We start from the raw sequence: 144,179 nt of genomic DNA on the forward strand, positions 1-144,179 counted from the left end.
TGATTCTTGCTCACGCTGACTTCTTTCCTTATGTGCCTAAGTCTAAATATACATGTGCTGGTAATAGTATCAGAAAACTTATTCTTAGGAATAATTTCAAATCTAATGGAAATCTACCTTCTTATAGAGAGATCTATGTTTCTGCTAGGCATCTAGGGACACTATTAGTCTGAGATCATCTTAATATAAGTTCAAAGTTTGAAATTCCCTGGACCACTGAGATGATGGAAACAACCACAAGAGGACTTGTTTACTTCAGGTACATTCTTACCCTCAGGATATAGCCCTTTTGTGTCCCACCTTAGTGTCATAAGTACATCCTGTTCAACTTTCCACTTTGTGCAATCCCTGGGCTATTGCTGTACCCTTCATGTAGTGAGGATATCAAAATGAAAGTTCCAGTTCTCAGGATTGGCCAGTGCTCACAGAGCAAAAACACCTTCTAATCTCATTTACCTTTCTGGGTTCTTCTTTGTTCTTAATTTTGGTCTCATAGTTTCTTACTCTCTTTTTAGTATTTGCTTTTAATAAAGATTTCTAGATTTTTCTCCCAGAATTTTTAGTAGTTTTCAGCAAGAGAATGGGTCAACTTCCAGAATCCAGAGGTCCATTCCTTTCTTTCTGAGTCATTTTTGCTAAGTTATTTTTTTTTTAGGAAGTTGTGCATCTCTTCAAATTGTTCAAACTTACTGGCATAAAGTTGTTCATAGTGTTCTCTTTTTATCTTTTTAGTTTTTGCCATATCTGAAATTGACTTTCTTTTTCATTCCCAATTGTTTTTATTTGGGCTTTATCTCTTGTTTTTCTTGGTCAGACTCATGCAAGTGTTGCCTATTTTATTACTCTTTCAAAAAAAATCAATAGAGGTGACGTCAGCATCATGGCGAATTAGCTTCCCACATTGAACTCTCCCCCTCTAAGACACGACAAAAAGGACATTCATATTCCAACAGAAGCTATTCACACAACACAGGGGACATCTGAGGCACCCAGGCAGCCGTACACCCGAGGACTGAGGTGCTGGAATCCCCAGAGGAAGTGGAAGGTGGTAAGAGGAGCTCCTTTTCTTCCCCAAGGACTGTGACCCAGAGACTGAAACCATGCGGCTCTCAGAGGAGGAGGAGGGGTGGCTCGCTGCATGAAAACCGGTGCTCTCCAAGACCCCTCACAGCCCGAGGACATTCCCCTACAGAGGGAGCGGAACTGTTGTGAGGGTAGTTTCAACAAGCTAGCCCCTCAGGAGAGCAGAGAGCTACAGCGAGGCGAGAAACCTCTGAGATCAGGGAGGCGAAAGTAAGCACCCCTCCCCCACCCGGCCCACCTGACTGGCGCTTTGGCTCAGCCCCGTCCCCAGAGGCAGCAGCCCCAGGTGCTCTGGCCCCACCAGCAGGGACAGCGTGACCACCCCACCCCCATAGGCAATGGCCCCCAGATGCCCAGGCCTGAAAAGCACTAAGGTGAGCCTGTGCCCCTGCACCAGAGGCAGCGGCAGCTCAGGCCCCACCGCACCACAGCCCCAGCTGTGCTGGCTGGACCAAGCCACGGCCCCAGCTTCCCTGGCTTCCCTGTACCCCGCCCACAGCCCCATCGGCTTGACCGCCCCCCCACCCCTGGCTCCAGTGGCTTCAGCTTGGCCTGTGCTCAGGCTCCAGCTGACTTGGTGCCAGCAACTTCGGCCCACCACACTCCAGTTCCAGCTTCTTTGGCCCAGTGCACTCCAGTTCCAGCTTCTTCTGCCCATTGGAGCTCCAGCTCCTGCTTCTTTGGCCCAGTGGTATCTCAGCTGCCACTGCTGCAACCCGCCCGCACCCAAGCCCCAGCTGCTTCGGCCTAGCTGTGCTCCAGTCTCAGCTGTTCCTATGCTCCAGCTCCAGCTGTTCCCATGCTTCCCCCCCAGCAGCCTCCACTCAACCACGCCTCAGATCAGCCAGGGGCTGACGAGAGTGCCCGTGGATTGAGCCGGGCCAGAATACACAGCCCTTGACCCCCACACCACGGCAGCAAAAGGAAACTGTGACCATATATTTTAACCATGAGGAAAAGTAAGCCAACACTGACAGGCACCATGCAAAAATATATTAAATCTCCAGACCAAAAGGAAAATGACAAGCACCCAGAAGTCAACCCGGAAAGCACAGTGATGTATAACCTTAATGACAGAGAATTCAAAATAGCCATCATAAAAAAGCTTAATGAAATACAAGAAAACACAGATAGACAATTCAATGAAATCAGGAGTTTCTTCACAAAAGAGATTGAAACAGTAAAAAAATCAATCAGACATCTTAGAGATGAAAAACACAATAGAGGAGATAAAGACAAATCTGGAAGCCTTAAGTATCAGAGCTGACAATATGGAGGAAAGAATTAGCAATATTGAGGACAGCAATGCAGAAATGATCTAGATGGAGGAGGAAAGAGAACTAAGACTAAAAAGAAATGAAGAAACTCCGAGAAATATCTGACTCAATTAGGAAATCCAACATAAGGATTATAGGTATTCCAGAGGGAGAAGAGAGGGAAAAAGGAGCAGAGAACTTGTTCAAAGAAATAATATCTGAGAACTTCCCAAGCCTGCGGAAGGAGCTGGAAATACCAGTGAATGAAATCAATAGATCTCCTAAATATATCAACACAAAAAGACCCTCTCCAAGGCATATAGTAGTAAAGCTGGCAAAAGTCAATGACAAAGAAAAGATATTAAGGGCAGCTAGACAAAAAAAAAAAAAATCATAACATACAAAGGATTTCCTATCAGGACCTCAGCCGATTTCTCAACAGAAACTTTACAGGCTAGGAGAGAGTGGAACGATATAATCAAAATTCTGAAGGACAAAAACTTTCAGCCAAGAATACTCTATCCAGCAAAAATATCCTTCAGATATGATGGAGAAATAATAACTATCCCAGATAACCAAAAGCTAAGGGAGTTCATTGCCACAAGACCCCCACTACAAGAAGTGCTCAAGAAGGTCCTCATCCCTGAGGAAAAATAGACAGAGGGGATTCAAAGTTTTAAACAAGGAGGAAAATATGTCGACAAAACCAGAAAAATTGCAGTCCTCTACCAAAATAGATTAGCAAACAAATATAAAACCAAAGATCAAGGGAAGGTAAGCACCAAGCATAAATATAACCTCATGTTAAACACGAACTCACAATACAAGAAGGAATAAGATGTGACAATAATAACATAGAAGGGGAAGAGGAAAGGGATCGAGTCAACTTAGTCTAAGGGAATAAGAGGCCATCAAAAAATGGACTATCATATCCACGAGATTTTTTATACAAACCTCATGGTAACCACTAACCAAATAATCAGAACAGAATCACACATGATAAAGAAAGAGAAAACTAAGAGAACCCCCATACAGAACTACCAAACTAAATTGGTAGTCTGAAACACACGGGACAAGAAACAAAAGAAATGCAAAAGAACCGGAAAAAGAGCAATAAAATAACAACAACAAACCCCCATATATCAATAATTACACTAAATGTAAATGGACTGAACTCTCCAATCAAAAGACACAGAGTGGTGGGGTGGATTAAAAAACAAGACCCAACAATACGCTGCCTCCGGGAAACACATCTCAGCTCTAAAGACAAACACAGGCTCAGAGTGAAAGGATGGAAGACAATACTCCAAGCTAATGGCAAACAAAAGAAAGCAGGTGTTGCCATACTTATATCAGACAAAGTTGACTTCAAGATGAAACAGGTAATGAGAGACAAAGAGGGGCAATATATAATGATAAAAGGGACACTCCACCAAGAAGACATATCACTTTTAAATATATCTGCACCCAATACAGGAGCACCAAGGTACATAAAGCAACTATTAACAAACCTAAAAGGAGATATTAACGACAACACAATAGTAGTAGGGCATCTCAACACCCCACTCTCATCAATGGACAGATCATCCAGACAGAAAATAAATAAGGAAATAATGGACCTAAACAAAAAACTAGATGAAATGGACTTAATAGACATATACAGAGCACTCCATCCAAACACAGCAGATTACACATTCTTCTCAAGCGCGCATGGAACATTCTCAAGAATAGACCATATGTTGGGAAACAAGGCATACTTATATAAATTTAAGAAGATTGAAATCATAACAAGCATCTTTTCAGACCATAATGCCATGAAATTAGAAGTCAACTACAAGGAAAAAACCAGGAAAGTGACAAAGCTGTGGAGACTCAACAACATGCTAGTAAACAACCAATAGATCATTGATGAGATTAAAGGAGAAATCAAAGCATATTGGAAGACAAATGAAAATGAAAATACACCGTACCAACTCATATGGGATGCAGCAAAGGTGGTCCTGAGAGGGAAACTCATAGCAATACTGGCCCACTTTAACAAACAAGAAAAAGCCCAAATAAGCAACCTCAAACTACACCTAACAGAATTAGGAAAAGAAGAACAAACAAAGCCTAATGTCAGCAGAAGGAGAGAAATAATAAAAATCTGAGCAGAAATAAATGAAATTGAAATTAAAAAAACAGTAGAAAGGATCAATGAAACAAAGAGCTGTTTCTTTGAGAAGATAAACACAATTGACAAACCCTTAGCCAGACTCACCAAGAAAAAAAGAGAGAAGGCTCAAATCAATAAAATTAGAAATGAAAAAGGAGAAATTACAACAGATACCACAGAAATACAAAAGATTATAAGAGAATACTGTGAAAAACTATATGCTAACAAATTGGACAATCTAGAAGAAATGGATAAATTCCTAGACTCATACAACCTCCCAAAACCAAATCAAGAAGAAATACAGAAGCTGAATAGACCAATCACAAGTAAAGAGATTGAAACAGTAATCAAAAACCTCCCAAAAAATAAAAGTCCAGGACCAGATGGCTTCTCTGGAGAATTTTACCAAACATTCAAAGAAGACTTAATACCTATCCTTCTCAAACTATTCCAAAAAATAGAGGAATATGGAACACTTCCCAACACATTCTACGAGGCCAACATCACCCTGATACCAAAGCCAGGCAAAGACAACACTAAGAAGGAAAACTACAGACCAATATCCCTGATGAATATAGATGCAAAAATCCTCAACAAAATATTGGCAAACCGAATACAGCAATACATTAAAAGATCATATACCATGATCAAGTGGGATTTATACCAGGGACACAGGGGGATGGTTCAACATCCGCAAATCAATGTGATACACCACATTAACAAAACGAGGAATAAAAACAATGTGATTATCTCAATAGATGCAGAGAAGGCTTTTGACAAGATCTCACATCCATTTATGATAAAAACTCTCAACAAAATGGGTATAGAAGGAAAGTACCTTAACATAATAAAGGCCATATATGGCAAACCCACAGCCGGCATCATACTCAATGGGGAAAAACTGAAAGCCATCCCTCTGAAAACAGGGACAAGACAAGGGTGCCCACTCTCGCCACTCTTATTCAACACAGTACTGGAGGTTCTGGTCAGAGCAATTAGACAAGAAAAAGGAATAAAAGGGATCCAAATAGGCAACGAAGAAGTGAAACTCTCGCTGTTTGCAGATGACATGATCTTATACATAGAAAACCCTATAGAAATAATTGGAAAACTATTAGAAATAATCAACAACTACAGCCAAGTGGCAGGGTACAAAATCAACTTACAGCAATCAGTTGCATTTCTATACACCAACAACGAACTAACAGAAAGAGAACTCAAGAAGACAATCCCATTTACAATTGCAACAAAAAGAATAAAATATCTAGGAGTAAATTTAACCAAGGAACTGAAAGACCTATACAATGAAAACTATAAGACACTACTGAGTGAAATCAATGATGACATAAAGAAATGGAAAAAGATTCCATGCACTTGGATTGGAAGAATAAACATTGTTAAAATGTCCATACTACCTAAAGCAATCTACAGATTCAATGCAATCCCAGTCAGAATCCCAAGGACATTCTTCACAGAAATAGAACAAAGAATACTAGCATTCATACGGGGCACCAAAGACCCTGTATAGCTAAAGCAATCCTGAAAAAGAAGAACAAGGCTGGAGGAATCACAATTCCTGACTTCAAAACATACTACAAAGCAATAGTAATTAAAACAGCATGGTACTGGTACAAAAACAGACACACAGATCAATGGAACAGAATTGAAAGTCCAGAAATAAAACCACACATCTATGGACAGCTAATCTTTGACAAAGGAGCTAAGAACATACAATGGAGAAAAGAAAGTCTCTTCAATAAATGGTGTTGGGAAAACTGGACAACCACATGCAAAAGAATGAAAGTAGCCCATTATCTTTTGCCACACACAAAAATTAACTCAAAATGGATCAAAGATTTGAAAGTAAGACTGAACCCATAAAACTCCTGGAAGAAAATATAGGCAGTACACTCTTTGACATCAGTCTTAGAAGGATCTTTTTGAATTCCCTGTCTACTCAGACAAGGGAAACAAAAGAAAAAATAAACAAGTGGGACTTCATCAGATTAAAGAGCTTCTACAAGGCAAATGAAACCAGGATCAAAATGAATAGGGAACCCACCAGCTGGGAAAAAATATTTGCAAACCATATATTTGACAAGGGATTAATCTCCATAATATATAAAGAACTCACACAACTGAATAACAAACAACCCAATCAAAAAATGGGCCGAGGAAATGAACAGACACTTCTCCAAAGAAGATATACAGATGGCCAATAGGCACATGAAAAGATGCTCAACATCACTAATCATCAGGGAAATGCAAATCAAAACCACACTACGATATCATCTTACACCCGTTAGAATGGCTATAATCACCAAGACAAAAAGCAACAAATGCTGGAGAGGCTGTGGAGAAAGGGGAACCCTAATCCACTGCTACTGGGAATGCAAACTGGTGCAGCCTCTGTGGAAAACAGTAGGGAGATTCCTCAAAAAATTAAAAATAGAAATACCTTATGATCCAGCTATCCCACTACTGGGTATCTATCCAACAAACCTGAAATCAACAATCCAAAGAGGCTTATGCACCCCTATGTTCATTGCAGCATTATTCACTATAGCCAAGACATGGAAGCAACCCAAGTGTCCCTCGACTGAAGAATGGATAAAGAAGATGTGGTATATATATATATATATATATATATATATATATATATATATATATATACCATGGAATACTACTCAGCCATAAAAAAGACAAAATCGTCCCATTTGCAACAACATGGATGGACCTGGAGAGTATTATGTTTAGTGAAATAAGCCAGACAGAGAAAGACAACCAGTGCATGATTTCACTCATGTGTGGAAGATAAACCAACAAACGGACAGATCGAACTGTTTGGTGGTTACCAGGGGCCAGGGTGGTGGGGGGTGGGCGCAAGGGGTGGAGGGATGCACTTCTATGGTGACTGATAAACAATAATGTACAACAAAAATTTCACAATAAAAAAAATATATATATATAAAAATAAGCTGACCCATAAACTTCCATTTGGTGTGAATATGTTTGCTTAGAAGGACTCTCCTTTCAAATAATTATAATAAAGTTATTTTTTAAATGGAAAAAAAATCAATAGAATCCTCTCTATTTTCCCTATATTTTCTATTTCATTAATTTTCTCTTTATGTTCATCATGTATTTTTTCTACTTTCTTGGAGTTACTTCTGCTTTTCTCTCTCTAACTTCTTAAGTTGGACCCTTAGCTCATGAATTTCAGGATGTTTTCTTTAAAACAAAAGAAAGCTTCTTGTGTTAGTTAAATCTTCTATATCTCTATTATTTTTTATCTGCCTTATCTATCAGTAATTCAGAGATTGGCAATCTACGCTGATATAAATTTCTCAGTTTCTCAATATGTATCAATTAATTTTTACTTTTGTTGATATTAGTATGGCTGCCAGTTTTCATGGTTAGTATTTTTCTGGAATCTTTTTCTTCATTTATCTTTCATACCTTCTGTTTTTTAAATATACAGAATCTTTTGGAGACAATATATTTTCTTTTTGTTTGTTTATTTTTTAAATCCAGCAGAACAATCTCTGTTTTTTTTTATTATTATTTTTTGAGAGGAAGATCAGGCCTGAGCTAACATCCATGCTAATCCTCCTCTCATTTTGCTGAGGAAGACCAGCTCTGAGCTAACATCTATTGCCAATCCTCCTCCTTTTTTTCCCCCAAAGCCCCAGTAGATACTTGTATGTCATAGTTGCACATCCTTCTAGTTGCTGTATGTGGGACGCAGCCTCAGCATGGCTAGAGAAGCGGTGCGTCGGTGCGCGCCCGGGATCTGAACCTGGGTCGCCAATGGCGGAGTATGCGCACTTAACTGCTAAGCCATGGGGCCAGCCCCAAACAATCTCTATTTTTTTTTTTATTGTGAGGAGGATCAGCCCTGAGCTAACATCCAATGCCAATCCTCCTCTTTTTGCTGAGGAAGACGGGCCCTGGGCTAACATCCATGCCCATCTTCCTCTACTTTATATGGGACGCCGCCACAGCATGGCTTAACAAGTGGTGCGTCGGTGCGCACCCGGGGTCCGAACCGGCGAACCCCGGGCCGCCGCAGCGGAACGTGCGCACTTAACCGCTTGCGCCACCGGGCTGGCCCCTCCAACAATCTCTATTTTTAAACTGGTAAAGTCAATATATTTATACACAGAATATAGTGGAGTGATTTTTAATCCATTAGTATATTTTCTATTTTTTTTGCATGTGAGTTTAATCCATTTACATGTATTATGTTTGCTGGAAATTTAGAACTTGTTTCCACTGTCTTGCTTTATGCTTTATTTTTATGTTTCTTTTTTCGTCTCTTGACTTTTTTATATATAATTATTTATTTGTTTTATTACTTAATTTTTGCCTTCTACTACATAGAAATTTATACACTGTATTTTTTTCTCTTTATAATAGTAGTAGTCTTTTAGTAATTTTAACAACTCAGCAAGATCTAAAATTAATCATACCTTAACTCCTCTTTCAAACAATATAAGTCTAAGGACACTCCTCTTGCATCAACCACCCCACTTCCCAACTTAATGGTGTTGCTAAGTATGCGTGATGAATTTCCAGGGTGAAAATAAAGTAGTAGATAACTTTCCCACCATTAGAGGGCGAGATGCATTTTTTAAAAATAATTTTTGATTTTCTATACTTCAAAATAATGTTATTATTTATCTTAGTAGTAAATTGAATTACTTATCAAATGACCAACTGAACTTCTGTTTCGAGAAGTTGCCCTAAAAGCGCATATTTACCTCCTTAGCCATTCAAAATTCAATTAAATTAACAGAAGAAATATAAACATAAAAATAATTCATGGCAGCACTAAAAACAGGTCTGGGGTGCCACCAGAATACCAGAAGAGTGAAGAATTTCTAAGTCACATGAAGTAGATGTCACACTCTAGTGTTAATTCTGAGGAGGGGGGTGGAATATGGCAAGAGCAGGGACATTAAAGGAGACTTCATTTGGTGTGTGTACGTTTGTGTTGTCTGAATTTCTACAAAGAAAATGTATTCGTGTATTCTTTGTGTAGAAAAAAAGGTTACATAGTCATTTATAAATAAACTATATGGATAGAGATTTGATGATAAAATCTAACAGGGCTGAGGATTTTTGAAACCTATACATTTGACAAATGTGATAAGAACTCCTCCAAAAGGGAGCTGAAATCAGAGACAGTGGAAATCTTCAATTCATGTGGAATTTATGTTTGTTAGGAAATAGAGATCTGACTATAAATATTTTTTTCAAATGAATATCCAGCTGTCTCAATATCCTTTATTGACTGTTTACCCTTTTACAGAGTTGAAATGCTACCTTTATCATTTACTAGATTCCTTTAAATACATGCGTCTATATTTTCTATTTTTTCCCACTCATATTTTTGTCCATCCCTGCCCCAGTTCTATACTACATTAATTATTATTGGTTTTTAATGTGTTTTTATATCTGGCAGTTTAATAGTCTTCTTTTTCAAGATTGTCTGTGTTCTGCTCTTGCATTTTCCTTTCTGGATGAAATTTAGAATCTGATTAATTTCATTAAAATTATCATCAGCTATTGATGGGGATAACGTTAGATTTACGGACACATTTGAGGAGAATGGGCTTCTTTATACCGTCAGCCTTTCCATCCAAGCAGTTGTACGTGCGCATCTCTCTTCTCTCCATCTTCTGTCTCTGCTTCTCTCCCCCCGTTAGCTTTGTTATCTCTAGTGAGTATCATCCTCTTCCTTGCAGAAGAGGATATGCCAGCTTGTTGCCCTCAATCCAAACCTTCCCAGTTTCACCACCAGAAAAGGAAGTTGCTCTTTTTCCCGGCTGCTCCTCGATAAATCCTGGGATGTGACACTCTGACCTGGCGTGGTCAGACACCCTCTTCCCAACCAATAACAGAAGCCAGGAAGGGGGGAGTGAAGAAGTCAATCAGGAGAGATAAACCACACAGTAATCTGAGCAGAGACAGTACAATGTAAAGAATTTTTAACTAGAACAGGGGATTGGAGTATTGAGGGATTGGCTAGTAAGCAACAAAGAAAACTCGAAAGAACATAGGACTAGCACACATAAGGAGCAGGCACTGCCCCCAGGGCTGAGATGGAGCCCCCGAGGAACAGCCCGCCCCCCAACATGGCTGAGCTCCAGACCCTCTTGGAGAGGGCATGGCCATGGCTTCTTGAATGACTTAGAATTTGCGAAGATGCTTCACAGACAGAATTCACTGGAAACCCGCCCTCTAGCTGCTGGGGAGAGCTGTTCACAGGGAGGTGTCTCACTGGAGGTGCTCTCCTGCAAAACCGCGTGATGGGGAGGAGGGTTTGGGGGTGCGCTGTGGGAGTCGGGCGCTAATGAAGCCGCTCACTGTGTGGGAGCCACATGCACTACAGGAACCTGCCTGACCACTCAGATTCCGTAGGCACCTTTCTACAACAGAACAACGCTGCATTTCTGTGCCATAAGATACCGCTACCCTTCTTACAAGTGAAGTTCTCACCTTTTCCTCTACCCATTCTGCATTTCCCCTGCCCACAGCCGGAACCTCAGCTGGTTGGGATTCTTTGTTTGGTAGAGTGACCCAAACCTTCTTTCCAAAGGGCCTGAGTCCTCAAGCACCCTACCTCTTATTTTTGGTTGCCATAATTTTTCATTAGTCTTAATATTAGACACGGAAGTTCTAAGAGGATCCCCGGAGAACCTCCTGGGTTCCAGAGTGTCCTCCTTGCCACCACTGTGTACAAGCAAGCCAATTTCCCTACAGGGTCACCATCTGAATGTATCAGTTCACTCAAAGTTTACAGCTCTGGTGGGGGTTTTATTTGTTGTTGCTAATTTAGGAAGTATGAGAGGGTTCAAAATTGCTATAATTTGCTTGAGTGTGACTTTTCCATGTACTTTGTTCAATTATATTAATAAACGTCTTAATGGTTTTTTATACATTTGTATGAGTTATTTATGCAGTAAATACTTGTAGAAGTAAAAAAAATCACTCCAGCCAGTAGATTACCCCCTATTTTTGCTTTTTGTTTCAGGGGCATAAGGATCCCAAAATGGCCAAGTGGTAGTCTCATCTTCCAGGTTAGTGGAACTGTTGTTGCATCTCCCCCAAAGAAGCATTCTCCCCTTGGAGACTATGGTCTCCACACCAGCAACAAAGTTTCTAGGTAAGGGAGGAAAAATTCTGAGTGGATTATCAGGTGAAATTGCGAAAAGAGCTGCTCCCACTGACATACTTTAATTCCAATGTATTCTGGCAATGGAAGAGAGAGTACCATATAATGGTCTCTGATTCAAAATATATCCTGGAAGACAGAATTCCATTTTTCCAGGGTGTTGCCTCCCAACTGGGTCATAACTGAGTCTTCAGTAAGTCATTTCACTGTTTAGTTAAGCCAGCTGCTTCCAAGTGATGGTGTATGTGGTAAGATCAGGTAATTCCACATACATGGACCCATTGCTGCACTTCCTTTGCTGTGAATTGAGTTCCTTGCTTGGATGCAGTGTTGCATGGAATGCACTGATGGTGGATAAACCATTTTGTGCGTTCACAGATAGTGGTTCTGGCAGAAACATTATGAGCAGTAAAGGCCAATCCATTTCCAGAATATGTGATTATTCCAGTGGGCATGAATCTTCGCTCCCTTAATGATGGAAGAGGTCCAGTGTAATCAACCTGCCACCAGATGGCTGGTTCATCGCCTGGGGAACAGGGTCATATCAGGACTCGGTGTTGTCCTCTGCTCTTGACAAATTGGGTACTTGGCATAGTGTCAGCAAGATGAGCCTCAGTAGAGAGAGATACAGGTTGTCGAGTGTAGGCACAGCCTGCGTTCCTACCACCATGGCCACTTGGTTCATGGGCCCACTGAGCAAGCACTGGGGTGGCTGGGCAAGGAGGCCGGCTGACAGCCATAGAGTGTGCCATTCTGTCCACCTGATTACTAACAGTCTCCGCTGCAGTGGACACCTTTAGTGTGCATTCAAATAGAACACAAATATCTTCACAGTTTGGCCCATTCAAAGAAATGCATCCATATACCTCTTCCCCACACTTCCTTGTCACCCATCTTCCAATCCCATTCCCTCCAAGTCCCTGTCTAGGATTCTAGAGAAGCCTTCCATGCTTCAGGAGCCTGTCAGGGGAGCACACTGGAACCAGGAAGCAAAACCCTTTTCTACTTCAGTGTCTCTCCAGCACTTTCTACTGACAAAGCTTAACCCTGTGACAGCTAGCAAAAGAAGAATATTTAAGGGGTCGAGATCCGTCTTCACACAGCAAGCATCAAGAGTGAATTTGAAACAGGACAGGTCCTATGTAGTTGCCCAGCTTAGCTTAGAAACCTACCTCTCTATCCATCGCTGTGGCTATGGCACCTCCCATTTGGACCCACATTAAATTGGAGGTGTGCAAAGAGTAGAAGTAGTTCCCCCAAATAAGAGGGAAGAGTACTCTTCCCAAAAGAAGAGAGGAGTTCTGGGCTGACAAAACAATGAATCTTCCTTCCACATCACCCTCTGGCTGCTCAGTGCATGCACACACACACACAAACACACACACACACTGTTTTCTCCATATCTACATTTCTCTTAACAGAAAGCAACTATCCCACATGCAATTGAAAATGTACTCAACCCCTACCCAGTTGGAGGAGAAAACTCAAAGTCACCTCCAGCCCAAATTCAGCATCTTTGAGTGTAGTCAGTCTTGATCAGGTCCAGATGTAGCTAAATGATGAATAATGAATTTTTCCCAAATGCACAAATATACAACGGGGGGCAGGGCATAACGGGATAACAAAAAGCGATGAGAAAGGGCAAAAAGGAGAAGCAATATGCAATGGTTGTGAGCCTGTACCAGATCCTGTTGGACAAGGGTAATGAGGGTAAGAAGGACTTCTCTTCTTCAGCAGAGAATTGAGATCTTTGGTCAGCCAACCACAGTGCCAAGATGTCTTGTGTTTATTATCCTCCAAGACCCGGCCTTAGAGGAGTGTGAGAAGGAATCTCCTGGGACTGCCCTGAACCGAATTCATCTTTCTACAGATACCGAGACTGGGACATTGTCTTTGAGACTGTACAACGGGTAGATGCCTTTTGCCAGGCTGAGGACTTTCTGGCAATATCTCAAAACTTACTTGGCTGCCTGTCAATGTCATTTGGGGGAAATCCATTAGCTTGTCATCAGAAATCTCACCGAGTATGGACTCTGCCCCTGCTGTTTCCATCTCTTGGAAGCTGGCCTGACTACTCTGTCAACCTCCCTAGATCTTAGTTCACTGTCTTTGCCACAGACTCTATCTGAGAGCAGGGGCGGGGCCAAGGGAGGGGACAAGCTGGGGTCATAAAGCCAGGTTACAGCATCAGAGACTCTATCCCCTAAATCGTACACCACTCAACCGGCATAATGGAAGGAATTACCTTTTTCAGTTGGTAAGGAGGCACAGAAGGAGATATTTGAGAAGAATCCTGAGGAAGGAGGCATCCCTGACTCCACTGCTCTGCTGGGTCTCCACATTCCTAGCTAGTTTATTAACTTTATGTGGGGCAAAAAATTTAGTTGTTTCCAGTGGCAGAGTAGATATTATCTGATCCCTGTCAGTATAGGAAAACTAAACCACTGGCAGAAAAGATTCCTCTTAACAATGCTGTGTAAGTATCACTCCACTATTCCCTGTCTCCTCCAGAAAGGCCATGCTAAACCACCGTTTGTCTCTCTCATTGCACTATGCAGGGCAAGCAGGAGCAACATATTCCAACAGCCTGATTTTTTAAAACCAGTTCATAAAGCTAAAGCCTTAGTGGACATAATTATCTGTGCTGAAGGATGAGTATTTTGTTTGTTTATTTTTAGTTACCAACCCAACACAGATAAATGCTTTCATAAAAACAAAACTGCATGCTTCAATGTCACAGTAATGTCAATTATTAAATGTTTCAAAATGCTCCTCTCGATTTCCATGCCTATTTCATTGCTGATCAGCACAGTTTGCAGACTGGCTGTGGTCTCTACACCACATTTTAAGAAGCACTGATCTAACTGATAAAGCCCACTATTTTCCTAGCCTAGGTGTCAATTTCTTTATTAATCAAGAATCTTGGTTCAGAACATATACTGTATATTCTAACCTTACCCAGAATCTGAGTAATGAATATTATAACCTTACCTGGCACCTCAATAGTGGAGCACATTATAAGACCAAGGAAGCCAGTGGGCTTTATGGCATTGTCCTACTTCTTTCATGGTGAAGTGAACTCCTTGGTCGGAGGAATGGTGTTTGGGCTAATGAGATAGTGTATAAGAATTCAGTAAGTCCACGAAGAATGGTGCTTGAGGAAAAAACCAAATCCAATTCCAGAACGAGGAACCATTGTAGTGAGACAGATTGTTGACCATCTATGACAAAAACGAGTCCAAAGTAATTGACATATCTTGCTGGTCCCCTGGAAGGAGGGTGCCTCATCAAGACCTTAGAATTGGTCTCTGTTACTGTAAAATTGACTTTTCAGCAGTGGTAGTGATCACTGGAATAGAGCCTTTCCCCTGCCATTTCCTTGGAAAATCAGACTGTGTTACTCTACAGCTTAAAACCCCTCACTTCCCCTAGCACATGGAAAAATCCAAACTCCCTTCCATAGTCTACAAGGCACTGCAGGTTCTCCTCACTTCCCCTAGCACATGGAAAAATCCAAACTCCCTTCAATAGTCTACAAGGCACCGCCAGGTTCAAGGCCCTAGTGTCTCTCCAACTTCATCTTGTTGCTCTTCTGCTTGCTCTGATCACCTTGCCCCTTCCAAGCTAATACTCAGCACAGCAAACTTTTAGCATAGCCTGTTCCCTCTGCCTGGAACACTCTGCACATTCCCTCCACTCCCATCCCTTGTAGGTAACAGCTGAAATGTTACCTCCTAAAAGTCGTCTCCCCACTACCACACACAGTTCTTTCTAACCCAGTCTCTCGTTCATTTTCTTCGTTACATCTAACAAGAGCTATAATTATTTAATACTATTTGAAAAACAAGTTAGTACAGAAATGGAAACAAAACAGATATTCCATGGTTCTACAGAGCTTTTAAATGCTCGGATATTTTTCTGAACACTCAGAGTGGGAAGCAAAAGATCAAGAGACATCCTTGGAGACCCCGCTAATAATGAAATACCCAAATACCTGCATGCTTCCAAATCCCCCACAAGTCAGCCCCTGTCTTCTCTTTCAAAAGGACAGTGGCATTATCATTTTTCATCCATGATTCACACCAATCAGAGGCCAGGTACCCATGAGCCCGCCTCGTCGTGGCCTTTGATTAAACCAGAGCCGCCCGTCGGCCTCACCCAGGGCCAGAGGCTTCCGACTGCAGCCGAGCTCGGGGGCAGAGGCCCCGCCGGCCTGGGAGCGGGGCCCGGGGCGCCGGGGGTTGCGCGCTGCGGGCGCCCCGGGGCCGTTACTCAGGTCTCGCCCCGCCGGCAGCGCCCCCGGGCCCAGCGCGGCCGTTCAAACTGGCGAGCGTGCGCCCCTCGGGGCCCCGGGCCGTTCCAGGGCTGCCCGGGCGCAGAGCCGCGGAGGACCCCGTCTCCGGCGCCCCTGCGAGCGCCCCCTCCGCCGTCGCCCAGCCGCCCTCGGCTCTCCGCCCGCGCCCGGCCCCGCCTGCGGCCGCCGCCCTCCCGCCCCCGGCCGCGCGGTAACCGCCCCCGAGCGCCCCGGGCCCCGGCGGGGCCTGACCCAGACCCCGGTTGAGTAGGGACTGGAGGGGCAGGCGACAGAGCGACCCAGGCTCCCTGCGTTGTCCATCTATCTCTATCTAGCTAATCGATGTAGCCATCATCTATCTCTATCTATCCATCATCTATCATCTATTTATCTGTGTCAACCTACGCATCATCTACCTACCTATCCATTATCTGCCTATCATCTATATCTATCTGTATCCATCATCTGCCTATCCATCCTTCTATCATCCATCTATCCATCATCTATCTATATCTAGCTGTCATCTATCATCTATTTATCTATATCTACCCATCTACCCAACATCTATCTATCCATTATCTACCTACCTACCTATCCATCATCTATATCTATCCATCATCTATATGTCATCTGTTTATATCTACCCATCATCTATCTATCCATTATGTATCTACCAATCATCTATCTGTATCTATCATCTATCCATCCTTCTATCATCTATCTATCCATCATCTATCATCTATTTATCTATATCTATCCATCTACCCGTCATCTATCAACCTATCTATCCATTATCTACCTATGTATCATCTATCTCTAACTATCTATCTACTGTCTGTCTATCCACCCACCCATGCATCCGTCCGTCCGTCCATCCTCCATCCTCTCCTATCTATTTCAGGACTAGGATTAGAATTCCTTAGTGAGAGCTTTACCGCGGCGAAGTCAATTAACGCGTTTATTTCAACTGAAAAGGCGAAGCAGGACTTTTTCAGACAGAAAATGTCTAAGTTAGACTTAGAGAATAAACTTAGTTGTTAAGGACCAGCTTTGCTAATAATTTTCAGCGGTGGACCTCTTCTAGGAGTTGAATGAACTAACGAGAAAGTAATAAGGTTTCGACAAAAAAAAAAAGTGAAGTATATTATACTGAACGCCAGAAGTTACGTACTCCTGTTTAGGTATCAGCTAAAAATGTACAAGGGATACACGGTTTTTTGCACACCTTTTTAAGCAGTTCTCAAGCGAAATAGCCTGCTCCCAGAGCACCCCCTCCCCGCCCACCCAGCCGAGCTCGCGGGCGGCAGGGCCCGGACCGGGGACCCGGAAGGAGGCCGGGAGAGCGGGGAAGGGGCGGGGAAAGGGAGCAGCGAGAGCCGGAAGTGGCGGCTAGCGCGGAGCCGGGGCGGCCGGCCTGGCGGCGCTCTAGCCCGCGCGCCGTCTCTATGCCCCGCCGCGTCTCGTCTATTTATTGTCGCGGGGACGCGGCGCCCGCCCCGGACCCGGAACAACAAAGCGCGGAGCCCGGAGGCCGAGCCGCGGGGGCTCCTAGCAACGGGCCGGGCGGGAGTTCCATGGAGACGGGGGAGCGCGCCCGCCTCATCATCATCCTCGTCCTCCAGCTGATCCTCCGCGTCCGCCGCCACCGGCAGCAGCGCTGCCGCCGCGTCCTCTGCCGCCGCCCCCTCTTCCCACGGTAACCCGCGGCCCCGGCGGGGGCGGGCGGAGGACGGCGGCGGGGGGCTCGCCAGGGATCACGGGGTGGGGCGGGGCGCCCCGCGGGAGCGGGCCGGGCGCGGGTGGGAGCAGGGAGGGGGCGAAAGGCCGGGGGACGGAGCGCCCCGGAGGAGGGGCGCAGGGGTGCCGGGGGTCCGCGCTCCCCAGAACTTCCCGCGGCCCCTGCTGCGGCGAGGGCCCCCGAACAGCGCCTCGCCCCTTCCCGGTCCTGGCAAGCCAGCAGCCCCGCTTTATTTGATCATCATCATCACCACCCGGAATTAGGCTTGAGGAGGAAGGATCTGGAACCGGGGAGGATGGAATGAACTGTGTGTGGGGAGGGCTGAGCCAGGATAAGGGTCGGGCGGGATAAGCGCTTCATAATAGCCAGCCAGAGCCCTAAAAGTGCAGTTAATGGGGAACGGCGGTGTCTGAAGCTCTGCCCTTCCGCCCAGATGTGCATCTGCGGGCGCTGCCAGCGTGCTCGCTGCACCAGGCGCGGACTGCAGCCAGTCCACAGCTGTGCGCCCTCTGACTGCATCTGTCACCTGCAGCTCCCCAGGCACACGGGCAGTTAACCAGCCTGGGCTGTGTGTTTACGGTTAAGAACGGTGCCTTAACACTGGCTCGAGAAGAGAAAAGGAAACAAGCCTGGTGTGATTTTTTTTTTTTTTTTTTTTTTTTTTGGTGAAGAAACAATGACAGATTCCCTGGGGAAACTGAAAAAGAGAACTAAAAGGAGAGGGTTCAGCTCTCCTAGCCTAATTTGCAGTCTCTTTGAAAGTTTGAGAAAATGGCAGTTCATTCGAATCAGGAAGGGGCTTTTTTCTCTATCTGGGTTAAAGAATTATTCACAGTTTGATGTGTTCAGTTAAATGCTCTTCAGTTTAAGCAGTCTCTTTAAGCCTTACATCACTAACTGCTTAATGGTTTTATACTTGCCAAACCATTGTAGGTCAGCAAATGAGGTTTTCCTCATTTGAGAATGAGGCATCCTGGAAAGGCCACATATACATACTACAGTAATACCATTTTTGTGTTCAGTGGGAACAAGGCTCTTTATAATAAAGTTGAAGATGAAAGATGAAAATAAAACTGACAAATCACAGAAGCAATTATGTCAACCACAGCTTCTGTTTGTCCCCCACCTTTTTAGATAAGCCTGGTTTGTGTTCAACAAAAACGTGTCATCCTTATTTCCAGCCCCCTCTTCTCTATTCTCTGCCCTCAAAATCAGTCTCAGAAACTAATGATCTGCTACTGTGTGCTCTTGATTGATGTGACAATACAATTTTTTTTTTCTTTTGTGAGGAAGATCAGCACTGAGCTAACATCCATGCCAATCCTCCTCTTTTTTGCTGAGGAAGACTGGCCCTGGGCTAATATCTGTGCCCATCTTCCTCCAGTTTATATGGGACGTGGCCACCACATGGCCTGACAAGCAGTGCATCGGTGCGCACCCGGGATCTGAACCCCGGGCCGCCAGCAGCGGAGTGCGTGCACTTAACCGCTACGGGGCCAGCCCCCAAAACAGAGTTTTTAACTCAGGCATTTTCATGGAATTGAGGTTCAGTGTTTCTTGTTAAAGGAATTTCTTGTATGAGGTCGGCAGATTCCTTTAACAAAGATGGGAAGTATAATCATTGGGATACTTAAAGTTGCATTTTAAGTCTGAGAAGGAAAACCCAGTATTGTCATCTTTAGGTTAATGAATCAAGGACTGTGGCTTAATCTTTTCATATAGCTGTTCTGTGAAGGGTACACTGAGGGATGACCACACTTGAGGCTGCTGGATGTTGAGTGCCAGGATTTTCCTAGTGCCTCTGAGACTCAGTGAATTCCCTCTTTCTCAGGGCTGCCAACACACTCACTTCACCTCGACCTTATTTGATGTTGCCTCTGCCCCTTCCGTGTCTGAGTGGGGTCAGGACCTAGCTTCCACCTTTATTAACAATCCAATTTCTGCTTTCCCTGCGCTCTGCTCCAACCCTGGCAGCGTTTGGTGTTGTCTTAGTTCCTCTCCTTGCTTAATTATGTCCCAAAAATGATTTTATATGCTCTTTGTATTATTTCTGTTTCTTACCGAGTTTTCAACACTTGTCTGGGCCTGTGTATTCTTTTGATTAGTGTTACATTGGAGGGATGGTGTTAACAGTATTATTTGAGGATTGGAGTAGTCATGTCAGATGTTCTGTATTCCTTCTGAACGACTCTTGATTGTGCAGTATGATAGGTAGGAGCCTTCTGCTGAGAATCAAAAGACTGTATTGAAATAAGGCATGTAAAAATATTTGGAGTTTTCAGAAGAAAAGGTGTTTTAGAAGTCCCAAGTGGTAGTAATGTAATTGTAGACAGTCACTTTTTTAAAGATGAGTATTGTAGAGCCTGCTGTTTGTTTTTAATTGAACCTCAGATTTTCATAATTCTTATTCCAAAAAAACTTTTCTTAACATCAGTCTTTTCTGATCATTTTGCATCTGAATATTTGACTGAAATTACTTTTTGCCCAATTTGAGGGAACAATTTAAGTGATTCCCACAAATTTTTCTTCATGTGGAAAATTGTCATATCAAAATTTTTGTGAATGTGTATATATATATAGAATGTGCAGAATTTGCTATAAAATAGAACGAATACATATGAAATATACGACTGAATATTTTTGGAGAGTATTATTTCTTATCATGAATGTGGCACATTATTTAAAAATCAGCAGATATTGTATAATCTAGTTGAGCGGGTCTCGGTGCTGTTTTTAGGTGAAGGAGCCCCGTAATAACCTGATGATGGATTTCCTTCTGTTGCATCATAGACCATGTGATGAAATTATTATTGCTATGAAACATAAAGTTTAAATTGATTTCAGAAGAATTTATAGTAGACTGTTTCCATAATGTCTCTGAGTCAAAACCTGTAGTGCTTTGAACCTTTGCCTATATTGTGGCTTTTGAACTAATAAAGATTTCCTGAAGTTTACACCCGTATTTGTTGTACCTTTTGTATGCCTGATGCCACATCAGGTATGCAAACCTGGATGACAAGTGTGTCTCTTCAAGTGCTTTCTGTGCACTTGTAGATAGCGGAGACGTGACACGCGTGGATACCAAAACAGGACAGACACATTTGAATTTTAAATCCTTTATCACATACTGCCGGGTGCTCTTGCTGAATTAGGAGTTTCTTGAGGATCAGGACTGTGAGTCGCCATCATATTATATGTCCGTGTTGTGCGCGTGTGTGTGTGTGTATTTTGAAGATTAATGTGTTAATAGGAGGATGTATATTTTTATTTCTTTCACTTCAGGGATTTATCTAGTGGATGAAGGGAACCTTTAGGCATCTGATCTAATGAGGAATCCAATTCTTTATGCCTGGCTGCAAGTTGTAAACAGCAAAGATTTCTCAAAGATGATGAGGGCTTTTTTTTTTAACCAATTCAAACAATAAAAATAATGGTGTGCTGCCTTGAGTAGATATAATATGTGCTCTTGTCACACGACTACCACTTTAGGAAATTTCAAAAAGGGTGAAGAGTATATACATATCTGAGGTCTTCCACGCCGTGTAGACTAATTTGATTTTTGTATTGTGACACAGTCAACCTTTCATTTATAAGAGAGATGTAGTGTGTGTGTTTGTATAGTTGTGAAAAAGCGGGATTCCAGGTGTGTGTCATTAGTGGAAAGGAGTCAGGTCGTATCAGAAATTGTACTCATCTAGTCTTGCCTTGTGACTAAAGAGGGATAAAATTCAGAATTTGGTTTAAATGGCTGGTTTTATGTTGGGAGGCCTGCTGCTGGGGATCCTAGTAAATGTTAACAACACACTCAGGTGAATTCTGGGACAGTGCAAATCTACCTTCACATGGGAGTCAATAATGCAACTGTTTAAAATTTCACGAAGAAATGCAGGACAAAAGTTTGGCTGTGATTTTGACCATGCAGTATTCATCCATTCAGAAAGAATACTGGAAATCAGATTGTGTATTAAGCAAGAGTTTTCTCGTGACGTGTGTGAATGACTTTAGTGCTTTTTTGCACCATGGACATCTGTCTGTAGACATTGGTCCGTGGTATGTTTTTGATTTTTAACTCGCTAGGTGAGAGCTTACAACATCTTAAAGGAAGCAAAAATTTGTTTTCATTAATTACATGGTTCCAAAGAATCAGGTGTTAACCTTCCTCCTCCTGATAAATTGCAAGTATTTCATTGTGAGACACAAGGGTTTTGATCAAAATCAGTTGCACTTTCTGGGAATTAGGGTTAGTGTAGTGCTTACGGGGATGGACCCTGGCTATGGGCGGCCTCTGTTCGGCATGGTGGCTCTGGTGCTTGTTAGCAGTGTGGCCTTCAACGGGGGATTTCATTGCCCTGAGCCCAGTTTCCTCATCTGCAAGATGGGGTTAATATTAGTACTATCTTGTGGAGTTGCTGTGAGAATTAAGTGTACAGCACGTAGAACAATGCTCAGCATAGTTAAGAGCTAAAAAAGTATTGCTGGTGCTGGTAACAGTGGTACTAGGTAGTATATTAAAGGTGAACCGTTAACCCACTTGAATACTTTGTTTCTTGTGCTTGGAGGCTTCTCTTAAAGCTTTGATATTCTTTGTGATCACTGAAGATCGGACTCACGTCTTCCGTTAGGTTTTGGGAGGGGAAGCACTTTTGTTTTAATTTTGAATTGTCACACAGGCATGTGGTTATCACTTATGGTGATAACCAACATCTCTGATTCTTGGAAAAGAAGGCTGACAAAGCCTTGCCTAGCACCGTGTGGCCGCTGTTGAAAGGCGGGTTCCCTGCGGACCTGACTGCTCGTGTAGCTGTGTGGGGCTTCTGAGCAAAAGGAGGAGACCCCAGTGGTTTCAGTTAGCAGAATTGTCTTTCTTTAGAAGACACTATTTTTTGCTTGCAAGACCTTAAAGATGGTAAACTTGAAACTTGTTGGTGTCATTGTCAAGCCATTTAACTTGAGTTTTCTGTGTCACTATAAATGTTCTACATAGTAGCTTTCTTGTAATTTTAGAAGTAGCTGAAACTGCTGCTCTGCTCCAGTAATTCAGGCGGCTCAAGAATGAGCGCAGGAGATTGCAGCGTTATTTATCGATGGTGAGGCCAGCCCCAAATCCTGGGGTCCCTCATCAGGAGATCCTGTGGTGATTACAGCTTCGCAGAGGCTGCTGGGGAAATGGCTCGCTTTTTAAGGTTAGGTCCAAACAGTTTCAGTTTAGTTGTGTGGACATTTGAAACTGCTGACTAGAAAATAAATATTTCTGCTTAAACACAATGAATTGCAAACTGTTCTTTCATGTTTTGGCTAATATCCATATCCAGGTCATGGTTTTTAGTTGAAATATATTTTTATAAAATATATCTTTTAGAAGTTTCTATAAAACATATTATTAAAAGTATATTTTGCTTTAAATGTGCAGGGGTAGAGTTTAATTCCGTCTTCCATATTGTGCTGGTTTTGTTTGTTTTAGTGTGTTTTTATATAACTCCCCTCCCACACACGCACACTAAAGAGATTGGCAAATATGCTTGTATTTAGAGGTGTGGCTTTTGTTTTCCTGTTTAAAGAGAGTGAAGTCTAGTTGATACTATTGATTTAGTTGAGTAATAGCTATGTTGCCCAGAATAGATTTAGTATTGGTATAATATTGTTAACATTATTTTCATAGCCATCATGGGTCCTGGATCTAAAAAATATTGAGATAAGTGAGGAAATGATCGTGGCTATATATATATATATATATAATCTCCTTTAGTTTGAGATAATCTGAGGACTATACTGGTAGACTTTTAGGAAAACGTGTCTCCAAGGTGTCAATACTGTTGTCCGGAATAAACCTGCCTGTTTTGAGAGGAAATTCTGCCTAACACGTTAATGTTTCCCTGGTGTTCTTTCCACCACACTTTTCAGGGCCGGATGCTGCTGTGCTTCAGATAGGAAGATAATAAAGCCAGTGTGTAACCAAAAGTACAAATATGAAGAAGGATATTTGGTTTATGACTGTGGTCAGTGTTTATAGAACCTGTCGTTGTTTGAACCTCAGCTGAGATTCGTGGTTCACCTAGCTTTTGTGGAACAGGAACCACTCTGTGCTTTTTAATTTGCCAGATACTTCTGTTGAGCCACAAAGCCTTTTTCCTCTCACCTGCGTATGGCTACGTGAGCTCCGGTTACTTGTACGTGTGTGCACCCTAGTGGACATGCATCCCGTAAATGCTCGTGGGTTGACCACATCCCGAGATCTCTGCTCGTGGCTGCTTAGGGTGGTTGCAGGAGGCACAACCACGTTCAAGACACAGTCACCAATTGATTAGACCTCCCTCAGCACAGATTTGGTATGCCAATCTCAGAAGACGCTAGATTTCTTAGCTCAGTTCTCTACTTCCTTTTGGTGGCGGGGGACCTGAGGTGGGGACGTGACGTGGCTCCACGGCTCACAGCTGATGCAGAGCTGGAGGAGCAGTGCTTCGGGCGTCTTCACAGCGGCTTATTGCTGAGGCGCATCTTCAGGTTAGTGTCGCAGAGGAAGTCTTTGGCCAGTAATCTTGAAGATTCTGCTTCTAAGCATAGTGCAAAACTGCCTGGATAATTGTTTTATTTGTGTGTACATTAAGAATGTGTGCCTTTTGGGGCCGGCCCGGTGGCGTCACGGTTAAGTGCGCGCAAGCCGCTGCGGCAGCCCGGGGTTCGCAGGTTCAGATCCTGGGTGCGCACCGACGAACCGCTTGTCAGGCCATGCTGTGGCGGCGTCCCATATAAAGTGGAGGAAGATGGGCACAGATGTTAGCCCAGGGCCAGTCTTCCTCAGCAAAAAGAGGAGGATTGGCATCGGATGTTAGCTCAGGGCTGATCTTCCTCACACACAAAAAAATAAAATCAAAAAGAATGTGTGCCTTTTAATTTACTCTTTCTAGGATGTTTGTTTTGGGCCTGTTAAACTGGAAAAGTTACAAATGTCTGAAACTATGTTCTTAGTTTATCTTATGTTGTGTCCTCACTCTCACTTTGTAAAGAGAGAAACGATGGCTTTCTCCTCAAACCCTGTGTAATTGGGGGTTGATATGCTGAAAGTAACTGACAGAGTAGCCAGTCTATATACCAACTCTCGTGGAATGAATTTAAGGTGCAGATGAGTTAGGACCCTTGGGGGTGAAATGAAGAGCACAACTCTTATTGGGGGTGGGGGGCTCAGTGCTGAGGGTCCGTAGTATGTTTTAATTAAAATAATTCTTTCCTTATATCAGAAATGATGATATTTCTGTATTTGTAAGAGTTCCCGGAACACAGTTGCCCTTCAGGATTGGAGGGTCTGCGCTAGAACCAGTGAGGACCTGTCAGGTGTGGGAGCACTGAGCTGGACGTACCAGAGTGTGAAGCAAGGAATTAACGGGACGTGTCGGAGAACTTGAGTGGTTGGGGCTACTCAGATCCCTGTTATTATAGTGCAAAACGTCTGCTCTTCCCCTTGGTTCCCCAGTTTCACAGTTCTTCCTTTCAGTTGTTCTTCAAGTATTCATTTAATTCAGCGACTATTTGTTGAGTAGACGACCAAGTGCCAGCTACTAAGCCCCATTCTGAAGACACGCTTTTAGGTTAAACAGCTTTCTTCAAGGAGCTTGGTGCCTGCAGTCTAGTAGACGATTGTGATGCAGACGATGCCTTTGCGTTTGCTGTGCCCTCTGCTTGGGGTCTCTTCTCTCGGTGTTTCATATTACTGGCTCCTTCTTACCCTTCGAGATCTCATTTTGAGAATAGTTTCTCATCTCTGAGGAAGTTAAGAGGCCTTCCTGGATCATTCCTCCTAAAGTTTGTGTTGTGTCATCTTATTTCCTTTGTAGCATAGATCACATTCTCTAATTATTTTAATTGCTTGTCTCTCTGTTGTCTGTTTCTTCCACTGGAATACAGCTGCCGTGAGGGGTCCTTACCCGCCCCTCGTGTTCTGAGCTGCATCCCCAGCGTCTAGCCGGTGCTTGGCTCACATCAGCTGGGTACTGAATGAGTGCAGTTATGAGTGGGAGTGTTAGCTGAAGGGGGCGGAGAGGGCATCCTACGCAGATATAAAATCAGGACAGGGTCTGCTCTTGCAAGAGGAATGGTAAAAAGTTGAGACTGTTAACGGTGTGTTAGAAGTGGAAGGTTAGGTTACAGAAGGTAAATTGGAGACAGGAAGCTTGCTGCATTCCAAGCCAAGCAAATCAGGTTCGCTTTTGTCTGTGTAAGAGAGCCAAGAGATGATTCTTTAAGCAGGGGTGTGGCACAATTAGGGAGATAATTCTGGAAGCTTCTTTGGTTGATGGACTAGATTGTGGAGACTGTAAGCAGAGTTCCATTAGAAGGCTGTAGCCATGATGACAAGTGAAAGCATAAAAGAAACACGGATGCTTTGGATGCAGAAAAGAAGCTAGATGAGAAGCTAACTGGGTACAGAAGAAAAAGAAGAGACGAGGGATGGTTCTGAAATTTCTCGTTCAGGTGTGAGTGTTGGATGGTGGCTCCGTTATCTGAAATTAAGAATCAAGAGACAGCAAGTGTTTCCGAGGCGATTCGTGAATTTTGTATGTGTTGGTTTAATGTAATGAATATGCCTAACACACAGTTAGGAATGTGGATTCAGATCTCTGATAGGTCAGGATTGATGTGGGAGCCATAAGCCTGGGAAGCTTCGAGAAGAAAAGGGTTTAAGGCAGTGGTCTGTGACCTTCAGGGGTCTTAAACTCATTTGAGACTAGGAGGAAAGCAGTGATTCCTTCAGGTGCACATCCAGGGTTGTGTGTGTGGTTTCAGCGGCTCCTCGCCTCTGGAGCCTCTTGTTGAGCTTTGCAGGGACTGTCATGGACTTCAGTTAAGAACTTTTGATTTAAGGAGCAGAGAAGCATTGAGAAGGGAGGAGAACCTCCGAGAGGTGCCTCCGAAGCCAAGGATGGGGTGGTGAGGGAGAGGTTCAAGAATCAGGGGCTCCCAGTGCGTTATGCTCTGGAGAGGTCCAGTAGGAGGGAGTTTCCACTGGGACATTGGATTCAGCAATGAGCCATTCATTTCCTACGGTGCAGAGGCAAAAGGCAGGCTGTGAGGGTTTTGAGCATGAATCCAAGTTAGGGAAACAATGCCTGGTAAACAGGGTGCAGAAATCGTGATGTTCTCTGTGATAAACAGTCCTGATAGGAGAATATAGCCCATTTTAAGGACCTACTGGAAGGGAAATTCCATTATTTTGATAACCTGTTGTGGTGTTGCAGCCCAGTGGTTCTTAACTGGCTGTTCATTAGCAGCAGCTTGGAAATGTTTTAAAAATTAGGGCCCCACGAAGGTTAGTTAATCAATATCTCTGGCAGTTGATCGTCTTCATAGTTTTTATTTTGTTGTCTCTTTTTCTTAATAGTTAAGAACCAGTGTTCTGATCAGAAAACTTCCTTATCACGCTTGTTGTGTGTTTTACGTAAGAACCCTTTCTTTTACTTGTATGTTATCATCTAATTACAGTTGATATTGTATCAACTAATAATAACTAACGATCAGTTGACTATTGTGCTAGTTTTCAATCAGTGTCCTTTAGTCTTTCTCACAGACCTTAATTTCCAATTTAAAGTTTTATGGCTTTCTTCTGACCTTTAGACAAGTTCTCCATAATTATCATTTTTGAGTGACTCAGCCCTGATCAATTAAAGATCTGATTAATTGAGTAAAACAAGAACTTCTTAATGGTACTTTCATGTGGAAAAGTATTCGTTCTGTAATCCTGTTTGCTTTTATTTAAATATGTTACATTTTTTACTTAATAGTAAGCTATTTTTTAACTAGAAAAGTTTGAACTCTATGCACTATTTTCCAAGTAGCTAATTTCATAATCTTACCTTCTTTTCTTAAATGGCAGTCATGCATGACATAGACCTTAAACAGGTTGTCTGCACTGGAGAAGACATTGTTTATGAAGCGTAAACCTATAAGGACAGTAGAAAGGAAGCTGTCAGAATAGGAACTCTCACCTGTTGTGTTTTCACCTTGCAGTGCGTTCTCTTGACTGCATTCTCAGTGAGCCGTCGGTGGTTCTGGTTTGAACCTTGCGTTCACACCCTTGAAATAAAAACCAGAATACAGGGAAGTTTGAACTTTACGCATGCCAACCCTGACACAAGCCAGAAGCTGAAAGAGGGTTTATTTGGTTTGTTAACTGCTTAGTGAATTAACATTTACACTTGCAAGGAAACTAATTATCTTTTAAAAATTATGCTGTTTTATTAGCATCAGCTTAATGGCTAAATTAGTCTCACAAATTGTAGTTACTTATTATGGGTAACTTAGAACAAATATCATGATTCTCTATAAAGAGATAAACTTCCTAGTTTTTTAAATGATAGCCCCTAATATGGGAAAATAGAGAGACACGGAAGACTTGCTGGAGAAACTGATGCCTTACACTTGAAATGAACATGATAAATTTACACTTGAGATGAACATGATGAATAGTTTTGTTGCAGTTTAATATGGAAACCTGTTGTACTTCTAATTTTCCTGTTGTTGCAGGTACCCAGCTAAGTAAAAGTTAGCAAAATATCTATTTAGTAATATGTGGTAGACTTGCTCCGACTCTTGCTTGTTCCCTGTCTCTTCCTATTCCCCTTCTCCTCCCAACCCCACCCCCTCAAAAACACCCACACAATCAGCAGCTACTATGTTGTGGTTTGAAATGGTTTTATTATTGGGGATTTTTTTCTAATTCACTGTTAAATTTAGTTATTTTTTTAAATACTAATTTCATTTGCCAGATACATCAAAATTGTATTCTTTGTTTTTATCCCTTGCTTTTCGACTTGAAGGAACAGGATCTGTTTTTGTGTTCCAAAGTTGAGGACCACAACGAACAGCTGGAAATCCTTTCCAGTTTTGAACATTTCTGTCTCCATGGAAGATGAAGAAAGATGATAATAATAACAGTGCGAGTCGCTCAGTTTGGATGCTGACCGCGTGAAGTGCTGTGCCAAGTGCTGGCATGGAGTTTCAGTGTTCACAGCACTCGGAGAGAGACTGTACCTGCCTCATCCACAGATGAGGACAGTGAGGCACAGAGGCGTTCAACAGCTCACCCCAGGCCACACAGCAGATGAGTGCTGGAGTCTGGATTAGCCCAAGTCATCCGCTCCAGAATCTGAGCTTTTAAACTTGAGAGTGTGTGTGTAGATACTGCTTTTTAATAATCTCAAGCTAACAGCTGAGCTCTTGCAGACCTTCTATTGAATGTTTAGTGCCTGGGGAACTGTGCCTAGGCTTGGGTACAAAAATAAGGAAGACTCGATCGTGCATCTGAGGGGCTTGTTGTCCACCAAGGAGATGGGTGTAAGTGGGAAATTTCACTGTGGTGTGGTGTGCATAGCAACGTGGCAGCGGGGCTCAGAGGAGGGACTCTGGCTCAGTCTGGGGGATCAGCTGTCTTAGTGCCTTTGATTTCTTATTTTACCGTCATGGTTTTAATTACCTTCTGTACTAAGGTTTCCAAATTTTCACCTCCAGTCTAGACCAGGACCTGTCCTGAGCAGGGCCTCTTACCTCATTGTCTGCTCGGTGTCTCCTCTCGGATGTATCACAAGTTCCTTCAGTTCAGCGTGTCCAAAACAGAATCCTTACCTTCCTCCTTTTCCCGTCTCCCCTGCAGACCTGCTCTCCTTCCAGTGTTCCTGTGTCAGTAAATCGTATCTTAGGCCACACACCTTCAGTCTTCCTCCATCTCCCTTTTCCTCTTCCCCATATCTATCAAGCTCTGTTCACTCCATCTCCTGAAAATGTCTCTCTTCTTTCCATCCTCATCCACCCCGGCCCCCACTGCCGTCACCTCTCACCAGGACTGCTGCACGAGCCTCTGACAGAGTGTCCTGCCCATTCTTATCTTCCAGTCCATTCTCCTGCTACAGAAGCGGCAGTGATAGTTTTTAAAAGCAAATGCGTCATGTCATTTCTTGCTTCTCTTTTAGCTCACCATTGCTCTTGGAATAAATATGAAAATCCTTAACGTGGCCTGCGACACACAATTCGACCCCTCCCTGCATCTCCAGCCTCGTCTTCTGTCCCTTTCCCATTCACTCTTCCCCCTCTCGCCATGCTGGCCCTTATTCAGATCTGAACAATTCATACTCTTCACTCACCTCAGAGCTGAGAACACCTGCTGTTCCCGCTACCAGGTCTTGTTCACTGCTGGATCCCCATCCCCTAAGACAGGGCCCTAACACTTAGATTTCTAGTTCGTGGTTATAGAATTGATTGAATGAAGGTGATGCTGAGCTGTAGAACAGGTATGAGTGAGCCAGGTGTAGCAGTGGGATAGATCATTTTTAGCAGAAGGAATAGCATAAGCAGGCAAAAGGTTAATATTATATATATAAGAGCTTTTATAAATCAGTAAGCTATCTCAGAAGGAAAATGAACAAAGAATATGAGACAGTTAACATAGAATAAATACAAGTAGTCGTAGTTGAAAAGTTCATTCTCATTAATATTCAAGGAAAATCAATTAATTCAATATTGCTCTTTCTTGTATCCCAGGTTGTCAAAGATTTTTAACAAAATCCTTTGTTGAGTAGGTACAACAGCATATGCATATGTTGCCAATCTTGTTTAATATGCACAGATACATATGTGGATTTAGCAGCCTCAAAACATGTGCCTGTCCAAGCATAGAAAAAACTTAACAGTAATTATCACTGCAGTAGGGTTATGCGTGAATTTTTTTAGTAATTCTTATGTAATCAGAAAATGATGTGCTATCTTCTTTAAAAATCATACATTAAGACCTTTTATTTGAAATACTGAGAAATCTATCTAAAATAAATATTGCTTTTGCATAATAAGGAATCGATACGACAAATTTCTCAACTTTGAATCCCCAAATTTCAAGTTGTAATCAATAAAATACACTTTTTTCTCTTGTTATCTGTGATAGTACATTGGTTCAGATTAATAGTAATGTTGGCAAAGACTAATATGACATTACTTAATAGAGCATGTTGTAATTTGTGAGGTGCTCATTAATGTCTCCAAATAATCGTGTGGTGAGTAAATGGTGTTGTTTGCATTTCATAAGTAAGGGGAAAAACGGTTCAGAGCCAGCCTACTGTCACACAGCTTCCATTAGGATCCAGGTCTGAACATCCAAGTTCTCTTACTTTATAGGTACATTTTAGTACATGTTGAAATAGTGAAATTCTTAAGTAGGCTACTGTTTAAAAAACATTATTAATATGGGATAGGTATTAGATTATGTAATCTTAAATTGCAAAATACTTCATTTTTTCAACTGGAGCTTTTTCATGAGCATGTAAACCATTGGCTTATCTTTCCTTAAGCACTCATTCAGAAAGTCAGCATCATTTAAATCTTCATCTACCTTTTAGGCACCATTACAAGTATTTTTATTGACTAAAACATAAAATATACTCCTCCTTACTATTTTTTTTAATAGATAGTTGCCGGCAACCCTCAGAGTTGTTGTTAATTAATTTCTGTTAAAAAAAACAATATCTTTGTCATTCTTTTAATATAGATTTTTAAATTCATTTTGATGAAAGTTATTCACATGAACGCCCTTCTTTCCAGTCTTCAGAACTGGTGTTTGACTGAGTCCGAGAGAAAAGGTGGAGACGTATGTAATGAAGGTGGTTCAACTTTCTGTCTGACTTAGTGTAATGATGGTTTTGTACAGCAATACCTCTGCTTTTACTTAAGCATGTGTTAAATATTTTATGTAATATGGGTGGTATAATATCTAAAGCTTTTCTTTGGAAAAGACAGAGGCTTTGGTGGCCAGGCATACTGTTAATAACATTGTCTTCATGTGGCTAGAATGCACAAGTGCCAGCACAGGGACTGGCTGCTCAAGGGTGCGCCCTCAGGCTGCGGCGTCGGCCGGCCACCACCTGTGCTGTTGTCCTTGAGCGCGTCCAGCTCCCTCTCTGCCCCCTCGACCTTGACCGCAGGTGCACGTTGAAGGGCAAGTGGGTGGCTCAGAATTAGGATGTTAATTTAACTAAACAACATAATAGTTCTAGAATTAAAATAGAAAGTTAGTGTATAATTTCCTACATTTTTCTATCGTCTGTCTTCATCCAGGAGGTCGAGTCCTGGGATTTGAGAGTTAGATGCGGTCTCAGAAACCATCTGGTCTCATCTCCCCCGAATAGATGACTCCTTCTGTAGGGGACCTAACTGTTGTTAGTTGTCCAGCCCTGCCTCCCCTGTTTTGACACTTATCTTCTGCGGAGCCCACCACTTTGCAGGTATTGGGGTTTTGGTGTGATTTCATGAGATGCACTTTGTGTGATTTGAACTGGATCTTTCAGTTTCCTTTTTGTTTAGATATTTGAGAACAACCATCTTTCCTTTCTTGTGGTAAATGTCCTGAGACTCTCCTCACACAACTCTTTTTATATACCATCCTCCTTTCCTCTGGAGAGCTGGACGTCAGTGCCCTCTTTAAATGGTAAGGTCAGGACATTCTAGATGTTGCAGTCGCAAAGAGGCTGTTACTACTTCCTTTGCTCTGGACACTCCTATCTAACCTACGGTGTTTTGGGTTTTTTTTTTTTTAAGTAATATAATTAAAACCTCATGTTGTCTTAGTGTGACCTATTGTGAAGAAAAGTCTTTTTCTTAACAGCTTTTAAAAATTATTACGGAAATTTTCAGACAGAAATGTAGGGAGAGTAGTGTAATGAACACCCATATATCTATCACCTAGATTTAACAATTAAGAGATGAAGCAATAATATGGCACTTTTTTTGTTAAAATAGTTATTCCTACTATCCAGATCTGTTCTGTACCTCAGAATAGATTGTCCAAATTTGTTTGGTTCCTGTGGCAAGATTCCAGATATTGAGAGAGTCATCTGAAACTTTATCCAAATCTGTTTGTTACTGAGTTCAGATCGTGAAAGATACTTGTATTTTAAAGTAAATTACAGGCCAGCCCCGGTGGCCTAGTGGTTAAGTTTGGAGCACTCCACTTCTGCGGCCCAGGTTCAATTCCCAGGCAGTGACCTACACCACTTGTCTGTCAGTGGCCATGCTGTGGCGGCAGCTCACATAGAAAATGAGGAAGATTGGGAGTGGATGTTAGTTCAGGGTGAATCTTCCTCAGCAAAAAATAAATAAAGTAAATTACAGACATGACATTTCCCCCTGAATATTTCAGTATACATCTCCAAAAAGCGTATTTGTCTACATAACCACTCTCTTCTTTCAGCTGACAAAAATAACAGTAATTCCCTGTCTCATCTGTCACTCAGATCCACACTCACTCACGTTTCCCGGAAATATCTCTAGCAGCTGTTTTTTTAAACCAGGATCTAATCAGGGACCATGACACACAGGTGTGTTGTTCGTTTTAGTAAAAACATGAGCTTCACATTTATCAGCATTAAATTTTGCTTTATTGGTGTTGCCTCATTGGGCTCGCCCAGGAATCAGCAGACTTTCTCTCAGAGGACCAGATAGTGACGATTTGAGGCTTGCGGGTCATTTGGTCTTTGTCACAACTGCTCAGGTGTGCCACTTCAGTAGATACATGAGCATGGCTATGTTCCAGTAAAGGTTTTTTTTATGAAACAGGCACTGGCCCATTGGTGTAGTCTGCTGACCCCTGCCTAGCCTATTATGATCTCAATTTTTTCCAGCTGTTAATGTGACTGTTCTCAAGTTTTGCGTCAATTCATTAAATAATAGTATTTGGTTATGATATTGAACTGCCTGTGACTCCATCAGACAGTACTAGCTGCCGTTTAATGGACACATGCTATGTGCTGTGTACTTGACATAATCCTGTTTGGTCCCTAGAAGCGCCCTGGGAGATGTGGTGATATTACCACCAGTTTCCAGAAGAGGAAATGAAGACTTAACCTACCCAGTGTCACAGGCCTGAATGTAAGCGCTGGGTCGGCACTCCCTTCTGTAAGGCTTGTGCTGTGCTGTGGAATGGATGGGGAAGGTCCCCCTCGTTCTAAAAGGCCCATGTTGAGAGACTGTCAAGTAATGTGTTGGAATCAGCAGCACAAAGTGTCTGTTTCCTAACCTGCTGTTTTGGGAGCTTTATAAAGAATACGAGATTAGTTCAGGGGCTGGCCCTGTGGCGTAGCGGTTAAGTGCGTGCGCTGCACTCCTGGAGGCCCGGGTTCGGATCCCGGGCGCGCATCGTTGGGCAATGCTGACACGGCATCCCACGTACAGCAACTAGCAGGATGTGCAACTATAACGTACAACTATCTGCTGAGGCTTTGGGGACAAAAGGGGGGAAAAAAGGAGAAGGATTGGCAATAGATGTTAGCTCAGGGCCAGTCTTCCTCAGCAAAAAGAGGAGGACTGGCATGGATGTTAGCTCAGGGCTGATCTTCCTCAAAGGAAAAAAAAATAAAGAATACGAGTTTAGTTCAGATGGCAGGTCTTACTTGTAGAGACGAACGCTCTCTAGGAGAGCACATGGGCTCATGCTGTTAGAGATGGTTCTGTGTCCAGTCTCCCCTTCTTCTGCCCTTTCTCAAAGCTTGGACGATAATTTTGTGGTTAAACCTTTGAGGACCCTCCCTCAGCATCCACAGATGCAACCTGAGTACACTTAGAGTAGTTAGAATCTGCTTCTCTGTGTTCTCAGGTTTATTTAGTTTTATTATTTTGGCTTTTAGTTAGATTATAGAGTTATTTTTGCTTTGTTTTTATGACGGTGTTTATCGTGCCCATCAGTTTCAGTGTCCTGCCTGGTGTGGAAGATGTGCAGTGTAGTGGTCTCAGGTGCGGGTTGTCTGAGAGGCCAGGAGGTGGCAGTGTTTCCCAGGTGATGCATTCAGGTTGCAGTTTTTCACCACCAGAAAGAGGACCCAAAATACAGTGTGTTCTTGTCCATAGACATCCTTGAGCCAGGAAGAAGCTACTCCAGCTTCTATGATGCTGTTTAACAGACAGCTAAAATATGATATTTCCTGAATTTAGGACAGGTGCAGTTTTCAACTTTGCTTTTTATTGGAAGGAACTATTTGACAAACTAATGCTAGGCATTTACTTGAGAAACAGGACAAAAAACCTGATTAAACCAAGTCTTAATATTAGGCCTTGGGCAGTGGGAACATTACTGATAATTATATTTAAACCAGAATGGAATTACTTTATTTTTATTATAGTAAATGTAATAGATATCTTTCATTTAAAAAAATCTAGACTCTACAAAACAGTAGAAGAAAAAATTTTTTAAAAGTCACTCTGGGGGCCGGCCCCGTGGTGTAGCAGGTAAGTGCTGGCGCTCCACCGCTGGCAGCCCGCATTCGGATCCCGGGCGTGTTCCCATGCGCTGCTCGTCAAGCCATGCTATGGTGGTGTCCCATATAAAGTGGAGGAAGATCGGCACGGATGTTAGCTCAGGCCAGTCTTCCTCAGCAAAAAGAGGAGAATTGGCATGGATGTTAGCTCGGGGCTGATCTTCCTCACACAAAAAAAAAAAGTCACTCTGATGGCAACTCTCTGAATAGAAGAATTGTTAACATTTTGGCAGGTATAAGTATATAAGTACATACATAGATATATAAGCCAAATGAACTCTTATCAAAGGTATAATTTTTTCACATTATGGATTTTTTGTCTACATGTAATTTTATAATTTATAAAGTCTGTTTAGTAATCTGTTATATAAGACTGTGCTGTACTTTATTTAACCAGTCCCTTCTGGATGGACGTGTAGGTTTCCGTTATTAACAGAGTTGCAATATTTAATCTCATTTATACTTTACTCGGTTGAATTATTTCTCAAGATGCATTTTTAACGGTTGCCTGCAGTTTGACATATATGCATATTTTTAGTTATTTGAATGCATGCTGCCAGATTATCTCCTGTAAGAAGTTTCTGTACCAAATTTAAGAGAATGCTGGGTTACTCACACCTTCCCAGCACTGTTTGATACTTGCCAGTACAAGTAGTGGTAGCTCACTTTTTAAGTTAGCATTTCCTCATTACTAGTGAACCTAAAAACTATATATTTTCAGAGGCAAAAAGAACTTCTAAATAAATAATTATTCCAAGAAAAATAGTAGTGGAAATATAAATATTGTTAGAATCAAGGGATAATAAAACATTATCTATCCAACTTAGACATACCTAAAACGCTGGATTATAATTGCCTTAAATGTTCATACAAGAAAAGCGAAAAACTTCACAACTGAAGTATTAAGCATCCAGCTTACTTTCCAATATAAGACATTAGAAAAAGAATAGATCCAGAAGTCGACCCCAGTGGCATAGTGGTTAAAGTTAGTGCGCTCCGCTTCGCAGCCCAGGTTCAAAACCCCGGACACGGACCTACACCACTCATTGGCCTTGCTGTAGTGGCATCCCACGTACAAAATAGAGGAAGATTGGCATAGATGTTAGCTCAGGGCTAATCTTCCTCAAGCAAAAAAAGAGGAAGGTTGTCAATAGATATTAGCTCAGGGCTAATCTTCCTCAGGAAAAGAAAAAAGAATAGATCTGTAGAAGGAAGGAGATGATGAGCATAAGGCAAAAATTTAATAAAGTGGATCAGCTAACTGCTGATAGTTTGTTCTTTGAAGAAACATAATGAAATAGACAAACCTTTCAGCAAGGTGGACGAAGGAAAAAAAAAGCAGAGATAAGTACTATAATGAAAAGGAGATAAGTATACCACAGCAGGGATTTTAAAAAATTGTAAGAAAACCATGGAAAATTGTATACCAGTAAATTTTAAAATTTAGAAGAAATGGAAAATTTCCGAGGAAAATTTGATTTAGGAAAACTGAAATAGAAGATACCAATTATCTTAAAACTCTTAAATTGAATTAGTCTTTTAAAATCCAAGCAAACAAACAAGAAACAGGTCCAGACAATTTTCAGATAAGATCTTCTAAACTGTCTTCCAGAGAATCAAAAAAAGAAAGAAAGAAAGAAACTGACCTAACTTATCTTATAAGTCTGGTATATAACCTTGATACTCAGCCAGATAAGGACACTCCAAGAAAGGAATATTGTAGGCTACTACTACTTAGGAATATAGGTAATTGTGAATGAAGTATTACCAAACCCAGTCCGTCAGTGTATTTTTTAAAAATCATGACTTATTTGGGTTCAGGGATATAATACATATGTAATAAGTTTAAGAGAATGATAAAACACCAATTCAGAGGAGAGGTTTCCTCCAGAGGGAAGGGATGAGGATATGGGTTGGGAGGCGTGCATAAGGAGGCATCAACTGTATTGTAATTTTTATTTTTTAAGCTGGGTGGTGGGTACATAAATGTCCATTGTATTATTCTTTTTGCCCTTTTATGTATCTTAAATATTTCATACCATAGTGTTAGCAGGCTTAACAGCTTTGTGAGTTTAAATGTCACTTGAAATACTGTTCTTTTTTGTGGAGTTACTTAAATGCATTCCCCTTAGAACCGTACAAACCAGTTAAAACAATTTACGTATACACCAACATAAAGTATAATGAAGCATACTGCACATGCATTTTCATGGATGTGTGTTAAGGAGCTTGTAGGGGAGAAAAGGACTCTTAGCTCTTTTGCATATGTATGAAAGTAGGCGGCTTTGGAAATACAGTTTCCGGCTTGCCAACTTAAGTTTTCTGCATGCCTAGTATTAAAATAAATAGTTTGGAATTCTGGATAGATGGGCAATTTAGTATAGACTGGAGATTGATTGTCTAGCATTCATTCACCAAACACTTACTGAACATTGAGTATGTGCCAGATAAGGTGCTGGGCCGCCGGATGCACAGGCGTTTAAGATGTGGTCTTTGACCTCGGGAAGCTCGGGATGGGAGGAGGTGGAACAGACCGTCTGGATGTTTAACTGTGTGGGCACATGATAGTCACAATTTGGGATATTTCTTCCCTAGTGGGAGTTAGTTTCCACCAGCTTTCCTACAGCAGTTTGTTTGTTTGTTTGTTTGTTTTCTTAATTTAATTTAAACGAAGTTATGTGTGTGTATTTTCAGGAATAACCTAAGCCTTTTGAACTACTCTCAGGGGTAATCAATTCCTCTTTAATGCTGAGAAGAAAGTTTACTCAGGTAGACCCTTTTTACCCACTGATAAATTTTTTAGCTACGCTTAAAATTAGAAAGGATATGATAGGCTGTCAGACGCTCTAGAAATTAAGATGGTCACTTCCGCTGCAAATGGGTCTTTTCTTTTTTAACACTGCTTCATAAACATGGAGTCTTTCATGTCAGATGCCGCTCTTTTTTTTTTTTTTCAAGTACTGACTTCATATTATATCTTTGATTTAAAACTTAACTAAAGCAATGTTTTCTGAGACTGCTTGCCAGGTTACTCATCTAAAATATGAACACTTCCTAACTTATGATGAACTGTGCCCATGACCTCTTTTTAAGAATTTAAGTTGCTGTTGTATAGAAACAGTCATCAATTTTGAATTAATTACAAGACTTCTTTGCATTCACAAAGATTTGCTTTACTCTTTCTTTCTTGACTTTCTCATACCTTATACATTGTCCTGTATTCTCCCTCAGACAGTTCCGTGGTTTAGTACTCAGAGTAGGAGATCTGAGTCCATTTGTTTCAGCCTGTTTGATGTAAAAATCTGTGTGAAAGTAAATTTGACATGATTTCTTCATACGTAGTTTCTCCTTAAATAGTGCGTTTTTGTAGCCTCTTCTCGTGGGATGTGTATTAGTTAGGATTGGGTTTTTCTCATATTACAAAATTTCCCACGTATGAGGGACTTAGGATAGAAATTGATTTTTCTCTCATATTCCTAAAGTCTGGAGTTGGGAAGTGCAGGGGTAGTAAGGAGTTTCACAGTATCAGGGACTCAGGCTTCTTGTGTGTTACTGTTCTACTGACCTTGTCTCATAGTCTCATGATCCCATATGGCTGCTTGATCAGCTCTCAACGTCCAAACTCCAGGCAGCAAGAGTGAAGAAGGGCAGAAAGGCAAAAGCAGTCTTTGCTGGCTTAGTTCCCCTAAGCAGACTTCCCAAAAGACCCAAACCCATTTCCTTTTACATTTCATTGACCGGCACAGAGTCGCGTGGCCTCTCGGCTGTACCTCTTGCCAGGGAGTCTTAAAAGTGTATATTTTATTTCTGCCACAGTGTCCCCACCTGGACGTCTGGGTTCTCTTCGTTGTGAAGGAAGGGTGGAACGGATGCTGGGGTGAGCAGCTCAGAGCCTCCACCTCAGAGTTATTTCACAACTTATAGGAACATGGGAAACCTGGTGGTGTCCAGATGGCTCCATCTCTGGGTGGGGTATAGTCATGGGAGGTGAGCTAAGAAATGGCTGCTCTGCCTGTTGACTTGGACTGACTTTATTCATAATCACTGTCCTTTCTGTGTGGTTAGTTCCCAGATAGCTGTGCTGATATTTTCATGCGCTTGTGTAATCCCCACAATACTTATGTGGTAGGCACTGTCTATTCCCTGTCACAGGGAAACCGAGGCACAGGTGGGTCACGTAACACACTGAGCCTGCTGCTTGAGACCAGTATTGATGACTGCTTCTGTCCACCTCTGTGTCTGTCCATCAGGCCCCACGGCCACCCCGTCCCACCCCTTGTACCCAGACGTCATTGGAGGTTACACAGACAGACACAGAGAACAGAAAAGGTTGAAGGGACTGTGAGTGAGAGACGAGAATGCAGGTGAGGTCACGCGGACACAGAGGTGAGTGGTCTGGTCCTGGAGAGGCACTGGGCGTCTGGGCTGACGTGTCGCCGTGTGCTGTCAGATGCTGGACGGCAGAAGCACAGGATCGCGTGTTCTCTCTTTAGACTCTTGGCGTTGTCGTCGTTTGTCCCATTATCATTTGAGTCTTTATAAAGAATACTAGTTCTTCATATTGTGGCTGTAAGGAATCTTAAAGATAATTAGAATGTAGTATTACGATTTTCTGATTTTCTCTTTGTGAGTTAGGTAAGCCGAATTACCATTACTTATTTTTTAAGATGTGGAAGCCCAGTCAAAGAGAGAATTTTTCACCTGGACATGGGTCATGTGTTTAGTAAAAACTGGGGCTCGTTTTCATTTGTTGGCTGGTTTATAGAAATGCCCCTATCATAGTTTTGAAAAAATACGTATTTTGGAAGAGTGTGATCTTCATAAAAATGATATTGTCTCTTGTTCCAGCTCCTACCTACACACACAGGCTTGTGGGCTCCTTGAGGACAGGAGACTTTGCCTTGTTCATTTTTCTCTCCAGTGTCCTCAGTGTGTAGGTGTTCAGTGAATGCATAGTGAATGAATGACTAGTAAATGAGAAACGTCTATTAGTAAACGTTATAATTAATATTTCTGCTTCTCTACACTTAACTCAGTTACTGTCCCTGAAATAGAGGAGAAGTGGGTCATCCTTTGTGTAGCCCTGGCGAGTTGTATGGGGTGGGTTAGAGTACCCTTAATGGTTGGGCTTCAGGACCGCGGAGTCCAGCCCTGGCGCCCGGCGTGCATGTGGATTCGCCGTGGCTGTGATGCACCCGGGGCAGGGCGGTCATCAAGGGCAGTAGCGGGAGATAAGTCTGCTAAGCTCCTGGCGTGGAAAAGTTACTGATTAATTTTAAGGAATGAAAGTTAGGTCCAGATTTTGAAGGATTTTATATGACATGTTACCTTTTAAAAAATGACATTTTTAGTGGGGAAAAGAAGGGACATGATTTGAGTAACTTTTGAAAAATCAGTAATGTAGATTCATTTCTTGCATTTTAGTTTTCAAGATTATTCGTGAAAAATAAATTAAGGAAACATTTAAGTTTAACTCCTTCATTGTGTTTTCTTTCTCAGGATGTGATCCTCGTGGTGGACGCTGAGTCTAAACCACCCCAATGGACGCAGACAGCGATGTTGCATTGGACATTCTAATTACAAATGTCGTCTGTGTCTTCAGAACAAGATGCCACTTAAACTTGAGAAAGATTGCTTTGGAGGGAGCAAATGTAATTTATAAGCGTGATGTTGGAGTAAGTATCTGAATTTCGGTACGTATGCTACAGAGCTAACTTTATATAGTGCTCTGATTGGTGGAGGAAAATGTATTCATCCTCCAGATGGCCTGTGAGCACCTGACCGTGCGCTAGGTGTCTTGGAGACAGTGCGCTAGGTGCCCTGCAGAAGGCCCCTCTCCTCCTGGAGTGGCCACTCTGGAGATGCCCGTCTCCACATCCCACCGCGGAACTCACTGGCCACGGACAGTTCATTGTTCTCGCGGGTTCTTTTAACGAAGGAGGGGACAGTGAGACTTTCGTATATACTCATTCAAATATAATTATATTAGAATGATGCCACAACACACACACACACACACACACACACACACACACACCCCACACACAGTAATTTTTGTACTGTGTTGTCATACCCCTCTTTAATTAGCCAAGGTAGTTGGTATTCTTTAGTAACAAATTGCTGAAAGTATTATGGTTCATATCCTAACTGGGACATTTTAAATTTTAGTTTTTGTTAAACCTGTAATATTTAAAATAAAAACTGATAACTTGCTTTTAACCTTAGTCTTTTGAGATTAACATTGTAAATGACAATGGATGTTCATTTGGCTTTTATAAACCAGAGAATAGTAAGACATATATCTTACTATACATTTATTATGAAAATTAATAATGTATATAAAGGCTCTATTTAAGCTCTAAAAATTAGATGCCAGTATACCTTGGTAAATTATCATTAGTCCTTAGTACTAGAAAAAACTAAGTAAAGATGAATTAAATTCAATTAAAAATTTCAGTGACTCAGTTAAAGATTTTCAGGTTCATCAATAATGCCATCTTTACTCTAAAAAAAGGAATAAATATGTCTAAAAAGAAGGGAAAATGCCTAATGCTGTTTTGGAACTTTAGCATGCTGTATGGCAGAGAAGTTGTTTTTCTTAGAAAGGTTAACTGAAAAATCTGAGTTGATGGACAAGCTAATGGTGAGACAGTTAAATGTAGAATAAACTCAGTCCAGTGTTTCTCAGCCACTTGTGCATGAACTTTTATAATGTATTTTAGCTCAGATTTCATTTCGGATCTTTGGTAAATTTTGTCTTCCCAGATTTAATAGCTTTCTAGTTTGATAATATGGCATATGACAGAGAAAGGGAGGAACTCAAAATGTGACAAGAGTTTTAAGGAGCAGTGCCTGATTCATTTGTTATATTATTCAGTAAAACATTTCATATTTCCATAAAAGAAAAGTTGCAATGGAAATTTAAATTCACATGTTATCTTGGACCTTAGTCCTTGACCTATTTATACTCTATGTAGGTAATTGCATTCAAACCCATAGTTTTAAATGCCTTTCATATCTAAGAAATCTAAAATTACATCTCCAGCTCCAACATTTCTCCTTCATTCAAGATTTGCACATGGAACTTGAATATGGAATAGGCATCTCAACTGTAAGACACAATATAAGGTAGGGGTGGGTACCATGATGCAGAATAAAGCAGGGTTAGAAGTTAGAGAGCCAGGAAGGGGGTCTTTTGGTGGAATGGCTAGGGAAGGCCTGGTGACATGTGGTGAGAGACCTGAATGAAGTGAGGCTATTGAAGGAAGAATATTTCAGATGAAAGTAGCAGCTACTGCGAAGTTCCTGAGGCATTGAACGAGGTTGGCATGTTTGAGGATCCACACAAATTGCAAATCCCAGTTATGTGAGCCAAGTGGAATGGAATTTGAAGTGTTTACATACTTATGATACCTGGCTTTCAAGTATATAGTGCGAGATTTATACAGACCTTGTATTTTTAGTAAATTAAATGTCCTTTTGGATTAATATGTTGTTTGTGTTCCGTATGGTACTTGATTTCAGAACGGGTGATGTGGAGAACAGTTATTTCAGTCTTGGGTAAGCTTGGAGTAGAATTTAAACATTAAAATGGCCACAGAGAGCAGAACGGTGTGTGAAAATTAACACTTACTATGTAATGAGGTTGGTTTTGTTTTGCTTTTTTTGCAGAAGGTATTAATGAAGCTTAGAAAACCTAGAATTACAGCTACAATTTGGTCCTCAGGAAAAATTATTTGCACTGGAGCAACAAGGTAAATGTTACTTGGGTTTTTAATTTTTATTTTTTAATTTTCCCCTCGTGAACAGGACATTTCCCTAGACTTAAAAACAAAATCATATGTACAATTTGTCATGTTCCTCATTATAAAATTTATATCCTGTATAACCAATAATCTTTTTCTTTCCTTAAAACCGTAGTGAAGAAGAAGCTAAATTTGGTGCCAGGCGTTTAGCCCGCAGTCTGCAGAAACTAGGTTTTCAGGTAACGTTTTCAAATAATATCCAATTTGCAAATAGTCGAGGATTTATTTTTGTACAGTTAAAACTTGTAATTTAATTGATTAAAGAAATCCCTACAGAAACTCCTTTAATGACTGACCTTTTTTAGGTTTTTTTAATACTGTCTTTCAGTACAAAAATTTAATAGTAAAACTTGTCCATGTGGTATTTGTAACGGATCTGGGCTTTTTCCCAGATCCCTTTCCCATAGAGAGAAGACTTATTTCCTCACAAGTTAACTGTCTATTCAACTCTAAGTTTTTCACTGTTCACAAAAATAATCATATTTTTGATCCTCTGGAGAGTGGTCTGTCAGGAGCACGGGAGCATGGTAGAGAGCTGCGGGGGCCCTGGTGACCTGCACACACTGTTGGCAGGCTCTCACACTTGCAGAACAGTGACCATCGCTGGCAGGTTGGCCTTATCAGTATAATTTTGTAGAGGCATAAGTTTGAATAAAATTAATACATGTGAGGGGCCGGCCTGGTGGCACAAGCGGTTGGGTGCACGCGCTCTGCTGAGGCGGCCCAGGGTTCGCTGGTTTGGATCCCAGGCACGCACTGACGCACTGCTTGGCAAGCCATGCTGTGGCGGTGTCCCATATAAAGTGGAGGAAGATGGGCACAGATGTTAGCCCAGGGCCAGTCTTCCTCCACAAAAAGAGGAGGATTGGCAGATGTTAGCACAGGGCTGATCTTCCTCACAAAAAAAAATATAATAATACATGTGATGGACTTGCTAGGTCACCTTCGAATGATGAGTAAATGAGAGAAAGGTGAGCTGTGGTCTCTGAAGGGTGGGCACAGCAGTGGCAGTCGGCACTAGAGGAGAGCAGTGGTGCAGAGCCATGCTTGACCGTGGGCCGCTCTGCACAGCTTCATGCCTTTCTACACCTGCCCTGTGCAGGTCCTGAGTTCATCCGGAATTGTGGTTTTATTGGGAACATTTGAAAAGATAGTGGGATAAAACCAATCAAGATGTTGGTGGGAGTGGCTGAAGTTACTAATACTGAGAGGCCGTTATTTTCAGCCTCAGAGCCTCTTTTCTTAGCATAACATTAGAAACGTTGAGAGAAATCCCAGTTAGTTATAAACACAGTTTTATCACTCTGTCCCCCAAGAGAAAACAAACATTTAACTGAACTCACCAAAGTGTCCTTTCTCCTGACTGCATGTCAGAGAGTCTGACCTTCGGAGCTCAGGGGACATTCACTCCTTAGTGAGTTTTAAGTGACAGCTTTTCCATTTTGATTCTTGAAGGAGGACTCGGCTTTAATTTTTTTCCTCACTATTCTCTCTCTTATCCTGGTAGAGTTAATATTCCATTTAAAGTATTAAAAAATTAAACCAAATCTAAGATTCAAAAGACCCCAGATGTACTGTTTTAATCATGCAATTATCTCAGGCTTTATTTTTTTAATGAAGTTTTTGAGTTTTTTTTTCCCCTTTAATTATAGCATTAAGGAGTCACTGATAATTTAAAATGCTAAAGCCACAATTCAGATGTTTCTGTTTTATCCTATTTGCTCTCATTTTTAAGGATTTGAACTTAATTATTAAGATTGCCCTGATGAGCACGTTTTTTTGTTTCAAAATAATTCATTTAGTTTTACTTCTGTCCTAAAGGTAATATTTACAGATTTTAAGGTTGTTAATGTTTTGGCGGTGTGTAACATGCCATTTGAAATCCGATTGCCAGAATTCACGAAGAACAATAGACCTCATGCCAGGTAGGTCTTTGAAGAATCAAGGTAACTAGCCAAATTTGAAATTACTCGTCAGGCTATAAATATTTATATTAATTCTGGCTTTTTTTGTATAGTTACGAACCTGAACTTCATCCTGCTGTGTGCTATCGGATAAAATCTCTAAGAGCTACATTACAGATTTTTTCAACAGGAAGTATCACAGTAACAGGTATTTTATGCTCTTGAAACCAAGCTTGTCTGTTACGGGTTGAATGAGATCAGAGGTGCCCAGACCAAAGGAGAAATAGTGTCTGATTTGTCCTCTTCATGGGAGCCAGTCTCCTGACTTTTAACGCTGTGGATTAGTTTTACCTGCTTGCTTTTATATACTGTTTTTAAATCTTATATGTACTATTTTGTGTCTGTCTTCTTTCCCTCGTTGTCCTCTTAGTGAGAGTCATCTGTGCTGCTCCGTGGAGTCATATCACTCCCTCTCGTTGCTCTGTGGTGTCCAGTGTGTGGATTCACTGTCCACAGCACTGGGATAGTGTCCAGTGGGAAGCTGTTGAGAATATTCTAGTATAGATTTTCTTAGTATGATTTTTTTAATTTATGATATCTTGTATTTAAAATACTCGAGAAACCCATTTTAAGAACTTCATAGAGGTTTTACCTAAGCAGAATACTCAAATATAATTGATACCTGTTAGTTATATTTTATGTAAATTGTGTTACATCTTTTGAGTCTTGAAGTATTTGGAGGGGGTGGTTTCAGAATAGTAGGCCTGGGTGTCAGAGTAGCATTAGCGTGCGGGATGATTTTTAAAGGTCCTGTGGTTAGAATTATACAGGGACAGTACTTGGGTGTCAGGCCCAAGTTTTGGCAAAATTGAGATGAGAAGTCTCTTTAGTGTCCTTGAGTTTTTCTTTTTATTCCTTTAGTCCCAGAGGAGGATAAAAATTATTGACACCTTTAGATGCTCAACAAATAAGCTTTAGTTTTGACTCATCCGTGGGTTTTCATATCTTCTTTAGACTTTTAAAGTGTCTTGCCAGAGTTGTACTTGAATCTTAAAAATGGAGTAGTGGGAACAAGTCTGTTCCCCTCTTTCAACGATCTGTTTCTACGTTTTGGAGTCCAGACTTCGGAGAGGCCCCAAACTCTCTGGATAAGTTTCTGCTCTGCTAAGTGTAGAATAACACAGTGCATGTATAAAATCTATATCTGTTGAGTTATTAATTAACACAATAACAGACAAGGCAGTTGACCTGGTGAATAAGTGTGCGTATATCTTTACATCTGGAGTATACTGTAAAATGTTAACAATTCGGTGGACGCATGAGTGGTTCCTGTGGGCAAAGCACTGTGCCGTGTGGAGGGGAGGGGAGGCAGGGAGTGGGAGAGAGGGTGAGATGTCAGAGTTCACAGGGGGGCATGTGTTCGTTCTCAGGATCTTTCAGAAGAGCTAAGTGTGTGTTACTGAAACCATTTTTATTCAGAATAAATTTTATGGAAATATTTTTCATTGTCCTTTTTTATGTTTCTTTTTAGCTATTTAAATGAAAGATTGCATTTTTAAAAAGTTATTCCTAGTGTTATATTGATAATTAATAGGTAGCGTCACCTCATTCCCTTGTGCTTTTTTTCTGTTGACTGAGAAGCCGTGAGGGTGAGGTGGCCAGACTCGTAATAATCACGTGGACACCAAGTGGGAGCACGTCTGTGGGATTGTGGCTGCGTGGTTTGTGAGCCTGCTGGTTTCCCAGCACTGGGAAGCAGCTTCGTGTCCCTCTGCTGGGTTCCTCGATGCTCCTGTGAGCTCCAGTCAAAGCCTGACCGAAAGCCAGACGCAGTGACCAGAGGGTGGTAGCGCGTCGTCGCGCATGTCACCCTTCCTTTGACAGCACGTCACCAAGCTTTCTCTCTCCCGTGGTGGTGTGCGTTCCCTCTTTCACACTGGTCCCTAAAGCAGCATGAGTAACCTCAGCTGGTGTTTCAGATTCCCTTGAATTGTCCAGGAAAAATGTTTATTCTCTTAGTTTTTATGATGACTGTGTGTATATAATTACATAGGTGTAGATTTGATTAAAACAATTAACCTGACGTCCTAAACTGCTTGGATGTCTTGAATTCTGGTAACTCAGCTTCCCTCTGCTCTCCCCGCCCTTGCCTGTGTTACAGGGCCGAACGTCAAGGCTGTGGCTACTGCTGTGGAACAAATTTACCCATTCGTGTTCGAAAGCAGGAAGGAAATTTTATAACTCATCACTTAATTGGTTGGAATCCCTAACTGAGCACCTTTGAAAACCTGCTGCATATTGGACTCGAAACAGAAGGAGAACTGGACCAACAGTAATCGAGGAAACAGACTCTGTCGTTCATCCCGGCTACAGTGTGAGCTCCAGGCCTGGCGGATTTCACGTCGGACCTTGCTGTAATATAGAGGAAGTTTACAAGATGTGACGTTGCTGCTTTCCACAAGGACTCTGTTTCTTTCTGCAGTGGTTCTCTTGTCCCGGTAGCAGAGCTGTCACAGTGTGCACTACCTTCAGTTGTTTTGTTGTTGTCGTTATTTTCTTCCAGTTTGAGCTAATGTGTTTTATTTGTGAATAGTCTTTTACATTTTTGTATGCTGAATATGGGCACCAAAGAACCTGTAAAAGTTATCTTTTTCAATTGAATGTGCACAAATAAAAGTTTGGAAAAGATCTTTCTTCATATCCATTCTATAACTTTTATTCCCCATTTTCTATTTTAACAAAAATTGTATTCATAATTCTTTTTTTTAATCTATGCAAGCTTAGACTTTTGCTAAAGTGTGTTGGCTTCTTTTTGAAGTGTATTTTGTAAATATATGCCACATGTGTATATTATCTTTAATGCTCTGTTACCAAATATCAGATAGGAATTTTTTTCTCGCAGATTAAACATAAAAACATGTATATAAATTCTAGGGAACTGGAGTAGAACTTTATAGATTAAGCATAATGTTTTATGTTGCTAATTTAATATGACAGAAAATGTTAAATATCTTTTAAAAGTTACAAAATTGTAGTTTTAAAGAGAGAAACCTCTTACCTACAAGATGGATATGAGAAAGAAGCTGTGATGGGTTGTACCTCATATGTACCTGTGTTATTCTGGGAAGACTCAACTCGGTTGTAGGAAAGTAGTAATACTAGGTTGGTACTCAAGGCTCTCCCAGGAGTCTTGTCGGAAGCTGATACATTGTGCTGTTTTACAAGAAGTGCCCACAAGCTGCCTCTGTGCCACAGTATAATTATAATATAATTCAACTTGAACTTGAAAGCCATTTTGCAAGATATGTCTTTCCCCTTGCTATGTCTTATTTAATGGAGCTAAAGAGTGGCCGTTCAGTGTATGGGATTGCTGCTGTTCAAGTTATAACACATGTGCGTTTGTGGAACAGCGGCTCTTGGGCTCACTGTGAGCCCTGGGGTGGGAACGCAGGATCAGTCTGCAGCTGTGCTCTGCTGCTCGCGTGTAGGAGTTGAGTATAAGCTACAGTGGTTTCACCTAAAAATAAAGCTGAGTGGAGAATCAAGTTAGCTTCTCAGTTAAAACTTAACTGAGACAATATTCCAACACAATCTTCCACTAACACCTGAATTTCCAAAATGGTTTGAAACCTTTGTGGAAAATTGCAACATCTTAACCTCCATATTCTAGTACTATTTCTGTTTTCCTTACCATATTATAAAATCTTGAAAACCTAGCTTAAGCACTGCACTGAACAACACATAACATTTTATGTTTGTTTTTATCTTCTTTCTTCTCGATGCCTTCCCCCACCCTGCCTCTCCCTCATGAGTGAGGGGTAAAGGATAACTTATATTTTCTTTCTTGTGAAAGACTTAATTGTGATTTTCAGACTTCTGTTGTTCTTTTTTTACATTTGTGTTTATTTGCTTCATTTTAAGATCTGGTAGGATAGGTAGCCTCATAAAACATAGAGAATAAAATTCAATGACATAGTTATAGGTTCTAGGCAGACTGTTTTAAAAATTTGAGATGTTCCACTTAGTTTTAATTAACAGTAATAAGTGACCTCCTGTTTTGCAATGTTCACAAAGAGGAGACAGAAGGGGGGAAGAAACGTGATTCTATGGCCAAGGTGCGGATCCGGATCTCGTTAACCTTTTCAGTATTCAAGTGACTGGAAACCAGGTGGATCAGAGCTTATCAGAACAGGACAATCGGACGGTCTGGCTTCAGAGCTGTGGCGGGAGCATCATGTGCAAAGGGTCGTGGGTGACCCCAAAACTTAACAAAGCTGGGGAGAGAGGAGCATGTCTGATGTCTTCTGCTGGCTTTTCACAAGTGCTGTAAATTTTTTATAAATAAAACTGTGAATATATACATACAAATGATAAGTATTTCCCCTTTTTTATTTTTGAACTCAAAACTCTTATTGGGGGTGTATTGGGTGAAAATTAATTTGAAGACAGAATTGTTTAGTTTTAGACTCAGAATAATAGAAGAAAAATATGTTTAAGATACTGAAATCACTGCTGATAAACCTACTAGGTTTATAAACAATGTCCTGCCCATTAACAATGAATGACTAAACCAAAAACTAGCTAAAGTGTATATAGTGTTTGAACTTAAAAGGAAACGTAACAATTTTATTACATATCTTACAATCTGTGATGCTTGGCAAAGAAAAAAATTGATATTGATTACCTGTCTTGATTTTCTTTTTAAATCTCAGCATATAATTCTATCAGAGATTCATAATAAATTTCTTAAATTGATCCTCTTACAGGACACACTTTCTTTTCTCCTTCCAAAACCAACAAATGAACAGAAGACAGCGCGTGCTCAGACTTGGCGATGAAATGTACTGCGCAGAACTAAGATCTCAAATCTGTCCTCGTGACTTCCCCACCGATTTTAGTTTAGATGGTGCACTTCAGAACTAGGACTCCTAGTGGTTCTGCATCTCTGATGAGACAGTGTCACTACTGCTTACGTAGATGGCAGCCACACCACTCTTATAAGGCAGTGTGGTAGGCCGCACACCTTTACATCAGACGGGGACGGCTTGTCACAGACTAATAGGAAAACTCCAAGCTAAATAAGGGTTTTTGACTCGCAGGATTCTCTTTTCTTCAGGTTAATCATATTTTTGTATTCTTTTTCAAGTTAAATTGTTCATACTTGTACGTTTTTGTGTGTCTTCCATAGCTTATGATATTAGTAATTTAATGGGTTACTACTTAAACGGTTTGAGATTCTTTTTTTTGTTTTTGTGAGGAAGATCGGCCCTGAGCTAACATCTGCCACTCCTCTTTTTGCTGAGGAAGACTGGGTCTGGGCTAACATCCATGCCCATCTTCCTCCACTTTATATGGGACGCTGCCACAGCATGGCTTGACAAGCGGTGCGTCAGTGTGCGCCCGGGATCCGAACCGGCGAACCCCGTGCCGCCGCAGTGGAGCGCACGCACTTAACTGCTTGCACCACTGGGCTGGCCCCTGAGATTCTTGATTGTAGATTTCCTATCATATCCAAATTCTGTTGGTCCAATGCCTCACCAAGTCTTAAATTCAACTGGAGAAACGCAGAAGAGAGCACTCCGTTGTGAGGGCAGAAACCCAAGTTTCAGGTACAGTGGCGTCTCTGTTCCATCACAGAGGAGAATGTAGCGAGGGAGTCGTCCTGGGGTCTGAATGTCATCTGTCAGGTCTGCAGTCACCTAGAGTCGCACGATTATGGCCCACACGCCATAACCTGAGGTAGTGATGTTCCTGAGGAGTGCAGAGAGTTGTGGGAAATGGGAGGTCACTATCAAGTTATCGTGAAATCCTTACAAAGAGAATTTTGTAAGCTTGACTTAATAACTCAATCCTAATTGCTTAGAGATTTGTAAATAACCTACTGGCCTGACTCCTTTTTTAATGTTTTACTAACAGCTATTTCTAAATAAATATGGTCCCAGGAATGTCCTTTCTATTCATATTTTTAAAAATGGATGGGAAAATACTTATTTTTCTCAGCTGTTGCAGAATTAATATTTTATAAGACTAACATGAAATTCATAAAAGTAGGATATTTTGCATTACATTGTAGTTCATAATTCATGAAAGAAGCTGTGTAGTTTTCATACTTGTTGAACTGTAATGAGTTCTCACTAAGAACCCAGCCAGGACCCTGTCCTAACCTGGAATATGTGTGCGATCGTCCACATTGTGTCCTGTTCTTATCTACACGAGACCCAGTGCAAGGAGTGTCTTAGTGGGCAAAAGCTGATGAGCTCGTGTTCAGAACCCTTCTGTGTCTGAATAATAAAGCTGGAGCCTACCTCTATACGCATATACCTTAAGGTCAAAGTTCATCGCATCACTAGTCATAGTCTTTCAAAGGCTGCTCTGTGAAAAAGGTGGAAAATACTGAACCAGCAGGTATTTTTTTGAGCTCGTATGCTGCTCAGAGTAAGAAAGAGATCACTCGAAAGCTTGTACCTCATCTACCTTTTGTGGTTCCTTTGGGGGGGGTGGAAATTAAAGATTATCTTTATAATTTCAGGATTTCTTTAAAACTAGCTCCATTACACTGCAGAGAAAATGCAGGAGTGGTTGGAGACGCCCTCCTATGACGTGGTCTTGTACTCCATCAACCTGCGAGGTTCTGAGGCCATTGGGTCTCTGGAGACAGCTGCCCTGGTTGTCCCCCGTCACACAGTTTTTTACACTCTGAGAGCTGTTCCTGGGGTTTTCTTTTTTGAAGCTGTTTTGGCACTAATTCCTCTTGCTGATGACTCATAAAACAAATGTTGTTTTTCACATAGTTCCTGAAAGAGAAAGAAGCATTAGAAAATATCATTCTTAGTTTACAGTACTTGAAAGAAAATGTGCAGGTTACCATTTTTTAAATCACCCTGGGGATTTAATGTTTCAGCTATGCAAAAAAGACGTTTCTATTGCCAAGCTTCGATGTATCGTCAAATTCAGTATACCACAGAACTTTGGTCAGTCTCTCGCAAAGGGTAAGGTGGGTGTCTGACACAGCCATGTCACTCCTGTCTGCAGGGAAGGAGTCCAAGGATGGTATTATGTGGAACTAACAGAGATAACGTCCCAGATCGTATTTCATTTTTTTCATTTCTCAAACTCTACCAATATGCCTATATTTATGTCGACATTGTCTACCTTCCACATTATTCCCTTGTTCCTGCATTAACAAATTCTTTTCTAGAGGATTCTTCCCATCAGCATAAAAACATGCTCTAATATCTTAACATTTATTTTAAAACAAGAGAAGGCCACCTGTGAACCTCCCTCCCTTTCAAATATGTTTTCCTGTAATTGAACCAGTTACTTGAGTGGCTGAAGCGTGCCTGACACTCTGGATGAAGAGGCCTGCTTTCAGGGAGGTTCCGTTTTCATAGAGGAGACCAGCAAAGAAGCATATAGTTTCACATAAAGTGCTAATGAGGAAAGTAACAGGAAAGGAAAAGAGGGACAAAGTTGGGAGCGACTGTCATACTACGGGCATCTCTCAAGAGGTGACTGTGATCAGAAATTGGAATGAAGTGTGAAGAATGGCAGGTAAAGTGTTTACAGAGAGGCCAGTGTGGCCAGAGCACGGTGAGGACGTGAATGGCAGAGATGAAGTTGGGGGGTGGGTAGCAGCCATAGTAAGAAGTTCGCATTTTGTTTGAAATGTCGTTTGAGCCATAGGGTTTTGAGCTGCGGAATGACAGTTTTTAAAAGATCCCTCTACTGCTGTGTGGAGGATAGACTGTAGAGGGCGGGAGCTGGAAGACCAGTGTGGAGCTTAGTATAGTCCAGGTGAGAGAGAGTGGCTTGGATTGAGCATGGTACTGTGGAAAGTGTCAGATTCATGGTATGTTTTGTTAACAGAGCCAGTAAGACTGACTGATAGTGTAGATGTGGGGTGTAGGATAGCGTGGATGAAGCCTAAGCTTCTGGCCTGAGGAGCCCCCTCCCCCGGCCCCCAGCAGGAGGCTTGTGGAGGAATGTGTGTGTGTGTGTGTGTGAGTGCATGGAACTGGGGATCAACAGTTGTGTGTAGGCTACAGAGGCCTATTAGACGTTCCAACAGAACATGCTAAGTGGGCAGTTAGATCTGGAATTGGAAAGTCAGGTAAAGGTCACAGCCTGGTGATGCACATTTGGGATCATCAACTTACAGATGGCTTGTAAAGATGAGCATGATCGAAGAAGTGAGTGTAGGCAGAGGAGAGTCTTAAGGACTGAGTCCTGGGCACTACTGTATTAAAGGAGTGGAGGAGGAGGAAGAGGAAGCCAAGGAGACCACGGCGTGACTCTGAGGGAGGAGGGAAACCAGGGTAGGGTGATATTCCAGAAGACAAGTGAAAAAACATGTTTGAAGATGAGGAGCATGAGGAACTGGGCAAGTGCTGCTGGGAAGTCCAGTGATACGGGACTGAGGGCTAACCCTGAGGTGTGATAACTTGAAAGTCATAGTGGCCTTCGGAGTAAGAAAATGGGAAAGAGCGCTTGAGTGGAGTTACTTCAGAAAGACTGGAAGGCGAGGACATGGAGACAGCAAACATAGAGCATTCTAGAACCGAAAAGTAGGGGCAGCAAACAGGTCAGTACCTGGAGGAATTTGAGGTCTAGGGAGGTATTTTGTTTGCAATGGGAAACACTGCAGCTGCGTGTGTGGGGGTGGCGCACAATGATAATCCCATAGAAGGGGGAAATTGATGCCGTACACAGCGCACAAACGGAAGAAATGGCCTTTGCGACAAGACAGAGCCTGTGGGCATAGATGTAGGTAGGTTAGCAGAAGGTGTGGAGGATGGGGTGGTCTCTCTGTTTCTGTTTTCTCAGTGAACTAAAAAAGCAAGGTCATCAGCAGAGGGCAAGGAAGTGGGAAGGAGTGCTGGAGGCTTGAGGGGAGTGTGGGGTGTGAGGTAATCATCTTGGAGAGCAGGAGAGTTACCACCAGGGAAATGCAGAACATTTTGGCAGGCCTTGAGATCCGTGTTCATAAATTTAAAACTAGCCCTGTCAGCATAGTTGTGTGTTTTCTTGAGTTGTGTTCAGCTCCTCAGAGGCAGGGATAACATAAGCTGAGTAACATGGTTCTATCACAGTGAAGTTTTGCCTGAATGATGGCGGGAGAGGGACAGGGTGGAGGGAGGTGGTGGTCCATGGAATCTAAGCAGGTAAGTGAGGACACGGGGTGGCTGCTCCATGGATTCCAGGTCCTGGTGTGGCTGAAGTGTTGAGTGCGGGTACTCGAGGAAGAGTGGTCCCGGGCTGAGGGGGATGCTGAGAGTGCAGCAGCGATTGGTGGCCACAGTCTAGGGTACGACCATCCCGCCTGCTCCCCTTCAGAGCGAAACCTGAAAGAGTGGACCGTAGCCGGTTCTTGACGAACTTCCACTTTCCCCTCAAACCTCGTCAGTCACCTTCGGTCCTCTCACTACACTGTCTGTGCCTGACAAGCCTGTGGTCACCTCCCTCTTTGTGTTGGCCTCGGCAGCATCCGCCATCGTCCAGTCCCACCTCCTAGATGCTTCTTCTAGTTTCAGTGCCACCTCCTCCTGGCTCCCCCACCTCACTGCTGGCTCCTTTCAGCTCTTTTTGACGCTCTCTTTCCTCTGCTTGGTCTCTAAATGTTGGCGTTGTCTCGGGCTCTGTCCTGGACCTCAGGCCCTTGTCTCTGCTCTCTGACTAGGTGATCTCATCTGGTTCCATAGCTTAGATACCACTTACAAGCTAATGGCCTCCCAAATCTGACCCCAGCCCTCTGTCTTCAGAATTTCAGACGTACATGTCCAGCTGCCGAATAATAATGTATCTCTCTGATGTCTAAAGGACATCTCAAAATTAATACATCTAAAACAGAACTCTGCAATCTCCCCAGCCCTGAAACCTAGTCGTCCTTCAGGCTTCCCAGTCTTACCATCCATGCCATTTCTCAAGCTAAAAATTTAGGTATCGTCCTGACTACTTCATTGCCTTATTCCTATATTCAATTCATTCATTCATTCAATAATGAGCTTCAATTATATGCTAAGGAATTATTCCAGATTCTGGGAAACAACAGGGAACACAATATACAAAACTCCCTGTCCTTGAGGAATTTAAATGGAGCGAGAGCAGACAGACAATAAACCAAGTAAAATACAGACAGCACCAGCTTTGGAAAAGTTGAAGCAGGAAAGTGGATGCAGAGTTGGGGACACGACTGTGATTTTAAAGAGGGTGACGGGAAAGTCTGAAGGAGGTAAAGCAGGGAGACAAGTGGATACCTGGGGAAAGAGAACTCTAGACGGAAGGAACAAATGCAAAGAGCCTGAGTCTTGCACGTGCCTGGTGTGTTGCGGATGCAGCCACAAGGCCAGCGTGGCCGATGAGAGGAAGAGGCGAGACTAGTGGGGTATGTGGGGCTGTGTGGCCCATGGAAAGGCTTTTACTCTGAGATGAGAGCCGCCAGAGGATTTGAGCAAAGGAGTGGCTTGATCTCGTTTAACGGGATCCCTGGCTGCTGTGTCGAGAGAAGACTGGAGGGGACAGAGGGTGAAATAAGGACCAAGCAGGTGGCTATGACAATAAAAAGGAGAGAGACCCTGAGGACTCAGATCAGGGGGTAACAGTGATGGTGGTCAGGCTTTGGATATGTTGAAATAAGAGCCAACACCATTTTCTGATAGATTGAAGGTGGAGTGTAAGAGAAAAAGGGTCAGGGAAGACTCCACAGTGTGGCGAGGGCATGCAGGATAAAGCTGACATCAACTAGGGGGAAAGGACTGCGGGTAGAGTAGGTTTGGGCAGCGTCAGGGTTCAGTATAGAACATGCAAGTCTGAGATATCTGTGAGACATTTGAAAAGACGTGTAGAGCAAACAGACAAGCCTTGAATTCAGCAGAGATATCAAAGCTGGGGATGGAAATTTCGGAGCCAGTGGCATAACGATGGTATAAATGTGACCGAGAACCAGGCAAGGAAAGGGTTACTGAGAATCTGATCACAAACTAACATGGGCTGTCCAATGTTTTCCAGATAAGGAGAAACTAAATGTTCTGGTTTTCAAAAGTTAATGTCCCCATTCTTGCAAATGTTGCCATCTTACAGTGAAACCTACATGTTTGCTGCAAGACCCCTGCAAACTGCTCCAGCCCCAAGCGTCCAAAAGTTACCATGGACCCGTTATATAATAACATGTTCCTTGAACTCGTTATGGAATGGCATATTGCATTGAACCTGTTATGTAATGACATGTTCCTTGACCTTGTCATGAAGTGGCATGTTACATTGAACTCATCATGTAATGGCATGTTGCATTGAACTCATTGTGTAATGGTACCTTGACATCGTTATGTAATGGCTTGCACATGCACCATGATTGGGCCCAGTTGTTACACAGTTGTAACATATCCTCTGCACTCTAGTGTATAAGGTCTCCACCAGCACTAGGCTTGGGGAGACACTGCTTTGGGAGCTATCCCTGGTGTTCTCCATTGCTTGTGCAAACAATAAACTTTTTCTTCACTTACTTCGGCCTTGGTTCTGCTTTTCAGCTCTGCACTCACCAAGAGACAAACCCCTTGAGTTCAGTTACATCAAGGCCATAACTTTGTTTGAGATCAACAAGCCAGTGAGGAGGATAGAGAAGTGGCCAGAGGACTAAGCCCTAGGGCATGAAAACTTTAAGATAGAAAGTAGGAAGATAGGATGGAACTGGCAGAGGATGCTGAGGAGGAGTGACTAGTAGGAGACCACCAGGAAGAGGGTCCCTGAAGGCAGAAAAGGAAGTATTTCAGGAAGGAGGGCCCACTCAGTCAGCCAAATGCTGGGGTAGTCACTAAGCTAGCCTTTAAGCTGAGGAATGAGGGTTGGTCACTGGGCGTAGCAACGTGGAGGAGACAGGGATGTTCAAAAGAGCAGTTTCAGTAGAGTGGTGGCCATAAAAGTCTTATTGGAGCAGGTTCAGGAGAGAATGGAAGAGAGAAATTGAGGACAGTGAACTTTGCTATAAACGGTAGCAGAGAAACAGAACAAAAGCTAGAGAGGAAAATGGAATCAAAGACTTTTTTTTTAAGATGGGGAAAAAAATCATGGTTTGTATGCTGCTGAGAAGTAGAGATCCAGGAGAGAGGTAAAATATGGATGGTGCAAGTGAGTACAGGGAGAGTTGTTGGAGAATGTCCTGGAGAAGGGAAAGGGGAGGATGTGAAGTAGCTGCCCTCACGCAGGAGTGATGGAGTTAATAGAACCCAAAGGGATGGCGGTGCATTTGGTTACAAATACCGATGTGTGGGTCCATGTTGGAGGTTGTGGAAGTTCCCCTCTGATTGTGTCCATTTTCTCCATGAAGTCAGAAGCTAGGCCATCAGCAGGAGTGAGGAGGGCCAAGGAGGTGGGGAGGTTTCCAGAGAGAGAAGGTGGTACGGAGCATTGTCTGGAGAGAGGCGGTTAATGGACTAGGGACACGTGTGATTGCCAGGCAGCGTGGAGGGTCATGGTCATGATTTAAAATGAGACCCAACGCTGTGCTGGTGTGCTTTCTCAGCCACGTTCAACTGGGTGACTGCAGACTCTCGCTTGGCATGCCTTAAAATGTAAATCGGATCATGTCACTCCCCTGCTTTAAATACTTGAGTAGCTTCCCATTGCACTTGGAATGAAATCCCCATTCCCTCAGCCTGCAAAGCCCTGCACACTCGTCTGTGGACTTTCTAACGGAATCTCAGATCGCAGCCTCCTGGACCTCTTCCCGTTCCTGGAACAGGTCAAGCGCATTTCTGATTCAGCCTTTGCACTAGCTGTTCTCTTGGCCTGAATTCTCTTTCCCCCATCTTTGCATGGTTGGACTTTATTGTCACCCAGATTTTATCTTAAATGTTACCTCTCAGAATAACCTCAATCAAAAGTAGCCCCCACCCTATCATTTACTATCTTATCAGCACGTTGTCATTCTCAGGGCATTTTGCTCCCTGACTAGTCCTGTTGTTGAAGAAATGAATCTGGATGAATGAATGAAGGCACGGCCACATAAAGTTAACTGTGAAAAGTGAAAAATAATCTAAGCCTGAGAACTAAAATGTTGACAAAACATGACCTTGTTGGATTTCTCTATTTGTTTCCACTTCAACTGGGGAAAAGAATAAAAGTCACAGCTGAAGCAGCAACTATGGCAAATGTCCCATTTGGGGTTTGTAGCTGGAAAGGCAGAAGTTCAAAATAAAATCCTTTCAAATTACATTATTGCTGAAATCTTTTCTGACCTCTCAGCTGAGTCACAGTCTAGTTTATAAAAAACTTAACCAGCTTGGAAGAATATTTGTTTTCTCAGCCTTGTAGAAATAGAAATGAAAGAACCCAACTCCAAATATGAGAAAGGAGAAGGGTAACAATGGGTGAAGTATCAGCATTGAAGGGAATTGGACATTATAAATAGTTTCCTCTTACTCCTTAGAAAATCATGGGGTATATACCTCAGGACCATCTGTTTCCCTGGTGACAAAAGCTGCTTCATTGTTTCATTCACTCCTAAACGTCTAAAGACTCCCTTAACCCAGCAGTGTCCTTCCTCAGTCTTCAAGTCACTTCAGCTCCTGTGTCCTGGCAAGTTCCGGGGCTTTCCGTCACCCCCCATTTACTTAACTAGTTTGAGAACTTTTCAATGCCATTATGTATTTTATTTTATTTTTATTTTTGTCTCAGACATTTCCCTCCAGGGACCCTTGTTTAACACACACACTTCATACATATTTTGGTCAATTCACACAATGCAGGCTGCTTACATTTTCCTTTTAAATGCCTTTGCCAGCCTGCTGCTTCAAGCTGAGACAAGACCAGGCTCTCCAGAGTTGCCTCAACAGGAGTGAAGTTCTCTGAAAGCAAACTTTGTTTCCTTTCTGCCCTCAGAACTGGGTTCCCCACAACATACCCCCTGGTAGATACTGTGGCTGCTGCTATACATGAGTTTAAAATGCAGAATGGTGTTGCTACCTCATCTTTCATCACCCACTGCACCCGTGTCTTTATCTGTCTGGAGAGAGACGGTCCCACCCACCTCTCTCCCCCCACCTCGTGTAGTTTTCGGCCTCTGGATCTCCTAATTTGCAATTTATAACTTTCTTGGAGAGAGTCTGGATTTAGGTTGAATAATTGCATGACTCAAAAGTAACAGAAATGTGATTCTTTCAAAAACAGTTCATAATTCAGAGTTTTACTAATTTAAACAGATTCCTTCCCCACCCCGAAATTCTGAATGAATACGTTTTGTTGAGCTGTAGATACCCAAATCATGCGTTCTTAGGGAATGTCTTATTCTGGAGGTCCACTAGGTGGAAAGGTTGGCTTTTCTTAAGTTTTGTCTTCAAATTTTCATTTGGTTTGCAACTTGATACTTTCTGACAGCCCCATATGAAAAATAGATCTAAAAGTTTCTTAACCTTAATGCATACAGAACATTCTGATTTCAAGTTAGACTAGAGAGCAATAAGGAATGATAACAAAGGAGGCCCTTAGCGTCCTGCAATTAATTCATTATGACTTTCTCCCTGCCTCTATTTTTCAGTTAGCATTGCTCACAAGAATTTTAACAACTTTCATTTTTGAAGGAATTTTGCTCCCCCAGCTAGTAGATGGGTAGCTCAAAGTGCGTACACCCAAGGTGGATTTCCATACAGCCAAGGAAATTTCAGCCCCAGGGCTCCTCACCTGCACAGCCCCTTCCAGGACCCACAGAGTCGGGCCTGATTTTGCATTCATAATTTGTATTATTTTTCTTAAGCAGGACCCTCAAACCTTAGGTTCCACAAAACGTGCATCTGTCCCTGCTTACACACCTCTGTACCTATGGGTTCCCGGAGGACCAGAGTATCTCTGACATGGACTTTTCCGCTCTACTCCAGGTCCCGGGGTTCACCTGCCTTCCCTCCCTTCCATTGCATGTCCCAATGGCGCCTCATATGCAGTCTGTACAAACTGAACTCAGTGTTGTCCTAGACCCCCCAGACTCCGGCCTCCCCAGCCCCCGGCCTGCTTCTCCTCCTCCGGCTCTCACGTGGATGAATGTCTCCACTGTGGACTGGGTTAGCGCTCTCAGCTAGAGAGAGATCCCAGTTCCCTCAACTGTCTGCCAGTCCAGCTCCAAGCTAGCTCCCAGTCTAGCTCCCTGCACCCCCTCCAGCCCCGTGGTTTCCTGCTTGCTTCCTCCCACAGACTCCTTCTAGGTCCCCTCATCCCCTCATTTCCAGTTTCCATATTTTGCCTGAGTGCTCCTTCAAAAATCTGGTCACTTTAATTCCCAGCTCTGTTGTTTTAAACACGCCCCCGAGCTCTGCCTTCAGGATGAAATCCAAATTCTTTACCAAGACCGACAAGACCCTTCCCGACTGCTCTGTGCCCTTGGTTCTGGGCTCATCTCTCCTCCCCAACTCAGAACCTGTCCTCTTCATGCCACTCCAATGGATATCCTGACCTCTGCGTGTGACCCCCTCCTCTATTTCCCACCCATTCCTTTTTGCCCAGATAACTCCTTCAAGATTCAGCTTTGGATTCATCTCTTTCAGGAAGCTTTTATAGATGAAATCCTCCAATATCTGTGACTTTCCTCTGTGCTGGTCAACACAGTGTTTTCTTGTCTGTCTCCTAAAGTGAGGAAGCTATGGATCCTCTGTCTCCTATATCTTTGATTCTCTCCTAGTACAGTGCCTGGTCCATAGTAGATGGTCAACCAAGAGTCGTCGAATAAGTAATATCCGACGTGGTGGAGAGGGGAGTGGTGTGGTAGAGCCAGTGTGTCTCACTCATCTGAACATATCCTCTTCCTCCTTCCATCGGACAGACTGTCTTAGACCACAGATTAAATCACACCCTATGGCTCACGGATCCTAACCTGTGTGGTTTATGTTGTTTTCTATGATGTAGGATGTGGAGTTTCCATCCTCGTATCTAATCTCCACACACCATGAATTCAGCATTGGCCTTGTCCACAAGTTATCAAATTGAACAGTGAATACTTTTTAATTGCCTGCTAGGAATTAATATTAAGCTAGGCACTGTAGAGGTTACATAAGAAAGATAATGGGGGCGGGCCAGCCCGTAGCTTAGCGGCTAAGTACTCACGCTCCGATACTGGCGGCCCGGGTTTGGATCCCGGGCGCGCACCAACGCACCGCTTCTCCGGCCATGCTGAGGCCACGTCCCACATACAGCAACTAGAAGGATGTGCAACTATGACATACAACTATCTACTGGGGCTTTGGGGAAAAAAAAAAAAAAAAGGAGGAGGATTGGCAATAGATGTTAGCTCAGAGCCCGTCTTCCTCAGCAAAAAAGAGGAGGATTAGCATGGATGTTAGCTCAGGGCTGATCTTCCTCACAAAAAAAAAAAAAAAAAAAAGAAGAAGAAAGATAATGGGCAGAGACCATTCTCGGAAACCAAAACTTTACAACCTAGTTGAGGAGGTAACATCACAGGAGTTTTAGCTAAGGCAACATAGAAGACAATGGGACTGAAAATATTGAGAATCCAGGAGAAAGGAATGCTAACTAGAGCCAAGGTGACTCAGGCTTTGAAGACGGTTTGGGTTGGCCCTTAAGGCATAAGGATGTAGGGCTAAAGCTTCCAAGATCCTATAGTGTAGGAACAGAAGTAAGGAGATAAGAGTCAGTGAGGGAGGAGGGGAGCCAGGGAAGAAGACTGTCTCATAGGAACTAAAAGAGAATTTCAAGAAAGAGTAGGTGTGGTAGACGAAATGTGGTAAGAAAATTCTTTGTCCTTCGTCCCATCAAGAGAGTAAGTCATTTCTACACCACTTGCATCTGGGCTGGCCCAGGGACTCGCGCTGAAGATAGAAAGTGGGGGGAGTGACATAGGGTCAGCCAGCACCTACTGCCACCCAGGTGAGTGAGGCTGTCTGGGACCTTCCAGTCCAGCTGATCCTCCTGCCGACGGTGCCACATGAGCGAGTCCAGGTGAAAGGAGCAGAAGTGCCACCCCGCCAAACCAGAGAATCATGGGAAATAGTAAATCGTTATTTTAAGCCACTACTTTTCCGGATGGTTTGTTATGCCTAGATGGGTGACTGATGTGAAACCAGCTATAGGGAAGGATGAGAAATGAAGGATGACCAAGAAATCTGGAAGTCGTCGGTGTCCTGGCATCTCAATTCTGGAAAAGGCCTGAATCTGCCAGAATTGCTTCCAGTTTACAGACGAATGCATTGAGTTATCAAGGTCTGAGGCTATTAATTATTTGAAAAGTATATTTGTAATTAACAGTCTTGTTTCGATTCTGTGCTCACCAAGAAATCCAGACATTTGACTTCAACTTGCAGAGCGAGGCAATGCTCTGGTCAGGCCAAGGGTAGAGCCAGCCTTCCTGACAATTATCTTTCTCTTTGTAAATGAATAATTTTCATTTTCAATTTATTTTTTAAAAACAGGGCCTTATCTGTATCAAAAATTAGCTCTACAGTTTTATATTTAACGTATGTCTTAAATTAAGAGAAAAGTTTTTCTGCTTTCTGAAGTGAAATATTCTTAAAATGTAAACAATTTAAAAGCGTATGAATTACAAAGTGAAAATTTTCCACAGTCCTACTCACTATACACCCTAATAAACCAGCATTAACAGGTTAGTCTATATAAATATATATGTACACATATTCCTACCATCAATTCATCTAATCAGGTTTATTTTTCTTTCAGATAAAAGGGGAAGAATCAATATGCCCACAATTTCTGTACAATCATACGTCTCTTTCTGGCGTATTGCAAGTATTTTTAGAAGAAAGCCACAAGGTGTAAATATGTAGTTTCCTCCCATTATATTAAAACCCAAGAACAAGTGTCCCTACATTGTCAAGTGTAGCGATTTAATCTTAGGAAGAGTAACCAGTTCCCCTTCATTCCCGGCCCGGTGCATCGCCTCCTCGCCCAGGCCGCAGTGTTAGTGGTTAGAGCTGTGCATTTTAACCTGCTGCTTGTCTTTGCATCACATCGAAAGGGGTACTACGGGGTTGACTTACACCTGCGGTGGAGAGGAATAAGCCATTTGGTTTGGCAGATGCTTCAAAGGAGAAACGGATGGGAGAATGACGGCAGGTAACCTGCTGGGAGGAGTCAGAAAATACCCGTGCTGAAACGCTATTATCCTTATGTTGACCCCAAACCAGTCTGGGGCTTCTCCGGTCATTGGCTTTCTTTGACCCTTTTCTTATTCCCCTTGAAGTTTTAATTAAGTTCAACCATATTGGGTCAACTGTTCCAATTTCTGTGGAATCTTGTATTTCTGGTTCATTATAACAAGAAATCATTCTCTCATATCCAAAAAAAAAAAAAATTTCATTTCTCTCTACTGAAAGAAAGAGGGAGTGTTCTATGGCCCACTTCTAGGTTAGATTGTTTACGCAGTCTCTCCATGTGAAACTTATTTAACCAGTTTCCTAAATGCCTAGTCATATAAGAAACTCTTTATTAAACTGACTTTATGCCATATTCAGAATAATTGTAGACATTTAAATTCAAGAGTTTTCCTGGTGATCTCAACCTTAAGAAGTGTTCAGGACTTAAAGAGACCTGCACGTGTGGTGGAGAGGGAAGAGCCAAAGCCCGTGGATCTAGTGAGCATGACATTCTAGGACCTTCCGACACCCCTCCTGTGTGGGGCAGGTGGGGAGACGGGAGGGCTTCTTAGATCATCACTGCACAGAGCTTTGGAAGCTTCACTTGTTAGAAAGCCCTGGTTATACTAATTCCTTAGCTGGTCACCCAAATTAAACACATAGCAGAGAAACTGGAATTATGCTTTGAGATATGGTTTCACACCAAAGGGAGAGTCCTAAAATAATTTCACATATTATTATTATTATTTACTTGTATATAAAAGCTGCATTTCTGAGCAGAGTGTTGTTCAGAGAGCAACGCACAGGGTACTTACGCTTTTGCCAGCTCAGTCGATATTTGTTCCAAAGAGCATCCCTTTGTCTGTGGTATAAACACAACAACGAAGGCCAGGGAAGCCAGACTCATGACTGTATAGAAAAAGCACACCCATGGCAGGCCAATGCGGTCTGTAAAGGGCAGAAGAAATTGATTAGAAACGTGCTAAGGGTCGCTTTGATCCCATTTGTGGACAGCAGATGCTTAGAGTGTATATAAAAACACACGTATTTTCAAACACTCCAGTAGGATCCAGAGAAATAGCAATCACAAATTAAAAATACAGCCAGCCTCTGAAGGTTTCATTTTTACCGACTACACCAGCTTTCTCTGGTAAAGTAAACAGCAGTCTTGTAACTACACAATTTAAACCCAATGGCATCTTCTTGGTGAGCGTGCTTTCTTTTTCAAAATGGCAGTACACAGGCTCATTGCAAAAAGAGAACCTCAAACGGCACGGAAACATAGAAGCAGAAGGTAAAACATCTCCTCTCTCTCCTCTCCTTCCACAATTCCTCTCTCAGGAGCCACCGCTGCAGCAGTGTGGTTTCTGTCTGGTGGACATTCTTAAAGACATATTTATGCAGATGGACTTTTCTTGGAATGAGCTCACCCTTCTTTACTCTGATTTGAATCAATCATTTCACGTTAGCAATATTTCATCATTTAGTAGCCGGCAGTGTATTTGTAATGCTTCCTCCTGGGTTCAGAGAAAAAAAGTGATAATGGTTCTAAGGAAAGGCGTTAACTTGTTAAGATGCATCCGCAAGAAGCAGGATCCTTATTGATGGATCTCACCGCCAGCCTAGTTTTTCCTCTGACCACTTCCAGCCAAAGGTACCGTCCCTTTGTGGTTACTGACCAAGGTCAAGGTCCATTAACTGGTGATAAATGGCCTCCCGTGCACTGGAGCCTGCCATTCGCATTGTGTGCCCCCTGGCTCAGCAGCACAAAGTCCAGGGTGGCAGACAGTCACGAGGAGGAAGCTGGCTCTTTTTGCACACAGGCTCAGACCAACTGCAGACTGCACCAGCGCACACAGCCCTTCACAGCTGCAGCCACAGATCACGATGGCTCTGTCAGGAGAACTGGCAGAGCAGTTCTGCAGGGAGGCAGTTTGGTGAATGCAGGGTGGGAGGATCTAAGCATGTCAACCACTTGTCAGTCGGTCCTGCTGATGGGGGAGAAACAGGAAGCAGAAACAGCAGTGTGGCTCTGCTGGCAAGTTAACTAGAGTCCCATCCCTCAGGGCTTCTCGTGCTGCTGGCACAGGGTTTTGCCCAAGTGAGTGCTTAATATAGTGCTTGTAGAACTGGCCCTTCTTCCCTCTCTGGGGCATAAAACCAGAATACAAACAGTGAAAAAACCCGAAAAAGTCATAACATCAGACTTGTCCCTTGCTCTGTGTGAGCACTTTCAGTGACAGGGAGCTCACCACTTTGCAAAGACTCTCGCTGCACTGTGAGCCAGCTCTGCCTGCTAGAAAGGTATTCCTGACTGACTCCTAAGCCCACGTCCACCCTTCAGGACCTGCAGGTCCCCCGGATCAGCTCTCCGCTCCCCTCTTCATGACAGCGGTGCGGGTATCTGCATCTCCTCCGTCTCCTCCTGGAGCCTCTTTTTTCTGAGTCTAATATCCTGAACTCGCACTGTCCTTCACAGACCACAGGTCACGTGCCCGTGCCATCCAGACAGCCCTCCCTTGGGGAGGTGGACCCACTGCAACTCTCTTAAAATATTGAAACAATCCTCTTAAAATATTTTTCCCAGAGCCGAGCACAATACTGCAGCTGTGTCCTGATCATGCAGAGTGGGTTTGTCCTCTGGATACTCCGCTTTTATTGATACAGCTGAAACTGCACGAAAAAACTTGACGTCCCAGGGCCAGCTGCCAAGCAGAACTCTTATGTCTTTTACTTGGAAAACTGATTTTTGAAAATAAGTATAGAATTTCAAACTTAGTCCAATGAAAGGCCAGCTACAGGTTTTAGATCATTCCAGGTTTTTTTTAAAAGTGAATACGCTTTCCTAACACCTGTTCTAAACTCCCGTGCAGGAGGACCTCTGAATCTGCATCAGCTCATCCTGTACCTTAGCCATCCTTCCAGAGGTTTGTGTCATTCTCATCCCTCATCATTTCCATTCTTTCTTTTATATTTCCCCTTCTCCACACCAAACCGCAGATAAGAGTGTGTGTGTGTGTGAAGGTGGAGGGCACAGGTCTATGCGTGTGATCGGAGTAGGAGAGCTGTGGGACATAAACATTTGAAAATTTTATGTAAAAACCCAAACCATGCTTAATTGATAACTCCAAAAGTTAGTATTTCCAAAAGTAGATGTATTTAAAAAAAAGTGGTTGACAAGATTCAGAAGTACTGTATATAAATATACACTTTTTTGGAGTATACATCAGCTTTTGAAAATTTATGTATTAATGTTATTTCATATTTATATATTATATATATAAAAAAAGGAAAGAAAGAAAACTCAAGTCATTGGTCGATTTTGGAGGATACTGGGAACCACCTCATTATTTTGAAAGCTAGAAAATAAAGAGAAATTTTCAAGCATTTATCTTCCCTTTCTTAAATGATTCATACTTTAGGACAGGCAAATAACGAATGAGAAGAAATTTCTCCTTAGAGGAGTTTTGCTGATACAAATGTAGAAGGAACAGCAGAGTGGAAACAGCGGATCTGGGCAATGACCCTCCGAGGGAGCCAACAGGACAAAGTGGGAGATGAGAGACGGGATGCACCTCAGATGGCAGGACACAGGACAGCACCCGTGAAGGAATTTGTAACAAACTAACCAGAAAATCCAAGTCCCTCAAGCCTCTGGATCTAAGTAGCAGTTTGCAGGAAACACAGGAACAGAGGTCACCTGATACAACCTCACTCAGCAAAATCCTGCTGGGGGAGAACTCTGGAACAAACAACCCAGTTTCTTCATTAAAAAGGTATCGTGGGGAGGAGGGGGAGAAATAGACATGAAACCTACAAATTATAAGGCACATATCAATCCGTTGTAAATTACGTATTTGGATCATGATTCAAAGTATGAAAAATAATTATAAGACAACTGGAAGACTATGAACACAGACTGGATATTTGATTCCAAGGGACTACAATTTTTAGGTGTAATAATGATACTGTGGTTATAGTTTTTAAGTGTCTGATCTTTTAGAGGTCCATGCTGAAATTTTATAGACAAAATAACATTATGTCTGAGGTATGACTCAAAAGAATATGCTCAAAAAGAGCAGGTGGGGTTACGAATGAATTAAGATTGATACCTGTTGAAGTTAGCGGTCAGTAGATCGGATTCATTGCCATTCTCTTTACTGTTGAATGTGTTTGAAAAGGTCCACAGTCCAATGTTTTTTAGGTGAGTGTGCTTCCCTGACAGTTGTCTTAAGAGCGCAGAGGCAGAGGAGGAAAATGATGAGTTCTTACCGGTCACAGTCAAAAACGTCAGAGAGATGAGGAGATTGATGCCCCAGTTCATGCTGGAAGTTAAGGCAAAGGCTCGTCCGCGAATTCCGCCGGGAAAAATCTCGCTCAGCACCAGCCAGGGCACTAGGAGAAGGCAAAGGAGAGGGGAAGGGACAGCAAAATTATCAAAAGCCCCTAGTCCTGCGTGATCTGTGGTTGGAGAGCTGGGCAGGTCCTTCCTCCGCAGGAGGGAGGACGCCTGTGCCTTCTCCTCACCTTCAGCCAAGTGAGAGAGGATTCAGGAGAAACACTGAGAGAGCTTGACGGTGGTCCCCGGGAGTAGGGGGAGGGACATAAAGTGCTGGTATGTGACACAGGCCTGAGAAATGCAAACGGGGGGGAGAGTGGCTGGGGCCACCTGCACGAGAGGCAGCTTGGGACATCTGCCAAGCACAGAGCCTCGGTGCCAGACCCCGGCTCTGCCTGCTGTTCCTCTGGGCCCGTTCCTGTCTTCTCCTTTCCCGCTGACCTTGAAGAAGTCCAGCATCATAGCTAGTGAGCAGGTAGGAGATAAGGCTAGGAGGCTGGAGGAAAGAGGCTGGCTACCGTCCCTTCTCCAACTTGGGCTTCTTGGCCTGGGGCAAGCTGAGCGGACAGAAGCTCTAAATTAAATAGAGCTCCAAGATTTGATTATTATACCAGACTAAACATTTGAACTTCTGAAAGGAGATTCTTCTTGGCACGAAAACTGATCAGAGGACTTTTTATTATCTGAGACTGACAGGGAACATTATAGGACGTGTCTGATGGGATTAGAAAGGGCACAAGAGGAACAACTTAACTTGTCTTGTTCTCACAACCTCTCACACTGAGTTTGCCTAATAAAATAGCTGCAAGATCTTACATGGTCCAAGCACTTTACAAACCTTATCTCATTTGATCCTCACAAAATCCTGCAAGATAGGAACTATTACTATTCCTCTTTCATAGAAGAAGAAAACTGAGGCTTAAGGAGTTAATAATTTGCCAAGGTCACAGAGCTCCTAAGCAGCAGAGATGGCATTGAGCCCTGGCACTCAGGTTCCGGAATTCATGCTTTTTAATCACGGTTCACTCTTGGTGGTGGCTCAATAAATATTTGTTAATGAATAAATGAATGTGCAGTATAAGCACCTTTGATTCCAAGGAAAGAAGGACTTAGGAGCTGCCCTAGGCCCAGCTCACTGCTGACTAAGTCACCTTGTGTTGGAAAGCCAGCATTTATATACAGACCAGCTGCATCACCCGGCCTAGAGGAGGCGGTGGGAGGAAGGAGCAAGAAGCCAGTGATGGGGCCCACTGGTCAGCGACCTCTTGGGCCCCCTATACGAGAACCAAGCAGTCAGATGTGCCTCTAATTTAATAACTTGCCTCTCGTGACAAGATCACGCTCTGTACAGAAAACATCTGCTTGTGGTAAATTTGCTGTTTTAAAGTAAGAAAAATAAATTTAATTATAAAAGAGGGCTGGGAAAAAATTTTTTCTTGATTATCTTCTCCAAGTGAATCTATATAGGGTTACCTTTTGGGTGTGGAAGCTAATGTAACAAAAAGAATATTATTATTGTCCTAGTTAATAGGGAATTCAAAAATAAAATTCCATGTCCCTCCTCTCTGTTCCCTACCCCAAAAGACCTTCCCTAGTTTCTTGAAGATTATATCCCTGGTGGGATCACTTTGCTCTTAATGAGACCAGTGCAATACCCAGTAACCTTGCCTTGAGCTTTGCAAGACTGGGGATCTGGCTCTGAGTAGAATGGTAGCTCTATAATTCTGGTGAAGCCTTGTAATGACCTGTCCTTGGACAAATACAAGATGAAATTTTGTCAATCCAATTTTTTGAGGCTAAATAATCTATGCCACAGGCCAATCCCACTATGTCCCTTCCTGCCATGGATATTTGACATGGGTCAGGGTGGAGTCTCAGAGGGTTCCTTATCGCCTTTTGCTCTAGCGTCCATGAGGAGGAGGTGGGGGGAGGGACCCTCTTTCATTTTCTTTTGGTAGAGGGGTTAGCACAGGTTTTCTTGATCTACTTCCATCCCCATTTCAGCACCTCTGAAACCCCTTCCACGCCTCCCCACCTTCATCGTGATGGCCTCTTGGAATTATTTGGTGGGATTTTGGGAAAATCATTGCTGGGGTCATCAGAGCCATGTTGGCGATGAGAATGAGCTGATCCTGCTGTTATAGAAAGTGGTGGATTTTCCCAATGAGAAGAAGGGACAGTTACACAAAGCACTGGTTATAAGCGCTCGGTCTGAACTGTCAAGAGCTTGCCTAAAGGATCCTGAGATCTACACTGGAAGACTGTCCTAGGCGTGCATTCAATTCAGCAGCTGAGGCAAGTTCTTGGGCAGGTTAACCAGTCAGTGAGCAATGAACTGAATTTTGAAAGAGACTTCCCTTAGTCGCTCAGGAGAACTTGCTGTAGGCAAACCCTACACCTGACGTTCCCAAAACTAACGTATCATAGCTGAAAGCTTCTGCTTCTTTTGTGATCTAATGGAAAGAATTCAAGAACTGATGCCTTGGTTTATCTAATATTGACAAACTGGATGTTGCAGCAATTGACAAGTGTTTTGACAAGGATGGTCCAGCCTCCCAATGTGGAACCTGTCAATTCAAAAATAAGGAGAATGTTATTTTAACGATGATGTCAGAACCATAAAATTACAGGTTTTCAGATCCAGAGAGAAAATGGCACTTGTAGCAAAATGGAACTTACTGAAGGGGTAAAAATCTTCCCTTGGCTAACTTAGGAGCAAGACGATGCCAGAATCTTACAGGCCTCCATGTTCCCTAGAAAGAAGCTGTGAATGCCCAAAGCAGAAGGAATGAAGAAGCTCTGTTTCAATTTATAAGTAAAGAGGATAGAAGTATAAACCATCATGTGGGGATTTAATGTGTTGATATTTATAATGACAGGTGAAAGTTTTCTTAAAATCACTCATTTTCTTTTTTTTTTAACTAGATGGCCTAATTTCTCCCCCAGGGAAAATCAAGTTATTGCTACATGCCACAGTGAAGAAGTGGTGGCTCCTTCTGGGTGTCCCTGTGATCCCCTACCCTGATGACAGAGCCATAGGGGTTGCTTCGTGCTGTTGCTTGTGAGGAATCCCCAGAGTGTTCAGAGATACAGTGATCTCTTCTACAGTGAACACAGCTGCTGCAGTTCACAACCTCTGAAACAAATCTCCTGGACCTCTATTATTCCACCTTTCGTTCCCGGGCTAACTCAAAGCAACATGTGCCTCTATAAATGTCAGAGTCTGCACACGTCTTTAAGGTCTTCTCTATGCTGCAGGGACAGGAAATTTTGAACTTGCTAGGAGATAATTGTCCATAGGTACTGGAACTTGTATTTCACATAGCATTAAATCACTCGTCAGGACTTGCCTGATCCAGATGAAATCTGCAGATAGTGTTTGTGGCTGCACTGAGGGTCATAAAAAGGCCTTACAGGCCTCCATGAAGGACGAATATGTTGAATTGTCTCTCTGTGCAGTGGAGGACATGGACTTGGGTTAATAGATACAATCAATGAAAATGACTCGGCCCTGTGACATGGAAACTGCCATGCCTGTCTCCTCATCCCTCCATGTTTCTGCCACTGCCACAATTTTTCCCACTGAAGCTGTCACTTAGCTCCCTGTGCTTTCAGATGTTAAACCCTGCAGCTCTCCGGGCATATTTTCCATTTGGCTTGAGCTCTTCCTGAACCACCTAACGTGCCAGCCCCAGGTTTGAAAGACTCATGGAGATCTTGTAACTCTGGAGGAAGTTCTACATGCAGGCCACAGAGTTGTCAACAACTTGATTTGTCAAGGAGCCAGTGTCCTATACTTTGTAGGATTCCCTTTTATTGCCTTTGCAATAGCATGCAGCACACCTAGCTCTCTGACTGCAAGGGGGTACTTTAAGTGCGAATTCGAGAGGGAAATATGCCCATTTCCTTCCAACCAGATGTTTAAATCCTGACCTCATAATTTCCCCAAATGGAAAAATTATGTTCTTTAAAAAATATACTCCCGCATAGGCCACCATGTCCAACATCAGCAATGATGTGGTGACTTTAATTTATTTTTATTTTTTGTATTCTCCCTTGTCTTGGTCTCTCTGAATTTTTCTCACTCCTGTCCTCTTCTAAAATAAATGCTTTATTGAAGAATACAGTAGTCCCCCCTTATCCATGGGAGATACAGACCAAAACCCCCAGTTGGATGCCTGAAACGGCGGATAGTACCGAACCCTATATATACTATGTTTTTTTCCTATACATACAGACCTATGTAAATAAAGTTTAATTTATAAATTAGGCACAGTAAGAGATTAACAACAATAACTAGTAATAAAATATAACAATTATAACAATATTCTGTAATAAAAGTTATGTGAATGTGGTCTCTCTCAAAGTATCTTATTGTACTGTACTCATCCTTCTTGCAATGCCGTGAGATCATAGAAAGCCTATGTGATGAGATAAAGTGAGATGAATGATGCAGGCGTTGTGGCCTACCCTTAGGCTACTATTGACCTTATGATTATACATTAGAAGGAGGATCACCAGCTCCCAAGACCTTGGTTGACCTCAGGTAACTGAAACCGTGGAAAGTGAAACCATAGATAAAGGGGGACTACTGTATTATCTTGGATTACTTACATAACAAACTAAGAAGAGCAATGTAATAAAGCCTCGATGTTCCCCAATCTTTCTATCTTAATGATTTCTAGTCAAAACCAACAGAAATGATTTTTTAAAAATATTTTAGGAGAGGGGCCAGCCCGGTGCCATAGCGGTTAAGTTTGCGCGCTCTGCTTCAGCAGCCCAGGGTTCGCTGGTTCCGATCCTGGGCGCGGACCTATGCACTTATCAAGCCATGCTGAGGTGGCGTTCCAGGCAGAGCAACTAGAAGGATGTACAACTATGACATACAACTATTGACTGGGGCTTTGGAGAGAAAAAAGGTGAAAAGGAGGAAGATTGGCAACAGATGTTAGCTCAGGGCCAAACTTCCTCAAAAAGAAAAAAAATATATTTTAGGAGAAATTGGACTAAGTGGAATAACCCTCAATAAAAAATGCCAGAGTTAAGAATGGAAGCCTTTTGTGAGCTGGTACCATTTGGGAATAGGGGAGAACTATGACGTGGTCTTCAAACTTACTCACTTGTGTAGCCTTTACATTAATTTGAAAAACCAAGTACTTTCTTTTATTTATAAGTCAACATCTAACGTTTTTTTCACCATAAATTTAAATAATAGCAAAGAATTTAATTTCTAATGTATTATAAACTCCAAAATTTAAAGTGGAACACATCACTTTTAAATATTTCCAGTGAAATTTAAAAACCATACCTATTTGATACTCATCATCATCCATTTTAAAAATATAGGAATAAGGTATTTAGCATAAATTTTATAGTTCCTTTTTCACCTTGAACTTAGTACTTTATCCTACTGAAATGCATTTTTAAGCTTGAAGGTCTTTTATTGATCACTGTATCATACTTCTCTGAAAAAAAAAGACCTTAAGTTGAAATTTTAGGTTTCTTTTTATTTCCTCTAAGAGCTTCTAAGTATTTTTTCTCAGTTAAGTTATTAACACAATAATTAATACAAAATGGATAAAAATTATAGAAATATATTACAAATTGTTAGAAATAACTTTTCAATACAAAAAGTGAAATTTATTGGAAATATCTCTCTTAATGGATGGTGAGGTTGTCTTTATTATGTACCTGTGGGTGAATGTCACTTACTTCTAGAATAACATGACACATTTCTACTCTTTGAATAGATGAAATTTATTGTTCTTAAGAATAATGAAAATAGAGAAGGTCAAATACCATATGATTTCCTTCATTAAGTAGTAGATAATAACAACAATAAACAAACACATAGGGACAGAGATTGGATTGGTGGTTACCAGAGGGGAAGGGGGGAGGGTGAAAGGGATAATTCGGTACATGTGTGTGGTGATGGGTTGTAATTAGTATTTTGGTGGTGAACATGATGTAGTCCATGCAGAAATAGAAGTACAATGATGTACACCTGAAATTTTTACAATGTTATAAACCAATGTTACTGCAATAAACAAAAAATTAAAAAAAAAAAAAAAAGAATAATGAAAATAGATGGGGAGTTGAAGAAATTTTCTGGTAGCGATGTCACTCAATTCTTTGAATTAATAGCAAAACTTATTTGTAATGCTATATCAGCTGATAACTTCATTAGGTCATCCTTTAGTTTTGCTGAAAGCAATTACTGGAAGTATCTAGGCTTATGAAAGGATTATTATCTAGTCATCAAAGCCATTTTTCCACACCACACCTGCACTAGTATTTCCAATTGTCTTTTTGATTCGTGTTCTGGTGGTTTCTATAATTTGGGACATGTATCATAATAAATTTTCTGATGAGTAATAGGTATGCTTTCTTTCAAGTGGAAAAAGTTATTACTGGGGAGATGGGGAAGAAGAAACTTTGGGAAACAGATTTTTCCTAAAAAATCAGGAAATTGATTTCCTTTGACGTATCATGGAAGGAGTACTCTGGAAAGTGAACCTCAGGAGTATGCATGTCCTAATTTGCAGACAATTGAACTGGAGTTCAAAATGCAAAACAAAAAAGAGAAAAGAGCTACAAGAAATTAGTCTTTTCTGGTTTAAACTATAACTTGAATGTCATGTTTCAGATGTAATATTTTACGCTGTGCTTTCTTCACAATTGATGCTTTGGACTTCAGCCAAAAAGTATTACGGGTTTTGATGTTGCAAATGTTCCTTGGAAAAAATTCTTAACACTGTGTTCTGGAAAACAATAAAGTACCAAATTAATGCCTGTGCTTATTAGAGCGTGTTAAAACCTTCATCTGTTTCTTTAATGTCTTAAATGTCTAATATTCATAATTTTCCAGGGATCGGACCGTGAGTGTGGTGCTGGGCTGAGAGGAAAGTTAAACACCGACGTCCACTGTGAACAGTTGTGATGGTAACGGAATCGATGGTCTCGTTTCACTGTGTGTTGAGCTGTGCTCACGCTACAAGAATGCAGTGTTACTGCTCCATCATCTAACTCCAAAGAGGAAAACAGGATTTAACTAGCTAAAGGCACATATTTCTGTAAGTTTTTCCTCTTTTGCTTGGACGCAAAATTAGTATAAAACCATTCAGATACTATTTTTAACTTATTTTGCATTATTTTAATGACTGACACCGGAAGAGCAAATAATTCACCACTTTAATCAAGCAAAATGACCTTTAACTTAATTAATTGGAAAAAAGGAGAAGTATTGGTATGAATATTGGTGATAACTGAAACCTAATATTTAAAAGAAAAAAAAAGATCTGAAAGATCTTAAAGGTAGACACATACAACACAAACCCATTGTGTGACTATGATTGTATAATGGCTACATTTGATAATAAAACTCTCCTGTTTAAAGAATAATAATTTATGCCATATGCCTTTTCTCTAAAGGTATATAATTATCCTATAAGAATGGTGGAAAGGGCAGATGAGCACTAAAAAAGCCTTTCACTGTGATGCTTCTGAATATTAGGGGCCTGAGTCTAGTAGGAAATATGAAGACTATCAAAATCTCTTTGAAATATTTGATGTCCTTCTGGTCTGTTAACTGCTCTGTTCTACATCTAGGATATTTTGGGGTAAAGCAGCTAAATAAACATCCAAATTAGAACCTGCTGTTTCACATCCCTGGAATTGTCATAATCTTTAGCTCTGCAAACATCACATGAACAACTTCTTTTTGAAGATCTAGAGTTATTTGGGTATAAAATCTAAATTTAAATGTTATGGCAGATGAGTCTTATGCTTCCTACTGATACCCATCCTCCAAAAGGCTGGTTAACCTCCATAAGACCAAACCAAACAAAAAGCTAGGCTCTATAATCTTTGAACCTTAAAAAATTTTAGTTTCTTGTTTAAAACAGAAAAATGGTCTTTTTAGGATATTTGAGCTGAGAGACAAATCTCCATGGGTATCTTGCATTTCTGTGTGTCTTGTGAGCAAAGGCACTGACTGTCTTTGTTCTAGACCATCTTTCCAAGGATGTCTGTATAACATCAGCCTTGGAAGACAGACGTGGTGTCTCCTCTGGAGCAAAGGTTTGTTTACCTTCTGGTAGATTTAAGATAATGTCGCCAACCAGGGAAGAAACCAGGCTGGCTTACCACCTACTATAAAAGATTTGGGTTCCCTAAGCTTGGGGTTCCTCTCTAAAATAACCCATTATGTGTGTAGGTGTCGTCTGGCCCTCTTTGTGTTGCCCTGTGTGTATTGGGGCTTGCAGAACTGATGCAAACGTCGAGATTCTGGCTATTGCTATTGCTGTGAGTAACAAACTGTCCATTGTCTCTGACCCAGGAGTCTTGTGTCTTTTGCCAACATCCATGAAACTGTGACAAGCTAACTCATTAGCTTGCAAGTGGGCTAAAATATCAGCCAGTTTATAGTTCTTGAGAGTTTGATTACTTGTGGCTATGGCATGATTTTTCTACAAATGTCTTTTATTGCTATTATTAACTTTGGACTGTACCATTCACATCTGAGAGATTTAATGTGGTTCTTAAGCCTGAGATAATCCATTGAAATATTTCTATAAGCTCTAATGCTAATTAAGTAAACAAAAACAACCCCAAAATTCCAGTTCAGATTTTCACTTATTTCTCTTAGGAAAACCATAAAAGAATTACCTCAAATCTATTTTGTAAAGAGTCAAGTTTAAAAACATTCAATTATTAAACCAAAGTAGGAATAATTATACCATGATGTGGCTAATCTCAATCTTTTTTTGTTAGGGGAAAGGATGGGTCTCATATTTGGAGAAAACAATGGAAATTTGGAAACGAATATTTTGTCTGATACCACAAATTTTTTTAAATGGCCTTAATTTTAGTAAATTTAAAATATGAACCTTCTTTAGTCATCAAATGAACTGGAGATGGCCCTGCATTCTGAATTGAGTAGATTTATTTGGATATAATTTTGGTGAAATGTGCATGGGGTTCCACACAAACCACATTTATCTCTCATTCCCTTGATGTTGACTCAGATTCACACTACAGGGGATCAGGATAGATCAACCCCACCTAGAGGGCTCCCTTTTAATCACAGAAGCGAGAGAGTTCCAGAAACATCTCTTTTTTGGGGGGACATTCTTGACTCATCTAACAAATATTTATTGAGCCCCTGTTGGGGGCCAAGCCCTAGGTTAGGCTCAAGAACACAACAGCAAACAAGACCAAGTGTGTGTGCACACAGGACATATAGTCTAAATCAGCTGCACCAATTTAGAAGAGTGGACCTTTGGGTGTTTCTCAGCCTACATCACACCTTTCACCTTCCGCCAAAGCTTCAGGATTTTCTATAAAGCCTGTCTGGTTTCCTAGGAAGCTCTCTTGACTGTAGGCAATCCAGAATTGAGCCATACTTCAAGCCACAAATCTATTCTGTTTAGTCTTGACCAGGCTGGAATGGGGTATAGAGGGGGTTGAGGAGGACCCTGGCATCACAACCCAGCACAGGAGTATGGCGTCCTCCCTGTGTGTCCTGACATGACTGAAGCAAAATGCCTGCTGAGGTCAGTGCTGGCATGATCAGAACTATCCATCTCATGTCTAGACTGGGGCCAGACGTATAACAGCACTAATAACCAAGTGTACTGAGTCCATGCTGCACGCCAGGCACTGAAAGAGGTACACTTTATACAGACTGCTTCACTCAACCCCACAATTACACTGTGAGGTTGCCAAAGGCTGGTACAAATTCCAAAACTACGTTGTACGGCCTCAACAGACTTTCTTGCTGTTCTCCTAAACCTTCAAGCTCAAGTGCCCCTCAAGGCTATGTGACCTGCCGTTATCCTGCTTAACACTCCCCGCTCCCAGATCTTCACCCTGCTTTCTTGCTACAAGTGTTGGTCCAAATGTCAGCACCCCAGAAAGGCCTTCTGTGACCATCCTACCTGCCCTTCTACCAAGATATGCTCTTTGCTATCCTTCTTTATAACTCACCTCCACCTAAATGTTAACACTTCTCTCCTCCTGGAGTTGTAGTATGCGTTATTCATTTGCCGGCTTATTGCCTGTCCCCACCACTAGCTCCACGAGGGCAGGATGTGGATCTGGCTCATGCATCCCTGAATCTCCAGCACCTGGCACCGTGCCCACTACGTCGTGGATGAACAATACACGTGCGCTGGGTGGGTGAGTGAATCGGTGAATCTCCACCACTTTTTCCCTCTGTTCTCTTCTTGGTCACTCCAAGGTGCTTTCCTGCTGGAACTCCCGCTTTTTCTGGAGAAGAGACTGGGGCAGGTGATTTGATGTCACCTGTCATTCAGTCTTCAGTGTAAGGTTCTGCTTGAATGTGCGAATACAAAGGTAGTTAAAGGATTATAGTCACAGCCTCATTACCGAACACAATAAGTGACCTTGGACAAATTCCTTCTATCTGCTCATAATGAAAAGATATTAATCACGAGATGGAAGAGGAAGTTAACTAATTTATGGGCATAGGAATTTGGGGATTAAAAAAGCCTTCGTAATTATTGTGAAAAGAATAGCCACACACATTTTTCTGAGTTACAGTGGCTATTTTAAGCAGAGCTGGGTTTCTACATGAGTATCACCTCAAACGCACTCATGAGATGCTAACTGTGTGCTGTGGGTTTGGGCTCATCTCTACTTCACTTTTGAAGCATGAGTGGAAGAGAAATCTTTGTGTGGCCTTATGTCCTCACAATGTCAGGAGTCTTCGGTTCGACCCTGAAGCTTGAGCCATGACAGAAAAATGTTCAGTTATTAAAGGAGCTAAAATGAGGACCAGGACCACCCCAGACACATGGTGGAGAGTGACGCTAAGATTCCAAACATATTTGAAAGTGAAAGATGAGTTATGGAAAACAGAATGTTTAGTAAAAGTCTCCAAGAAAAGCAGTGGAGTATCTATCCTGATTATTTGATGGGAGAGTTTTAGTGTTAGTTACAGAGAAGCAGAGGGAAAGCCTCTTAACCTCTTTAGGGCCAGGAACCCCTACAGCAGGCTGGTGATGCCTGTGGATTCCTTCTTAGATTATTACTTTAAATGCACAAAATAAAATATATAAGATTACTTGGTACCAAATTTATGCCCCCTCCTGAATTCTAGATTCTAGAGTAACCTTCTTATTTTGCAATTAGGGAAACAGAAGAGCAGAAAGCAAAACAATGTAGGACACACACTTTAACCTAAAAATAGGAACACTTTTCTGGCAGAAGTAAACCATGCTGTGATCTAATATAATTAAGGAATGTTGTTCTAAGTCAATCTGTATTTAAGAAGTTTTAATAAGGAGGCTTAATCTTGCTTCCAATTTTACTTTAGAACAGCAAGTACTTTTTCCTTTATACCTCTATTTACACAAAGGATTTGCTTCTGTTACAAGTAATAAACTCTCTAATTAAAATACTTGAGCGGTAATCACATCAGATTAATAAGTTTTATAATGCATTCAAGATCTGGTATGAAAACTTGCCCCTAATAAAAATCTTCTTTAGACTCCAACTGGTTCATACAGCTGACACCAATGCTCTAGAATCCAATTTCGGTGACTGAATTGGAATTCCTACAGTATATTTTCTTTAGAAAAGAAAAATAAACTACAACATGAATATGGACATAAGTGATTGACTCCTAGCAAGAAAAAAAAAAGATAATTCTTCGGACCCTTTCTAAAAACACTAGAAGAAGCGATATCCCAAACCATGGATGTGAGATGACTGTTTGTTCTCCTTAAAGGGGATGCTTTGGGATGGGTCTCGGACTGCATGCCTCCTAGCCCCAGGTGTGAACTCCACTCAGCCCTTGAAACTACAATTATAGGTTGGAGAAACCATGAGATGAAGGGTTATTTCCCTTTCCCGTACCCAGACCTCTTTCAACCCTGACATTCTCCATCTCACTAGCATTGCTTTTGGTCTGAGAAATTCTCGAATGGACTCTCTTTTCCACGTTGTAGCAGAAATCAGAGGTGTCCAAAAAATCTGGGACTACTTTCAGATACTCTGTGTCCAAAATTCCCAAATAACTCTTTATGACTTAACAAAGAAAAGCCCTACCTGCCTCCCGCTACCTTTTTCTGAGCACTACTAACTTCCCTGCCCCTTTGCTTACAGGCAAAAACAGAGAGAGAGTTTTAGAAATCATGCCTAGGTGATGGATTGTTCTGCAAAAACCCTCGTGATGGTGTCTGGCAGGAACAGGAGTCTCTGTGGCAGCCTAGCATTTCTAGCTTACGTGGTACTTAGCCTGCCCACTAGATAGCTTGCTGCGTGTAATGGAGCACACTTTGAGATCTTTCTAGATCTGCATCTGAGTTTTAAAGTCCTTCTCTTCCTTCCCCCCTTAAAAACACAAATGTATCCCCACACGGTTTTCAAACAGATTCATGCAGTGCTCAGTCAAAGGGAGAGAAAGAAAAAATAAGAGATACTGTTTCTTCCCTCAAAGAGTTTGCAATCTAGTAACCATATTCTGGTTAATAAGCCAAAACAAACATACGGAAGCAATGCCCTACATCATTAAGGACTGGGTTGTATAATCTCACTGTAACCTCCATGTATATGCCTCTCTGTAGCATCCAGCATACATGCAGTAGCTCACTTGCTCACCTACACCCTGTGAGATAGGACGGGTATGATGATACCCTATTCATAGAGTAGACACAGCTTCAGGGAAAATAACTGACTTAAAGATCACAAGCCAGTAGGTAGAAGAGCTGGGATTAGAACCCAGGGTTTCTGATTTTTAATTCAGGCTCTTTTTAGGCCAGAAGCGAACTACCCTACACCAGTAGTCATACACACAAAGACCTTTAAGACATGGAGTGGATTCATAGAGGAGCTAAGACTTCCACTGAGCTCTAAAGATGGGAAGGATTTGGGCGAGGAGAGGGGGCGGGAAGAGACCTCAGCAGGAGCTCTGTGTCTCCTGGCTTGGGTGTGGAGCAGTGGGAGATAGAGGAGCCCAGGGAGGTAAAGCATCACCTCATGGCACAATGCCAGGGGACATCACTCATTGTGTGTTCTATGTGGAGTCTACATGTACTTCTACACGAATGGGGGCCCTGGAACACAACTCCACAGACTAAAATGTAAACGGTGCCTCCTGGAGTTCTGCAGATGCCCTGATAGCGTGGGTGAGATGATGGAGAGCCTTGAAAATCACGCAATTTTTCCCTCAAAAGTGGGTGGTATCGTGGCAGGAAGAGCTGGAATCAGGCTTCAGCTGTCTGTGGCTCTAGGCCTGAATTGTGTGATCTCAGTCTCTCAGAGCTTTTTGTTTCCTGTGTATAAAAGGAAAATATTGGACTAGATAACTTCTAATCTCCTTTTCATCATGAAAGGCATTTGACCTCTCTGATGTGGTAGTAAGTAGGAAGCCATGCGAGCATTGGTGACATGAGGAACGTGGTATTTAAGTAATACTGGTATGGAGGATGGACGGGAATGAGAAGGGCCTGGAATGGAAGATAACTACATGAAGCATCTCCGGTAATCCAAGAGTGAGACCGTGAGGGGTAGACTAGGATGGCAGAAATGGGAAGGAAGGGAGAAACACAGGAGCCATTTGTGAGGGAAAATCCAAGAGCACTGGGTCATTGATTGGATGGGGAAAAGACCCCAAAGCATCAGACCTGAGTGACTGGCAGAGTGCCTGCCCCAAGAGAAAGAAAGGGACTTCCCCCCCAGGTGTAGGGGGGAAGAATTCAGCACTGGGCTTCTGGTGTTTGGTGACAGTGACGCATCAGAATAGAAAAGTCTAGTTCTCAATGGGATGAAAGGAACTAGAAGTCACTTGAGACCATTGAGTTGGAGATAAGTGGGAGTCATCAGCTCAAGGGAGATAATTAACGTTCCTGAGAAAATAAATGTGAAAGCTTTTATAATGCATTAGCGAAAGTGTTTTTTGGTTTTATAGCCAAGAGACCTCAATGAAATGACCTCATCTCTTTTTTAGAAGTAGATAGAATGGAAGCTAATCATATATTTTAACAATTAATGTTTTCATTAAAAGAAATGAATGTCGATCACAGCAATTGATGACGGAATACAGGGCCCTTGACCTTCTGAAATACTCTGTCTGTAGTCACATCTAATCTATTCTCTCAGTCCAGAGTTTATTCCTCTGGTGATTTTGTACTGTGTCGATTTAGGGAAGCTGGAAGTACGTTTCCCGGCAATTCCTTCCTGTAGTTCTGGGTAAGGGTCTGCAGGAAGAGAAGTTTGCATGAGACTTGGAAGGCCAAAGTGGCACCTCAGCCCTGTGCTTGGGGGCTGGCGCAGGGACCGAGACGTCACTGCAGCTCACGCATTTTGTGATCTGCTGTTCTCCTTGTTGCTGCTGCCAAAGCTCCTCCAACTTCTCCCAGTATCAGGCCAGGCACATTGTCAGGGACCTGGAGAGAAGGTCACTAGTTTTTCTGCAGGTTGCCTGCGTCCCCGGAATCAACGTGATGAGAGACAGACGTGGGCTTCAGTTTCTTTGCACGATTCCAGTTTGTCCTAGAGGGGCCGTTGTCTTTGCGTCCCCCTGCCTGAGTGCAGCTTTTCCTCTGGCCTGCCCTGGTGACCTGTAGAGACTTCAGGCCACAAGCAGATGCGGTGGCAACAGCCTTCCACAGACTTCTTCACCAGCTCCCCTTTGTGGCCCTGAGGAGTGACTTTCTCCTTCTCCTCTCACCATCTCCTTCCAGACCTTTACTTTCTCAGCGTCTCCCACAATCGTGCGACGTCTGATCCCTGAAGAAAGTGCTTGTCCCGTACCCCTCACAGTGGCTCAGCTTCCCTGATAGAATTGCTCACGCCGTCTTGTTATCCAGGGCTCTCTGGACCCAGCCTCCCTTTAACTGACTGCACTGTGTGCATTTCATTTATTCTCAAAGGACCATTAGCTATCAGAAAAGGGTGATGAAGTTTTAAAATGCATCTTAATATTTTTAAATGCCTTCACGACAGACTGAGAACAAGTATTACAGTACTAGCTACCGTGAGGTCTGGGGACGCTCTCTCCGGGCTTCAGGTGCCTGACGCCGGGAGCCTCCAGAACCGCACCCAGAACTGGCCGGCTCCAGTGGTTGAGTGAGAGAGAAAGAAACTCGTGTCTTGTTGAAGCCATGGTTATTTTGGTCTTTGTTATAGCTGAGCTTGAATTCTAGCCAAGATATACATTAAACATTATCTTGATTAAGGTCAGTTATTCAAGTAAACGCACATCAAAGACACCTGTATTCTTATCATTGTCCTTCTCTATTATCTTGTAGTTCAGGCTTATACATGTACGTGCTCACATACCTGGTAGAGCTTCAGAAAAAGAGAGACTGTCTCTTATCTTGAATAAAATGCAGAGTGGCCCATTTAATAGCCTCACGCGATGGATAATGATACGCTATTTTCATTCATTATGACTTCTAGTGTATCTTCTTGGAGAGACCGAACTAAAAGTAGTTACCATTGACTATCAAGACCAACACAGGACTGCCTAGTCTTGTCCTGGACTAGGGATGAACCCTGAATTCCAGAGGACAAGAGAGGTCTTCATGTATTTGAACAAGTCACTTAACTTCTCTGTGATTCAGTGTCTTCATTTGTAAAATTTGATGAATACCCTTCGTTTGTAGGCTTGTTGGGAAGGTAAGATGAAGTACTCCAAAGTATGTCATGACTTCCCAGCACAGTATTTGACATACTAGGTGTCAATAAGTGTTTAGTTGAATCTAAAGCTTAATTATATTTTAAAAGAATTAGTGTAGAATACTATTTAAGGAATCCTAAGGGGTAAATAACAAACAGCCTCCAGTAATTTTTTCCAGAATCAGATGGAGTTTCCTGAAAAGGGGACTCTTGCTCTAATACAACAATGTATCCAACAATATGTAGCGAGTGAGGATTTGCCATGTTTTCTAAAGTTGCACAGAAAGAAAGGAGAGAATGGCAGCATGAGCATGGGAGGACTCTGACCGTGAGTAGGTTGGTTCCAGAAGTTTAAGATCAATGTCTCTCATATTATAATATTTGTTGTGTCATCATCTCTGCCAGCCTGAAAGGGTCTCTGAATTAAAATGAAGAGGGCATCCTTTTCTTTCTGCTGACCTTTTCTTAGATTCTTAGTTGATTCTCTCAGAAGATTGGATCAAGACAATTGATGTAAAAAGGAAATATCTGTAGTTTTATGATGAATACACAGGAAAAAAAAAGATGCTGGCAAAGGAAATCAATGGAACAATAAATACCACCTGCAGTTCATCAGATGAGCAAAACTTATTGCACTTACTAATATAGAAAAGTTCACAAACAAGGTTAAGTTGTTCCTGGGCACAAGAGAGCACTCATATCTTGCCCTTCTGATACACTTTAAAGAGTTTCTGAAAATAAAGATATAAGATGCTTGCTCAGATTTCGTTAGCCTTATGTTTCAGAACAATCACATAAGTATTTTACGGACTGCATGTTTGTGCCCCGTCTGAAATTCATATGTTGAAACTCTAATTCCCAGTGTGATGGTACTTGCAGATGGGAACTTTGGGAGGTAATTAGGTCATCAGCGTGAAGCCCCCCATGATGAGATTAGTGCCCTTATAACAAGAGACACGAAAGAGCTAGCTATTTCTCTCTCTCCCTCCCTCTCTCCCTCTCTTTGTCTCTCCCTCCCTCCCTCTCTCTCTCCCTCTGCCATGTGAGGACACAGCAAAAAGGTGACCATCTACAAACCAGGAAGCGGGCCCTCACTAAGAACTGAATCTGCCAGTGCCTTGATCCTGGGCTTCCCAGCCTCCAAACTGTGCGAAATAAATGTTGGTTGTCTAAGCCACCCAGTCTGTGGTAATTTGTTATAGGAGCCCAAACTGACTAAGACCGAGTATTTCACAGGTACACACTCAAGATAATTGAATTCTGAAATAATGGTAGAAACATGTTTCCAGGTAACTGTTCATTAATGATAGTATTTATCATTATTAAATCTTAAAAAGCAGAGTCAGGGTTCAGAAACAAGTCAGAAAGATCAGATATTGATGGTGTTGTAGTGTTTACTCTATCTACCCATGCACAGTCCCTTATGGGGAAATCTGTCTACTCATAGTGCCGGAAGAAGGGCCAGTTTCTGGTCATCCATGTTTTGGCCCAATCTTGCCCCAGCTGATTAGACTAGAACAACCACCTATGAGTTGACAAAGCAAAGAGCAAAGTCAATCAGATTCCGTCTCTCACTCTGTAATTTGAACAAATCAGTATCTAGAGAATGATCTCACTTAGAAGTGGGAGTAGACTGAAAGCCTACTGAAAGCCATGTGCAAGTCCAGTTATTAATTAACTGAGACTAAGCTGGCCAAACCTGCTTATTGCTGACCAGAAAGAAGCAGACACAGGGAATGCAGCTTTCTCCATTCAAGTGTAAGCTCTTTGAAGACAGGGACAGTATCTGTCTTGTTCATGACTGTTTCTCCAGCATTTAACGTAGTTCTTGGTTATGAAGAAATTAGTCACTCAACACATATCACTTCAATGAGTAGTTAACAGTGGATCACTAAAGCAGCCCCAAAGTGACTTTCTTCCCAAAAACATTGTCCAGTTCCCAGCACCAGAATCCTACATTTGTCCATGAGATTCCTTCTCCTTCAACATAGCCTGTGTCTTCTTCTTGTTCTTAACCTCCAACACTTCCCTTTATTTGAACAAGTTTGTCTGGTCCTTGATCTGTGTAAACAAAAGTTTCGATACCAACTCTGTAAGAGAGAGGGAGAGAGGGAGGAAGAAAGGCAGAAGGAGGGAGAGAATGAGAGGGAGAGAGGTAAGGAGTGGGAGTTGAGGATGGTAGAGAGAGACAAGCCTTAAATTTTAAACACTTAATTTTCTAGTGAGATGTACAAAAGACCCTTCACAACTTCCCTAAAGAGAGGTTTAGACTTCCGGTGTGAGGCTAGAAGACTAGAGAACTGCAACAAACAACTGATTCTAGAGAGTTTGCTCAAGAGAAGTGTTTAAACTTGGTCATTGGAGTAGACAAACTACGTCAAATAAACAAGCTCGTAGCTCTCTCTCTGTAAACTGTATTGTGTTGAATGGGAGTAACTTGACTCGCATTCTCCTGCTTAATAAAGTGCCCAGGGAGGTTACTCTAGTATTTACATAAACTTAAAGAAATAATGCATCCTTCTTCCCAACCCGTAATTCCCTTCTTCTTTACTATCGCTCGAATCCATCCACTATTGTGTCTTTAAGAAAATCTAAACACTTGATTTTCTTTTCTTCCACTTATGAAGAAATTCAGGAATGATATGGAGAAAAATGTTATCCTAATAAACTTTGCTTTCATAAAACAATATATTCTCTTGGGCAATAAATATCTTTCAGGTCTGATTCATCTCTAATCAACTGGTGTTAAAGTATCCTCATGCAACAGATAAGGAGACTAATCCTTCGGGTGAATACGAGCCCTGCACATTTCACAAAGCAGACAAGCCAAGCATACTTTCCACATTAGCAGAAACATCAGGTGACTAATGTTATCCCTGTCTTGCTTTTAGTAGTTCCATATGTGAGATACTATAGCACTACGATGCTCTGACTGATCAAAAGCAATACATTAATATTCATAAGGGGAGAGGGGGAAGGAATAAAGAATAAAATACTTACTTGGTCCCAGACCGATTGAAAAAGCAGCAACATAAGCAAGCAAGCTGGCTAAGGACAGCCATTTCAGAAAAGCTGGGACGCCCTCAGGGTCTGTGACTATCTGGTGTGCAGTCTGGCTCAGTCCAGCATTTGGTGAGGATGTGGAGGTCATCTCCCCTCTCTTATCCACGTCATTTCTCATGGGCATTAGTGAGCTTCCACTGGGGGAAGTGATCTCCTTAAAGGGCTCTCTAAGATTGTCACTGCTGGCCGACAGGTTTACTGGTCCATAAAACACAGACTCATCCAAGGACTGGTTGATAGGACTATGGCTTCTGCAGATACTGGTGAAGTTCATGTTGATATGGAGGTTCACGACGCCCATGGTCACCAATGAGGCTGCCATCACAGAGGAGCCCACGCAGAGGAAGGTTTTGCTTCCTACATGGTCTACAAGAAGAGTGGCCGGGATGGTACTGACGACCTTGACAACCCCAACCCCCGTGGAGGCAAGGCTAGCCACCTCATTGCTTTGGAAGCCAACAGACTTCAAAACAGTTGATGCATAGAATAATATATTTGGCTGGCCAGTGATTTGGACAAAAAACACCAGTGTTAGGCCTATCATTATTCGGGTCCTCATGTTGTCCTTTGAACGAAACAGATCCCAAAAACTATACTGATATTCATCTTTCAGGGAAGATTTGATCACAGTGAGTTCCTCCGTTGTATCTGAGATGGTTCTCAACCTCCTGAGAACATTGCTAGCAGCTTCCTCCTGTCCTCTCATCACCAGAAACCGGGGACTTGGAGGAAGAAAGTACATTGCAATCGCCTGCAGAACTCCCAAGGGAATAACAAGGCCAAACATGTACTTCCAGCCCTGGGAAACATTGGCAAATGCATAATTGGAAACGTAGGCAAAAAGGATGCCGGTGACAACCATCAGCTCGTTTAGTGACACAAGAAGGCCTCTTCTGTGCTGTGGAGCAATCTCTGCAATGTAAACACAGGTGGCGATTGAAGAGAGAGAGATGGAAACCCCTATAGCGATGCGTCCCACTATAAGGACCGAGTAAGATAAACTGAGTATCAAGACCAGGCTTCCGAGTCCAAGGAGGCAGGATGACAGGATGATTGCAGGCCTTCTTCCGAACCTGTCAATCAGGACCCCTCCGGTGAGAGAGGCGAGTAAGGCCCCAATGAGGAGCGAGCTCACCACCATTTCTTGCTCATGGCAGGTCAGGGCCAACAAGGTCCTTATCTGAAGAAGAGCCCCAGAGATAAGCCCGATTTCATAGCCCATCAGGAGGCCACTGACGGCAGCAGTGACAGCCGACAGGAGGGTGAACGTGCCACAACCTATGAGCAGAGAGGAGAACCAGGGATCAGTTCTGACTCGTTATTTTAAACGTTTTATGTCTGAATGGAGACCTAACCTTGTATAAGTACCTTTTTCATAGCACCGAGTATAAACACACACATAATTATACTAAATAATGTACTAACCAAAAATGATTAGATATAGAAGGAAAAATCCTTTTTGTTTTTGGGAAGAGAGCAGTGGAGACATGTAGAAAGTCATTTCCTTCTATTATGTGATGTTGATGTTTTTAGTTTCGAGTGGACAGCTATGCAAGAGAAGCAGACGGCAGATGCTGAAGACTGGACAAACGAGAACACCGTCTGGGGCCTGCCTGGGCACTGGATCAGAAATCCCGAGGGCAGCTCCTCGGGGCCCACTGCAGTGCCCTGCGGGCAAAGCCATGAGGGCAGGAGAGTGGGCAGGGGCCTCCAGAGGTGCTGCAGGCTCCCGTTGTGGAACCTGGGGAAATAATTTTTGGCAGCAGGTACATAGGTGTTTGTTATGTGTTTGTAACTTGTCAAAACAAAACCAAAACAGAACAGAAAGTAGCCGAGGGAAGAGCGTTGCGGGCCCAGCAAACAGCCGTCTCCAAGGCCTGCGGACGGGAGCGCCCCCTGAGGTGACGCCAGCGAGCGCATCCCGTGTGGGGAGCGTGAGCTGGGAGGTGGGTGGGAGAGGGCATCCCGTGAGTGTGGGTAGGGATGGAGGGGGCGCTTCCTGCAGGGCCGCGCAGGCCGCAATGACAGCTTGTCATTGTATTCCAAGTATAACGGGGTCGATGCCCATGAGTGGGAAGAGGGCACTGAGTTTTGGTTCTATGTGGAGTCCTGTCTGGTAGCAGGGAGGAGTTTGCTGCCTCAGTCTGGACAAGCGATGATTCCAGCTTAGACTTGGCGTGACGCGTGGAACCCAAGACAAGCAGGCAGATTCATGAGTTAATTTGGAGGTAAAAACGGCTACACTTGCTCGGGAATTGGAGTTGGAGGATAAGGAAGTGGGTCAGAACCCAAGAGGGCTCCATGGTTTGAGCAGTTGGTTGGGTGATTTTACAACATTCAATACCTTGCACCCAGGTGTCTCTGCCACACAGCGCGACATACTGACCCAGGGAGGACTGGGAGGGGGACCGCCATGGGTGGGGTAAAGGAGGAGTGCGAATCAGAGGTTCCATTTTAGACTTACTGAATGTCTTGTTTTACCTGTAGACATTCAGATACAAATGTCCAGTAAGGGACTGAGTGTACAGATTGGGAGCCTGAGAGGTAGGTCAGGGCTGGAGATACACATTAGGGATTCAGCAGCATGTATTTGGTCTTGAAAGCCAAGGGAATGCACTTAGTGAGAGAGAATGGAGAAGGAGCCGCATGAACAGGACGTGACCAGGGAATCCCAACAGTTAGAAGAGGAGACCATAGCCTAGGGCTGGAGAAGCTACAGAGCTGAGAGGTGTGTAGAATGGACTAGAAACATGCGCTTGGGCACACAATTATCACAGGCTGAGCTAAGGCTATTTAACTGGTGGGGGGTCTGGTTAAAAATGCTGCTCAGTTCTAGTGAAGTGAGCAGGTCAAACAAAGCTGATCTAAATCTCTTCCCACCACAAATATCCAAGGTATTTAAATCTCCAGGATCTTGGCGGGATATGCGAGCTGGGAGACTCCAAAAAATAAATAAAATGAGGATCGAATATTTAGGTGGAGGAGCAAATAAAAATGCAACAATTCACAAGAAAATCAAACTGATGAACTTTGCAAACACAAACCATTAAATTGAAATTAAATGGGCAATTTATCCAGCTAATCAGAAAACAAATTTTTAGCACCGTTACACAGCAGGCATCCTCCTAGGTACTGAGGGCTATGAATATAGAAATGAAGCAAAGCAGATGTGGTTCTTGCCCCCAAGAAACTTAACATTCTGGTGATAGCTCTACGTTTTGTTATTTATTATGCACTGTTTTAATTTTTACAGGCAAAATGACTCTGAAGTGCTCTCTTATAGCTTCCCTCATGTCCTCAGTTTCCACATATTCATTTCCCAGGTGATCTTAAAATCCTCAACAAGTTCCTCCACCACAAATTAGGTCAAATTCTCACATCTGGATAAGAGTATCGTATTGCTTCGTATCCGTACTTGTCTTTGTTCATTTTTTCTATGTCTGACTGTTGATTAGCATGTGTGTTTTGACAATTGGTCTCTGATATTCAGATTGGAGAAATAAGTGACTTTGGAGAACGAAACACATGGGAGGCAGATTGAGTGAGGCCCCCAGAGAGGGGTTTCAAGCGACAGAGGGCAGAGTGGGACACTGAGTCAAGGACGTAGGGGAAGAGGTGCCAGAACTGCTCGAGCAGCAGGAGGTTGTCCTTGCCACTCTGACTTTCTCCTTCACCTTCTCATTTTCCCCTTTTGTTAGATGGGAAATTGTGCTTCTCTACAAAAAGAAAGATCCCGTGAGGCACAAGAGTCCCTTCCCTTGCGCCTCTACTACCCTACTTTAGAGAGAGTCTGAGGCGGGGAGTTGAGGAGGAGTAGGGGTGAGGGGCGAGGCAAGCCACAAAGCCAGCCTCTGGTGGTCCTGGGGAAGTCTCTCCTGACAGAAGTGGCATCCAGCTCCTTCTTGTGCTTTCTGGACTTAGCTTCATGTGCCTAGTTCTTTCAGCCAGAGTTCATAGGACACTGACAAAGTGGGATGTGTTCAAAGGGTCTGCAAACCCTTCCAGTTTCTCAATGTCCCTCTCGAGACCCAGCAGCTAGCACTGAGTATAGTTCTTCAGAGACATAATACAATTATTTCCATAAGAATTTGTAAAAAAAATTTAGAAAATTACAATTTTAAAAAAATTTTATATATCACACCATTATCTATCTATCTATCTGTCTATCTATCTATCTATCTATCTATCTATCTATCTATCTATCTATCTTTCTAGGGAATTTGACTTTAAAAGCTTAAAAAGTTCTACTAGGACGTTCTATGACTCTATTCCCACATGGTGAGCATAGCAACATGGGTTATACACTGCAGAGAATTAAGCCAAGGTCTTCATTGTCTGAATTTTATTTGAGGGGTGTATCTCCCCCGTTATATGCTTTAAGGGGTACTGCCCAAAACTAGCTTCTCCCCTCATCTCATGACTGTTGCTGATAACTGCTGGAGTCTCATTATGATCCTCAAGCTGCCAAGCCAGGATTCTGAATTCGAATTCAGTGTGGAAGGCTAGTCCCTGATGCTTCCAAGATTGCAGCCCTGTGATACCTCAGGACTTCCACCACAGGAAATTTTCCTGGTGCCATTTTACCACATAAAAACAATGAAGAGAGACATAAAGAGTGGGCTTTCTCCTGTGTCTACTTTTTGGTTGATGCTGATAGAAGCGAGATGGCATCCTATGGACGACAGAAAGTAGAGAGAACTTTTCCAAGAAATCTGGCAGGGAGTGGGAGGAGAGAGAGAGGATGTGGCAGGGAGATGGGGTTTATGCTTGTCTAAACATGGATGGGAGAGTCTGGGGCAGCTGGAAGGATGCAGGAAAGGCAGCCAGTGCCAAAGGAGAGGGCAGGTGGGGAATCATAATTAGTGCCTTTTCAGTAAACCCACAGCCTCGCAGTCAAACAGTCTGCACTTAACGCTCGTGATGAAGGTCAGCATTCCCAGCCATTTTACTCCATTTACTGTGAAGCAAGCATGGCCTTGCTTCACAGGGGCCCTTCCTGTACATCCGTTTTCCCCAAAAGTGTCACAGGGAACTCTCAGCCTTTAGTGGACATCACAAGAGTGGCAACTATCTGGAGACTTGCAACTGGTACCCACAGGCTGTTGGGTTACTGCCTGTGTCTGGCTGCTTTGCTGGAAGACCAGCAGTGTTCCTTTTGATGCACTGATGCTTCTTTAATAAGGTAGTAAAGTAAAACTGGTCCCTCGGAAGACGTGGTCACAACCAAGAAGCTTTATGCAAACGAGCGCTGAGACCCTCAGGGGGGCGGGGCACAAAGGGCAGGCAGACTGAGCAGCCACCAGACAGTGGCTGCATTGTCTGTGCTCTGGGTGACTCAGATGAAAGCACGGCCGGAACAAGCACCGACACGAGACACTCACTTCTCACAATATCTGAGTTTCTGCCTGTTTTCTCCTCTCCCTTCTCCGTGTGCCTGTTGCAGCAGTGAACGCTCTCCGGCTGACTCCATCCTACTGCAGCCTGAAGAGCTGGACGCACGGAGTTTTTTTTTGGCAGGGGGCCAGGCTATTATACAGCTTGACCAACTGTGAACGCCTCACCAACTTAACAGACCCTCTACTTTATGTTTTGCTTAAGAAAACCTTGCAGGGGCCCCCCAGTGGCCTCTGCCCCTTCTCCCCGGACACCTAAAATCCCTACCCATCCCTCAGGAGTCATCTCAAGTGCCACCTCCCTTGTGAAGACCACCCTGCTCTGCCTCGTGCTGCTGTCCCACCCCGAGCCCTGTGCTCCTACTGTGCACACAGTGTGTCTTCAGAGCACCTGTCACACAGTCAGGCCCTCATTTATGTCCTGTTGGTCTTCCCCTATTAGACTGGAAGCTCCTTGAAGGCAAGAAGCTTACTTTCTTTATGAGCTATCTGTATTCTCACCTCCCATCTCTGGCACAAGGGAAATGCTCAATGAATGTTTGTTGAGTGAATGAATGAATGATAGCACTCCCAAATACTGATCCTTGGTCCCCTCCTCCCATGTTCTGTCAGCAGACTAAGGTTAATCCCTAGTACGTTGTAGCGGTTAGCATATAAAACTCTGTATCTACATAATGCTTAGCACACTCTTAGCGTGTCCACGAAGCTCTCGGCAAGATGATTAGCCTGTTAACACCGCACCGCCGCAGAGGCCACACAGGGCCTCGCTGCATTAGCAGTCAGCCCTGTGTGGACCTGTCCTCGAGTCCTCGGACTCTGTGGTTAGTGGTCCCCTTCCAGTGGACCAGGTTTTCAGATTCCACCCCAGTCTCCAGGCACATTGTCCCGCTCATCCTCCTTCCTTCACAGCCTATGGAGACCCGATTCATCTTGGAAGATCAACTCGAATATCCTCTCCTCTCCAAAACCTCTCCAGACTCCCTCTCTCCTCTCTCTTGCCTTTGGTCCGTGGCCTTCAGCACCCCAGATTATGTTTAGTTATGTCTGCACCTGCCTTAGATTGGGGGTGCCTTGAGAGTGGGGGTGTCCGTGTCACAGGGACTGCATGGTGCCTGACACGCAAGCTCGGGAGGCTACTGGACATGTCTGAGGGAGCAGCGCTGGCTCTACCAGAAAGCTCCCTCACAACCTCTGGGAGGGCACGTCCCGTGGAGAACTGACGTGTGGGGTTTCCCACGGCTGTCAGGGGCCCCAGATACAGCCTCAGGGCCCTGGAGCACGTGTGGTGCCCCTGTGGAGGGAAATGTTGGGCACTAGCCTTCATCTAGCCACCATCCTCCCTCCCCTGCACCCCAATCCTCCCTTTGACACATGATGAAGCTCGGACCAGCAGGAAACATGGCCTCCTCTGTACCTACTATTGTCTGACCTTTCTAGGGCAAAAGGATGGGAACTTTGCTCTCTTTGTATTTTTCCAACCCCAGGTTTGATTTGGTAGTACTTTCACAGACACACTTTGCTGAAACTATTCTGCTGGCTATGGGGGTGTGAAGAGGGGACGCAGCTGTCATCACACATCTGCACTGCCCTGCGTCCTGCTTTGTCGTCAGCTACCCTTTCTGTCTGCTGGCATGTATGCCCTTCATTCTTTCCTTCCTTCCTTCCTTCCTTCCTTCCTTCCTTCCTTCCTTCCTTCCTTCCTTCCTTCCTTCCTTCCTTCCTTCTTTCCTTCCTCCCTCCCTCCCTCCCTCCCTTCCTTCCTTCCCTCCCCGCCTCCTTCAAGGTGAAACTTTCACTAGGATAAGCCCAGGTCCTTGTTTCTTCTAAATCTTCCTGCTGCTAGTTGAGTTCTTCTTCTACTCAGAAAAGATTTCTTCTAGTATTTTGGGTTTTCCCCAGCATCTGTTTGGGAGTAATTATTCATGTGTTAGTTATTCATATTTATTTCCTCTCTCATGTCCATCTTCTCGTCCTTTTGGTGTGCATCCTAGGATAGCTTCTCATATTTATCCTCCACATCACAGGCTTCAGATGACAATCTGCTCTGGCATTCCAGTCTCCTCAATCTCCTTCCATGACCCACGTCAGACTCTTTGCATCTCTGTTCTCAGCCGGCTCCATTTCACCTCAGTTTACTCTTGCTATCAGATGTTGTCCTACAGCTCTTTTTTCACAGAGTCCATTTTAAAAAAATTATAGAGAACAAAAATCAGATGCTTTCCAAAATTTATGTGTGTTTCCTGTAAAAAGAAATCTTAAAATGCATGCTTTGCCTTTGTATTTAAAATGTACTTGCCAATAACCAGATTTGCTGCATTCTTCTTATCTGGCCCCCAAACCAGTTATGATATTTTTGAGTGGAAGAAACCAAAAACCCAAAAAACAAGGGCTTAAAACATTGTGGCATTATTGTTTAGTTAGCAAGAAGTTGAGTGTCTCTGAGGATTCACACTCTATCCATCCTTCTGTTCCCGCCTCCTTAGCGGGCTGGCTTTTGTCCCCGACCTGTCATTGTATGTGTGAGGTGGCTGCCACAGCTCCAGGAGTAAGATTCTCTCACGACCAGATTCAAAGGGCAGGGACAGTGGAGGAAGTAACTTAGGGCAAGGCCCCTCCTTTTATCAGGAGGGAACTTTCCAGAAGCACCTGGGATGATGATGGGGTTCAGGACAAGCCACACCAAAATGTGACACCTTGGCATATTGAATATTTTAAGCCGAAGGAGTTTGAGAAAATGGCAGAAGCAGGAAGTACCTCTGACTTTCCCCCTGGCCTTCTCCCCTGAAGCGGGTCATAAGACCCTCATGTGGGAGGTGTCCGCCCTATACCCAGAGGAAAACAACCACCTTATCTCCGAAGAGAAAGGGACGTGAAGAGGAATCTGGACAAACAAGCCTTGCTAAGTTTCCCCTAGTTTACGTCCTTCCCCTCATACTCCTTGACCTGTCATCTTTTCATGACTGTCCACTCTTCATCAAGTCTAGCATAAAAATACTCAGGTTTGACCATTTCTGTGGGTCTTCACTTCCTTATAAAGGCTCCCATGTCGCATAAAACTTACATTAAATAAATTTGGATGCTTTCCTCCTTTAATCTGTTTTCGTCAGTTTAATTTTCAGACCCAGCCAGAAGCCCTAAGAGAGCTGAGAACTACATTTCTCCTCCCCTCCAGAGACTCACCCTAACGTCTCACTGACCAGAACCAGGGTTCCATGGTCAAATCTGGCTGCAAGAGAGACTGAGAAGGTGGCCTCTGAATCTTTCAGTTCTCCTGATAGGAGAGGCAGAAAACCAGAGGGAGCTGGACCAGCTATTGGGTTTTCAGTGTCCGACACACCTTATTCTAGCCATGTAGTTGCATCTGGAAACTGCTCTTGATTGGACCTGGAGGAGAAATTGATATGCACAGCCGCTAGCCAACTTTCTGATGTCTGAGAGCTGTTTTTCTGGTGAGGCTCCATTGGACTGAGAAAGGAATTCTTTTTTGTCCCCTGACTATGAATAAGGGATCTTATTCCTGCATTAGTTAAAGCAGTCTGTAGTTCTTTGCTTGTCAAAAACAGTACATACAAAACTACAACTTCTAGAATGCACCATTCTAGTGGCTCATCTAGGCTTTTCCCCTTCTTTTTTTTTTAGGGTTGTTTTTTCTTTCTTTTTTTTGAGGAAGATTTGCCCTGCGCTAACATCTGTTGCCAATCTTCTTCTTTTTCATTTTTCTCCTCGAAACCCCAGTACATAGTTGTGTATCATAGCTGTAGAGTTGTAGGTCTTCTATATGGGATGCCGCCTTAGCATGGCTTGAGGAGTGGTGAGTAGGTCTGTGCCCAGGATCCGAACTGGCAAACCCTGGGCCACCGAAGCAGAACGCGCGATCTTAACCGCTGCTCCTCGGGGCCGGCCCCCCTAGGCTTTCCCCCTTCTTAACACTCATTTCGTATTCCAGAATAAGAGCCACTGTCTTTCCTATCTAGCCCAAAGTTGCTGAAATCCTGGAAATTACAGCCGCTAGAAGATGTAGGAAGAGACGTGATGATGACAGGTTGGGATGGGAAGAAGCGGACCGTCGAGCAAATCTTCTGACCCTCTGAAAGAGCGGCTCCAGGGCTCCGTGGAGATGTCTTCCTTTTCTCCGGTTGGTGAAAGTTCTCTCGTTAGAGAAGCACAGTGAGAGTCTGTGGAAAGGTAAACTTTTAATGCCCTATTTTACACGTTAGGCCCATGTTTGCATTTTATTTAGGGTTAAGTCCTAACTCATTGAATACATCTGGCTTTAAAGCTATCGTAATTTTGCATTTCTTTCCATGTTTTCATGGGGATTTTCAACAGATAGTTAAGAAGGAGTGAATCTGGAGAACAAACCAGCAGGATCTTTCCTAGAGACCTCTGATGTCCCTCGGATGGAAATTCTCAATGTGTGTGAGCTGTGGACATCTCAAAATTGACAAAGTCTTTAAAAAGGACCTACAACCCATAAATGATTATTGAATACGGGGAAAAATAGTAACGTACATACCCATACTTCAAGATTTCAAACCTATGTAGATGTGATGAAAAAAATTTTTCTTAATTTCAAAGTGTTAGTGAACGCGTGGTAGCTTTCTGTCATTCTGTGTTTTCTAATCAATAAACATAAAACAGCGAAAACTTTTGTGTGAGGATTCGGGACCGGGCCGTCGTGTAGCGGTTAAGTGCGTGTGCTCCGTTGCTGGCCACCTGGTTCCGATCTCGGGTGTGTCTCAGGCCAAGCTGTGGCAGCGTCCCATATAAAGTGCAGGAAGATGGGCACAGATGTTAGCCCAGGGCCAGTCTTCCTCAGCAAAAAGAGGAGGATCGGCATCAGATGTTAGCTCAGGGCTGATCTTCCTCACAAAAAAAAAAAAAAAAAAAGTAGTCCATGTACTCAAAAATGGTTGAGAATCACTCTGAGTGCTTTTTTTTTTTTTTTTTGTGAGGAAGATCAGCCCTGTGCTAACATCTGCCAAACCTCCTCTTTTTTTTGCTGAGGAAGACAGTCCCTGGGCTAATATCCGTGCCCATCTTCCTCCACTTTATATGGGACGCCGCCACAGCATGGCTTGACAAGCAGTGCATCAGTGCACACCAATCCCAACCAGTGAAGCCCTGGCACCAGCACCGTAGCAGAGCATGCGCACTTAACCACTTGCGCCACCGGGCCAGCCCCCTGAGTGCTTTTCAAATTCTTTAATTAGGGAAATAAAATGGTAAGAAAATAAATAATATTGTAGAGACTTGGATGTAAAGCTCTCAGGAAGAGCACTTTATTTACTAAAAATAAATACCTGGATGCCCACCCCAGTGTTAAGGGACAAGCCCATGGGGCATGTTGATAATATACAGGTGAACTGTGAGAGAGAAGGAGAGAGAGAGGGAAAAGGCCAAGAGGGGAGAATTTTGAGGAGTGTGTGTGAGAGAGAGACAGAGAGAGAGAAAGAGAGAGAGAGAGAGATCAAGAAACGGTGGCTAGAAGACATGGAAGCAACCAAGTGTCCATCAACAGATGAGAAGATGTGGTATATACATACAATGAAATACTACTCAACCATAAAAAAAGACAAAATCATGCCATTTGCAACAACATGGATGGACTTTGAGGGTATTATGCTAAGTGAAATAAGTCAGAGAAAGACAAATACTGTGTGATCTCATATGTGGAAGACAAACAAACACATAGATAAAGAGAACAGATTGGTGGTTACCAGAGGGAAAGGGGTTGGGGGGATGGCAAGAGGGGTAAAGGGGCACATGTGTATGGTGATGGATGGAAACTAGACTATTGGTGGTGAATACGATGCAGTCTATACAGAAACTGATATATAATAATATACACCTGAAATTTACACAATGTTATAAGCTAATATGATGTCAATAAATAATTTAAAATAAAATAAAAGAAAAAAAGAATGGCTAAGAGATCCCAGAAATAGGAGAAATGGAAGAAATGTTGAGGACCAGTTGTCAAGTTTGGAGAATGGGGATGGGGAGCAAACACAAGGGAACAACAGAGCAAGCGGCCAGTGGCTTTAGAAAAGTTGGTTTACAAGAAATTCCCAATGGTGGATTTGACAGGAGAATTTAATTGCACCTAATATTTAATTGCACTATAGACCTCTTCAAATCACCAAGAAAAATCTACACAGAAATTGTGTGAATGGGATTTGAGTATATGAAGGAATAAGGGCTGTAATCCACGCATGGATTGGAGCAGGGATCAGAGAAAAGACCAGCTGCAGGAAGTGAGGGACAAGAATCCAGTGGAAACAGGAAGCTGGTGCAAAAAGTGATCAGAATCACAATACTCCTCAGGTGTGCTGTGTGTGTTTGAGGATGGGCGGAGGGGTGGGGAGCCAGGAGGCATGTGGATTTAACCTTATGGGGGCTGGAGCTATTTTTGTTTAAATATTAAAAGAACAGTGACCCCATAAAGCTGGAGGATTTAGAGACATGCAGGTGGGGTTTTCCAAGACTCCCTAATTCTGTCACCACTACCATCACTTTCGGAAACTTTCTTGATTTCTCTAAACTGATGTGGTCTCTTCCTAGGAATTCCGCCTCTTGTGGTACTAAGCACACAAAGGTTTCATGATATGGTCCCTGCTTACATCTTCAGATTCCTTCGTCATCCTTTTCCCCCACTTTAAACTCTGTGCTTTCCTCATACAAGAATATTTGTAGTTCCCTGAGTGTGCCATTCTCACTTCCAACTCGTATACAAGCTGTGTTCTCTGCTTAGAATGCTCTCAGTAAACCTACTGGCCTCAGTTATATTTTCTTGACTCAGCTTAGTCATACTGTTTCCCAGGATCCTTCAAAAACTGGCTGAGCTGCCCCTGTGCACTACCATAGTACCGCGTATTTAGCCACCTCCTCCATCGTAGGTTTCCTGATCGTGTCTCTCTTCATCAGTTGGTAACTAGCATCTACATTGCATGGCTGTCTGGTTCACCATTGGACCCAGGGTCTAGCATCATGTCTGATTCCTAGTAGATACTCAAAATTTGCTGAACGATTGTCTTGTAGTTATTTAGATTCTTATCTTTCCGACGAGTTGGTAAAATCTATAGGCGTGCATAATATCTTAGAAATTTTTTTTTGCCCTGAAGTCTCCAGCACTGTGCCTCTCATACAGTAGGTGCTCATTAAGTTTTGCTGAATAAAAACACCCTTCAGTTCAGTGAACACTTCTTCACTCATTTACTCACTGAACAATTAAGCATGTACTGTGTGCCAGTGCTGTTTTGGGCACAACCCCAACAGGTGCGTCTGGATGGACAGTGCCATCTGCAGGGTGTCATTGTGGGCACTGTGTTGAGACATTTCCTAGGTTACATCTTGATCTGATGACACACGATGGTGGTACTTGTGCCACATGCATGAGACCCCAGATGGAAATGCAGAGAAAAGGCATCGTTCCTACCTCTCATGAATTGCACAGTGCCTTCCGAGCACTTCTGTTGGCTCAGAGTTCTGATAAGCACAAGAACATATATTTTACCCAGGAACTTATAATCTTATAGAAGAAGACATGTGACATGGAAAGCTAAGGAACTAGCTAAAATAGAATGCAAGAAAGTTCTGGAACGAGTGTAACAGGGACCCAAAATCACAGATCAGATCACAGAACAGAGCAGGAAGTGGAGACATCAGTGCTGGATAGTATCATTGGTCAAGTGGTGATCACCCTGGACTGGATTTAAATACTGAGGTTCAGATCTCTGTGCTGCCACCTATTATTCACGCTCCCTGGAACAAGTCACTTTGCTTCTTTGCAGGAGGTACCTGGGCTTCATGGTGAAGGAACAGTCTGGAATCAGAGTCCCTGCTAGTTACCAGCTAGACTTTGACATGCCCCTTAACCTGTCCCTGTGTCCTCATTGCTAAGATAAAGATAATAGTGTTACCTGCTTCATAAAGTTGTTATGAGAATAAACTCAATAGAGGAGTGCCTGGTATGTGGCAGGAAGCACTTAGTAATGTTAGCTGGTGATCTCTGAGCCTCAGTTTCCTTATCTGTGAACTGGAGGTAATTTACTTCATTGGTTGTTGTAAAGGTAAGTAAGATGATGGTAATAGAAGCACTTGGCCCACAAAAATCACTCAACAAAGGATGGATTTAGTCTGAATCAATGGGGTAAAATCTTCATGACGCGGAAATAAAACTGAAACAATGTCTCTTACTGATGTTGAAGGAAGTAAATTTATACCTTGTTTCTAGCATAACAATTACGCCTTTTCATAAATTCTTGAATTCCTTTGTTTTGGAAATACCTACATAATTGGGCTTTCATCATGAAATATTCTCCCTGTGATTTTGCCTCGGGGTTTCTACAGTTTTGTTTCCCAATAGAAATGAAACATTTCCTTAGCTCAGGGATGCTCTCTCACTGTACAGACTGATTCTGATTATAACCTTTTCCCCTATTCTTAAAAAGCCTCGCACATTTGAGTCTGAGATGCCTCTGTAGGCAGGTTGCTAAATGAGCATTGCCCATAGCTCCCGACTCCAACTTGCACGCAGCGTGGAAACAGGTGTATGCAGGAGCAAAACGTTTTGGATACAATAATATGGATGTAGCTAATAGCCCCAGAGCCTGACATGCCAGGCAGACCTGAGTCATTAGTGTTTCTGAGAAACAATTATTTCCAAGGGAAGTACAATTTAATAGTTTAAGGGTAAATTACACTTGATTTACTTAAGGAAAAAATAATCCCATAAGTCAAACCAAGGATTACATTTTTCTCCTGGATATTTTGGCAAAACAGTATAAAGTGAGTCATTGTTCAAAAAGAATGAAGGCTCCTAAAATTAGAATAATGACATAAATTATTTTAATCTTCTTATATCTTCTACCTAAATTAGTATAACACTGAGGCATAGCCATTTACCAAATGCGTAAAAGAGCACGCTGTGACATAGGAAAGAAAATGATACCAATGAGCCAAACAAAACAAAATCGAATAGAAAAAAAACATATGAATTTATGATTTACTACAAAGGTAATATATTTGACTCGGGTTTCAGCTGGGAAATATTTGGGGGGATTTCAGGTCCAGTGCCTTTAACTGAGCTTGGGTACTTTTTGAGGGCAGATGGGGTGATAAACCACCCTTATTTGGTATTTGGTCAAACAGCCTCTTGGGAAGAAGTCCATTCCAGCTTTCCCCCTTTCTCACCCCATAACTTGGTGTCCTTGGACGTGGATTTCATGGCCTTCTTTTTTTCAATAACTCATCCTTTGGGGAAGACTGTTCATGAGAAAAAAATTGAGCTAGGGAGCCCTGTTGCGTTCAACTTAAGAATCCTATAGAACCAGCTCTTGCTCATACAAGCTGAGCAAACAGCCGCTTTGACTCTTATAGCCCAAGCTAATGGCCGGCTAATGGAAGGCTGCTTGGAGCTCTTGGAACTTTCCAAACCCTGAGGCTAAGTAGTCCTTCGGTTCCTCCTACTGAGAAAACACTGCATACACAACCAGATTCCAGAACTAACTCCTCTTGCAGGAGAAATCTAACCCATACATCTACGGCCGTTGAAGACTGCATTTCAACTTGGCCAATGCGCGTCTGATATGCACGTGTACACAGGGGTTTCCTCAGGCCCCTCCAGGGTGGGTTCGTTGACTTTTGAGCTCTGTTTTCACCAGCCACTGTGAGACCTAGACCACTAAACAGTGTCCCGGTGAGAATTCACACGGAGTGTCCCCTGGGGGCCCACATCAGGGTCCTGTTAGCTGCCACCAGGCGTGCTCCTGGGATCTCAGCTCTCGATCTTACCAGAGAGAAGGGCGATGTTTAAAATATGTGACAACTGGGGCCGGCACTGACTTATCAGAACAAACACTGGCTGCAGAACCAGTTCGGGCACGCTGCTGTCTGCCGGCTCAGGTCAGTCCCTTTGTCACTGCACTGCCTGGCGGCTCCTGGCCTGGCTTTGTCCACATCTGCTGGGCCCTGCCCCGCAGGCTCCCGCCAGTGCATGTCTGCTGGCGGCCAAGAGGTGGTCTGTGGTAAGAGGCAACCTCTCTGTCCCTCTAGGTGACACGATCTTAAAGGGGAACAGGAGCCCTGCCGTGTAGGCCAAACGCCACCCAAAGCTTGTGGCCAAACATCTCCCCTCGTGTTTGTTCAGAGCCTTCTCCCTTCCTAGACCCCAGAGAAGCCATTTGCCCAGCCTCACGGTCATGAAAAGCCTCAAATTTAGACTTTGGATGTGATTTCCCAGCGAGGGTAAATGTACAGTCACAGAGAGAAGCTGACTGAAGTGAAGGGGGAGGCGGTTATCTTCAAATCTGGTCTTCTTTCCAGACAAAAGAGTCTCTAGTCCCTCGAAAATTCACACGCCTATAAACCCTGTCATTTCCTTGGAAATATCAAGCTATGCTCAACAATTTTTTGTTGTCAGCCATTAATTTGTTAAACACACATGTTTCTAAAACACAAAATTTTTGTCACAGGTTTTGTCACTTTTTAATATACGCAGAGCCTGGGAGAATGGGAATGGCCAAGGCCTGAGTCTTCTCAAGTGACAGGTCTGTTGTTAGAAGCTCCTCTCATATCCAAAGCCCTGTTATCAGGTCAGGCTGATTGGCTTGACTTGCTCTTTCCTGGGGATGTTTGTTCCCAAAGTTTCTCTTACAACTAAACTTCACCTCAGGGAATATGCCCCAACCAAAATTAACAAGATGGCCTGCCTAATCAGAGTAGGGGTGTGATCCCCCTGCTCCAGGAGCCTGCTCAGGGCTACAAGGGACGGGAGGGAGCAGGGAAGCAGCCAAACCAGCCGACGTCCTTGTCCACCTCCCCGCTGTCCACCAGAGCGGGCCATGGTGGCCTGGACTGACCACCTACCCAGCTTCCAGTTGTACAAAGGAGTTCACAGCTTTAAGCATGTTTGAGAACTGCCTTCAGTATCCCTCTGGTTAGCTGACGTATGCATTTCTTAAATCTCAGACTGTAGCATCTCAGATTTAGGAGGGTCTTAGAGGGCTGAAGCGCTGCCCTTTCACTGGGTCAGTGAGTCCACTTCTAGCGACCTGGGCTCCAGAGCCTTCGGCAGCTGGATCTGCAGTGCTGAGAAGCCGCACTCATATGGCGGATATTGTTCTGGGTTTCTGACCTTTAGGACAGATCCAAGGAAAATGCAGTACTGGTGGGGTAAAAGTGGGTTTAAAGGAAACCCTCCCACTAGCCGGTTGTTTGAATCATGAAATTAGGAGAGCCTGGGAGACCCAGGTCCTGAGATGGAGGAGGAGGCACTGGGCCTCCCAGGCCAGAGGCCACCAGCGTCAGCTTTGCGCCAGCCGCTGCGTGAACTGGAGCCAACCACACATCTTCTGGCCTTGTGTTCTCCTAGTGTGAGATGCTCCAGCTGTCCATGTTTCTCACTTCCCCTATATCTGTTGTCAGCTCTAGGCCCTGGGATTTCAAACTGAGCTCAACCTGCCCTGTAAGGTCAGTTATAACATGTCTATGAACACTGAAAAATTTACTAAAAACGTACCCACTTTGAGTCACAGCTTCTTGAAAATGAATTTAAGTTCATTAGCTTCTAGTCATTGGAACAAAGCATTCTTTCTAGTTAAAGAGGGGTTGGCCAAGGGAGACCTGTCACCACTTTTCATTGTGCATAATAGCATTGGGGGTGCAATCACAGAGCACCCCCCCCCTTAAACCTCAGATAATTTAATTGCCTTGTGCTGGGTTGTATAACTCATTCCTCTTTATGCTTTAATTTTCCCAGCTAGGAATATAGAAAAACTTGCTACCTTCAAATGCAGAAATAGTATGATAATTATTGAGCATATTTTAAATACTCTGAATTTCCTGGATGAAACTATAGAAGTTTAAAATATAAAGAAGTTGAAAGGAGTATTTGACAAATATTATTTAATTAAACCTCAACATCTTCATAAAACAGACTGAAATACAATCCCAGTGGGGAGATTAAGTAACTTGTCAAAACCATGCAGAAGTCTGCACCATGCATTCATTATATACATATATATACAGATGATCGCCTTTGGGTACCAAGAGCTGTTTAAGACAATTTAGGAAAATTTACAAAAGTAATACTAAAAGATTTGTATTCATCTAAAGATACATGCTATACAGCACAAATCAAAGCTGTATTCATTTGAGAGTTTAGGGAAACATTTAAGCTTCCTCTAATAATAAAGCTTCATTTAAAAGATAATTCATGGTATTTATTCACTTATCTTTTCTTTACAACAACACAAACAGTTGCACTTTAAATTGAATTCTGTGCATATATTCAACCTTTACAAACATAAGTACATGTGAGCCTCCTTCGGGATAATTGTGAACTTGTACCGTTTAACCTATGAAGAGTACACTGTGCTTTCAAAGCCATATCGAAATTAAATCGCCAATTTTTAATGGTCACAAAGCTTCTTTCCCTCTTCTTTGTGACATTATCGCTGCCTCTACTTAGTGAACACCTTGGTTGGCATGACCACCTGAGCTCACCCTACAGTTCAATCTTGCTGGAATTCAGAAAGAAGAACTTTGCAACTTTTCCCCTTTGCCCTCAAATACAAGTTTCCCTTGCCTGTTCTAGGACTTAGGAGCCAGAGAGCACACTTACATCAAGGGGCAGCTCTGCTCAACAGGGTGAGGCCATGCTGAAGGATGACCCAGATACTCATTCTTGACCAAAAGTGAGAAAACAAGAGAAGTCAGAGCAGGGAGCAGGACAGGGAAGGATGACAGCTTCTCACTCTCGAGGAGGCATCCCTTTGTGCCTCTGTGAGAGGGGTCATGGGTTCAATTCCAACATCAGACGAACCCACAGTGCACACATGAGTATTTGCTAGATCCATTCCAAGGGGAAAGGTAAATGCCTGTTGTACCGTTTAGTGTTTTGGATTATTCATGGAATTCCAGTATATGGCCTGAGATTATATTATATGATTAGGGGGAGCAGAGCTGAGGAAAGCGGTAGGAAGGAGAGAATTATTTGTGTTTGATTTCATTTCATATTATGATTCATTTCTATTCTTTTGAGAGCAAACTAAATGAATAGGAAGAGGCAGCTAAAAGTGTAGAGTGTGTTTGTGGGAACTGTAAATGTGGAACTGAAGAACAGCATTTGGTCTAGCAAAGAAATGAATTAAAACTTTTCCAAATTTCACCTCCAGAAGGCAAAGTATCGAACAAACCTCAGTTCGAAAAGCCAGTCTTAAAGAAGGCAGGAGTGATGAAGCCAAGGTTTTCAGCTCCGAATAATGCTCAAACTCATTCCAAATGGATACTGGGGACTTAAAAGAAAGTCGTGTTCATTGATTATGTAACTATTAATTTTATGAAACCTATTTAAAATACTGATTAAAAAATGGTGGTTATAATGTCCACTTGTTACAGGTTGTCCCTTTGTGACAATAAATGAAAAAGCGTGCATGTGGGGGTGTGTGTTTACACATGTGACTATCTTGCCGGCCAATCTTCCCAAAATGAAGACGATTTACACATTATATTGTCAACACGATGGACAGGACCCAGCTCACCAGTGGTGGGACTTCAATCTTCATGTTATAGCTCCTTGTCACTCCTCCCACCAGACCCTGTCCCCTTCTCTCCATGCACCGAGCAGGCTCCCGTGTACACGCACGCACACACACACACACACACACACACACACCAGTGAGACGACACGACTACAGCTTGCTCCTCTGGCTCCTCTGGCCTCTCACCCCAGCCCCGCTGCCTCACTTTACCTCTCGCCCAGGACGGATGCCGGCCGCCGGCTCTGTCGCGGCCATCTGTCTGCGCCGCTCTCTCCTTCGGGTTCAGCAGACTGGGGCCCTCCGTGTTTTCAACAGGTACCATGGTCACGTAGAAGTTACAGCCTTTCCCTCGGCACCAAACCACCCCGACCGCCTCCACTGACAGGAGTGGTCACTTTCCCCATGGTCCCATTCTAAAGAAGGGTGAAAAAAACTTCAGGCAAAGCCAATGTGATTTGTGACCAACTTTGTTTCTATTTCCGAAGGCTTTGCCCTTTTCGGTGACACACGCTGTTGCTATTCCCGGCAGCCTATCACGGGCAGGGGGAGGGCCGAGCCTCCAGGAGGATTGTTTTTGCCTTCAGATGCGGAGTTGCTATCCAGCCAGGGTTAAAGGCCTGGGGCCGGCCGGGAGCTCTGACACAGGGTTGGGCTCTAGCTAGGAGCAGCTCTCGTATTCCTGCACCTTGGAAAAGAGGCAGAGAGGGAAACGTGCAGATTCAAAGGCACCCTGAGAGGGGAGGCCCAGAGTCCTCAGGGATGGTATCGGTTAATTTTGCACAGAGAGGAACAGTTCTGCAAAGACATACCAGGAGGAAAAGTGTGTCAATGTCTCGGCAAGACTGTTATTCCGAGAGTCATGACACTTACCAGCTTAAACAAGGCATAAAACATCTTCACTGTTTCAACCTGATATTACTGGAGGTGAGTGAGTGCCTTGTAGCTCTCTCTCTCCAAGGCCTGCGGACACATCAAGGCCTGAGACCACGCACACACAAACTCAGATTGCATGGATTCTTCGGGCTTGTTACGCCCTGGGCGTGTATATATACTTATTCATTTACTTATGTTTAATTATATATTTATAGCAAAGTAATCCAGTTTATTTACGCACAGTTGTCTTGAAGAGAGGAACCCACCTGGAATCTTCTGCCAGGTTGTGTGATAGCCTTCTAGTGGGAGGAGGGTGTTTCCAACCCGGAGAAGCCAGACTAAGGGACCTACCATGGGGGTGTGGTGCTCATACAATCTGAACCCAAATCAGAGCATGAGGAGGAAGATTTCTTTTCTGATTTGTGAGCATATTTATATAAAAGGTCTCACAGAGTTGTGACATTTTATCTTTAGTTATATGTTTATTGAAAAATCTTAGAGAGGACATTGGGATCATTTTAAAAAACCATTAGGGGTGAAAACTAAAATTTCTGGAGCATTGATTATCTGCCAGAAAGTCTGCTAGGGGCATGAACTCCAGTGATTCTTTTGAGGAAACTTGTGAGGCAGACACCCATGCCACAGAAGGGGAACTGGAGGCAAGCTGCCTGGAGTCTCACAGCCGCTTATGGTGGAGTGGAGTCTGTGAAGCTGGGTGGCATAACGCCGTGGCTCCCCTCTATCCTAACATCCCAGCCTGTCCTTCCCTGATGTTCTTGGCTTCCTTCACTTTCAGCCCTTCTCGGTCTTCAGAGGATGCCATGAGATATGGCTTGTAGTCTTAGCCATCCCTCTGGACAGAGAAGGTAATCCGTGCTCATATAGGCAAAGCTGAATCCCACTGGACTCACTTTCGGCGTTTTGGCTGGATCATAACACAACTCTAAATTAACTTCTCACCTGTACATTTCCTTTACTCATCACTAGGTATTTCTATATCTTTCTTATCCTCCAGGGAATCAGGTAGCAAACGGAAACAAAACTGTAATAATTCAACTGGAATTTATTATGCACCTGTTGTATGTCTGCTGACAGTGCTGGGACAGGGAAGTTCTCTAAGCACAGCCCAGCTGCCTGCTGATTAAGAAATGAGGCATTCAGAATCCCACAGATCAGCATGTCCCCACTGAGGAATGTGTAGTGCAACAGAGCTTTAGTTTTCACTTGTTCCCAGGACATGTTACGATTGTAGGAGCAGCCATTTTTATTTGTGAGATACACGTACTTCTCATCAGATCTCCATATTCCCTTGGCTTCTGTTTCTTTCTGCTCAGAGCCAATGACCTCAGTTGGGGAACATGTTTTTGCAATGGGTCAGCTATATAATTGCTTTGTGTGGTGACCCCAGGCCCCACATCTCCAACAGCTTCTTGGCACCATGCGAGTGTTGGAGTGTTTTCTGTAGTCTTTGACTAGGCAGAAGATAAACCTAATTCCAGGATTCCTTACAATGGCTAAAAGCAATGTAACAATTCTCACTTTGCTCTCTGTAGCGCAACCATGCAGGAAGCGCTCAGGCATAAACCAACGAGAAATCAATAGGATGAAGCAAGCAGTGCCACTGGCTGCAATGCTTCCTGGCGCACCTCTCTCTCTTCCTCATTCTGTTGTTGACCCAACGTGGGCCACTGGCTATCCCAATGTCTGTTTTGTGCTCACCCTACTCTCTTAACTCACAGAAAAGTTTAAGGGGAAAATCCTTTTCACTCAGGCTACAGGGGAATATTCTCCTGCCTAAATTTCCTTAAGAACCCAGTCTTTCTCCTTCACAGTATTTTGCACACTTGTAATGTATTTAGTATAGTCACACGCGGTGATTTGATTAAAGCTGCCTTTTCTGCCAGACAGTAAGCTCCATGAGAGTGTGGGCTACGTCTGTTTGGCCCATCATGGTGTTCCAACTGCCTGGTACAGAGTAAATTCTAAATACCTGGCCGATCCCTGTAAATCCACTGAACTTGAGCATTCCTAGAACATACGCTCCAAGAGGGCAGGCATCCACGTCCGTCTAGTGTTCATCGGTCACTGTATCCGTAGCTCCTAGGCATGCAGGAGACCCTCAATGTTTATTAAATTAACGAGTGCTCACAAGTGGAGCTTTCAGTGAGCTGAATAACGATTTAGTTTTTTGATATCAAAATCCACATGAGGATTGCCAATTGAGGATTTGTTCTTCTTCTTTCCTTTCTGTTAATTTCTTTAGCGCAAGTATCACCACAGGCTGTCCCGTCTGCTTGGAGCTTGAGCCACTACCATCATTAAAACCCTCTCTTCCACTCCAGGACTACACACTCAGCAGACAGCAGACGACAGTTCATTCCCATAACCCCACAACTCCGCTACACACCACGTTAGACCACACTCTCAAAGACAGACACTGCTGTCAAATCTAAAAGTACATGTCGCGGCTTATAAATTGACAAGGCAGGTAAGGGGATGAAAGAGAAGGCAGGCAGCGTCACAGGGCACATGAACATCTACTACATACCAGGCCCATTTTCGTGGCAGTGTTTCTTAAACATCACAACAACTTTGTGAAGCAAATACTATCACCTCCATTTTGCAGAAATTGAAACTGAGAAGTTTATGAACCGTGTCCCAGATTAAAACACACTTTGCAGTGTTTTATCATGAACATTTGGATCATAGAGGAGAACCTAGATTCCATAACCAAAGTGCTCCTGTGCTCACTTTTTCACCCATCTTCCTCTATGTCAACTTTCGATCCATCCATCGATCCACCCTGGTGTTTATGCGTTTCAAAGTAAGTTGAAATACTTGGGTATGTGTATCATTCAGTAGAGTTCAATATTTGTTCAGGTTCTTTTTTTCTTTGAGACATTTTACCTACAATAAAGTGCACAAATCCTAAGGGTACCATTATGTGAATTCAGAAAAACACGTACATGACCATCTTCCTAGAAAGTTCCTTCATGTCTCTTCTGAGTAGATTCCCACCTCAACCTCTAGAAGCAACCAACATTCTGGTTATTTTCCACATGGTTAGCCTTGCCTGTTCCAGCTCTTGGTCTAATGGAATCATGGAGCACGTTCCCTGGTGTAAGGCTTCTTTCACCAGGTATAATTCTGAGATTCATGCATGCTTTTGTGTGTATCAATAGTTCATTCTGTTTATTGCTGAATAGTATTCCAGGGTGAACATGCCACAGTTTGTTTATCCATTTTCCTGTTGATGGACACCTGGGCTGTTTGGCTTTGGCTATTAAAAATAAAGCTGTGATGAACATTCTTGTGCAAGAATTTTTGTAGAACATAACATTTCAAAGCACAGCAGTCAAAGTCCATTTCTGTCCAAAACCCACATGCCTCCCCTTGCACCCGCTGCTTCTCCGTGGTGTGTCTTGCTGCGTGATGTTTATGTGGTTTATGTGGAATTTACCACTGGAGGTTTTAATCCTGAAATGGTTCATGACAGTGTGAACACAAGTGGGGAAACATGATCTTCAGACAAAAAGTATCCAGATACAAATTCAGCTCTTTATTAGCCGTGTTCCAATAAAATATTCATCCTGGTGTGATTTTTTTGGAAGGATATTCATTATTTTACCTGTATATACTATCTAAATAACTCCTTTCTCTAGAAGTTTTCAGTGTAACTTTGTTCTTATCAGTAGAATATTACCAATCATAGCATATTGATTCACGTTCCTCAAATTTCAAAAGTATGGTTAAATTCATTATATGTTCATTTGGTACAAAATTATGTAATTAATCATAAAAGAAAGACAATGTAGTAATGTAAGATCATGTTATTTCTATTATTTTAAGTGGAAAAATCAGAGTAGAAAATTGCACGCTAATTACCATTACAATAATTTTTAAAAATATGTGTGCATATTGGTAGAGACTAGGTGGGAACTTGGAAAAACTGAAAATAACTAATATGTTGGAGTAGTAAATCATGTGTAAAAAGTATTTTCTGAAAAAATGTTTTCTTAATGTTGTTATAATATTGTATGTCTAATAAGTATAAATCCAAATAAAAGTTCTTAAAATTTTGGGCTGCCACATACTGTTTTGCAGTCTGTACATTGCACGACTATAGGTGGGCCGTTCACATAAATAGACAGCAGAGGTCTCTTAGTTTATTTATAAAACAAATTTTCCAGAGAATTATAGTAAAAATGTCATGAAGAAGGGGCAGCTTTTTCTAATTTGCACAAAGATGCATTTGGGTAACTGATGGGGCTGCTGAAATTATCATCTTCCTTTAAATTACACCATCTTATCTATTAGTTTGGCCTACGTCTGCTTTTGTACTGCTTACTTGTATAAAATGAGCACATTCTCCATTCAATTAGCTATTTTTCCAAATAACTTATTTCTAATTTTTAAATCTTCCTCATAGTACTATTACTATGCTCTTTGGATGGAGGCATCCACTGAAAGTTGCTCAGTGACCGAGCCTTTCCTTTAGGTTATCCGTCCTTTTATACCAGGATGTCAGAAAAAGTTGCTCCACCTTATGTGACAGCAGCAGCCTTTATTGGCTTGGAGCTCTGGTCCTCCTTTGTCACATGTCCCCTTATGCTGGTCACAGAGGAGGGCATACCATGGAAAATCGACTGTCTCCCACACTGAAGCTGGAAGGGCCCCTTTTCTGGCTTCCTTTGCACTCAGGGCCAGGCTCTGCCAAGTAGGTCGCACACCCCAGATGTTGTATCAGAAACTGGCATCATGAAGTAGCAGGATCCACAGGCCCCATTCCAGCAACAATGGCGGCAGTTCTGGCCGCCATGTCCAGTGTTCAAGGTTCCTGGATATACGCTGAGAGGGACGTGCCCAGGGGCGGCCAGACCAGCACAGAGCAGAACTTTGGGAATTATTCTTGACTGCAGAGTCTCCATGTTGGAGCTGGTTTCCGAACTCATCCGGCTGAGTCCTTTTCTATGTGTGCAGAGGCAGATTAATCACAGAGCTAATGAAGTTTAAGCTTCAGGGCACCTCACTCGCATTGACCTTTCCAAGGCCCTGGGAGGGGCCAGTGATGCATTCATATGATCGTACATTTTTGTAAAATTTGCAAAAGTAAAATATTTAACTGCAATCAGTTAAGACCACTAACTCTTTGCACCCTGACACTGACATCCTCTTTGTCATGTTTTCCTTGTGTCCAGTGACATAGGAGGGGCCCTGGAATATTTGGGGTCTGGCTTAGGGACAGTTAAGTTGGAGACCTCATTTGGCTTGAGTTTCGCTTCTATGGCTCACAGGCACATGGGTGTGGAGTTAGGCTCTTGCTGGCTCTCCTGGGAAAGCAAGAGTCTCCAGGAGCTCTCCTGCTCCCTCTGTGCTGGCTCTGCTTGCACACATTCCACACGATCCCTCACGTGACACACTGATGGAAAGGGTAGGGCAAGAGGGCCTATGGCTCCCAGAGCACGTGGGCCATGGACGAGGGCTGTGCTGCAGGACAGACTGGTTCTTTTCATTCTCTCTACGGAAAATAATGTCACGAAAAAGCATTATGAGTGAAGAGGAGGGGGGGAATATTGTTATTGAGGTATATCAAGCAATTCCTGGATTATGTGATGTTCGTAACACTTGGCAACTTTTTAACATCTGTAATTTATCTAAATCAATATTCACTTTCATACTTAATTCTGTATTCTCATTTTTTAAACTAGGAGCCCTCAATTTTTTTTTTTTTTTTGTGAGGAAGACCAGCCCTGAGCTAACATCCATGCCAATCCTCCTCTTTTTTGCTGAGGAAGACTGGCCCTGAACTAACATCTGTTGCCAATGCTCCTCTTTTTTTTTCCCCTTTCTCTCCCCAAAGCCCCAGTAGATAGTTGTGTGTCATAGTTGCACATCCTTCTAGTTGCTGTATGTGGGAGGCCTCCTCAGCATGCCCGGACAAGCGGTGCATTGGTGCGCGCCGGGATCTGAACCGGGGCTGCCAGTAGTGGAGTGCGAACACTTAACGGCTAAGCCACGGGGCCGGCCCCCTGGAGCCCTCAAATTTTTATAAACTTCAGTCCCTGCAAAACTTAAATCTGACCCAGTGACTACGTTTGGGAAATAGTTCTTTCCAGATGACCATGCTTACTAGAAATCTATCAGATCCATTCTCTTCTCCTCAGCCCCACTGCCACTCTCTAAATCCAGGCCACCTCACTGCCTCCCACACGGAAGCTGCAACAGCTTCTGACAGCCCTCCCTGCTGCATTCTTGCTCCCCGAAGCCCGTTTTCCATACTGTAGCAGAGAAGATTTTTTTCTAAAATCTGGACCCTTAAATGGCTTCCAGTTGTTTTAAACCTTGCACCAGCTTCCAACTGTTCTTAGGATTGGTCTAAATTTCATAATGAAGCCTAAGATATCCTCCATGGTCTGGCTCGAGCTCACTGCTCCAGGCCCATCTCCTGCCACTTTCTGACTTGAACTCTGCAGTCTAGTCCCGTCTTGGGCTCTGTGGTGGGCCAGCCCACTGGGGCCTCCTTGACCTGATCCCCATTTAGACACTTGTCTCGTTCCTCGTGGTGGTTGCCCCAGTCGCACCCCAAGCACAACTACCTAAACCAGGAGCAGACCTCTTATGCTCAGGGAACCAACAGCACAGGCCAGGGTCGTCTCTTTCTGATCTTCTCTCTCTGAATTAAGTTAGGGACTCACTCTATCAGTCAGAGTTCAGTGCAGGAATTTTAATCAGGAAGGAATTTAACACAGGGAATTGGGTTCTTGTAAAACCATTGGGCAGCCTGAAAGACCAGATTCCAAGCATTCAGGTCTCATGGCCAGAATAATACAGAGCTGACTCATCAACTGAGCTCTGTATCGAAGTTCGCTTAATGGAGCGAGTTCAAGAGTGCACTGCTGAAGTCCAGGGATCAGACCGTGACTTCCCTGTAACCGCCCTCTCCAGCAAGCTGTAGATGCAGGAATGCTGCCTCAGGGAAACCTCACATCTGCCTGATCCCACAGGCTGGCAGAAGCTCCCCACAGAGGCAGAGAAATAGCACCCCCATCATGTCTACCTTCATGCGAATGCATCTAACTGATGTCTAGAGCCTGATTGCAAGGAAGTCTGGGAAATGCAGCTTTCCAATCTCCCCAACAAGAAGGAGCGTGGATGAAGGTTGAGAGGGCCCCCATACTGTATCCACTCTAGTGGCGTTTGGGTTAATAGAGCATGTGGAGTGAGGCCTGGGCTCAGGGCCATGGCAGCCCAAAGTCTGTGCAAGCCAGAGTCATGGAGGAGGGAGCAAAGGAGACGTGCAGAGTAAGAGAAAGCCGGACACAAAAACAGCAGGGGAAGGGAAAATCAGAGTGAAGCAGAGAGGGAGCTCGATGGCCCCATGGGAATGGTCTTGGCCTTTGGTTTTCTGTGAGGCCTGGCTGTGTTTTGTACTTTCCTGTAATACACGAGGGATTGGGCGGTGTGATCTTTTCCATCCCTCCCCACTCCCTCCCCATCCCCCCTTGCCAGGGCTTCAGTCTCTCTGACCTCGTTCCTGAGGCTGGGCCACAAGCCCCTCCTCTCTGCTCCTGCGGTGGCAATGGCGCAGAGTGCAGCGCCGCCACTGGGTTAAGCACGGAGCTAGTACTACGATGATTTACTCCCCTGTTCCCCGTCCTAGACTGTCAACACTGCGAGGACAAGCTCTGACCACCTCACTCACACCGCTCCTCCAGAGGCTAGCACGGAGAAACCTTGAGTGGCTCTGAATATTTGCTGAAAGAAATACCAGCGGAAAGGATGGAGAAGAGGGCCTAAGCAATAAAACTTCATACCGATCTTGTGTTGTTTCATCACAGCATGATTTTGAGCTTAGGTTCTAGGACCAGTCTTGGTTTTAATTCTGACTGTAACACTTATTAACTCTGGAACCTCTTTATGCACCAGTTTTCTTATCCCTAAAATGGGATAACAATAGCACCCATCTCATAGGGTTCCTGTGAAAATTAAATGAATTAACATACAGAAAGTATTTAGAACAGTATCTGACCATAGTGACCCTCAATAAATGACAGCTGTGGTTGTTGTTGCATCCAAGGGGCTCCATAGAAGTATAAGGTGTTACCAGAAAAAATACTGGTTCAGGAGTGAGATAATATAGATTCTAGTGTTGGAGTTTTTGTTTATTATCCACACAACTTTGGGCAATTCAAATCAGCCCTCTAGGCTCGTTTCCTCATCTTTAAGATGAGCAGACATACACTTGCTTTGCCTAAAGCTGCTAAAGTTTGCTGAGCAGCCAAGCTTCCTTTCTTTGGCTACAGTCTTGTATTTTTCTTTTGGAAAAATTATATGCCATTTTGGTGCACCTGGCAACTCATGTACACCACCCCCAGCCAAGGGGTAGTCTTGTAACTGCCTGCTGTGACAATTACATATTCTCTCTCTGGAATGTGAGTCTCAACAGGTGACATAAGGACTCTATCTGGGTGGAACAGTCAGTCATTCTCAGTGGCAGAACCCAAAAAATACCATCCACTAGTTCCTATTATCCATTGCTCCAGAACCTTCTTTGTTCTTCCCAAGACTTTGTTCTTCCTGTTTTTTCCTTCAGTTCTATAAACTACTCCAAAGCCAAGCAGCAAATTTGTTTTTGGCCAGTGCTGGCCAGAATCCAAAGATGCCCTAACATAAGCCCTCTCAAAGGATTTTAGTTGAGATAAAATCAGATAAAGTACTTGAAAGCAACTTAAAAACTGTTAAGGTACCATATAGATACAATCTCTTCACCAACGCAACAGCAACAGCAGCTGCAGAAGAGAATCAAGTCAATGCTCAGTCTATTTGTTTATCCATTCAAATCACGCTCTCTCTTCCTACATAAAGGTAGAAGCAGCATTTGACAGTAGACCAGCCATGATACAGCGGTGATCAACCAGAAAGGCCCACACATCTCTAGCCTTTACAATAGCGTGACCTGACTCAACATTTCACAGAGCCACATACCCAGCTGGAGGTCCCTGGTGAGATCTTCACTCTCAGATGAGAGTTTGGGGGTGGCCTTGCCTACAGGCGTGGTGAGAAGAGAAAGCGCAGTGTAAAGGATTGGGGATATATCTACATTTTTCCAGCTCCATCCGTAGACGGTCCACCCCACGAAGTGGCAGTGGTCAGAGCCGCTGTCCTTCTCTCCCTGTTGGCAATCAGAGCTGATGTCCTCAAGCAGAGAGAATCAACTCTGGCATAAAGACAGGAACAGGCTTGCCAGGACAGCACTTCCTATTCATCTTCTACCAAGCTTCAGTGTCCCTCGAGATGTTAATAGTCATTCTGAGGAATTAAAAAATAAGGGGGTTCTTTCATTGTCCAAAATGTATGAGAAATTCTTCATATTATGTGCTGTTCTTGGGACACCAAAAAACATTTTATATCTAAGAAATTTTTCAGTTTAGACACTAAATAGTTTTAACGTGGATTTCTCCCAACTTCTTTAATTTTAGATCCTTATTTTCTCGACCCACAAAAAAGCCCACTAACTTTGAGAAGGACACAGTTTGGGAAACCTGCATTAGGGTCTTTGTGGCGGTGGGGTGGCTCGGCTGACAGCAGGCCTAGACCCTGAATCCGCTCTTCTCTGCTGCCCCCTTTTGATGGACAGAGGGAAGAGTGGGTTTCCAGCCGAGAGGGACTGAGGAGAAGACAGGGAGTTGCTGCTGCCTGAACTGGCAGAGAGAGAGCACCGCGTAGATCCTGGGAGTTGCTGTGGTTGGCTGTTCCGGGCTTTTTGTGGCCGCTGTCAGCTGCTTGTTCACGCTGCATCTACGCCTGCCCAGGTGTCCCTGGAGTAAAGGGAATATGGGCATTCATTCACAAACTCATCCATCCATCCTCACGAAAATTTATCGTGTGCTTACTACACACCTGGCACCATGCAAGGCGATAGGGATAGAAGAGTTAACGAGCACTCTGGTGGAAGAACCAGGACTTTTCCAGACCGTCTGACCACACTCATTGCACCTGTGTCTGACTTTCCTTTTGATGCGAATATCCTTCCTTTCTAAATGTGAGTCTCAAGGACTGAAACCTTCTATTGAGACTTCCTTCTTATCACATCCAACAACCATCTTTTCACAGCTTCCCAGATCCAAAATACTATTTAGTAAGGACACTTTGCTTTTCAGTCATAAACGGCCTCCTTAGTTTCGTATAATTTTCACTATTTCCAGAATTCTTATTTCATTGTCTTGTACTGAGATCTGAGGCAGAATCTGGGTTACAATCTACCTCTGGAAGCTTCCTGGGCGTGGAAGGGGACTCACTCCAGGAAGAAATTCTCACGGAATTTCTGAGATGTAAAGGTGTTAGCATCTTGAGTGTGAGCCTTTCTGGGGCTCAGGAGAGTTTTTTTCTGATGGACAATCATTATTGAGAAGTAAACTGATCCCTGATCATTTCTTCTCTTCAGCTTTGTAATGACATCTCTAAGAAGCACAACCTGTGAGGGCCGAAAGGGACCTCAGAGACAGTCGAGTTCAGCGTCTCTCTTTGACAAGTAGAGAAGCAGAGGTCTTAAATGGTTACGTAATTAGCCATGAAGTGACCTACTCAGCAGCTTTAGTTTACAAAGGAAACCCTTAATTATTATGTAGTAGAATGATTAACTTTTATCTTTGATCTCTAAAATTATCAAAAGCCGTTTGTTAACCCCAAACCACTTGTGCTGCCGACCTTGAGGCGGTGCTGGGGGCCCTGGGCCCTGCAGAGGCATCCCTCACGTGCCCCGCCCCCCCAACAAAGGACCGGCAAGGAAAGAGACTCGTCCAAGGTCAAGGGGCAGGTGAGGAGCAGGACAAAGATTAACATCAAGCCCTGGTCAACATGATTTTCTCTTTCCTTATTCTCTTAAGTACTTCCTTTCTATTTCCTTCTCTACACACCGAAATATTTAAACACCACGGTGAGCAATTCAAAATGTGGAGAATGGCCAAATTTGCCAGGGTCGGGGAAGTAGATGATGAGTAAATTTTTTGATGAACATTCTGAAATAAATTCTATTTTGATCATCATCCTAATGTGCATTACACACTTCCCTGCCTTAGTTAACATCAGGTGGGAACCAGACACAATGTTTTCCGGATTATTCTGGGTAACGAGTGTATCGAGTTGTACAATGATGTCCTGAAGAGTAACTGATGTGTGAAGTATGAAGCCAACTTTGCTCCTTCCCTCAGTTGCTTCTAGTTGGTGGTCCTCAAACATTTTTTTTGTGTGTGTGTGAGGAAGATCAGCCCTGAGCTAACACCCATGACAATCCTCTTCTTTTTTTTTTTCCCTTTTTCTCCCCAAAGCCCCAGTAGATAGCTGTATGTCATAGTTGCACATCCTTCTAGTTGCTGTATGTGGGACGCGGCCTCAGCATAGCCAGACAAGGGATGCGTTGGTGCGCGCCGGGGATCCGAACCTGGGCCGCCAGTAGTGGAGCTTGCACACTTAACCGCTAAGCCACGGGGCTGGCCCCCCTCAAACATTTTTGCTCAAGTACACCATAAAAGAATTTGAAAAATTCTGTACCTCTTCACACATTTTTAAGCTGACTTCTAAATGTCTTTACCATAAGTTTAAATAGTTTCAAACTCTATATTTTCTAGGGTAGTGTATAATGTATATATTCTTTAAATATATTCATTAAAAGCAAAGCGCTATAGATTCAATCTGTGGCTAACATCTGTCACCTATTGTAACAGGCCTCAGTGTCAAACCAAACAGTCACACAATACTTATTTTCCACCAGGAAATATTTAACCTTATTTTTAAGCTCAAATAACCACACTAATGTGCATCTTCTGTGACAGTCTTCTCGTGTCCGAATTCTTGTTCTACAGTAGATTGATGATAGTTGGAGAGAAGGAAGGAGATTTGCCCTGAGTTGGAACTTGAGAACTGAAGTTTGCGGGAGGAGCGGGCAGGCCTAACATCCATCTCATGTTGGAAAAATTGTGAAAAGCAACTAGAGCTATCAAGCCCTGAAAAGATACCTTAAATACATATGATGAAGTGAAAGAAGCCAATCTGAAAAGGCTACAAACTGTATGATTCCAACTATGTGACACTCTGGAAAAGGCTAAACTATGGAGACAGTAAAAACATTAGTGGTCGCCAGGAGTTGCACGGAGGGAGGGATGAACAGGTGGAGCACAGAAGATTTTTAGGGCAGTGAAACTGCTCTGTATGATACTATAATGGTGGATATGTGTCATTATACATTTGTTCAAACCCATATACTGTACAACAGCAAGAGGGAACCTAATGTAAACTATGGACCTTGGGTGATAAGGATGTTTCAATGTAGTTCATCACATGTACAAATGTCCCATTCTGGTGTGGGATGTTGATAATGGGGGAAGCTGTGCATGTGTGGGGATAGGGGCTGTACAGGAAATCTCTGTACCTTTTAATTTTTCTGTGAACCTAAACTTATTCTAAAAAATAACATCTATTAAAAAAAAGCAACTGCACTAGATCTGACCGAGTTCCATCTGAGCTGCTCCATGGATGTCTCGCGGGTGGTGTAATACCACTAACCCCCTCCAGCCCGGAGAACGGTGCCGATGCCGGCCTGCTGTGTGTGGACACCCTTGTCTTGCTGGGGCCAAAGTTCAGCCCCTCTGGATTGGGGATGCAACTTCAGGAAGCAGGTGGAAATTTCCACAATCATCCTGAGAAAGGGCAGACCTAGAAACCAAAAGTGAAAATTTGGAGGTCAGGGATGAGAGTGGGTGGGGTGGCAGGGAAACGTTCTTTTTTGGGGACTTTGGGGAAGAAGGGTTCAGGAATGAGAGGCGAGAATGTGCCCGGGGAACTCCTGCTGGAGGCCCAGCGGTGGGAGGAGTTGGCTCCCGGACCCGGAGGCAGGGGGAGGACAGCAGTGACGTTAAGGTGAAGACAGCCCGAGCCCCTGAACTGTTATTCTTTCTGCAGATCTATTCTTCAGATCTGTTCTACCGATTTGGCAAAAGGTGGCGGCTGGTCTCGGCTACATCGTGGGGAGTTGAGGCAGTGGTCTGTGCGCATGCTCAGGACCAAGGCGGAGAGGGCAGCGGCAGGTGCCGGAGGGCCTCCAGGCCGCCTTCTCCCCTGCTTTGTAAACTCTGATTGCTGACCAGCTGAGTTCCAGGGAGGCCTGGCAGGCTGTGGCTCTTCACCCCTCTCTCTCCTGCACCTCACATTCTCCAAACCTCCGCTTCCCGCTTGCGACCTAGCAAGGAACTTCAGGCTGAAGGAAAACAAGATACCCGACAGCATCTATATAATTAAGCGGGCTCTGCACCTGAGAGAGGGAGGGGCAACTCCCCCCTCCTGCTGAGTAACGTGCATGGACCTGGGATAGCTCTCTTGAGTGGCTGAAGCCATTTTTTGTGCTTATTTCTGAGTTTGAGCCCTTCCTGGGTGGGTCACAACTCCAGATATGTGGGGTCCAGGTATATCTAGAGACAGAAAAATTCAAATCTGAAGATTCATCCAAGAACATCCTTTTCCCCATCAACTTTACAAATATTGTATGAATTCCACATGGATAATTGATGGAGATACTAGGTGTGTCTCCCAGCCCTGGGACATCCCCACCCAGGCTCCCAGAGGGAAGTGGGGCCAGGAGCATCCCGCCTGGGGCTGCGGAGCAGCAGTGACCTGGCCCCGAGAAAACAAGCTGCCTCCTGGCTCTTGATCTGCTCAAGTCCAGGCTGATGGAGGGATTGTGCTGGACTGCCCAGCTGGCGGCGGGAAGGTGGGCCAGTGCTTGGGGCTTATTGTCATTTCCTGGGACTGCTGTAACAAGACACCACAAACCAGGGGGCTTAAAACAGATGTTTATTCTCTCATCGCTCTGGAGGCTAGAAGTCTGAAATCAAGGCGTCGGCAGGGCTATCCTCTCTGAAGACTCCAGGGAAGAACTCTTCCTTGTCATGTCCAGTGTCTGGTGGTTGCTGGCCTCCTGGGCATTCCTTGGCTTGTGGAAGCATCGCTTCAGCCGCCTGCTTTGCTGTCACTTGGCATTCTCCTTTTATGTCTGTGTCCTTTCTGCTCTTCTTAGAAGGATGCCAGCCCTATAAGAAGGCCCACCCTACTCCAGTATGACCTCATCCTCTTAATTAATTACATCTGCAAAGACCCTAATTCCAAATCAGGACACCTTCTGAGGGTCCAGGAAGGACATAAATTTGGGGGGGACACTATTCAATGCAGTGCAGGCTGAAGAGTCAGAAGCAACTCTTGACAAGTGGGGCTTTGAGAATTCGGGGAGGAGACAGAGGGTTTTGTGGTCTACAACTGGGAAGACCCAGAATGCCTCCCCTGTGGGGCCCCAGGGAGGTGCCAGGGCCTTGGTCACAAGGGGGCTTGGGCAAAAAGTGACTACCTCCTCAGCAAAGATCCTGGGTCCAAATGTGGCATCGAAGCAGCAAAATCACCCCATCAAGGGACCATGGGGCTTGTAAAGTGGGCGGCTCCACAGTGACCATTGTAGACAATGACCAGAGGGTCCTTCTCAGCATTGTGAGCTGTGTGAAACCCCCACGTCATCACCAACCTGGGAGAGAAAGAGCCCCGAGTGACTGAGGTGGAATTTCCTACCAACCGGGGCTTATAAAGTTGATTTATAGGAATTCGAGAAATGTAACATTTCTTACAACTCATGACATAGAATGAAATTCATAACAGGGCCGGCCCCGTGGCTTAGCGGTTAAGTGCACGCGCTCCGCTGCTGGTGGGCCGGGGTTCGGATCCCGGGCGTGCACCGATGCACCACTTCTCCGGCCATGCTGAGGCTGCGTCCCACATACAGCAACTAGAAGGATGTGCAGCTATGACATACAACTATCTACTGGGGCTTTGGGGGAAAAAAAAAAGAAAAAACAGAAACTCATAACAACTACACACGAGGAATAGTTCCAGGATTTATCTGAATTCTTTTTTTCTTGATATATATTTGACATATAACATTGTATTAGTTTTAAGTGTACGACATAATGATTTGATATATGTAAATATTGCAAAATGATCATCACAATAAGTCAAGTTAACATCCATTACCACAGATAGTTACAAATCTTTTTTCTTGTGATGAGAGCTTTTAAGGTTTTTCTTAGGAACTTCCAAATATATAATGCAGTATTATTAATTATAGTCACCATGCTGTACATTACATCCCCAGGAATTATTTATCTTATAACTGGAAACTTGTAATTTTGACTCCCTTCACCCATTTTGCCCACCCTTTCCACCTCCCACCTCTAGCAATCACCAATCTGTTCTCTGTATCTATGAGTCGGGTTCTTTTTTTTTTAGATTCCACATATAACTGAGATTGTACAACATTTGTCTTTCTCTGTCTGACTTATTTCACTTAGCATAATGCCCTCAAAGTCCATCCACGTTGTCACAAATGGCAAGATTTATTTCTTTTTTATGGCTGAATAATATTCCATTGTGTATAGGTATATATCATATTCTTTTTCTATTCATCCATTGATGGACACTTAGCATTTGAATTCTTGTACAATCTGTGGTTGATTACAATGCATAAAATTGGATGCCATTGATTTTCTGACAAAGCCCTTACCCTTTTAGAGAATTGGTCAAAAGAGCTGAGTGAGGACTTTCATAAGTCACTGTTGATTTGGGGAAAACCAATGGATTTTGAAATAATACTTAAAAAAAACCTATAAAATGCTTCAGAACCCCTGGGCAGATGCTAGGTGATATGTTCAACAAAATGTCAGGAAGAGAACACAGAGACAGCATTGTTTGAGTTAATTGCAAAGATTTATTTTGCTATGTACCTTGGGAGAAAAACATGAAAGGGAAAGACACAGATGGGGCTCCTTAAGGCCTATATCTCAGACTCTTCATTTCCTTAAGAAAATTAGCCTTTTCTGGGAATACAAGAGCAGCCTGGCATCATCCAGTTTGGCTGTGCCTCCTGAGTTACAGGCAAAGCTGTTGGGATTGGTGGTGGGGAAAAACAATCAGAAAATAAGTGACTGTAGGTCCAGGAAGACGGAAGGAGGAATATTAAGTAGATGGCACCACAGCGACAGATATCCAAGGCCAGAAATGATATCGACTGATGAAATATCCCCAGTGTATTAGTTTGCTAGGCTGCTGTAACGAAGTACCCCAACCTGAGTGGCTTAAACAACAGAAGTTTATTGTCTCACGGTTCTGGAGGTTGGAAGTCTGACGAGAAGGTCTCCGCAGGGCCATCTCCCTCTGAAGTGCCAGAAATGGCTCTGTTCAGATGTTTCCACCAGTTTCTGGTAATTCCCTGGCTGTGGCAGGATAAGTCCAGTCTTCACATGGCGTTTTCCCTGTGTCTGTCTATCTGTCTCCAAATGTTCTCTCTTTATAAGGACACCAATCATACCAGATTAGGGCCCCCCCCCACTCCTGTATGACCTCTTCTTAACTAATTATACCTGTGAAGACTCTATTTCCAATGAAGTCACGTGCTGAGGTCCCGGGGGTTAGGACTTCAACATACGAATTTGGGGGGGACACAATTGGGACTCCGCTCAGAGCAACTTTTCTTCCGACATTGCGCCTGAATATCTGAGAACGCTAGAAGAGGATTTAGGATCCAATGAAAACAGAGGACGCTTCACGTCAATTCCCCAAACACCCCCCTGGAGGTGGTTGAAAAGGCTGGGGTCTGTGTTTGTACAAGATTGTGTACAACAAAGATTCGAGTGTTTGGTACAGAAGGAGCTGGTCCAGGAGATTGAGACACGTGCAGCTTGAAACTTGCTCGTCTAAAGCATGCACGGGCACATGCAAAGCTGAGAGTGTCACTCCACTGCGTACTCACTGGCCCTGTGTATCCCCTCCTGCACCCCAGTGCTCTCCTTACACTGAAGCAGGTGAAGGAAAGGGGGATTGGAGGGGCAAGGAAGCCACTGCTCACTTCCATGAGTGCAGGAGCAAGATATGAATGGGTTGACCTCAGTGGCCCGTATATGCCTGCTGGAACAGATGAGAATTTACCATGGCAACGAGAAGCCCGGACTGCCCTTGTGCAGGCTTTGGGGAGCTTGGCGTCGACACCCTTCCACAGGCCTCCTGGGAGCTGGCTGCTGAGGCACAGAGAGGACCCTCAGGTCTGGTACCCCATCAGAGACACGGCTCTTACTTGGTCCTTGAAGGAGTGGCCTGGAACCCAAGTGAAGTGACTACAACATGGAGGAGTCCCCCAGTGGTGACCAGAATCCCTGCTCAGCCCCGTGGTGGGAGATTCAGAGCAAACCTCAGAGGGTTTAGGGAAGCCCAGCGGCCTGTGTTTGCTTTTCCATGGTAGACTGCATCCAAGAATGAACCAGTGCTGAGCAGAGGAAACGGGTGTGTTTATGGTAATCACGGAGAATCAGGGAGGAGCAGGGAGGGAAACACTCCAAACAATAGGAAATTAGGCTCTGCTGGCTCCTTTGCTGTTCCCTCTGACTCCACACTACAGAGGTCCTAAAAATGGGAGGAAGAACAGAGAGGAAGAGGAGGGCACAGTCCTCTCACCGGAGGCCAGATCTATTTTTGTCAAAAATTGACTCTCTTCCCCTCTAGCTGCCTTTAAATCAAACTTTGCTCTCCCACACTTGAGGTTTACCAGGGGCTTCTCCAGATGAAGAAAATTCTAAACCTGAGATGCATAGTGGGTTGGGTTGTTGCCTCCCCATCCCTTGCTGTGGACCCAGTCTCCCCTGCCTAGTGTGAGGACCTCTGGGGAATATCCCTCACCAACTGATAGCCTATTTCGGGTGGGGGAGCTAACATCCTGGAAACCCAGACATGGTCCTGCCGGATGGAGGGCAGGGTAGGGTATGTTTCCTTTTCAGGGACTCCCAGATTGTGTGTGGAGGTGGGAGGGAGAGAAGACGAGTTAAGATCATTCTTGGAAATATCAGCTTGTGTGTGGGTCTTGCTGCAGGGTGTGTACCTCCCCCATCCCAGAAGATAGCCAGCCTTCTTGTCCCCAGGCAGCCCAGTGCTTTGTGTGGCACTGCAGGAAGTAGCGGTTGCCCGGCACCCGGAGGACACCCCTCCTCCTGGCTTTTGTTTTGCCTGGGCCTGGGCGACTGAGGGGAACCATGCTGCCTAAGAGGGAGAGCCAATGGCGAAGTGCCCACGGTTGAAAAGACCAAGCAACTGTAGGGGAGGGAGGTTTTCCAGAGCCCACCTTCAGAACTGGGAAGGGAATGGGGGCTTTTGTGCTTTCCACACCTAAGGAAGGAACAGTCCTCTCCTCAAAATATTCACGCTGTCTTGAGCACTTGGGAGCAGGGCTGGCGGAATCTCAGAGGAGTAAACTCTGGGTTCACCCAGAAAGGCTCCTCCTCCTCTCCCTACCCAGTCCTTGTGGAAATTAGAAAGAGATGCCCCCAGCTGTCCCTGTCACACACAGGGTTGGTGAGCAGAGTGCAGAGTGCATTCAGTTTCTACTGGCTTCTTTGCTTACACAGGTCTCATCAGTTCTCCTCTCTCCTCCCAATTCGTTATAGTTATTTTTCATTCTTCTGTTAGATTTTTCCACACGCCTCCAGTTCTCACTATAGCACCTCCCAACTTCCATAACAAAGCTTATTTTTACATTCTTGGTATTTATAGCATTATCGTTTTTAATTTCTCCAGCTCTAAACAATTTATTCATGCTTTGTCTATAGATTGATTTTAAAAACTGGCATTCACCATACAGCCTTTACAACAGGATGATTATAAGTATATTATTCGCTATAGAACTAAATGAAGTAATGCGATGGGATACGTAAAGAAAGAAATGTAGTCACGTGTCACTCAAAGCTGTGACGCTAGAAGAAAATATGTCCAAATGTTAAAATCAATTATTTATTTTCTTACACTCTATCAATTACTCAAAATTATACCATATTTTAGATTGCTTCATATTTGAACCTTGACTTTCTTATAGATACGTTTGTTTTTCTTTTAGTTTCTAATTGCCTTTGTTTTTTTCCTAAAAGAAGCTTATGACTTTACCTTTTCACTAAGGTCATCTAGCTTCTTAATAATGTTTGTCAAGGTGAATCCACTGACCTTCTTTATATGTTAATTTGAACATATAGCTCTCCAGGTCTGGTGCATAATCTTCATGGGTTAGTCTCCTCTTTCTTGACATCATACCTTCTTCCTTGGATTTATTTTAAGTTTTCCTAAGGTATATCCTCAATATTTTTTTTCAGAAAGGTAAATAGTAGAACCTTTCTGAGGCGTGCGTGTCTGAGAACAGCAAGACTGTTCTTTCACTTTATTTTCATGTTGGAGTAATGGTGTGGGGTGGTATATAACTCTGGGTTAAAAAGTAACTCTTCTCTGAACTTTGAAGGCGTTCAGTAACAGGATGTCCACCTGGTTTTCATTCCTTTTAGAGAAACTGTGATATTCCCCCCCAAAATCTTTTAGGTACTTTTATTTATCCCTCTCACTTTAGAAATATTTTTGTATTATTTCATATATTATTTTCTCCCCTTTATATTCTCTATTTTTTATTTCTGGAGCTCCCATTGACCAGATTGTGGGTTGATCCTGCATGTATTAGTTATCTATTGCTGTACAATAAATTACCACAAACTCAGCAGCTTAAAACAAAACACATTTACTGCTTCACATGTCCATGGGTCAGGAGTCTGACATAACTTAGCTGGATCCTCTGCTCAGGGTCTCAAAAGGCTTCAATCAAGGTGTCAACTGGACTGCAGTCTCATCTGGAGGCTTGACTGGGGAGAATCTGCTTCTCAGCTTGGCAGAATTCATTTCCCTGCAGCTGTAGGACTGAGGGACCAGCTTATTGGGGGTTATTGGCTGGAGGTCACCCTCAGCTCTTAGAAGCTACTTTTGGATATTTGCCACTAGGCCTTCCAACGTGGCTGTCCTCCTCTTCAGAGCCAGCTGGGGAGGGAATCCCTTGCACTAGTCTTCTAGCAAGAAAGGGTCTTGTATAGTGTAATATAATCACAAGGTGACAGAACGTGACATCCTGTCACCTTTGCCATAGTCAGTTTACTAGAAGAAAGTCACAGGTCCAGCCCACACTCAAGGGGACAGGGTTATACCAGAGTGTGAACACCAGGAAGCAGGGATCATGGAGGGGGCCACCCTAGAGTCTGTCCACTGCATACCAGGTATCTTAATCACCACTCAACTCCCACACAGGTTTTCATTTTTTAATATTTTTTTTCCTTCAATCTATGCTCTGGAAGATTTACTCTTCTTTATTTCTATTTTTCCTGAAAATAGAAGGCCCGTGAAGTAGGAGAAAAATCACAATAGTGTGACATCCTGGAAGTCTAGAGAAGGATGTTTTTCAAAGAGGAAGGACTGGTCAACAGTGTTAAAGCTACGTCTTATTTGCTGATGAGTCAAGAAAGATGAGGACTGGGGGGCTGGCCTGGTGGCATAGCCGTTAAGTGTGTGTGCTCTGCTGTGGCAGCCTGGGGTTCGGATTCCGGGCGCGCACCAACGCACCTGCTTGTCAAGCCATGCTGTGGTGGCGTCCCACATAAAGTGGGGGAAGATGGGCATGGATGTTAGCCCGGGGCCAGTCTTCCTCAGCAAAAAGAGGAGGATTGACATCAGATGTTAGCTCTGGGCTGGTCTTCCTCACAAAAAAAAAAACAAAAAACAAAAAGAAAGATGAAGACTGATAATTCACCACTGGATTTAGCAACCTGGGAGCGTTGTGACCTTGGGAAGAACAATTTTGGTGGAACGATGGAGGTAGAAACCTATTTCGAGTGAGTTCAAAAGAGAATGAGAGCAGAAGAAAGAGAGTGATAAACCATGGACAACTCTATGAGGAGTTTTCCTGTGAAGAGAAATGGAGAAAATGGGGCAGGAGTTGGGCAAGGACGCAGGATGGAGAGAGATTACGTAAGACGTGAGACTCATTGCATGTTTATATGTTGGCAGCAGTGATCTAGGAGAAAAGAGCGAAAAATAAAGGGACACATGAGAGCAAAGGGCCAGTAGTGGAGCAGCGACCTTGGATAGATGAAGGGTGACAGGGTCTGATGCACCACTGGGGAGGTTGGCCCGGGACGGGAGCGCAGACAGTCTATAATAAGAGGAAGAATGATGGTGGGAAGGGAAAGATTAATAGCTGACCTTGACCAGACCTCCTTATAAATATGTTAATGATATATACGGTCAGAGAGAGAGAGCGAGAGCTCCCTGCCAGGTGTCAACTGGTAATGAAGGCAGCCTAGAGTTATATTAACAACCCACACCACCACTCCAACATGAAGGCAAAATAAAGGCGCTCTCAAACATGCATATCTCAGAAGATGTTCTACCATTTACCCTTTTGAAAGAAAACATTGAGGATATACTTCAGCAAAACTTGAATCCAAGGAAGACAAAGGTATCAGGTCAAGAGTGTTTATTCTAAGTAAGCCTGGAATTTATAGAGTTATGCAGCATCTCTGGCTGGGGAGTGGACTGCACACCACGTACATTGTTCAGAGACCAACTGTTAATCTGAAAACAAATGCATTCTAATGAGGGAGAAAGAGCCATTTTTAGAGGGCTGCTCTGACAGATTTGGGGTCCTCCTGAAAGAAATGCTACACCTGTGCCTGGTTCTTGCCTGTGGTCTTTGAATTATTAGTGCAGTTTGGCGCTGGGTAGATCTATGATTCCAGCGAGGCTGCTTGGCAGTCAACCCTTCTGCTCTGAAGGTCGGCGGGCAGATGTTAATGTGGGAGTGTCGTGGGCGCGACAGCTTCTCTGAGTTTTTTTTTTTTTTTTTTTAATTCTCTTGGGTTCCCTGCGTAAACTTTGATTTCTCCAGAATTAGTCATTCTGTTTATTCCTCTTGGTCCTCCTCCTTTGACGACTCATTTTGGGAAACCGCTCTTGGTTACCTGGCAACAAGCTAGCTGAGACGGATGGTTCGCGCCTCTGGGCGGCAGAGCCTGAGATTTCCTGTGCGATCAAGCGCCCCGCCTGCCTCCACGAGGGCTGCTACCTAACTTAAACCTCTCACCGGAGCAGGCCCCTTCCGATGCTCCAGAGGTGGGCAGCTGGCATTTCCCAGGAGGTTCCTACATAACTGGCCCCCAAGCTCAGACTTCTCAGTGCTCCAGGCCAAAATGTTTATTTTTCTCACCCAAGACCACTGTCATGTCATGCTCACTTTATACGAATCAAGCGCCGCAGGCATCAGGGTCTCCGCTGGAGTGTGTTCAGCGACTCCCCGAATCAGGCACGGCTCTACCGGATGAGAGCGCAGCGTCCTCCAGGCTTCCACCACGTAGGGCTCTGGCGTTTGCCCAGATCCCTTTGGCGATGGTCTGGTGATCCTTGCCCACCTCTGTATGAAGGGCTAGACTGATTGGTGGAGGGGGTTGGCATGCTTTCCACAGTCTCTGTGTAGGCCTGTTCCCCAGCGAGGCTCTTCCTGAAGCCGGCGTGCTGTGTGTGCGCGCGCGCGTGCATGCGCGTACATGCACTGAATGACAGGGTTTACTTTCGGGCAGACGCCGTACAGGGAACACATAGGCTAATTTTGTGGACAAAAAGGCTAGAGCTTTACTCCGATGTGCCAGTGTCCACCCTTGGAGCCCTAAAGCCAGCGTGATAGGTCCCTCTCTTTCTTTAGCTACCCTCCCTGTGTTTTATTTTTCGCTGGGACTAAAGACATCAGTGGCCAGTTGCTTGTTGAGTGTGAGGTGAGGGAAGATAGATGGGAAGGCAACCACCAGTGCCACTGTTCTGGAGAAAGCCTCCAGGGAATGCCAGCCTCTCGCTCCTGCTCTGAACCTGCCGATGCCTAGCTTAGCGCCCCCTGGGGCTGGCAGAGGAGAACAGCCGCCACCTCTCCTGCAGCTTCTCCCGGGGCTGCTCGGATGGCTGCTCTTGTTCAGTACTTCCCCATCTTCTTTCCGTGTTCCAGAAATCAGTCAGCATCTCTAACCCACTCATCACCTGTCGTGGTTACTTTCCTCGCTGTCTTTCTTTACTCGTAACACATGTACTCATCCAGCATTTTGAACCAGAAACCCAACCCCTTCGTCTTAAAGAATCTGGGTTTGAAACAACAGGGGACTCTGAACCCTGCCTTTGTGTGTAGGGCATGTTAAAATAGGACACTTTTGCTCTCAATTTTGACTACAGCCTCAAAAAATTAAGTCGAAAATAATAGGTGGCAAATGTTCCCACAATCCTAAGTGAGGTGCTGGGCCCCCTCTGCAGGGCTAGCAAAGGAGGGGACCAAGAGCTGTTTCCATGACTCTCCTATCCTAACATCTGCAAAATGGGTATAAGAGGATGAGGCTGGAGAGGGAGTTCCTTTGACAAAGTGCTGGCAAGCTCAGACTCTTTTCCTCCCCTCACCCCAGACGCTGGGGGAGGGCGAGGGCTGCTTCCTCTTTACTGGAGCCTCATGAGAAGGGCTTCAGAAACACACTTGGAAAGCTTGATGAGTGCTTCTTAGAGTTTGGGAATGTGTTTGAGCCATATGAAGGCAAAGCTAAAAGGCTAAGCTGAAGCCACGTGTGAAGACAGGAAAGGCAAGAGGGCTGTGGTAGGGCAGGTGGCATACTCAAGGATGCTTGAGCATAGCGTGGGCTAAGAGGACATGAGGATTGTCACTGGATTGGATCCATCTGGAAGGAGCCCTACATAGGAGAGCAGCCCAGTGAGGTGTCCCCATCAGTGTTAGGGCAAGGGAACCCCCCGGGTCTGTGCTGAGGGTAGGGGTTGTTACAACAGTTCCTTAGGGAATGCGTCACCCATGTCAGGGAACTGGGCAATGTGAGGTCTCATAGCGGCCTCTGAAGAATCCCTGCTGCACTCAAAGAAAATGTCATCTGGGAACCTCCATAACCCATCCTGTATGAGAGCCCCAGATCAGCTGGTAGAGGGAAAGAAGTCAAGGAACTAGAAAGGAGACTGACCACGTCCCCCTTTCCCATTGCAAGTTTCCAGCCCGAAGGCAGCCTGAGCTTCTCAAGGAAGAAGCCTTCACTTAAGAAAGTTTGGAGTTCTTCCTATACATAGATCTAGATATACTGATATGGAAATAAAGGTGTCACTATGACTAAAAGTCACTGCAAGTCTTTTTTAATTTCTGAGAGTTGTTATAAGATTCTTGAGGCCCGCCTTAGATTTTACCCAGCGGGCAGAGAGGAAATATCTCTATAGGGTGGTTGGTAAGGGCAATGAGGAGAAAGACTGGAGTTGTTTTCCGCTTGCACCCCAAGGAAGTTACATTTCCATTCTGCTCACTCAGATCCAACTCTCAAAAGTAGCTTTTGAGGAAAGATGACATTGGAATTAGAGGTAACAATTTAGATGAATAAAGACGGCACGGTTGTCAGTGTCTAGATGTGAAGACATTCGTTCATCAAAGGAGATATTAATTCATCAAAAATAAGTGGATCACCTACTGTGTGTCGTGACCTGAGCTAGGCACAAGGGCTACAAATGTGAATAAGAGTGAGCTTGTGCTGCGCAATTCTTAGTCCGTTGGGAGAGTCAGATGTGTGAACAAATAAATTATGGCACAATGTGACATCGCAATACAGACATAGACACAGAATTATATGGAAGTCGTTTCATATCTCATTATGCTCATTTGCATTTGTTATCTGCATATCCTTAAAGTTAAAATTTACTTGGGGAGAGCCACTAACCTAAATTTGGAATTTCCTGGTAGGGAAATAGGGAGACAATGAATAGGGGTGGGGGGGGTGCCCAGGCCACAGAAAGGTTGACTTGGATGGGCCAAGAGAGTTTGCCCACTTCATGCCTGTGCCGAGAGCCAGAGCTACTTGCCAAGGAACAAGTTTTGTGACAGTTATTATGCAAATTAAACCCAACTCTCTGTGATTAGAGTAGGGTAGGAATTGGCACAGTGATATGTTTTTTTTCTTCCACATATTAAAAAAAAAGGCCTTAACAAAACTAAAGCTATTTCTTGCACTTTTGGATTTGGCAAACATTATGGTGAATGAGGAGAAAATAGAAAAATTTTAAATGCTTTTGGCATTTGGCCCTAGTCAAAGATAAGAATTAAAAGTGAGAATAATAAAAGTCTTTAATATTTTAAGGTCTTCAAGTCTTTTTCCTTGGAGATTCTAAAATGAGCGAAGTACAGGGACTGCAATGTTTTTTTCAAAGATCTTGAGGATGATATTTGTTGTTGTTGTTATTCTGGCATAGTAAGTAATATTCACCCCTCAGAAATATGGTATTTTGGCCATCCAGCTATGTAGAGATTACATTAAATCTGATGACCATTGAATTAATATATTTGTATTTATTTCTCTTTATTGCAGCTTTAACAATTTTTGTATGGAGAGAACAGAGAACTACATTTAGCCTTTTATTTTATTTTTTTAAACATTCAACCTTCCTCTCTTTGAACCTAATTTAGTTGAGGTTAGGATTTTCCCCCCAAATAATAGAGTAGCTTTGCACAAAAAGATTATCAGCCTTTACACTGTCCATATAACTGCCATATAGTTCAAGGGAAGGCCCTATGTTTTATCTTCCTATCCCACCCTCCAAATCTCTCAATAACAGCTACCCTTTCAAAAATAAATTTAAATTATTAGTAGCAATTATGAATGTGATCTACAGTACTTACATGTGAGAAAGATTGTATTATTTATTGTAAATTAAATACATTGGTCAGGTTTTGGGGGTGTCATTAAGGATCTGAAGACTCCTTTGGTGCCCCCAAACATGGAGAAGGTTTCTAGTCTTCATAACATCATTGCCATGGCTGAGATACCCATCTGCCATATTCCCACTGCTGAGAACTCTGTCTAGTCCATCGTGGGCAGTCAATTAATACTTGTTGAATAAATGGGTGAACCCTTGAATGGCTGTTCAAAGTGGACAGGAGGATCTGTTACTTCTGCGTCCAAAGCTACCATTCTTAGTTGTTGGTATCTGAAGGGGTCGATACATAGCATGCCCTATTCTCCCTGCTTGAGTTCATGACCAGGTGAGAGACAGACACAGGAATGCTGCAGATGGAGATCAAAATACCACTGTAGATACTGATAAAGCCATGCTGGGGAGAACGGCCAAATGGTTTGTTAACACTGAACTCCAGAGCTCAACTGGTTCACCCACCAGCTGGACTGGTTTACCTACCCAACCAAGGCTGCTCTAGACAACTGCAGTCCCCCTCCATTGGGGCAGAGCCTGGAAAACCGACAGCAGAGCAGAGAAAAGTAGAGAAGACCTGGGATGTGCAGGCCTGATTCTTTCTCCCAACTGGTTCATCAGAGCAGGTGCTTCTCCTCCCTCGGGAGAACTGAGCTACAGGTGGAAGACAGGTCTGCTGTTTGCCTCTTATGGAGGTCTCTCCACAGCGGGGGGAACATCAAGAAAGGGAACAAGGGAACCCCCTTGACATCAGTATTCAGTTCCTCCATCAGCTGTGAGCTGCCTCATAAGGGAGGTCTCGTGTCCTCTTGGGGCACAAGCGCCCACTCATCATGAACCCCAAGCTACATGTTCCTCTGCAGCCTCTGGAACGAACACCTCCTGCATCCTTGTCTGGCCAGTCCTGGCTCTACCACCCAAGGTATCAGCCTCCTTCCATGGGCCAGGCTCCCAGGACAAAAGGGTCAGTGGGGCGGGAAGGGCTTATTCTGAGTGCCTTCCACCCTCTGTTCTGCCATAAAAATATCCCTGAAGCCATGGAGCATGTAGTCAGAATCTAGTTTCTTAGGATATGAAAGGAGGAAAAACAACTTTCATTCTTCAGACTTCCTACAGAATTAAGAATAAAATGCAAATACAGATTCTAAAAATTTATTCTTTTTCCTTTTTAAAGTTTCATTTGCAATTTAAATAATAGGCATTTTTGGTGGCTTGGTTTAAAATCCAGCACTGAAAAGGGAGATGAAAAATAACATAAAGTTTAACTCTTCCTGCCCCTTGTGCGTCATTGACAATTTAGCGCTGGAGCACAGGAATTGTATGATGACAGAAAGAAGTCTTTTTTTGGAAAGCTAGGACTCTGGCCAGTTATAAAATGGTCAATTCTTAATGTTCTCCTTCAGAGTGGGCCTTCTGGTGGCACAGGCAGCTGCCCGCTGAAAGATATGTCTGACTCAATATGACTTTCAAAACAGCTCTGCTGCCAGGAAGGCCACATCAAAATATAACTATAAATACAACCGTGGACACGCTTTCTCTGGACATGGATGAAGAAACAGGTCACCCGGGGACTATTTGCCACAATCTTGTGAACATGAAGGGGAGCCAGATTTATGCAGTTAGAACAATAAAAGGAGAGATGCTGGTTCTTAATGACATCTTTGAACTTACAAGTCAAACCAATCCTCTCTTGCCTCTGAAATTTTGAGTTACACAAGCCTATAAGATATCTTCATTATTTGAAACAATAAGTAGATAGAAAAATTTTTAAAGGAATGGTAACATCTTTAGCTATTTTCCACCATAAATTTGGCTTTTAAAATTAATTCCTGTCACGAGGCAGGCTTTCAAGAAACATAGCACAAGGCAGCTATATTTTGATAAGAGGGGAGGGAAAGAAAAAATAAGGAGGAAGAGAAAAAGGAGGGAGAGGAGGAGGAGAGAAAAGCAGAAAGTGATTTTTAATGCCGGCCTCTGGCCCCAATTTTCACCAGACTGAAACAAAACGAGAAAAATAAAAACCATGCAGAGAGTTTTTCGTGAAGGTAAAGTCACTCAGTTTAGAGGACTTTCCTTTATTCTCAGAGTATGTTCTTCCGACTACTTTTTGGTATTAAAATATCCTTTAAAAATACGAATGGTGGTGATAACAGATAGTAATTGCTTTTTTTTTTTTAATTTCCCAATTTGAAATAAAAGCTGGGCAACTTGATCGTGGTCCACAGTATTGAAATAAAAGTGTACTGGTCCATGATGTCCAAGGTTTAAGAACCGCTTCACCAGAGGATGAGTTGAGGGCCATGAATATCTGGGCTCAACAGGATGCACGTTGAGGCGGAAGAGGAGGCTCAGGCTGAGAGGGGAAGGGGTGACAGGAAAGCCAAGGCAAAGAGATGGTGAGGCCAATGGAAAGAGCTGATACAAGGGAGAATTAAGGCGCTTTCCATCCTCCTCCTTTATATGATCTTTGACCTCTTAAATGAAATATCTATATTTCACAGTGCCTGGTGCAATGAGCACTACATATGTGTTTTCTGTTCTAGGATTAGTATAATTAATCCACATTAATGTAAGGAAGAAGAAAAAGAAAGGAAGAAAACCAATATTTAATATTTGGTGTCTGGCATCCATTATCTCCTTGGATCCTCACAAGCTATCCTTTTATCCTCACTTTACAGATGAGGAAACTGAGTATATGCACCATTGTCTAAGGCCATAGAGGCCATAAAGGACGAAAGCCTGATTTGAGCCAAGGCCGTGTTCTTTGGACTCCAGCACAGCACCTCAGCAGAGGGCACCCAAACCCAGCCGAGCACAAAACTGCTCACGTTAAGGTCCAGATGACATGACCGTGTGAAAACTTTTCCTGCAGAATATGAACCATCCTTGTTGTATTTAATTCAGACCAATGGTAAAATGAATCTATCACTTCTGGGATCATACACCAATTGCTGATAAAAAGTTTAAGGTTTGCCCAGAGGGGCAGGGGTGATGAAGGTTAGGATTTGCAGAAGCTCGCTGTGTTTTTTGGAATTTTAATTCATTAGCCACAGAGTACACAGTAGAAGATTAAAAAGCAGTTTGGCTTCTGGAAACTCTTTTACAGGACTTCCTCAGAGGGAGGGGGAGGAAGGAGTGGAGGAAGGGGTGGGATTAAACAGACAAGCCATCATTTTATATCTTACTAAAGTGATACCAGGTCCTTAATCAGCAACAATGTGAAAGGACTACAACGTAAGTGAAGAAGCCTGGGGGCTGATTTTTAGAATTTAACGAAGTTCACCCTAATTTAGTTACATATTTTAAGGGCATACTAATTGCAACTCAACAAAACAATGAAATTTACTCTAGAAACAATGTCTTGATCATGAATGTTCTTTAATCCTAAACTTGGCCGTTGTTTATAATGTTCCATGTTGGTAAATCTCATGACCAAGCCAGAGAATTTCTGTCAGAAATTATATTTTTGTCCAATCTCTAGCTGAAACATGGCAGCTGATTCAGCACTCAGCAATAAAATAAAACTCATTCCTCCACTCCCGATTTGAAATAGATGTATATATCCTTTGGCTAACTGCTAAATCTGGAGCTTTGCACAGTTTCTATTTGAAAGTTTCTCAACAGTGACCAAAGCTAGCATCTGTCCCTTCACCCTTGCTGAAACACTTGGAAAAAACAATTCTCTCTGTCACGGTAATTCAGAACTTCTTTAATGAAACAAAAATACATGGAGCCTCTGAAAGCTCCGTATACCCACGGAACATGTAAGCACAGCCCCCGCCCTTGGCTCTCCGTGGAATGGAATCAGCCTTTCTCTAAATATAAAACATGGGCATCGACTACCTCATATATTTTGCAAGTACATTTTTCTAGTTTGTCTTTCTACTGGCAAGTCTTAAACTAGGGTAAAGTTGGCATTTTTTTGGAGGAATGAAAAGAACTTCACGCTGCTCAAAGGAGAGTTATATAAGAGCTAAATTTGAAGTCTGAAATAGTTCACATAGAAAAATAGGGACTACCTTCTCTGGAAAACCTCCTAATCAGCAAAATTTCAGACATGGTGAAGATCTGGAAATCACAGGTTATGCTCCCGTGACCTAATTGCATCGCCCTTGGTCAAAACGGGAGACAGGGAATGAGAAGGGCAGCCCTGGTCAAGGGAGCTGGCCTGGTACCATCAGTGAGGTCCTGGTTTCACTTGCACTCTCGGCTGGCACCCTGCACTAAGTTTTGTCCTTTTCTGTTGAACAAAAACAGTTTCACAGAACATCGGCACCAGACAAGGCCGCCTGTGACCATGATGGATCAGGGCAAAAGCAAGTCCACTCTGCAGCCACGCCCGAGCACAGACAAAAACATAAGTGCTCTCTAAACCACAAAAATGATCAAACGTCTAATCGAAGTGCCTGCTGCTTCTTTACCAATTACAGCTTTAGCCTCCTAGTTTCTCTTTCTAGAGAGATTCATGAAAATACCTGTTATGAATTGAATTGTACCCCCCCCAATTCATATATCGAATTTATACTTCAGATTGTGAATGTGTTGGAAGTGGGGTAATTGCACCTGGAAATTAAGTTGAGATGGGGCCAAGCTGAAGTAGGGTGGGTCCCTAATCCAGTGTGACTGGTGTCCTTATAGGGAGGGGAAATTTGGGCACAGACACACACAGACAGAATGCCATGTAAAGACTGGAATTATGTTGCCATAAGTCAAAGAACCACCTAGAAGCCAGGAGAGAGGCCTGAACACATCCTTCCCCAGAGCCTTCAGAGGGAGATGGCCCTGCTGACACCTTGATCTTGGACTTCTAGCCTCCAGAAGTGTGGGACAATAAATTTCTTTTGTTTAAGCCACCCACTTTGTGGTATTTTGTTATGGCAGCCCTGGGAAACTAATAAATACCCAATTTTAGAATAACTCTTTTTTTCTGACAGCATCAAATCCGGAACAAAACCTTATTTCCTTGAACTCTCCCCAAAATCACCGAATACATCCCCAACTTACCACAGTTCCCCAGGGCGTGTCTTCTTATTCACTGCAATGAGTCAATACAGCCAACCCTGCTTCAGCACAAGTGTTCCCGGTGGCCTTCGGCAGAAGGGCATTGACACGACTCAGGACGCCTTTTTCTCAATAACGTGTATAATTATTGCTTGTTTCAACTGCTGGAGTTTTCGTCAGGAAACCCTTCAATTGACATCATTAATGTCTGTTCTCTATTGTCTTCTCTACATTAAAAAAAGGCTTCTACACATCACTGGTCAGATTTTATCCAGAATCAAGGCTCTTTACTGCTTCAAATGTGCATATTAAATTGTTTCTGCATTTTTAAGCTCCTTTAAAGTGTTTCACTATCTTTCTACTTTCAATGTCTGAGCATACTTTTTTTTTTTTTAATTTTAGCCTTTTCTCTCCTTTTAACTTTCTGGTCTTATTTCACACAGGCCATGTCATTTTGAATCTTATTGAAAATTTCAATTTTTTTTTCTGAGTTCTGTGATAAATCATTTTTAGAGGTTTCCTCTTTTCTTTTTTTTGAGTCTTAGATATCATGAATCTTTTCTCTTGTTCTGTAATACACTTGCAAAATCTCCATGCTTTGTGTGTGTGTAGATTAGAGTATTGCTAAAAAATATTCTCCTGTATAGTGGAATTTACAAATCGAATCCAGCCTAGAATAGCCAATCCTGACCTGATCCACAGATCCGTGAGAACAAGTATTTATTGTTGTATGTCACTAAGACTTTGTGGTGGTTTGTTTTGCAGTAATGGTTATGGATCCACCATGTTTTCTCATTTGTTGGCTTGCCTATTCATAGTCCCATGATGGGGTAACTATCCAGATCCAGCAACTGCTAAATTGGGTGGATGGATGCCTTTGGTTTTACTTTCTGACAATTGAATGCTAGCTGAATTTTCTCTTTAGATCTGCAACCGTTTAATGTTAGTATACTCAGCTCCTAGCCCAAATTCTAGCAGCTAACAAAATACATTCACATGGTTTGTTCTGTGGAACTGATGGGATTTTATTCCATCTCCTCTACCGGTGTCATGACACGGAACACAAAGAGAATATGAAAAACAATTCCCTCCAGAGCTGGCACTCTCTGTCTAGAGCACTTTACTTATGGGAATTACATAACCCTAGTGCAATGCGTCCCCCTCTTCTTCCCCAGTTGTCTTCCTCCAGTTGCAGCCCTTAACTGGATATAAGAAGAGAGGCACTAAAAGGAGCACGGGAACGGCGGACAGAGGCGGGAACGGCGGACGGAGGTGGGAATGGCAATTTGGCTGCAGCTACAGAGGAGAGGGAGAGATGTCTGGTTTCCTTCTAGTCCAGGCCTTGCATTTCTGGGCCAGAGCAGATGGTTTGGCAGCTATTAGGGTTGTTCAGTTTCCCGTGTCACAGCACGGGCTGGGTGTTTCAACCCAGGTTATCCCTTGGAGTCACGGAAAATTTCTCTTAGAGTCGTAATTTTCAGAGTTGCAAGCTTTCATATATTTCTCTTTTCTTAAGAATTTTAATAAGAAGCAGAGGAAGGAAGAGTCAGAGGCTCCTCAGTAGATGCCATTTTAAATTGGAGAATAAAAATACATACAGTGATATAACCAGAGTATATGTTCCTTGTGGGCAGACACTAATTTTACATTTCTTAACTAATTTATAGCATAGTATCAGCACATAGTAGTTGTTCAATAAATTTTCTTTGATGGATAAAATCAGTTTGATCTAAACCATAGACAATCCCTAATTATCCAGTTGGCATTTCTTGGTGACAGAGGAAGGAATTTCATAAGCATTTCCAAGGTCAAAACACCCTGCTATTCAGATATCAAGCCAATTCACTATTTACTTGATGTAAATTAGTACCAACTTCATAAGCTTATTGTGAAGATTAAATAAGAGTATTGCTTCAGTGGTCAGTATAATGCCACTCTAACAGCAAGTATGTCTTACAGGTAGTTTAAATATTAACTTTTATTATAAGCCACCCAGAATGTAAGTTCTTTGATGGTAGGGCTTTGATAGTTTTCTTCGACCCTGTAGCCCCGGCATCTAGGGGCTTGGTGTACATTCATTGAATGAATGAATTAGTGATGGAACAAATTAAGTCACACCCAGACCTAAGTTCTCTGCCACCCACTTTGGAAGATTAATCACAGGTTCCTATTACTTGTATTAGAAACTGACAAGTTGCTATACAAGTTCATCATTTGGTGGCACCAACAGAGGTAATGAAACCCCCGAATGATTGACATCAAAATAGGTACAATCAGCCAAAAAGAAATTACTACATTAATCACAGGTTCCTATTACTTGTATTAGAAACTGACAAGTTGCTATACAAGTTTATCATTTGGTGACACCAACAGAGGTAATGAAACCCCCGAATGATTGACATCAAAATAGGTATAATCAGCCAAAAAGAAATTACTACTAAGTCAAAGGACATTTTCCCCATCTAAACTTGTTGGTGGTTTAAAAAATCATGGCAGGCATTAGCAGCCAGTAATTCCATATAAATTAGTACTCGAGCCTTAAAGCTGCTTAGAGAAGTTTCCCTTAATTTTTTAATTTAATTTTGACTCCCTGAAATATTCAGCATTTATGGCAATGTTGACATGGGCTCATTACAAAAGCAATGTTAGCTGTTATTAATGGAAAACTTAGGTTGAACAATGAACTGCAGTACCTTGGGAGAATCAGGCAAGTAAATATTTAAAAACAATATTTACACTACATAAGGCAGGTGACATAAAGGATTTTCAATTAAATGATCTTATTTGTCGTATTTTATGATGCTTCCCCTCAGTGAATCTGCAATATAATGAAAGGATTTAAAATTTAATTACCTTCTAGCTTTTAAATCCTATGATTTTATAGTTCTTCAGTTCTGGGGAAAAATGTGTTTTGATTTTCTTGTCAAATAAATAAGATAAAAACTAATGTTTTAAGTTTTGAAATGACATACAAACATACTTAATTTCTATTTTCATGCATGCACTGTTTCTCTCTGACAAAGCAAGCCCAACCAAAGTGTTACTTCAGAAATCTTGTGAATGTAAAGTTTCTAGAATGTTTCTTTGCTCCAAGTCTAAATTTAATGTTTGGAGGTTAGAGAGAAATCATAAAATGATAAAGCAACACTGTCACTATGTAAACAGAAGCAAAAATCCTCTTTGAAAAAGCCATAAAGAGCTGCTCGTTGCTCCAGTGCCAGAATGTTCTGTAAGGATCCTTTGCCTTGTGCTGGTCACACTTTTCTGAGCCAACGTTGCCATCTATTGGTAAAGTTACCCACAAAATGAAATTTTGGTTGATAAATGGCGAAGTCTTTGTTTTTGCTTTCGCTTTGGTTTGCTCTATGAATTTTATTCAAATTGGTGTGGAGTTGCTTCTGCTTCCTGAAAGAATGTCACGATTCGGGCAGCAGCTAAGAATAGTGGCTTTCATGGCTGTGCTGTTTCCTACCTGTGTGACCTTGGCCAGCTACTCAAGCTCTCTTGGTGTTTGCTTTCTCATCCATAAAATGAACCTACTTAGAACAGTGCCTGGTATACACTCTGTGCCCAATGAATATTAGCTACTATCATTATTTCCTTCTTAGGCAAACCTAAATGAAAGGGTCTCAATTATTTCCCAGGAATATTCCTCGTTTCTAAGATATTTCCCATTTGTTTGTTTGTTTTAATAACCCAACAATAGAAGAACATAATGGAAAGTCTGTAATTTTGCTGAAGTTTTAGTTTTCACCTCTGGAAATTATTCAATGTGTTAAAATATACTTAGCTGAAAGTTATTTCAGGTTACTACTTCTTTTTTTATAAATAGTGGTTTGATTTTGAATGTTCACATTTTTCTATAAACCCAATTTATGATGGTGACAAAATTTGAAAAAGCTGTAAACAAGTAAAAATGAGTGACGCTTCTGGAAATGCAACATGTACTCATGAAGGGCAGCTTGTAGAATATGGATATCATTACCGAAGACAAACAGCTAAGCGCTCCGTGCGGTCTCAGACGGAAATTCACTGAGGGCCACTGTGACTTTCCACTTTTCTTTTCTCCCACCAGCCATCTTGTCCCCTTTCTTCACTTTGAGATTTATTCTGTAGGCTCATGCCCTTGCCAATATAAATTTGCCTCTCTTTTCTCAGGTCCTGCCAAATCTTCTCTTCATTGATTATCCTGATCAATATCAAAAAGGTACAGGAGTACGGCAGGTCCCTTCACAGTCTTCCTCGGAAGGTCTTGGGGAGGAGGGCTGGGGATGCTTCCATGTTAGTACCTGTGACCCAGTCACTTACATATTCTGTAAATCACAATTATCACACAGTGCAGTTTGAATAATGACCCATGTTCCTCCTCACCAGAGCCTGTGGAACTGCTCCCACATGGTTCTGCCTCAGTCCCATTAGGATCCAGTTCCCTGGTCATTCGACTTCACATTGGCTCCTTTTCTCTTGCTAAATCTGAATGGGCACTTTCCTGGTATCAAGACTTTAATACTAATCGCAGAGAACTCCTGCAACACGTCCAAAGCTGGTGTTCGGACCACCACACACCCTCTGTCCTACCCCAAGGGGCTCTACTATGTTCTTGTCCCATCTTCATAAATGACACTGCCTTTCATCTCATTGCTCAGGTCCAAAATCTTAGAGACATCTTTAGTTTCTCTTTAGTCTCACATCTCAAACTCAGTCCATAGACAACTCAGCAGCTCTACCTTCAAAACACCTCCCTGCCCTGACTTTTTGTAACCTCCTGCAGTGCTAATGCCTGGGTCAAGCCGCCATCTTCTCTCCCTGATGACCGAAATGTCTTTGAAGGGATCTTTTAAAAATGTAAACCAGACCATGGCCCTTCTCTGTTCTAACTCTCCAGTGTCCTCCCATCGTATTTAGGATGTAATCCAAACTCCTTACCATGGCCTCCAGGCTCTACAGAAATGGCCAGAGATGACCTGTCTCATTTCCTTCCAGACTCCTCTCACACGCTGTGCCTGGGCCTCCAGCTCTCCCTGAACCCTCCGACTCCACTCCCACCTCAGGCCCTTTGCGCCTGCTGTTTTCTCCCCTGGAGGATGGAGTGCTCTTCCCCCAGATGTTGCAGTGACTTGCTCCCTCACATCATTCAGACCCCTGTTCAAATGCAACTTCCACAGCAGGGCCCCCCCAAAACATGCTCATTAAAGCACTCCCCCTTCCTCATCCCTGTCCCGTTACTCTCCATCCCTGAGCCAGCTCTGTGTTGATTTGGACACAAGTCACTCCCTGGTACTGTGTATTTAGCTGGTGGTGGTGTGTCTCCACCCTAACATGTACACTTCTGCAAGGCAGAGTCTTTTCTGTTGTTCGTTGCTGTACCCCCGGTGCCTACCATGTAGGAGGAATTTTTAAACATTTGCTGAATTCATGTGAGAATTATGGAGAATAAATGAAACTTCAGTGTCTCTATTGGCTATTTCTCAGACATTACATTTAATTATTAGAAATAATAACTACCACTTCCCAGCGACAGATACTATAGTAGGCGCTTAACACACGTGGTCTGATTTAATCCTCACGGAAACGCTAAGAGGATCTTGTGTGCTTTCTTCAACTGCCTGATGACCGTGATTATCTATTAATTTTCATAGATTAGGAAAATTGTTCATCAATATTGATCAATGGCACAGATTTCCTCAGACACTGTGTAGATACATTTCCCAAACACGCCTTTCCCCTTGATTTAAACTGGCCTAAGCTAATCTCCCATTTGAGCTAGGTTCTTTGGGGACATGTCAGTAGTCTCCAGGGGCTGCAGTGGGGGACAGTTGAATGACCACTACACATCTTAGTGTCAGTGTCTGTTACCATGAAAGCAACACTGAGGTTGAATCAGCCACACAGCCGGCTTTTAGCAAGCCGGCACAATCACAGCTATATACTTGTTTTTAAATGCTCAGCGACTACCTGGCGTGAAAGGTTCACTGCGTGTGATGATATTCTGGCAGGAGGATTTAGCTGATCTAGTCAGACCAGGTAATTTACGAAGTCGTGCCCAGGTCTTCTGTGGAGCCTAGAGGAAGAGTTTTGAAGGGTATGACAGCTGTGCACATCCAATTTTTAGATCCCAGTTCGTGCAAGGGCAACACTCCTGTACAATATTTCTAAGCAAATCACACAACTTGAACCCCATTCGTTTTTACAATACAGATTAATTCTAACAGCTCTACGCTGATGAACAGTCCTCACAGTGCAGATGGAAACAGTTGAAGCCTGTAGCAGCAGCCTCTCGAGTGAGGTCTCCTGAGTAGAGGGTTTCAAATGCAAACTAACTACTTCTGGAGTGTGTATCCTTGATTAGGGAAAATGCACTTCAAACGTCAAGTAACCTGCCCTTGAGTGTTCCTACTTTGTACATAGATCACACTGTCCAAGCCGAAGCATTTGAAGGGAAATTACAAACCACAGAGTGGTCTCAATGGGAGAGCCAATTCCAGGGGGTGTGAGTGGACAGGATGAGACGACAGCCAGAAGCACCTTCTGGCAAGTGTGATGGCTTCGTGGGTAGCAAGTGGCAGCACGAAGCCCTCACACTTGTCTCTGAAGCAGAGGCGATCCACCATCGGGAGGAGCTGTCTTTGTTTGTATTTCCGCTGGGCCGGTGGCAGAGCTGTGAGTTAACCTGGGCTCCATCTATCTCTCGGCCTCCACACCGGAGGTCTGTGAAGCAGCCATCCACTTATTGTGGAGCGCTGTTTTGAGTTGTGGAAGTCATCGAAGACCAACCAAATGAGAAAAGCAAAGGCTGTTTATTCAGAGCTGCAGGGGAGTCAGCCACCGTCACACGCGTTTCGGCAGAAACTTAAGGCAGGCAGAGGGGTGGAAGCTTTATAATAGGAAAAAGGGAAGCCTTTAGGTGTGCCCTGACCGGAGGCTGTGGGTCTGGAGAAGCTGTAGGTGGGCTCACTAGAAGTGGGGCGTCCTATGTGATCAGTTGGGGTACATATTTGGCTTTCTCTGGTTGGTCCTGAGTTGGAAGTGGGGACAGAAATTAGGGAAGCTGTCAGCTATTATTCAAGTCCTGGCCATTTGGGGCCAATTGTTATGGAGGTGATTGTTCAGCTTCCTGGATTGTTACCAGAGATGGAGGTCTGACTTCCAGCAGCCTGGCTTCCTGGGCCAGGTACTGTGGACAAGGGGGTTGGTTTTCTGGGCGGGTTGCTGCAGGTTGTGCGTCAGAGCTCTATTTCTAAACATGGTCTGGCTGTTGTCCATTCATATATTCAGTCTCTTGAGAGAGTCTGGGAGTGGGTTCGGTTGATTACCCAGTGCCGGGTCCTTTCACGACCTTGGCTGCCCCTAAGCCTGTTGAGAGAGGCTGGGAGTGCGGGCTCCCCCAGGGCGCTGTTAGGAAGAACAGCTCCGGCCTCTGGACATGTCCGCTCGCACGGGGAGTCTATTTTGGTCTGTGGCTTCTCTTCACTAAGTGCTTCATTAGTATAAGCCCATCTGATTTCTGTCTTTTAGGAATTCCTCGAAATTTCTGTTCCTTTGACAGTACCCTTCTTCATTTATCATATCCTCGTATCTTTTCTGTGGTTGTGATGGCGTTTTGGTAGAGGTAAGAGCAAAATATTTTCATTGCGAGATAATCTGTAGTGCTTTTTGTACCAGAATAGAAAGAAGGAACAGTGCTTTTCCACCCCTATGGCCACTTTTTGGAGAAAAGGCAAGGCTCTCATTTCTAGGGGGTACGTTCTTCTGCACTGCCCCCCAGCTCTTGGCAAACACAAAACCACTCAAGCTTCTTTATTTTCTAGAAGTTTTGCTGAAGAAAATCCTACCCTCCTTTGTTTGAAAGATTAAGACCATCAAAAAATTAAGTTGGCGCTGCCATGGATTT

The 144,179-nt window shown here is 43.3% G+C and overlaps 2 protein-coding genes across 4 annotated transcripts; one reads left to right on the top strand and one right to left on the bottom strand.

Moving 5' to 3' along the window:
- The first annotated feature begins 17,451 nt into the window (after positions 1-17,451).
- TBPL1 (TATA-box binding protein like 1) lies at positions 17,452-47,382 on the top strand. Of its 3 annotated transcripts, none has more exons than XM_087444133.1 (8): positions 17,452-17,664; positions 39,236-39,349; positions 40,485-40,660; positions 42,657-42,739; positions 42,906-42,969; positions 44,612-44,715; positions 44,808-44,902; positions 46,856-47,382. In XM_087444133.1, exons 3-8 carry the CDS (start codon positions 40,526-40,528, stop codon positions 46,933-46,935), a joined length of 561 nt encoding a protein of 186 aa, XP_087300259.1. In that variant the 5' UTR covers positions 17,452-17,664; positions 39,236-39,349; positions 40,485-40,525; the 3' UTR covers positions 46,936-47,382. The 3 variants fall into 3 exon arrangements, with proteins under 3 accessions (XP_087300259.1, XP_087300258.1, XP_004422395.1); XM_087444132.1 differs by having other exon boundaries at positions 17,453-17,664; positions 39,236-39,371; XM_004422338.3 differs by lacking the exon at positions 39,236-39,349 and having other exon boundaries at positions 17,453-17,664.
- Positions 47,383-51,248: 3,866 nt separating this feature from the next.
- Positions 51,249-105,192, bottom strand: SLC2A12 (solute carrier family 2 member 12). Its single transcript, XM_004422339.3, has 5 exons — positions 104,972-105,192; positions 85,762-87,102; positions 67,050-67,172; positions 63,593-63,725; positions 51,249-51,488 (listed from the first exon to the last, which is right to left on the bottom strand). The coding sequence occupies exons 1-5, from the start codon at positions 105,081-105,083 to the stop codon at positions 51,311-51,313; spliced, it is 1,887 nt and encodes a 628-aa protein (XP_004422396.1). The 5' UTR covers positions 105,084-105,192; the 3' UTR covers positions 51,249-51,310.
- Between the last annotated feature and the right edge of the window lie 38,987 nt (positions 105,193-144,179).

This window comes from Ceratotherium simum, chromosome 19 (assembly GCF_057802395.1).
Source record: "Ceratotherium simum simum isolate JZ-2026a chromosome 19, ASM5780239v1, whole genome shotgun sequence".
NCBI classification, from domain to species: domain Eukaryota; kingdom Metazoa; phylum Chordata; class Mammalia; order Perissodactyla; family Rhinocerotidae; genus Ceratotherium; species Ceratotherium simum.

Coding starts and splice junctions, on each gene's coding strand:
- TBPL1 (XM_087444133.1), top strand. CDS start 40,526: ATGGACGCAGACAGCGATGTTGCATTGGACATTCTAATTACAAATGTC. Junction 40,661..42,656: donor TTTATAAGCGTGATGTTGGA/GTAAGTATCTGA, acceptor CTTTTTTTGCAG/AAGGTATTAATGAAGCTTAG. Junction 44,716..44,807: donor AACAATAGACCTCATGCCAG/GTAGGTCTTTGA, acceptor TTTTTTGTATAG/TTACGAACCTGAACTTCATC.
- SLC2A12 (XM_004422339.3), bottom strand. CDS start 105,083: ATGGTACCTGTTGAAAACACGGAGGGCCCCAGTCTGCTGAACCCGAAG. Junction 67,173..85,761: donor TTCAATCGGTCTGGGACCAA/GTAAGTATTTTA, acceptor GCCTTCTCCTAG/TGCCCTGGCTGGTGCTGAGC. Junction 51,489..63,592: donor TCGACTGAGCTGGCAAAAGC/GTAAGTACCCTG, acceptor TTTCTCTTTCAG/GAACTATGTGAAAAACAACA.